This window comes from Camarhynchus parvulus, chromosome 1, assembly GCF_901933205.1.
Source record: "Camarhynchus parvulus chromosome 1, STF_HiC, whole genome shotgun sequence".
Taxonomy (NCBI): domain Eukaryota; kingdom Metazoa; phylum Chordata; class Aves; order Passeriformes; family Thraupidae; genus Camarhynchus; species Camarhynchus parvulus.
In genome coordinates, this window is record NC_044571.1 from 7971509 (window position 1) to 8115687 (window position 144179).

Below are 144179 nucleotides of genomic sequence, written 5' to 3' on the forward strand. Positions count from 1 at the left end.
GCAGCTCCATGACTTCCCAAGAGGTTATTATAGCTCAAGCAGTGAGAAACAGCTCTCACTGCGTAAGAAATTATTCCATTGTAGTATTATTCAAGCAATTAGAAATCCTACTGTGTACAAAATACCGTATCCCTAGGTAGCAATTTTGGGTGTTGTACCATGCCTACTTAAGTGTGTAGCTACAGCAAAAGAAGTACTATGTTAACAATACAACCATTTCTAAATCAAAAGACGAACAAATTCATAAAAACAGCAATATACTGTCATTGCAATGCACCGTTTCATTTGCTTTAGACATCAAAATTCCCAGTTCCAGAGTCTTCTGGATTCTTGATTTCTCTGCCATTTATAAATTCCTTATCTGGCCAAGGAGAGTGAGCAATATTTTATAGCATGGAGAAGATGTTCATAGGAAACAAGAGGTAACTTCCCTTTCCTTCCACAGCACTCCTGACTCTTAACTGCTCCAAAACACCCAAAACCTGGTCTTGCATTTTTCTGAGCTAGTACAACATACTGCCATAAGACTAAGCAGAACATTTTTAAGAATTTCTGAAGACCTGTAGTCAGCCTTTTTCTTTGGAAAATTAGATTGTGTCAGCATATTAACTTGGAGCATCATGTTAAACCCAGCTTTGCAAATTATATAGATGTGGGCTAAGAGGGCCAGAGCTTACCAATTACCCAGCTCTTAGGGTAGATTTCTTTTATAGACAGAAGCAGAAAAAGACTAATTTATTTAAGTCAGCTAGGATACTTTTACTGCTATTGGCTTCATTTGATGAGCTCCCAGGTACATTACAGTGATATTGATGAAAAAAAGTGGCACAACATGCCAGTGAGGTATGGAGGTGCAAAAACATGATTAATATCTACTTGAAATTCACAGAGTCAGTGCCAGATGTGACCACAGGAGGAAGAGCTCCCATCTTGGATGACCCTGGCATGTGGCCGCTTAAAGAGGAAATGTTTTGTGTAAAGAAGCAGGGGATGTGTGCTGGTCCAGAGCTTGGGAACCCCCCCCAGCTCCTGGCAGAGAGCCCACCACCAAACTGTGAGCTCAGGACCTCCCACCCCATGGCTGTAACTCCCTGCATCCCTGGGGAGGCAGGAGGCACAATGTGAGTTAAGTCTTGGTGCTCCTTCTCCACAGCTGTGACTTCAGGTATTGCTGAAGGACTTCCCACCCCTGCCTGGAGTGGCCAGGCACTCACAGGAGCACCTGTGGCAGGTGGGTCACTGCAGGGCTGCAGGATCCAGGGCTGAGGGCACCCTCCAGCAGGCTCTGCCCCAGGCATCCCAAGGTTTTGGGAGTCTGTTCAAGCTGTTGGCTGACACTGGGCCTCCTCGCTATTCAACCATCCAAAAAAGCCCCAGGGTTGGGGGGAAGGAAAGAGTGACTGTGAGAGAGGCGGGAAAGCACAAACACCTCTGTATGTAATGTCTGCATTTCATAAGACTTTCTGTTTCCATGGCAATGAGCAGGGTATAAATACCCAGCCTGATCTCCCTTGTGGCAGTGCATTCTGCTGCTCCCATGCTGCAGGGCCAGTCTGTGTGCAGACATTTTGATGGACATCTGCAAACCCTCTCTGGTAAAACTGTCAATGATTTTGTTCAATCTCAAGCCTATAGTTCACTGAGCAAAAGTGTTCTTTCCACTTCATTCACCTCAACTTACTTTCTGGCTCCTATAAACAAGCAAATAAATTCTTTCAAAACATAAAAATGGAGTATTGCATCCTTATTAATTTCTATTCAGGACAAGTAATCTATAGGAAGAACAAACATTTTAGTTGCTTTAGTTATATTTGGAGACAGACTCACCATAAGCAGTTCCAATAACAATTTAGTGTGATGAAAACTGCTAATGCTGTTGAATTTTGAGTTGTAATGGAGTTATAACAGATCCAGGTTAGCCAGTCACAGAGAAGCATAGCCTTAAGCTGAGTGCAATAATTAAAAAATAAGTGCCTATGTTTCGTAACACAGAAACCCTTCAATTGATTTTTCCAGGATGGGTGCAGTCTTGCATGAGATGCAGACAGAAATGGGTGGATTTTGTCACAAAAATCAAGCATGATCCTATGTACAGAATTTAAACATCTTATTTTAAAAGCTTCACTGCCCCTCAATTCATTTACAGGTATGGTAATGGCAGTGACCAGATTTGCCAAGACATCTCCTTTCCATTGACCCCCTGCTTTTGGAGTGTACAACTGAAAGGAGGAAAATTAAATGGCAGAAGAACAGAATATATGTTCCTGTATATCACATGTCTTCATTTGGAAAGGAGGTTTGCTTTTATGCTGAGGAAACTCAGTCAAACTCAAATTCAAGCTAAGGCAAGAGTGCTGGTATTTTCCACATAAATTAGTTGGGTAAATTACATATGGGAATCCCACATGGGTTAACCCAACCTGTTGTGTGGAGAACAAAATAAAAATGTCAAGCTGCCTGATTTTATCTTATGACAGTTAACAGAGGATAAAGCCAAAATGGAAATGAGAGAAATGTGCCTTGAAAGAAATCCATACTAGGATTAATTTCTTCCTGTATTCTTCTTGGTAACAAGCATGTAATATGGAAACAAATGGGGCTGGGAGCAGGAGGAGAGTCATGGAAAAGCCAGGGATGAAAGAACCCTTCCTGCTACCAACACTGTGTCACTTCTGACAAGTTGAAATTTTCCAGAGCAGCACTTATCCCCCCTTTAGGTTCTGAATAATACAAAGAGGCCAGTAGAGCCCAAATGTGAGGGAGAAGCAAAAAAGAGTGAACGTCCCCCTTAGCATACCTAGGATGGGTTTGCAGTTGAAACCATGAAGAGTAATTATTTTATAATCCCAATTCCTCACCCTCTTAAAATGAGCCTATGCCTCTTCCTCCAGTGAAAGCACACTTTCCTCCATCTCTTCACTTTTTATTTCTAAGCCAAACAATTAAAAATAACAAGAGCAAGAGAGAGCACTAAAGGAGTTTGGAAAAGGAAAATCTGTGTTGGCAGCGAGAGCTAGTCAAGATGTACATTAATCACATTGTGTAATCGAGACAGTTCTAATAGAATTGTACTGTAATCCCATGTTAAACTGAATCAGAGCTCATACAACTCTTCACACTAAATAATGTCACGATCCTGCGGTACTTTTAAATTGAAAACTCTTCCAAGAACTGAGAAATTGGTTTGACCTTTCCTTGGACACAGGTGAAGTGATTCATGTAACGACTGGAGGGGGAAGGGGACGTGGCATGAGTCACTTCTGTTTGTTATATGACAAGCACTTTCTCCTAACTGTTTACTTCACCAACTTTCATTTCCATCTGCTGCCCTTTGACCATGACAGAACATGTCATCCCCAAGATGTGGCTTACACTTGCTTCTTAGTGCTGAAATAGATCACAGAGGCTATTCAGTGGACCCAACCAACTTGAACAGAACAGGAAATTCTTGCTTGCACTGAAAAAAACACTTCTCAGCCACTGGCATGATTCTGATCTGGGACCTGTCACTGTGGCTGAAGCCAATGGAGGTGCAAAAAATGCATGAAAATGGTTTCCTGATTATCATTAACCACTTCTAATAAAAAATATCCCAAAATAACAAATATCATCACTTCTAATAACAAATATCCCAGTTAGACTTGTAGTCTATCTAGCTCAATAACTCTTTATCCAATGGGGGCCAAACCCAGATGCCTAGAAGAGTTTAGAAGCAGAGGGCAAGTATTTTTCCTCATTTCCCTGTTTCTAGAAGTCAAGGACTTGCCTGTACAAAGATTCCTGAGACAGATTTCCCGTGCCATGAGGATTCTTTTTTCCACAAGGACAAATTTCTGCCTGCAAGGATTAGAATGCCCTGTATGCACTTTCCCATGCTGTCCTGAGGATCAGACACAGTTCTTGCCAAAGGTGAATGCTGCTCTGTAACTCCAACTCTTCAACAAGTGCTCCCAAGTGACTCATGGGGACTTCCCCAAGCCATTTGCTTGATGACAGAGAGGGCTAATGAAGGAAAAAACCCCAAAACTCAACTCTTAAAAAAAATTTAGTCAAATATTACAATTTTAAAAGTGTACATTTGGTGAATGATAAATTGAAAATACTAGGAATAGGCTGAAGGGTTATTTTTCAACATTTCCCTTCCATGTGAGCAGAATGATAATTGTGTCCTTGATGTGTCAATATCAGTTACACACTGAGAGAATTCTTTTAAGATGGTTTTTTAAACTCTTAAATCAGAACACATGCACCAAGGTGAACATGCTGTGGAGGCAGGAACATTGTCACTTCCCTAAGAGTGACAGCATCACCGCTGTCTATCAGTGACACACTGTAAAAAGGTACAATCTTCCATAAAAGCCTTTCCAGTAATTTTGGGAAGCTGCAGGCGGGATATCCTCTGATGTCACATACTCTGATGTGCCAACGCCAAGACCATAAGCCCCAGGATGTCCCAGATATGGCTCTGTGTTAGCCTGGAAGCTGGACAAAGTTACCATCTGCAGGCTTTGCACATCTATCAGAAAAGGAGCACAGAGCCCTGGAGTGTGTTACAGACAGGTTCATAAACAAAGAGACAGAGATGCAAGCCTTTCCTTTTCTCCATTTGTTTTCAGGGCTGTGGATGAGTTGGGTACGCCTTGCCAATGTTCTTTACAGTGAATAAAGGCATTTTTTCTTCTGCTATTATCACCAAGAGGTGATATCCATGTGACTGTTCTGCATTCAGCTGGCACCTCTGACAGTCTGGCCTGCACTCTGTCCATCAGCACTTGACAGTGGCCTGTAACCTCAGATTAAAGGGATGCCTCTGAGTGCCTGTGCATGCTGCTGCCCATGGATAGCTGCTCCATGCCTGCAGGAAGGCTGTGGTAGCCAAGGAGAGAATTCCTACAGGTAGATAAGCATAATCAGGCGCTGCATGCTCTGACATGCAGCAGAGCATCTGCAGCAAACTGGGACTGTACTGATGGGGATTAATAAGAAAAACGTTCTGCCTAATACCAGAGGAGATTTTAAATTGGACGGAGAGGAAAAAAGAGAGAGAAATATTTTTGCGAGATACTAAAACCTTAAAAAAATAGCAATGATTCTTTTGCAATTGGATCCATAAAAATATACTCCATAATCCATGGAAATCTGCTACAGTTCTCTGCTTACTATGGCATTACATCCCTTGGTATTAACTGGAAAGGCAGCAGTGTATATGTGCATGTGAGTGAGTGTGACAGCACTCAGGAGGATGAGAACGAAGCTTTTTTCTTTTTGACGGCCTTTTAATGAATGAAAAATGAAAAATTCAAAGCTTTGCCACGTGATACTCATCTCCACATTTGGCATCTGGGATTAATTCTGCAGGCTTGCTATGTGTGGATGCCCCTGCACATCTCCAACATAGGGACCAGGAGTGCAGCATCCAGCCCATGGTGCTGCTGTGTCCTTGCTTCCTGGGGATATTGTCTCATCACAGCCAGGAAGAAAAACAAAACAAAAATCCAAGCAGGCATCTGCAGAATTGGCTTAGAGACTTAACATTCAGGAGAGTTTACAGCAACACCTGACTACCAAACTATTGCATTTGCTAAATATTTCAGCAGACAATGCAAATAATTGAAGCTAAAACCATTTCTTTGTGAGAAAAGAATATGGAGAGACAGGCCAGGATCTTGTTTGGCTTATGCTGGGCATATTAAATGAATCTTAGCTGGTGTTGATAAGTCTGTCAATCCACAAGAGGGGGAAAAATGCCTTAAAGGAAATAAGCAGAGCAGGAAGAAGGAAATCTGTATTCAGGACAGTGCTCTGGGTACTGGATTGCAGCAGTGATGGAGAGAGTGGAGGTGAAAGGGAGAAGCACATAGTATTCCATATGCTGTCCTGATTATCAGGCAAGTTGGCTGAGGCCCTGAGTTATCTGACTGGGAATAGGTGTGTAAATAGCAAGTAAATGCTATCTCTGATCCTTTTAAGACTTTTAATAGCTGTTTTAGATTCAAATGCTGAGAAACATACAAGGAAGGTGTCAAGGGTATGCCTGGAAAAGAGTGGAGAGCAGCCACCTCTGTAGTTTCCAGGGATGCTGTCTTCAACACAGGGACAATCCTTACCCAAAGGAGTGCAGGGCACTGGCAGGGTGGTGTGCTAACACCACTTCTTTTGCTCTAGCTGAATAAGGGAGCATTTGAAAAAGCATTCAAGTGCAGTTCTGGTTGAGAAGCCAAATGTCTGAGTTAAATCCATGTAGTGCCAGACTTAATATCCCCTGCTGAGAGGCAGGGCCATGTTTGCATGACTATACAGGCTCCTGCACTGGAGCTGGACAGGAACACTTATTTCAGAGTTACTAAATGCTGTACAAAGGTAAATATTTAGACATCTATGCATACAAATGCACACTCGATAGGTTTACAAATGTGCTTATGTAGTTAGGCACCTGCTCTTAATCAGTGTGAACCTTACGTAACTAAATCCTTCTGGAAATCCCACCAAGTGTGGTGTTTTGTCTTGCCCTTTCCATTCTATAGGATCCAGCCCACTGACTGCCACTGAGGCTTTTTTACCTATGTGGCTCAGTTCCCCCTGAAGATGGAATGGAGGCTTCTGCATCGTATAAATACCTTTTAATTTCTATTCTTTTCAGCCATCTGAAAAAGAGATCAAATAGAAGATAAGGCACAGTGTTGAAGATTGCATGCAAGATGTTTTCCGTTACCATCTGTATGGCTAATTACCTTGTCAAGTGAGCAGTTTGCCTTATCTCTCTCTTTGAGTGACCACATTCACACCTCCCTCGGGAGGGGACATTGCTGATAACAGACTATTGAATATCGGGGCATGACTGATAAGAACTGTAACATCCCATTGTGAGATGCTCCGCCCACAGGGAGGAGCCAAGCATGGCTCCTTCTGAGATTCTGGAACACCAGCACGGCTTTCTCCACGGAATTCCCCAGAGGAACAGCAGCTGCCTCTTCCTCCACTGGATCTTCAGAAGAAAGAATACATCCTTCTCTACAGATCCTCCTTGCTCCAACAGAACCACCCCTGACACTGCAGGAGGGCTGCAGCCACATTTCCAATTGGGCTGCCACCAACACCCTGCCCAACAAGGTGTCAGGTTGGGTTCTGACTCTGTCAGTGTTGTTCTAGTGGACTGCATTGTTTATTTTATTCTTTGTTTTCTTCCCTATTAAAGAACTGTTATTTCCTGCTCCCATATTTTTTGCCTGAGAGCCCCTTAATTTAAAATTATAGCAATTCGGAGGGGTGGGGAGGGTTTACATTCTCCATTTCAGGGGAGGCTCCTGCCTTCCTTAGCAGACTCCTGTCCTTCCAAACCAAGACACAAAGCATCTCTAACAGGGCAGCACTTGTCTGGCTGCCCACATCAGCCTATGGCCACAACTCCCTTCCTCATCCATTGCTTCAGGACTTTACACTGTGAGGATGGACAGAAGATATCCAAGGCAAGGAAGGATCCAGAAAGGTGGTGGCATTCCCAGGGTGACAAGGAGCACAGCTCCTGCATCAGTCCTGGCCATGGGCTGCTGTCACAGGCTCCAAACCACTCGGAAGGGCTGGACATGTCCTGCACAGCCCTGGCACAAAGCAAGCTCATGCAGTTTGCCAGTGATGCTGACCCATCAGGTCCTACAGGGAGCAGTATTATCTGGAGGAATGGGGGGCAATAATGTTTGACCTGACAGGGACGTTCACAAGTCATTCTGGAGGCTCCCAGATTCACAATAATGAGGTTTCTGGTGCAGCTGCCCACATTTCCCTTTGAATTTTCTCCTTCTTCTTGAGTTAACTTAGGTAACCTTGGACTTCCACATATGCAATAAGCCCTAGACTCAGTCAGTGGACTGGCTGTCAGCCACAGTCAGGTGACATCCTGGCCCACTTTGTATGTGAACAGCATCTCGCAGCTGAATAAATGGCTGATTCTGAGCAATCTCTGTAGAAATCTGTGGGGACTGTTCTACCTGTGACTGATAGGCTCGCTGTGCCTTCCTCACCACCTGAGGGATTTGCACTTGACCAGACTTATAAGTGTATTTATGAATTCCAAACTTTGTTATTGCAATTCCCTATTCCTGCATATACAATTGCCAAGTTTAAAGAGGCAATTGATTTAGAACATCACATCTTCTCAAAAGCACAGCCTGCAACCAACAATACCTCATCCTCTATATCCTAGTCTCAATTCTGCTGCTACCCTGAATACTGAAAAAGAAACTGAAAAATCCTGTGTTCCTTTCCTGGGCTCTTCAGGGGAGTGCATAATGTCCCCAAGGACTGGCTGCACTGTGTGTCATTTGGATCTCCCACAACATCTCCAGTGGTCAACTGTAAAGTTTGTGGCAGAGCAAACTTTTAGAAGAGAACAGGAACAAGCCACGCTTGATTTGAAGAGAAATTCAAGACAATTCCTTTAGTTCTAATCCAGCTAGTTATCATTTAGGAGGGATACCTAGACTCCTGTGATGAGTGCTAAAGAGCCACATATTTTAAAAAGGTGAGAGGAAAATGTACATATACAAAACCTACAGGTATGGACACACATTTCCAAGCATTCTTTAAAAAGCTGCTCTATCTACCTCACACCACAATACAACCTTATCCTCTGGACATATCACACAAAGGTTTGAACTACCTCAGAAGCAAAAAGGGAGGATTGCTGCAAGGTCAGGAGCACTGAGTACTTACTGCAAACACCACTGATAATTAAACCACTTTTTTTTTTTTTGGTCAAAATTTGTCCATTTAATAATACCTTGCCTTTCTGCAATCAGTTGGATTCCAGCTGTATATGCCTCATTCTGAAGAGCAAAACTGTCAGCATAATGGGCACATTTCATCTCTGGGGTGAGATGTGGCAAATGTCAAAGGAGCATCAAAATCCTTCCTGAACTGCAGAGTTCACCTCATGCTCACATACAGAGAAGTCCCAGGGCTCAGTGGCGTGGCAAGGGGCCAGTGGTCACAAGTGTCTTCCATGGAGAAAAAGTCATACCTGAGAGGATACAACCAATGTAAACTCTGAAATTACCCTTCCAGACTTGCTCTTGCAGAAGGGAAGTTTCTCCTGCCGTACATTATCTGAATCCCAGAAACTCAGTTGCACCCTTAAGGGTCCATTGATTGTTTTAAAAGGCTCCATGAAAGGTAATTATCAAAAGATTCATTATGGGGAAAAAATCCTTAGGGATCTGAAAACTGAAAAAACAAAGGATAGAAGTCACAGGTTTAGTCTTCTGCCTTCTTCATCCTTCCTGGAAGCCTCTACTGGCAAGGTCTGGAAATACGTTTGATTATCTCCAAAAATGACAGGAGATGAAGGCACTCAGCACCTTGCACAATCAGGTACTTAATGTCCTTACCCTCCCTGGGGCTCTGCTGCTGACAGCAAATGAACTGATAGCTCCTGCTGCTCCCACCAGCCTGGCTCTCTGTGTCATCCACCTACACACTCACACATTCATTCTCTCCCTCATGATTTATTCATTCAATTTATTTATTTATGTAGGTCATTTTCAGTAGTAGTTTTACAAATAATGGCAAGAAGTGAAAAAAGAGCAAGACAGAAACAAAGTTAAGGAGAGAGTTGGTGGCACGCAGGGATTGGCAGGGGGGAGCTCTGCTGCGCTGAAAACAAGGTGTATGCCAGAGGAGTGTTCCTGATTTCCTCCTCAGGCAGAGCCTGAGCAAATTCCAAGGGACATCAGCTTCACCAGCTTTGCTTGACTCTGACTCCCACAGCCAACCCACCTGGGGCTCATGCCCTGCTCCCTGGCCTTGCAGGGTCTTTCTGACTGCACTTGGGGCCTTTTGGAGCTCTCTGAAGGCATTTCTCCGTGTAGAGACAACTGTTTCATTTTTCCAGGCATTTAGTCATTAACTGTCTTTTAAAGCTTTGGTCACAGGGGTCTTTGCAGTAAAGAACAATATATTGCCTAACCTATGTGCCTAAATTAGATTACTTCTCTTTATTTCCTTTTTATCTACTCTCTAAAGAAACTCCCTTTTCTACACTGAACCCACAGGAACTCCCGGGAAATCACCTTCCTAAGGACATAATCAGACATGGTAAGCTGATTTTAAGGCTTTCTGTCACTGAAAGAAGCAGTCTTGGTCCTTCACCTTGCGTGCTTTTTCCTGTCTTGCTCCTCTCCCTTCCCCTAATCCTACCTGTTTCCCACCCATGCTTCCTTACTTTTGACACTTACCTGACCCCTGGCTGAGCCGATTCAGCTCATTGAACTGACAGAAAATAAATCCAGAGAAGTAAAAAAAAAAAAAAAAAAAAAAAGGACAGTAGTTTTCTGATGGGTTAATGAGCTGCATCAGCTCAATGAATATGAAAGTCAGCCCAAGGGTGAGTCAGGATCATGTAGGAGGGAGTGTGAAGAGCAAGGAAGATTGACCCTTTTCACAGTGGAAAGTGATCAAAAGAGCTCAGTTTGTCTCCACTAATGGTATCCTTAGGTGGGAATATAAAGTAGATGCCTGGAAACAGACAGAATTTATCCTTGCTGTTCTAGCTCTGCAGAGCTAGAATGAATTTATATTTCATTTTCTTTCCTTTCTATGCTCAGCTGGCATGTTCTACCACAATTCATAGCCTGAGAGTGTTACAGAGACCCCCTTCAAGCACAGCATCTCTACACTGCTAAGAAAATCTGTCCCTCAGATGTTTCACAAATACAAGAAGCACTGGAAAACATTAGATATCAACTATGACCTGCCCTGTTATGGAGTCTAGTGGAGAACCACATGAGGGGAGCTAAGAGCAGCACAGTTGTCAGACTGTGAAAGTCAAATTGTGACAATGAAATGAAACCTTGGCTGCCCCATTTTTTGATACCTTCATGTCACAGACATGTTTTCTGAAAAATCCTTTCCTTAGGATTTTTTCTCCTGAGAAGCTGAGAGGCCTCAGAAACAAAATGTAAACAATGATTATCTGCTGCTGTGGAATGCAACAGGTGGAGCTGTGATTGGTCTCATGTGGTTGTTTCTAATTAATGGCAAATCACAATCAGCCGGCTCAGACTCTCTGTCCAAGACAAAAGCTTTTGTTATCATTCTTTCTTTTTCTAATCTTAGCTAGCCTTCTGATGAAATCCTTTCTTCTATTCTTTTAGTATAGTTTTAATGTAATATATATCATAAAATAATAAATCAAGCCTTCTGAAACATGGAGTCAGATCCTCGTCTCTTCCCTCATCCTCAGACCCCTGTGAACACTGTCACACCTTCACACCAAGACTGGGCACTTTCTTCATGGTACACTGTGCCAAGCATAAGGTACATAACATGTTCTGCTCAGCAACAATGTCAGTTCAGTGAAACTGAAGGTTCTGTGATACACTGAAGGTCAAAGAAAATAATTTCATATTCCATAAATCTGTAAAGCATTGATTACACAATGGGGAAAAAAAATACACCAAAGCAAGACTTTTTACTTAATGAGCACAACCAATTCCCATTGTTCTTCCAAAACAAAGAGGACTTCTCCCAATGTCCTTCACTTTGGATTAGTAATCCTTATCTAACAGGAGGAGAGCTCCTTTTCTTTTGATCTGTGGACATGAGCACCAAACCAGCAATTACAGCAAATGCAGGTGTCCTCTCTGGTTTTGGAAAAGTAATTTTTGAATGCACATGTGGCATCTCAGCATTTTCCTAGCAATGTTCTGGAAATGCTTTTGTCACTTCTGCTTCCCCCATGGTGTAAGAAATGATGTGCTCTGCCCCAGACTTTCCTGCTCAGGCTGTGATGGAAGCACAAAGCAGAATGTGCATCAAAGGGTTAAATACCACGTGGAGACCTTCAAGGCCCTGAAAATGTAATCTCTATTCTGATTGCAAAATCTGCAGAAGATATTTTATTTCAACAAGGCTCTCAGCCTCTCTTCATGGGTTAAGGAGAAATATTTTCATTTCCTATCTGCATTATCACTTTTTACATTCAGAACACATGCACACAAATCCAGTCTGAACTACAGACATTAAAGTGGTGGGTGCCTGCCCTGGCAGTAGTCTCTAAGTCTTTTTTTTAGGAGTCTGTTTGTAAGACTCCTTGAATCAGAGTCCTCCAGTGGTCTAACCAGTATCCTAGCTTGCTTTCAACCCCATCAGTCATGACAAGTTATGGATTGTATTTCTCCTGCCTCAATTTAAAACTAGTCTGGCTTCCCACAGTTCTTTCATTTCTCTAACTTTCTCCCTTTTTCCTATGACTAACATTTGTTTTTCTGAGTTAAAATTTGTGACAGGTTTCTACCCATGGCCCAGGACTAGTGTAAATAGTGACTCTGTTCTGTAGCAAGTTGGTTTCCTGTTGCAACATCACCCACACTAAGGAAACCACATCTGTTCAGAGACTGACCCATTTTAAGAACAGTTATTTTTAGGCTGTAGAAGATTATCAGTCATTGAGACAAAGGGCTCAGGTGAGTCCTTAAAAAATTAGGAGAGTAGGGAAAGCCTTCTGATATACTGAGATACTGGAGGCAGATGGGAGAAATACCATTTGCAGGTGGCTCTGCTTAGGGAATTAAATTAATTATTATTTCAAGATAGTTAGACATTTTTTGTGTTTGAAAATGAAACAGTGCTCTGACAGGAAGGACTAAACAGACTAATGGGTGAAATTGTTGTGGGCTACAAGACAGGCTTTTCTACTTCAGTGTGGGCAGGGAGGATGACATCCGCCATCTTCAGTGCTCTTTGCCACTTCTCCTGCATGTTCTGAATACTGTGATTTATGGCTCTTATCACAGGAGAGATTAATGTCCTGGCCAGGTTGATCCCTGCCTGCTGCTCTGTGCTGTGCACACAGATGGACACCTCCAGTGCCTGTGTGTGTGCACAGGGGCTCCTGTCACCTCTGCCCCTCTGGGCGCAGCTCAGAGCATGGCAAGAGTCCGAGTCCTCCCAGGTAAAACACCCAGAGCTGATAAACACCTGCCCTGTCCTTCACTTGTCCCTTCTCACCCCTCTCCAAGATGTGGGGATACATTTTGCTAGCACAGTGAAGCCTGGACACAATTTCCTCCTGCAATGTAATGTTACAAAGAAGGAGGTGATGTGATACAAACCTAAGGTGGGAACCTCTTCAACAGGGAAACTTTGGGGTGAAATGAAGGGACAGCTTGATAAGAGCTCAGACTCAGCACTCCCTGAGGAAACCTTCATTGTTTTCCTGTCACATTTTAGACTGATAAATAACTCTTGTGCATAGAGATTTGTTGCTCTTTTCTGACTGGATTAACTGCAATTAAGATAGACCTTCTTTGCATGGAGAAAAGGCTCTGCCCAGCTATTCTGGCAGCAGACATTTTGCACTACAGAACTTCATGGTCTCTTTTTACCTAATAGAAACAGATTAACCTACACTGCAGAAAGACACTGTTTGTACAGTATTAAAGGATCTACCCAGGGAAAGGTGCAGAATAATCAGCTTTTAAGTACATATTTCACTGATTTTCAGCAGCTCTCCCATGTACACAAACCCATCCCTAGAAATGTTAGGGTTTTTAGCTACATTCTGGCAAGTCAAAGGAACAGGAATTGATTTTCATTTTCATTCCTTGTTTTATTCCAGAAAATGTTCAGTTTTTATCTCCTGATGTACTGGTATTTTATGTACTGTACCTCTGAGTAGGGCTCTACAAGATGCTAAAGAGAAGGAGGGTTTTTTATGTCTGTCTTTGTAAGAAAACATATTATACATTTATGAAAAAAAAATCATCAAAAAGACTGCTCTGTATTTCTGTCTGCTCCAAAGCAGCCTTAACACAAACCACTGATAAGTCTAGTTCATATGCTTGTGCAGGGAACAGGTTTCCAAAGTCCTGTTTCAGAGAGCCCTGATTAGATAACACATAACAGAGAGAAACCACGGGCTAGAGGACTTTGTTTTCATTTGCAGCTCATTAGAGGCAGCCCGGAGCTAACCTGGCTGGGAGATATTGGATCAGGATAAAACCAGGCACAGACAAAATAGCACTGTTTACACTTGATACAGCTGTACCCTGAGTTCCCACAAAACCAAAAAATAATAAGCCACCAAAGGAAGAGGCACTGTCTTCAAAAGCCTCAAAATCCATGGACTCAATTGCTGCAGTCCAGTACTGGTGGGGGTTCTTGCACTGTAAAGCTGGCCAGGAAAAGCACCCTTAGCCTATGGAGGTGACTTTACCCTCCTACAGTTTCAGATAGGAAATCAGACCAAACTCTCTTCCTGCTGCAGAGGATGAGACAGGCAAGTGGTGGAGGCAGGTCCTAACCAGTTCCTCCTAGACTAGTCTTAGGGCTCTCTTAAGCCAAATTAAGAAGGCTATCTTAGAGGGGAGGAGAAAGAAGAGTGTCCCTGTATATCTAATATAATTTCTAAATTCATTTAGTTAAAACAGTATGTGTTATGTGAGCAAGGCTTATTGTCAGAAAGCTAATTCTTTATAAAATGAGAAATACAGTGGTGCCACCTCTTACAAAGGAGACATGGGCTGGAACTACAGCTGAATTGCATGATGCCTTCTAAAAATACCAGAATGTAAGGATTAGGTACAAGTGAGTTAATAAGGTGTTGCATTCTGAAGGCTGCTTAAAATTAGCTGTGAATGTGCTTTCGCTTGTCCTAAATGCAATGCAGAAAGACAGATTTTTTTTTCTTCTCTTTCAGCCTTCCTTTGAGCTGTCATACTCTGGGAAGTCTGGGTCTGTAGGCACCAGAGAGAGAGATTTTGCTCTGTTGTTGCTCTTCTTTCCAATCTTGCTCTCAGGCCTGAAGGAATCAGTTCCAGTAAGTGACATTCTGAGGTGAAGCACAGTCATTTCCCCACACAATTTGTTTTGTTTGCACTACGGCACCATTGGGCAGTGCTGTGCCTTCTGGTGAAAGCACTTTTCACAAAAAATGCCCACTTTCAGGATCAAATCATTTCCTATAAACCACCCAAACAAAAGATAGAAGGGGGATAGAAGGGGCTACAGCTCTCCTGGCTGAACCCCAACTGAAAATAAAACATTGCCAGGATTTACTGAGATTCTACTGTGTCTTCTGCATTCTACAGCTGTGCAGAAAGGTTACAATTTTTAGCATTTTGCACAGTGCTGCAACTAGCCACAGGCTATTAATTACTTCTGCAATCAGTAGGGCAGGGAATCTTCCACATTTAACTGTGTAGCAGCATGAACTGTGGGCTACATGCAGTTCTCAGGATGTGGTCTGTGCTCCACAAAAATCTCTGAACAATCTCTCAGCCAGGTGCTGCCTGGCCCCACGCACAGGATTTCCTGTCCCTCTGCCACAACAGGCTGTATTTGGTTAGGTGTGAGAAGTTGGTGCTTCCAGGTGAAATACAATCCTTTAAGAGAGGCAATTCCACCCTCAACCTACAATTTCTGATCTTCCAAAACTGGCACTGGCCAAAATTGCCTGCATGGAAGCCCCTACAGCATCTGAGAGCAACCTGCACCTCTTGCCCATTAGCAAAATACCTTAAAATGTACTAGAGAACCAGTATTCCTCCAATGCTACAGATATGGGTTTGCCTTTTTACAGTACTCTTCAATTTTAAGAGACAGTGAATAGTTGCTGGAGTTCACTACGTCAACCAAGTTTGCAGTCACAGAGTCAAACATGTAATCAGTTCTTCAGTCTGGAGCCAAACCTGTTCTGGCATTCCCCATTGTCAGAGCTGGCATCTTGGAGCTTTGTGACGCAGGCAGTGCTTAGATAAGATTCTAACTGCTACAGAAAATGCTGGTTTATCCCTTCTGGGGGAAAAAATATCCCAATCTAGAAGCTGTGCAAGAAGGAAGTTTCTTGGATAGCGTCTTAATGCAGAAACTTCCTTCACATCCAAAGTCTGAGTGGAGGATGGCAGCTCAGACACAATTCTGTGTGTCCTTACTTCTAAGAGAGAGGGTCAGCATTTAAACCTCATCTGAGCACAGCTGAGATCTACAAAGAATTTGCAATTAAGCATGTTCTGGTACCCACCTTTGTCTTTAGAGGAGCATGAGAGTTTGCACTGTCTGAATGTATTAGGCAGCAGCAGTTAAACACAATCGAGCTGTCTACTTCTAAGGTCAGGACAGAATTCTTCACAGCAGCAGGCCTGCTCCCACTGGGATGACTAATCACATCCACTTCCCTGACATTCTCTCCATCTCTTTTAGGTGTTTGCACAGATAAATTCTTTCTGCCCCAAAGTGCTTTCATGTTGAAATAAGGGCTCACTTTGTATTTTTTCAGCACACGTGTCTTTTTCAAATACTGAGTAACACCCAGGGATGGTTAGATGGGGAAAAATCACAGGGTTTGGAAGGTATTGTCAAATTGTCCAAGTCCATGACTGAACAGTGCAATTTATCACTTTACCCCTTGTGCCAGATTGCCAGATCAGGGGTCTTTCTCCTTTGTTAGCTTTTCAAAGATGTGGGGTTCAGAAAGGATGTCACTGTTTTGCTCCCATTTCAGAATTACTTGTGAACAAAGCACTTTTTTATGCACAGAAAAAAATGCATCTTCTATGGTTAAAATAGTAAATTGAGTTGTAATTAACTTAATGGCAATAATAATGAAAATATAGTCTTTTGAGGATAGCAAGGTCTTTAGCTGGCTTTAGTTCCAGTCTGACAGAAATAAATCAATTTAATATTTACACTGGGTATCAACATTGTTAGTAAAGAAGCCCCAAAAGAAGCTCAGAGTAATACAGCTATGTTCAGTATTTAAAAAATCATCCATTTTGCCTTATAATAAGAAAGAGGGCTTTTGTAAATTCAAGTAAAATCAAAGATTCTATTTTATGACTTGGAGAATGTTGCTTTTCTTAAGTTGTTCACAACACATAATTAGAACTGGGGTGTACTTTACTACGCACCACACAAGAGATTCTCTGTCTCACTAACCAGAGTGACTGATGGAGAGCTCTCAATCTGTTACTATAGGTCTCCTATCATTCAAAAAAATAGTTGCCAAACTTAATCCCACAGACAAAGCAGATAAAAAAAAGAGACGTAAAATTATAATTTTAAAGCTTATAAATTGGAGGCTTTTTCTTTTTTTAGTTGGTTCCCTTTGTGACCCTTTTAATAAACAGAAAAAAAGAAGAGCACCTGCAATAACCAGCTACAAACCCTCTTCCTTTAACACACACACACAATTTTGCAAAGTATGCTTTATTTTTGGTGCAGTAAGCCCTGCACAAATCACAAAACAGTGATTTGTGGCTTGAAGTACTGGACTGTCAACAAATTAATTAATTTTAAAAGTACTTTTAATTAAAAAAATAATAGCTAATAAAGATACAGGACATAAAATCATTCATGATTAAAAGGTCATTGACATTTTTCTACTGGATTTTCAGCATGGTTATACAAAAAGTGCAAGTGTTATAATAGAAAAATCTAATCTTTTTTCAGAATTGGTATGTGTTTGATTTAATAGTGACACATGAAATCTCATTAGAATTTAAATATATATCTTCACTTTTATTGAATTGTAAGCTCTGTAAGTTTATAATATGTAGCACTGCAATTACTGATACAGTATGTGGGAGCTCTCCCACACTATATCTGATTCTCTCATGTCTTCTGAAAAGAATGAAAGATATGAAACTCTTATTACTCATAATTTATATGGGCATTTGGATATAACATTGCTGAACATCCCAATGCTGTATGAATTAAATGATTAACGAGAAATCTTTGCACTACATTTGCATAGTATTATTTTTTATTATTTAAAAAATTACTTAAATGTCAAGTCCAGGAGGTGCCTGTGTCATTAAACATTTCTCTGATTTAAAAGCCTGACAGAGAAATGGAATGCCCACGCTCTGAGCCACACAAACACAGCACAGCTCAGAGCCTGCCTTGTGAGCACCATACACTGAACATTTGCCCCAGGGCTCCAAGAACAGTAAATGTTTAACTTCCCTGGAAACAGAAAGTCACCTGCTGTCCTTCCCATTAGCTCTGTAACCCTGTCAGCTCCACAGTTAATAGCAACAGGTTCTGATCAACCAACAAATCCCTATCTGAATTCAGGCTTCTGGGTTCCTCAGTAGGGCTTTTTAAATACAGAGGGGTGCAGTGACTAGAATCATGGAATCACACAATAAGCTGAGTTGGAAGAGACCCACCAGGATCATCAAGTGCAACTCCTGGCCCAGCATAGGACAACCCAGGAGTCACACCATGTGCCTGAGAGCATTGTCCAAACATTTCTCAAATTTCTCAAGGTCTGGTGCTGTGACCACTGCCCTGGGGAGTCTGTTCCAGTGCTGAACCACCCTCTGGGGGAAGAACCTTTTCCTAATACCCGGCCTTAACCTCCCCTGACACAACTTCAGGCCATTCCCTTGAGTCCTGTCACTGGTCATGAAAGAGAAGAGATCTGTACCTGCATCTCCTCTTCCTCCCATGAGGAAGCTGTAACTGCAGTGAGGTCTCCCCTCAGTCTCCTCCAGGCTGAACAGACCAAGTGCCCTCAGCTGCTCCTCACACGGCTTCCCCTCCAGACCCTTCTCCATCCTCATGTCACACAGTGGGGCACACACAGCAGGAGCTGGCCAGGCTGACCCAGAGACTGGCTGCAATGCTGGGCCATCACCCCCATCCCCTGTGTCCCCACCACATCCTCCTGCCAGGCAATCCCCTCCTTCCCCTGTGGCTCTCAGGCCCTGTCTGTGCCCCATGACAAGATGAGCCAGGCAGAGCTGCTCATCAAGATGGCTGCTGTACTGTGAGGGTGTGAGGCCCTGCCACAGGGTGACCAGAGAAACTGTGGATGCCCCATCCCTGGAAGCATTCAAAACCAGGTTGGATGGAGTTCTGAGCAACGTGCTCTAGTGAAAGGTGTGCCTGCCCATGGCAGGGAATTGGAACAAGATGATCTTTAAGGTCCCTTCCAACCCAAGCCATTTTATGATGGGTTGAGCATTGTGCCTAAATTCACAACTTCAGCTTGAAGGAACTGGAAGTACATTCCAGAAATCTGCTGGGGTGGAGAAATGCACATTCATTGTGTGTATGGGCCAGCCAAGCCTGCACATCAGGTCACTGGGCAGGACCCAGTGCCACTCTGAGTGTCTGTGTGACACTGGTCACTCAGCAGGACCCAGTGCCACTCTGAGTGTCTGTGTGACACCGGTCACTGGGCAGGACCCAGTGCCACTCTGAGTGTCTGTGTGACACTGGTCACTGGGCAGGACCCAGTGCCACTCTGAGTGTCTGTGTGACACCGGTCACTGGGCAGGACCCAGTGCCACTCTGAGTGTCTGTGTAGTCACTGGGCAACCCATACTTGAGTGTTGTGTGACACTGGTCACTGGGCAGGACCCAGTGCCACTCTGAGTGTCTGTGTGACACTGGTCACTGGGCAGGACCCAGTGCCACTCTGAGTGTGTGTGTGACACTGGTCACTCAGCAGGACCCAGGGCCACTCTGAGTGTGTGTGTGAGGGATTGTTTGTCTGCAGGAAAGCCTGAGGTCAGAGTCAATGCTTGTATGAGACTTACCAGGCCTGTTCTCTTCCCATTGCTATGAGAAAATTTGTCACCAGGTTTAAATGGCAGAAGTTGGAACCTGCTGAATGAAGAGAACAAACACAAATGAAAATACAGTAGCTTTTGCAAGGAGACCTCTCTACCCCAGAAGTCTTGCTACTCTTTCCAGCAACCCCACTGGCCCAGCTTTCTCCCTCATGTAATTTTGCTTTTTCCACCCCAACAGATTTCTGGAACCTACTTCCAGTTCCTTCAAGCTGAAGTTTTGAATTTAGGCACAATGCTCATCCTTCCTTGAAGTACTTGTGTCAAAAAATGGTAGCACTGCCAACCTCAGAAAGGCAACAAGAAGCAGGAAACTGAAATATTTCTTTTTCACTACTATTATGTAGTCCAGACAATTGTTTCTGAACTCCTACCACTCATCTCCATCAGTTAAAACAACTGATCTTGCCAAGTCTCCCAACAGCACAATTGCTGTGGGCACTAAACTGTAAGCCTTGACCTCCCAAAATTTCTCTGTAGCTGTTCCTCCTTTCTTTGAAAACAGCATCAAGAGCTTCTCTCCTATGCAACCATGTGAGAGGAGAGCTCAGCACAATCTGTGCTACAGCACTGATAAACTTCTCTCCAAGAGGAATGGAGCAAGGCAGACACACTGAAGACATCCAGCCCCCCAACCAATGCTGAAAACTTCACCAAGATCAGAGCTTTTCAGAGGAAGAATTCAGTGGCAAAGTTAAATTGCATCAGAATTTCCCACCTGCTTTTTCATTAACAAAGTCTGAGCTTGTGCCACTGAAATCAATGGGAACTTTATTACAGACTAAATCAGAAGAGAAGAGATAAGAAGAAGGGGGGGAAACAATTAAAATCCTGTATTTCTAAGTTATAGTTCTTATAAAGGGCCTAATCAGATTCCTGTGCATGTATTTTCTTCATTAGTGCAGCTGGTTGGCCACAAAACATCTACATTGCATTTATTCATGCATCCAGAGTGAAAAAAAGATTTTCATACATTTGGAAAAAAAATCTTTGAAATGGGCAGACAAGAACTTAAAATATATTAAGCCAATAACTTATATCACAACATAATCCAGAAAGTATTTATCATTCTATCCTTTATCAATCCTTTAGAGATTAATTTATATAAACAGAACAAAAAATTCTTTCATCTGTATTGAAAAATAACCCCTCTCAACTAATAAAAAAAAAAAAAACCTAAAAAACCTGATAAAAAAATCTCACAATCAAAAAAAAAAAAAACCCAACAAAGGTTAGGTATAAATACATTTTAGTGATTTTAGGAGTAAAAAATTCCCAGTCAACAATCATCATCCACTCCCAGCTCAAAGGTTCATCTTACTGTGACTGAGGCAGCCCACAAACCTTGCATGGCTCACAGCTGCAGCAATACTGCCCTTCCTACCTGGATGGGTCATTGATATTGTTATTATTATTAAACTGATTACACACTTCTCATGCTGAAAAATGTTTCCTTTAATATTTAACTTTCCTGGAAAGATATGTGTAAAAGGAGAGGTTTTTTAAAAGTCTGCACTTCATACAAAACAAATAGGACCTCTCCTTCTTTTTATTAAACTTGGAGGAGTTTGGGTATTTATTATGTTTATTTCAGGGGTTTCTCTGTAATCATAAGGCAAGAATTTATGATTCAAGTGACTTGACTTGACTGAATCATGACACAAACCACCCAGGATTTATAGTTTCCTTACACAGTCCCCTTTGGTAACCAGTACACAACACATCAATCTTCAGTGGTTTACAGACCTCCCCTCTCCCTCCCTTCAGCTCTGCCAGTTGATCTGTAAGGCAGAAATATGAAAAAGTTCCCAATGCTTTGTGTTTATCCCCGAATCCCACTGGATGTTCTGCTGCTCATGGCGCCCTTTTCTCTCTTTAACAATGATCCCAAAGGATGATGAGTGCTTCTTATCGGGATACCCCTCACGAATGGGTCATCAGGAAGGGACTGGCCAGCCGGGCGTCCAGCAGAGCCCACTGGTCCTTGGCAGCCCCAAGAGCTGCACCAAAGGCACTTTTGAGGCACCAAGTCTATAATCTGGTTCTCCTTCACCCTGGATTTCAGTAACATCAGCAGATATGGGGGCAAGGAGGGGATCCTGCCCCTCTGCTCAGCCCTGTGAGGATCGCCTGGAGTGCAGTGTCCAGCTCTGGGCTCCTCGGGACAGGACAGACATGGAGCTCCTGGAGCTGATCCAGGGGAGGGTGACAAAGATGATGGAGGGACTGGAGCATCTCACTGAGGACAGGCTGAGGGAGCTGGGCCTGTCCAGCCCCGAGGTCCCTCATCCCTGTCAGTGTCTGCAGGAGGGTCAGGGCATGGACCAGGCTCTGCTCCGTGGGGCGATGGGACACGAGGAACAGGCAGATTGATGCCCAAAAGTTCCACCTGAACACGAGGAAGAATTTCTGTCCTGTACAGAGATCGAGCACTGGGACAGACTGCCCAGAGAGGGTGCGGAGTCCCCCTCACTGGAGATATTCCAGAACGGTCCGGACACAATCCTGTGCCATGTGCTCTGGGATGGCCCCGCTTGACCAGGGAGGTGGGACCAGATGGCGCACTGTGGTCCCTTCCAGCCTGACCCATCCCGAGATCCAGCGGTTCGGTGGCACACGGACAGCGCCATCCCCACATCCCGGGTGTGTCCTCGTGTCCCGCCCGTGTCCCTGTGTCCCTCTGTCCCGCCTGCGTCCCCCCGTCCCGCTGCCCCCGCCCCGCCCGCGCTTCCCGGAAAGGTTCCCCGTTCGCTTCCGGTTCCGTGCCCCATCATGGCGGCGGCCCCTGCGCCCGGCGGGCTCTGAGCGCTGCGGAGCCGCCCCGCTCCCGCCGCCCCTTCCCCGCTCCGTCCGTGCGGGGCGAGCCGGGCGCGGTGCCGGCGCCGCCGGGAGCCGTTCCCGGGCTGCCGCGCGGCTCCTGCCCGGGGCCGAGGCGCCGCCGCCGCCGCCATGGCGCCGGTGCAGCTGGAGAGCGCCCAGCTGGTGCCGGCCGGCCCCGCGTCAGCCCCGGCCCCGCCGGCCCCCGGTGCCGTGACAGCCGCCGCCAGCCCCGGCTACCGCCTCAGCACCCTCATCGAGTTCCTCCTGCACCGCACCTACGCCGAGCTCACCGTGCTGGCCGACCTGTGAGTGCCGCGGATCCCTCCGTGCCCGGCTGGCCGTGCCGCCTCGCAGCATCCCGGGAGGATGCGGAGGCCTGGCCAGGGATCTGTCCCGGAGCTCATCCGGGGCTGGAGTGGGGGGAGGTGGCCGCGATTTCCCATTCATAACATGGTTTGGTTTTGAACGGACCATAAAGATCACCCAGTTCCAGCCCCCTGCCATGGGCAGGGACACCTTCCCCTAGCCCAGGTTGCTCAGAGTCTCATCCAACCTGAACGTGCCAGGGATGGGGCATTCACAGCTTCTCTGGGCAGCCTGTGCCAGAGCCTGGCCAGCCGAACAGGGAAGAATTTTCTCCTGATATCTAACCTAAAGATGCCTTTGCATGCAGGTTGGTCTCTGCATCAGGCTGTGTCCAGGGGCACAGTGAAAGCTGCTGAGTGATCTGTCATAAACAGAGAAAATGACTCTGAGAGCTGAGAGCAGCTGCAGATTGGCTGCTTAAATGCTTAAGTTTGCCCCCAAGTTACTGCCAAAAAAACCCCAACTGGAGTGCTGGTACTGATATCAAAAATGTGAAACGGGAATGCCTGAAACTGAGATATTTTCAGATGCTGCAACTCCTTGACTTACCTCTGTAGTTTTTAATATACTATTTGATTATTTTTGGGAAATAAGTTGTTTACATTTACTTAATGATTTGCTATGCTGATGTTGTTGCGTTTGAAGTGGCAAAACAAAGGGATGTTTTTGGGCCGAGAAAAGCTTCACTTAAAACATTTGGAGTCTGAATAAACCTCTTTCCCCTCTTACTTTGTGGGGAAGCTGTGTGTTTCAAGAAGTGACATACAGAACAAATGGGAAAAGAGAGGTATAACTCTTGTACAAGTACCATGTCTGGTAAGGGTGCAAACAGAAGTTTGCCTGGTGTGAGTTAAAGAATGTTCAAACTCTGGAAAGGACAAGGAATTTTAGAGTTTTAGTTTGCTTTGAAAAAACTTCCAAAATATCAGTCAAGAAGTCCTTCCTGTATGTTTATGGCACATGTAGAGTAATTGATCTCAGCAGCCTTCATCAAACTTTTCACTTAATTTGAGTAGTTCCAGTTTTTTAGTGACAGGTGACTCATGGTGCTATATTTTATATACTTTGTAGTTGTGTAGGAGTTCCTGTAACTGAAGGTGTCTAACAAAATTTCTGGTTGTTTGGAATGCAATAGAATGATATATAATATGTCTTCTTTTTTCCCCCTCTCTTTCATATAGATTACCAAGAAAGACTGATATGGAAAGGTGAGTTATGATAAGAGAATCTGTAATACATGTTAAAACATAGAACTTCTTTGGGATGTTAATATACTGTTGCTTAAATAAAATCTTTTTCATGTAATTTTAGATTTTATGCAAGAAAATAAGCTTTGTCTGTCTTGCTGTCCCTGCATAGTTTCAAGATTTTTTTTTTTCAGCGTCCTGTCAATGTTAGGTTTTGTTAGTGTTTGAGTTTATAGATTTTTGGGGTTTTTTATTGCTGTTATAATAGGTGAACTGTTAAAGGTGTTTTTCTCTTCATGAATCTTGAAGCAATGAATTGACAGAAAAGCTGATGGAAAGGGAACTGGAGAATTAAATAGATTCTAGTTAGGGTAATAAAAAATGTTTTGTTCAGAAGAAACAGTTCAGCAATGACAACAAGGTAAAAACCTCTTTTCTGCATTTTTCCATGTTACCTTGTCTTTCTTATCATGAACAGTTTTCTGGTCCTGTTCTATGTGGTTTTGAAGTGTGAAAATTATTAGAGAGCAAATGTAAGGGACCAGAACAGCATCCTGCTGAGATGGAAAAAATCCATTTACTTTTCTGTTTCTCATAATAAATGTTATTAAACTTAGCAGAATATTGTACCCTTTATTTGACATGTTAATTGACCTAAATTTCTTTAGAGAGATATAGGAGCTATGATATTGCTAAGAATCTTAATGACGAATTCTGTGTACCAGGGTGATCATTAATTGTTATCTCAAACCTTCCAAAACTCTCATAACATGTGGAATTAATCCCATTTTCATGAAATCATGACCTGGAATGATTACTTGTACCCATTTTCCTTCTGCATAGTATTTTATTATGAGAAACAGTGTGGGTTTTGATTTGGTTTAGTTTGGGCTTTTAATTATCATAGTATTTACTGAAGAAATGACTTCTGACCTGGGTCCAGAGCTCCCTTGTACTCATGGACAGGCTTTTCCCATCTAGATATTTAGCATTTCTAGGTAAAGTTGGATTCTACTTTGTTGGGCTCGGGGATGTGGGCCAACAACTTAAATCCTAATGGATTAGAGAAAAGAAAATAAGACAGCATTCAATATACAAAAAATGTCCTACAACTGAAATTGTCTTGAAATTAAATGTTCACATCCTTGTTAGTTTTGACTTAAAACTTTTCTTGGTGAAATGGATTTCCAGCTCTTGGAGGAGCTCATCTGTAGGAATGTGGCTTAATTATCCATATTTTCTCTAGCTTTGAGACTCTGATGGATTCTGTAGTTGGGCTTCAAGCTCTGTTTCTTGGAGTTAGAGCCTGGTCACATGGCACATATACTTTGGTGAAGATGTGGTGGTGTTATCTTGTAATAAAGTTCACATAAAATGTAAATTTTGTACTACAATGCTTATTTGAAAGATGCTGGGATAAGAAGAGAAAAACTGATGAGAAATTATGCATCGTGGTATAATATAGTGCTTTTTTTCAGGGTCATTTATTAGTTATCAATTGTAGGAATAAATAACTCTTACATGAAAGTGATTGGATTAAAAAACATTAGTACTGTGGTGGAAAATTAATAGTGCTGAGTTGTGGGGGAAGTCCAGGGGCTTTCTTCTTGGTAATGGAGACTGAGTTTTGCACAGTATTGTTATCTTTCTCTGGATGACCTACTTCAGTCTTTGACCGCATCACTGTGTGTGTGTTTGTTTTCCTCACATCTAACTAGTTTTTCACTGGTTTAGTTTGTAGCTGTTGTACCTTGGCCTTTTGCATTTCTGAAAAGCCTCTGGTTCCATCTTCCCTACAATACCCCTTTAGATACTTGAAGATGTCAGTAGGATCTTGCCACAGCCTTTTCTTCTTAAGCAGGAGCAAATTCAGCTTCCCCAGTCCATCCTTGTATTCCACATGTTTCCTGTGAATGTGAATCCATCTTCTGATCTCCCTTGATCACAAAGCAGTTCATCCTGTAGAAGGCAATTTCTTGATCGGGGTGGGTTGCCCTTGGCAAATTTCTGATTATTGTTTCCAGGTTAATTTCATGCTTGGTGTTTATCAGGGCATAGCTTAGAGACAGATTTATCCTATGAAATTTTTTCTGAACTGAACTTAGGCCAAGTGACCTATAGGTCCCAGGATCCTCCTTTGCCCTCTTGAAGAAGGACATGGTGTTTGCCTTTTTGCTGTCATCAAGACCTTTGATCACTGTGGGTTTGAAAATGATAGAGAGCATCTTTACAGTGGCATGGATCAGCTCCTTCAGAATCCTTGGATGCAACCCATCTATCCAATGGACTTTTTTATGTCAAGCTTGCTTAAGTGGTCTTTAACTTGATTTAATTCTACTGTAGCTAATGCTTTACTCCTCAGACTCAGTCATTAGTCTGAAGGATCTTAAATCTGAGATCCAAATTTAGCAGTGAAGACCAAGGGTAAAAAATGCACTGATCAACATGGTTGTTATAAAGATTTTTAATTTTTGTTCTTTGTTCTTCTTTCCTGAAGTTTCATCTTCCTTGAATGTTTATTTTTGTGTAGCCCAGCATGAGGTCATGTACCTATAATGAAAGGCAATGTAGCAAATTTGAAGGCCTTTATGTTTTATTAGAGAAGTAGATTCCCAATGCAATTGTCATTCAGGGATGATGGAGGTGGTTCTGGAAGCAGGGTTCTGTCAAATCAAAGTAACAAGTCTTCTCTAACTTCATTTAAGTGGTATTAATGGAACAGTTACCAGAATACTCTGTCTAGATTTGTCAATCATTTTCATTATTAAATTTTTGTGCTTTTTGGGAGCTGTTTTTTTTTAAATTTCTTTTCAGTCACAGAACATCAATTTGAATTTTTTCTGCTATCACGCTGCCTTCACCATAGATGTTTGACATAACTACTGGATTTTAGCAACTTCTATGTGGAGTTCATCTGAGAGATTAGATTGCTGGCTTTCTAAAGTCTTAGTGTAGTCATCTTTCAAATCTCATAAAGTTTTCTTGAATCTTTCAAAATTCTCAACATGCTGTTTTCATAGTGTGGTTACTGTTAGAGCACTGTGTATGTATAGCAGCTTGACCACCACTTGAAATCTTAATATCAGGCTGAATGCCATTCCAAAACATGTGCTCTAGAACACAGAGACATTACTGGCTTAATGCCCAAGTTCTTGGATGAGGTTCACAGTATGTAATGGAAGAAACAGGACCAGATGGTATTAGTTGTGCTTCTGACCTTACATGTTCATCTGCTACAAGCAGATAATGCTTGCACAGAAGAGTTAACCTCATTACAACCAGCCCTCTCAGCAGAATCAGGCTCTTTTTGTGTTATGAGTTTGTGTTTTACAGATTGGGATCAGAAGGAGAGGCAGCTTCTGTTTGGTAGAGGCCAATATCTTATGCACTAATTAATGTTCTTTTTGTCCAAGCGCTTCTGTTACTTCAGAAAACCGTATCAGGAAAACAGCTTAGGTTTGGGGTTTTTTTCCAAATTAAGTAGAAAATCATGGTGAAACTAGTAAATTGAACACATAGAAGGGGAGGAAAACCTCTATAAAGTGTTGAAGAAGTGGTATTTCAGAGTGTATGGTATTACAGATCTACACAGTAGCTCTGTGTCTCATCTGATGCATCTCCAGTGTAGATCTGTAATAAAGCATGAAAATCTGCCTGTGTCCCTATTGCATTCTCTTTTACAAAAATAGCTCTGAAGACATGCAGACATACACTTCTTCATTTGACTGTCTTGTTCAAAAATGGTGGGAGGAATATTGAGAGTCAGTAAGTTCTTACCTTAATTTCTTTGCAAGGCAGGAATGGAAAGCAAAGGTAAAGGATGGGTTTTTGTGGTCTTCTCCACCTCCACCCTATTTCCATATTGTAGCCTACTGTGTAAAGATATTGTAAAAATGCTGGAATGATATTTTGTTTAATATTTATTTATCTATTTGTAGTGAATATAAGTGTATTGTTACTGTCAGGTCCTGTAATCCTTGGATATGTTGCCTAGTTTAAACTTAATCTTAAGCCTTAGGGAAATCCTATAAAAGCTGTAAGGATAATTTAGTTGAGCTCACTATGGAATTGTTTCTCTTACAGTCAGTAATTAATTCCTATTAATATGCTTTTTGTTTCACCAGACAGTCATGATTTGTTAGAATCCATGTATGTTGTTAGATATTCAAAACAGAGACTTTTTTCCCCCTATGCTCTTAATCAAACAAGCCACTGCATATTACTGATGCCTGCATTAACACAATTAAAAGTTATCATTACAGCTCTTTTTTAAAAATTGTCACACAGTTAAATTACAGCTTTATTATATATCTGAACATTGGCTTAATGTGCCATTTATTTTTTTCCAGAAAAATAGAGATAGTGCAGTTTGCAAGTCGCACTCGTCAGCTGTTTGTTCGTTTGTTAGCCTTGGTCAAGTGGGCTAATAATGCTGGGAAGGTGGAAAAGTGTGCGGTAAGTTAGACACAGTCTGGCATGAAACAGGCTCTGAGGGATATTGCTGCACCCTGACTTCTTACTACAGAAATTTGAAAAAATATTCCTGTTTAGAAATTGTATACTTTTTTTATTTAGCAGTTGTTAGTGTTCCCAAAAACTCATCAGTGACATAAAATGAAAGACTTGTCTGCACATAGTGTCAGAAACGATTTGGGTTAAGATAACAGGACAGGGAAGATGGTGATCTGAGTGTGTTAGTTCTTATTATCACTTTCATCCTGATCTTGGTTAAATAAGAATAAAGTCCAGAATGTTGCAGAAAAACAAGCCCCTACTGATTACAAACAAGTATGGTTGCATTCCAGTACCAATCAGCAGATAAAGAGCTGTGAGCTGTACAGATCCCCCACAGCAGCAGGAAAGGCATGTGGATTTTAAGTGTCCTTGCATGTGAATGGAAGCAGTGGCCAGATTATTGGTTCTTTCTTTGTTTTGTAAATGCAATTGCTTGAATTGGAAGTGCCGGATAAACTGAATATAAAGGGCCATTGATTTGTGCATTTTTTTTAATTTGCCTTTTTTCTTTTTAAACTCCTTGTCCTCTACAGATGATATCAAGTTTCTTAGATCAGCAAGCCATCCTGTTTGTGGACACTGCTGATCGTCTGGCATCGCTGGCTCGAGATGCTTTGGTTCATGCCCGGCTGCCCAGCTTTGCCATCCCATATGCAATTGATGTTCTGACAACTGGATCCTACCCTCGGCTGCCCACCTGCATTAGGGTGAGTAACTGCCCTGTCTGGGGGGTGTGGGAATCCCCTGCATGGTATCAAATGCACAGTAATCAAACTAATTGTCCATGTGCAGATGGAGCTGTAGCTCAAGACAGGCCTAGTGCCAAGTCTCTGCAGTGTCAGTTTCTCATGCAGAACACTTCCTGTTTGAACAAGTTATGCTTTCCCAGTAAAGCGTTCCCTCCATTTATTTAGTTCCGCCAAATTTTGTGATTTTATTCAGTGGTCAGTCTTGGGTAAAATGTAATCAGCTAGAAAACAAATCTGCATGTAAGATACAAGCTTCACTAGGCAATGGCCTGTAGTATTTCTATTTTCAGACTTCTGGTTTGGCTGGTTTTCACAATTGCTGCTATGAATCTGTTATACGTGTTTGAGGTACATAGACTTGCTTGTGTTTATTGTAACAGGATAAAATAATCCCTCCTGACCCAATAACAAAGAGTGAGAAGCAAACCACACTTCATCAGCTAAACCAGATCCTTCGCCATCGACTTGTGACTACAGATCTCCCTCCACAGCTGGCAAATCTTACAGTAGGTAAGAACTGCAATTATTTTTTGAAGGATACATTATTGCAGGCTGATATAAAACTGCTGTTTTAACGCTAAAGCAAAGCTAAATGATAGCTTAGTTGAGACCATTAAGGATGCTTCATCTATTAATACTGGGATCCTGTCTCTGTATGTAATCAAAACGTGTTTTTTTCCCCCTGTTTGAAAAATGGGAGCACTAATAAAATTGCTGAAATATTATTTGTTTTCAGGGAGAAATCCTGTGCAGGTAATGCCAAAAGTTTTAGACATTGTCTTGCTCTTTCAGTAAATGTTTTGTGAAAGTCTTTGGGCTACTTCATCTTAATTTAATTTTATAATTAGTTAAACTGTTAGGTCTTTCCGCAGAAACTCTTTGAACTTGAGTTTAAACAAGTCACTCAGTGTTGCTTTTTTAAGCTGTTTTGATACTCATGTTCAGGCACAGAATTTATTCATATTTATGCACGCCTTTTGTTCAGTGGCTCACCACAGTGCAGAGCTCTCAAACTGTTTTGAGATCTGTTTTCATTCAGCCCAAACATTAAGACAACCTTTTGTATGGGAAGAATGGCAATAAACTAGACTAGTTTATTGCAGATTCACAGAGAACAGGGTGGGAATGGACCTAGTCCATGCTTTTAACCAAGACAAGGTTAGACATTTGTAAATCATTCCCCACAGACCCAGATCAAAGGTGTTCCTGAAGAACCTTAGTGCTAGTTTTCTTTAGTCCCTGTGTGAGTGCTTGCAGTATCAGTATTAGACGTATTTTTGTCTGATGGAAGTATATATGAATAATATGTCTGAGCTCTTAAGAGTTTTCAGTTAGCTAAACATCTCAATGGCTATTATTTTCTGGTTTAGAGTGTGGTTTGTTTTAAGAGCATGTCTGGGGTGCCCTTGAAAATGAAATTTCCTGAGTTAAATGGTTAAATGTTTTGCAGGAATATTGCTAAATGTCTTTAATTGTAAAGGTATATAACGTAGTTTGTTAAATGATTGGGAAGGTTGACCTGCATGTCAGAGTAAAGACCTGTACTTACTTGTTTGCTCTGCCTCTCATTCTTTTTATGACCTTGCTTGCATAGTTTTAAAGTCCTTGCTCCCAATTTGTGAAACAGATAGCAGTGTTCACAGGTGTGAGGATGCACATGTCAATTAGATAAATAATGTGCATAAACTTTTCTTGTTGTGTATATAAATTCTGCAAAAGATTATCTTCCTCACATGAAAATGGATTTAAAATATTCTAATATTAAATGAATGCTTTGCAGTGAGATGTGTTTTCAGGGCTGGATTTCAGCCTGGGCTGAGATCCATGTTCTGAATGTCATTTGAGTATTGCTGAAAGCATTCATTGTTGATAGTAGCAAAGAATAGGAATATTTCAGCCAGATGTTTTGTTTGTCAGGCTGGTAGTCAGCTCAGTGTTACTCTGTATTACAGAAGCACAAGTGTTAACAAGTTATCAGATTTAACAAGTTAACTTCAGGACAGTTTGTACATCTCTCTATGCTGCTTATTGACATTGGGTCTGTTGCAGACTGTAAAATGTTCACAGTTGCACAGAAACATAAGCAACAGAGCAGAAATTATAGGGAAGTAATCCATTATGAGTGCCAGGAGCTACCACACTGTTATTTTTTAGGCATCTTAGGAGGCTGAGTGAAATAAAACATTCTTGTCTTCCTTAGCCAATGGCCGTGTGAAGTTCCGAGTTGAGGGTGAATTTGAGGCCACCTTGACAGTGATGGGTGATGACCCTGACATCCCCTGGCGCCTTCTCAAGCTGGAAATTTTGGTTGAAGACAAGGAAACTGGTGGTAAAGGAAAAAAAAAATCAAACCTTTACACTTTGTTTTTAACATGATATTAATATCTGACACTGTGTAAGTCTTGTTTATGCTGGGTTTTCTGCATATCACCACTTAAGAGAATGAAGTTATATGTACTTGTCCTGTTTTGACCTTGCTTTATAGGCTTTTAATACCTTAACAAAGCTATACAGTGACAGTGTAGTAAAATGACTGACCTTTCCAGAGTAAACCAAGAATTTTCTTGTTTTGTTGTAATACCTGATATGGAAATTTCTTGGTACAGTTGTATATTTTTTATTTTTAATTTATCAATTTTCTGAATTATTTTACATACCTATTTTCCTGATGGTTAATGTGACTTAATTTTCATTTGCTAAAGATGGTCGAGCCTTGGTTCACAGCATGCAGATCAACTTCATCCATCAGCTGGTCCAGTCCAGGCTGTTTGCTGATGAGAAGCCCCTCCAGGACATGTACAACTGCCTACGTATCCTTCTGAAAGGGGCTTCTGAATCAGGGGTCTGGTGCAGCCTTGCTGCAAGTCAGGAAAGATGGATTCCCTGCTAAGCTTGGGGGAAATGTCTGAACATGAAGTTATGGTGGCCTTGAAGTAAAGGATGGCCTTGGAAGCAGTAATTCTCAGGTGCAGGTCAAATTTAGTTCTACACACTAAATCAGCAAAGGTGAAGGTGAGGTATTCAAGGCAGCAGGTTGTGTGGTAAGTCAGTGCAGCAGCAGCAGGTAATTTTGGAGATGAAATACAGAGCTGACTTGGAAGTTCTGGGAGCTGGCAGTTCTTGCTACCAAGAACAGCAGTCAAGTGCAGTTGATGAGGGTGTGTTAACTCTATTGTATCTGTGTGAATAATGAGAGGAGATACAGGATGTGCAGTGATTTTCCACTTGGAAAGAGCAGATTGCTTGACAATGTGAAATGGATTTCAGTGAAAGTCTGTCTGCAAAAAGAGTCATGTTTTTTTAGGGTGACCATGGGAGATGGGGTTAGTGGTAACTATAGGGTGAGTAGAATTTCTTTGTTAGTAATCATTTCAGTAAAAGATTATGACAACCAGGAATCTGTAAAATTGGGCTGTGACTCTCTTGTCTATCAACCTGTGCTAGGTTAGAGTTTAGAAAAACACAAAAATAAACCCCTTTGAGAAATACTTGGTGCTGTTTATATGTCTTTATCTCTGGATTAGTACATTAGTGTGTTTTCAGACAGCATCTTATGTGACTTGGATGATAAAAGGGTTAATGCAGTATAGAGAAACAGATTTGTGTAGTACACAGGCTTCCTGGACATTTTATATTTCCTTAGCTCCATGCATTAGACTCCTTCTGCCTGGCTCTTCAGCTGGAAGTCCTGCATTCCCAAACACTAATGCTGATCCGAGAGCGCTGGGGTGACCTTGTGCAAGTGGAGCGGTACCATGCAGGGAAATGTCTCTCACTCTCTGTTTGGAAGTAAGTTCATTTCAAAAGGACTGTTAACAAACAATAAATGAAATAACAGGAGGGATTGTATTTACCAAGCTTGAGCCATAATTTTCAGAATTGTACTTTCTTTTTGATGTGAGACTCCTAAATTCTTGTAATGAAGTACTTACCTGTGTTACATGATTTGGAAATTAATGTACAGAAGAGCAGTGGATGCAGTTATAAATGAGTTGGTATTTACACAGATATCTAAAAATTTATTAGATCTCTGTCAGACTTCTACTGCTTGACTTGCAGTAGATAAAATTTTAAAAAGCAATCTGAGTACATTTCTGATTGTGTTAATTTTGCAGTCATTTGCAGTTTCTAAAATTCTTCATGTAGTTACAGTTTACCAACAGTTCTGCTTTAAAATGTCATCTGAAACAAATGCCTTTTTCAGTTCAGCTGGCATAATGTTGTTTTTAACCAAAGCACACAGAAGGTTTAGCTACTGAAAAATATATTTTCTGTACTTCCAGTTGCATGGTTTAATTATTCTATTTATTTTAAGTCAACAGGTACTTGGCAGGAAAACAGGGACTGCCTCTGTCCATAAGGTCACTATAAAAATTGATGAAACTGATGTCTCAAAACCCTTACAAATATCCCATGAGCCTCCACTGCCAGCCTGTGATTCCAAACTGATGGAAAGAGCTATGAAGGTAAAGGTTTGCTTTCCAGGAGGCATCTAATATTGTGAATCAAAAACTCAAGTGCTTTACACTGTCAGTTTGTTCAACTTTGATTCCATTTAAGGAGCTGTTTCTAAGATTTCTAGTAAGCAGTTACTGTAGGTTGTGTAATGTTTGTGTGAGGACCTCAAATTGTTACAAATTATTGGCCTTGACTTAATCTTAAAATTGCACCTACTTCACAGTGCATTGTACCACTTGTGAGAGGGAATGCTGAGGCTGGGGGGAAACAGCAGCAACATATCAGTTGTTATTAGGGTTTGGCTTGAAATGCTTTATGGAGACACAGTTCTTCCCTTTCCTGTCTTGGAGCTCCTCTGAAAATCAGCTTCCCCTTATCACTGGAGTTGGCTACCTAGCAGTGCTATTCACTTTAGAAAATCTTACATTATGATTTGGAAATCTTGTGCTGAAGAGCTCATGTGGTTTTTTGTTACAAGTGTTTGGTGAAACTTAGTTTTACATTATCACTACCCAGATTATATCATGTGGCTTATCTGAATGTTCAAATTCCTGTATTTTAAAGGTGGGATTGTTGCAATGATCCAAAATGAGTAACTGCAGTCAACTTCCTACTTGCATCATGCTTCACTGGGGATAATTCTAGATGTCGGTTAAAGATAGTTAAGAAAAACTGCATTCTGGGTATTATAATAAATCCTCTGTAAGTCCCTCAGCAAATGTGGCTGAGATATATCAGGATGTCTGTCTGTCATTATTTCTTTCAGTGTTTGGGTTTAGGAGAGTTAGTAAACTGGAGTGGATGATGTAGTCTTCACACTTCCAGTACAGTTTTTCCACAGGGAAGAGCTCCCCAGCTCAGATCTTTCATCTGTCTCTACCTGCTGATGGTATCCTCCCCCTCCTGTACATACTTTGTGTTTCAGCCTCTTGGCCCATCATGTTACCAGTGCTGACAGACAAGTCTGTATGGGGAATGTCAAGAACTACCAAGGTTTCAGCTACAGAGGAATGTGGGAAACCTAGTGAAGCATGGTAGCCTTCTACTCTCCTTCTAGAGTAGGAATTCTACTGTTAGTATAGTAAATATATACTACATTTACTAATTTAGCTACTAAATATAGAGTTGATTTAGGGAAGGTGCTGTATTTATGTGTAAATCTAAGAACATACTCTTTATTTTCAGCATCTGCTGAAGATCCCCTGCAGCTGACACAATCTTAGCTCACTGAATCAAGTCTGCAGGCTGTAAATTGAGATACGAGGCCACTGTAAATTTGAGATGTATCAAAGTTAATGTTGTCCCCCTTTATGAGGACTTGCTAAGAAAAATTATCAGCTGTGGTAAATACAGTGCTGTTGAAGTGTTTGAGTAATGATCTCAGCTGTAATGACGTAGATGGCACACTGGGTTTCTGTTTGTTTAAGATACTGTATAAAACAGTGGCACAAACAAACATGTTTATCTGGGCAGGTTCTGCATTAACCTACTGAAAATTGGATGGAGCTGTAGAACATGTAGTCACTTAGTGGGGAAGATTTAACCCATTGCAGCTGCTGAGGTGGAATGCTGTAGTGGATAAAGACATGATTTTTAAGGCCTTGGCTTGGAAAGCTTGTCTTTAGGGGAAGGTCATTCTGGTATGGAAAAGCTTGCACCAGATATAGTATAATTCTCTTCTGCATTTATCTCCTAGGCTAGAATAAAATTTGAGTTTAATTCAGCTTGAACAACTTTCAAAGCAACGTGAGGTTACCTAAAAAAAAGGTTTTGCTGTAATCTGGAGCTTTGCTTATGCAAAATATGTGAATAATGTGACTGGAATGTGAACAAATGTGATTGCAAATGCTTTAATTTAGATTGTACAAGTAAGCTACAGTGAATATAAGTGGTGCCATGCCAGTGGTGGTCAACACTGGCAGTGCAACAGAATGTAGATGCAAGCCCCTAGATACTTCTGTGTTCAGTAGGATTGGACATACTCAGTGTCTGTCACTGCACTGTTACCCTGTTAAACTTGTTGGATTTCATGTTACAGCTGCATGTGTGTTTGTGTAGAGGCAACCATAGCCTAATGAAGTGTTGCTTTGGGGTGTTTTGTGGTTGGAGTCTTTTTTCTTTAGCTTAAGCTAGTTACCAATGGCTGAGAAAAAAAGCTAAGCTGAAAGTGGACCAACCTTGAACCAGAACAAGTAGGTCTGCACAGGGAGTGGCAACAGCATAATTTGTGAACTGTCTTTTACACCTTCTTCTAATCTTAGCTCAAAACTCCTCCCACTGCCTGCTGCACAGACAGAACCGCAGGGTACCTTATTGTATTTTATAGTGCTCCAGATATTCGAGTTAATAGTTAATGTGGCTTACCACAGTACTAAGCAAATTATTTCTGAAGTGATTGTTTCATTAAGTACCTTTGTTCCTGTGTGCTAAAGCAGAAACTCTACACATCAAATACGAGCTTACTCAAGTATTTTTCTTTTTTACAGATTGACCACCTGTCAATAGAAAAACTCCTAATAGACAGTGTCCATGCAAGATCTCATCAAAAACTCCAGGAGCTGAAAGCCATTCTTAAGAGCTACAATGTTAATGACAATTGTATGTGTTTTCTTATGAAGTTTTTCTAGTTCATTTCCAGTTGTGTCTAGGGATGGTTTCCTTTTCTCTTGATGTTTCTTGTTTTCATTAATTTAAATTTTAAAAAATCAAGGGAAATGTGTTCAAAATTAACAAAACTTAGCTTTGAATTATTCTGCATTGGTAATTGTAAAATAGCCATACATCTAAATGCAGTATAATAAATGAAGCTGGTAGAATATTGTAGTCTGGCTTGAAGGGTTAGAATTTGCCTTCTGTAAAAGTTATTTGTGTTCAGAATTGAAAGCAAATCTTTCGCTGTTTTGAACTAGTTTTGGATGAGACTTTCCTTAAACTGCTGTTGAAACTTCTGGGATTTAGATTGATAATTGTGAAGCAGTGAGTTAAAAGATATTCAAGGATTAGTAATCTTCAAATTTGGTCTGCCTTTCCTCATTGGTTTGTCACTGTTTTCATAGGGAAATTCTTATACTCAGATTCCTCTCTATGTCAACACTATAATAATGTGCAAGTAAAGTTTGTTTCTCTAAAAACATACAGGGTTTTTGATTATAATTGGCTAAGTTTTAATATAAGCTTGAATTTTGAGTGAAATTATTAACACCTTTGTTTTTAGCGTTCATTGAGACGGCTCTCCCAACTCTTGTAATTCCAATTTTGGAACCATGTGGTAGATCAGAGTGCCTGCATGTATTTGTTGATCTCCACTCTGGAATGTTCCAGCTGATGCTGTATGGTGTTGGTAAGTAGGCACAAAACCAGGAGGTATTTCATATCTTGCAAGAATCCTGCACTAATTTTGTGGGAGCAGTTCTGTCAGATCTGCAAAGTTTTGTGAGCAAATGAACCTCACACTTGGGTCAAAATCTAGGTATTGGAATTTGAGGAATAGAAAAGAGGATCTTAGTGCTTAAGTGTCACAGTTCAGTTAAGATTACTTTAAGAGGACAACAGAGTAATTATTGTTGGGGGTCAATGCAGTTCATATTCTTTATGACTCATGATTCCTGGCTTGTGCTGTTAATGGATGGGGTCATTGCATGTGGACCTGAGTGAGAATTGTATGATGTGACCTTATACACCTTGAGTTACTTCTGTTCAAGTCTTAGCTTCAGGTTTCACATTGCTTAAGAAAAGAAAGGAAGTTCTTTTAGTTTATTTGGTTAATAATATCCTGCCGTGGTCTTATAAGCATTCTGGATCATCTGTTGGCCCAAGGGACAACAACTACAAGTTGCACCAGAAGTTTCATCTCAATATGAGAAAGCAATTCTTTACAGAGAAATCAGACAACCCCCTGAGAGTTTTGGTGGAGTCTATATCACTGGGAGATGTTCAAGGTGCAATTAGATCATCTCATGTCTGTTCCCCTTCCCACAAAGGTTTGGACCAGAAGGTCCCCTTTGAAGCCCAAACCTGGGCTGTTATATGATTATGAGATCAGTTAGATGAGACACTTTCAGTGAAAGTTTGAAGTTTTGTTTGAAGGACTGATGCTAAGACCATTCTCCCACCTGATGTTCTTGCAGATCAGCTGACGCTTGATGACATAGAGAAGTCTGTTAATGATGATATGAAGCGAATCATTCCTTGGCTTCAGCAGCTCAAGTGAGTGACTTGTACAATTCACTTTGTTTGCATGGAATGAATCACCACGTTTGTATTCTGGATGAGGACATTTGCATGGCTTTGTGTTGTGCCACACTAGGGGTTATACTTTCTCACTATTGTAAGCAACCTTGAGTATTTGTCATCTCTTCTAAGCAGTGAAGGAAAGTCTGGTTTTATTTGGAATTGATTCAATGGCCCTGCTTTAATTTTCCCCCTTACAGGTAGCCTCATGCATTGCTATATGCACACTTTGCTTGAAGTTTTTTCACTTTGAAGTAGCAGACCACTTGCTTCCTGAGAATCTCTTTTTCTGTTCATGTTCATCTTCTATGTCCTTTATTCCACTCTTTTTCTACAGCTGAACTCTGCTTGTTTCTCAACAAGAACGATCTCACAATACCTAGGAAAAACCAGGAAGTGGCTAGGATGATTTAAATAATACCTGTTTGTCTTCTTGCACTTCAACCCTTGCTGGTTTAAGTCTCTAATCTTCCTTCCTTAAAGCCATGAAATATAAGCACAAGATACATTTGGCTCCCATAAGAGGTTGTAGCAAATAATACAAACACAGTTTGCATCTGCATGAGAACTGAGTTCCACCTGCTCTGTCGTTTTGGAAATTCCCAGTGCTCTGAGTTAATTGCAGGGTGAAATCTCTATTTGAGGAATTCTGCTTCTAAAAGAAGCTTGATGATGCATGAAGCACTGGCACCCTGGAGAAACTAATCAACCTCCCTTTGTTATAAATAATGTAGTTGAGATAATGGCTTGGGTAGTGCTGCAGTTTCTGAGGAAGCTCAGCAGTCCACAGAATGTCTTTTAGGACAGCTGTATCTGACATGTATCTGTGACAATAAATGTGGTGTGTTGTGATGGAGAGGTGCTGAGCACCCCCAGTTTCCACTGCTGTTGTCAGTGGAAGTTTACTGAATACCAAGCCATGCATTTCTGAGCCTCTTTCAAGCCTAGCTGGTCTCCCTGGCCTTTCCACTATAGGCAAAATCTGTTAGAGTAGGACAAAGTTTAGTTCCAAACATGAGAATAAATTTGGTGACTTCATCTCCAAACTTATTCAGGTGAATGAGTTTGTTTATAACAGCTCAGACTGACATCCAGCTTCAGTGACTTTCTTTTACTGTATTGCTTAGCAGCATATGGGAGCAAAGATTTTCCTTTCTATACCAAAATGTAATTGAAGATTCTAGATTGTCAAATAACTTCAATCTGCATTTTTTAATGTTTTCCTTCTATGTTTTATAATGTTTGTAATTTCATATTGTAGTATGTGAAAATGTATTCAGCAAATTATTTCAGGGCTTTTCTTCTTGAACTAACAGCTGTCTGTTAAGCTGAAGACAAGATGTAAAGATAGTGATAAGAAAATATAAAGTAATGAAATTTTCTGTGTGATTTTTCTTTATTTAACTTGTGCTGCAGTGATAGATGTTGGCTTAGAATATGACTGACTCCTAATTTGACACTAATGCTCTAATACACTGCAGTGTATTAGAATCATAAAACCATCTCAGGGTACTAATACCTTTATTTCCATGCAAGGTTCTGGCTTGGACAGCAGCGCTGCAAACAGTCTATAAAACATCTGCCTACAGTGAGCAGTGAAACTCTTCAGCTAGCTAATTATGCCAGCCACCCAGTGGGAAACCTTTCCAAACACAAACTGTTCATCAAACTCACTCGCCTTCCCCAGTACTACATTGTAAGTAACTGAAAAGTGCTTCTGCCTTTTGCTCCCTGTCATGGATATCCCAGGCAGTCTGTTGTACTGTTAACTCTTAACATTAGCAACCAAGTGGTTGATGTAATGCTTAATTCCCTCCTCTCCCTCCCTTCTCCTGTGTGTTTGTTAAGCACTCAGGCTCACACAGAAGAAGGCAAATACAGATTTATTACTCAGCAACCTTCCCATTCTGTGTTTCCTGAAAGGTTTGGTCTTTCTTCTCTTCTTGGTTACCTTTCCTAGCCATAGTATTAATACATTGAAAAAACTAATGTCTGTTCTTTGAAAAGGAAATTATAGGGGCTGAATTAGACTTACTCTTAGCTTGAGAATCTTCTTGATTTGTTTTGTTTAAATACAGGTTGTAGAAATGTTTGATGTTCCTGGCAACCCCACAGAACTAGAGTACAAGTACCATTTTCTGTCTGTGAGCTATGCTGAAGGAGATGACAGCCCTGTCACTGCACTTTTACTACAGCAGTTCAAGCCAAACATTGAAGAGTTGGTACTGGACACAAAAAGTGGCAAACAAATGAAAAGTGGTGTCAAGCGCAAGGTACGTGTTCCAAAAGCCACTGGGGTGGTTACAGAGCATGAAAGCTCAACACAGGTTCTGAGCATCAATTCCAGCTTTAGTAGCCATGTTTCCAGTGTTTATATGACTGACATCTTACTTTGGACTGCTTCCCTAGGGAGATGCTGGGAAAGTGTTTTCTGACAGTTGTCCTTCAGTTCATGCCAGGCCTGCTCTGCTGCTCTTGGAGCCAAGGCAGAGCTCTGTGCAGAGGAGTGTGTATATATTGTAGAGTGCTGCTATCTCAGTGATACACTTTGGGCCATGTGTGGATTTTGAAGGACTTGCAGGGGCTGATAAGAGTTATTTCTTGGGGCCAGGCTGACATGGCTCAGTGATCTACAAGTACTGTTTTAAGGACAGGCTTTAACTGAATTGTTTCAGTCCTGAAGTGGATCCTTCCAGGAGCTTGTGCTCAGGGTATGATTCATTTAATGCTTAGAGGAATGAGGTTATTCTGTGACATCTCTTCAAAGTGTTTACTCCAAATATGAAAGTACATTGGTCTTTATTTTAATTCTAGTTATCTGGAGATCCATGTTCCATAGAACCCAAGAAACCAAAACGGTCGGGAGAAATGTGTGCCTTCAATAAAGTGCTAGCTCATATTGTAGCCATGTGTGATACAAATATGCCCTTTATAGGGCTTCGGATAGAGGTAGGTATTAAATTTTTTTTTCCTTCTTCCCCTCCCCTGCTCCTGATTCTGGTGTCTAGATGTGACTATTGTGGTCATGTGCTCACCCTGGAGTTCCCCTGCCAGCTGAGCCCGGGTGACTCAGTCTTCTGCACTGTGTTGCTTTAGTCTGACTTGTTAGAACTGCTTGTCTTAGTACTGCAAAAAGCTTGAAAAGTTGAGGGAAAAGGGAAAATGAGGATGAAAGATGCACTTGTGGTAAGGGTTGGGAAACAACTTTATACCAGATTTGCACAGTCTGTTTTTTGGCTTTCCAGTGCTTGAGGATGTGAAACATCTGTCACCCTCAGGGGGAAATAAAAAAGTCCTTGAAAATGTTGCAAGATTTTTGCTTGCCTTTTTGCTTGGAATAATATTTTTCTCGTTCACTCCTAGTTATCCAATATGGACATTCCTCACCAGGGAGTACAAGTAGAAGGAGATGGCTTCAGCCATGCAATACGTTTATTAAAGTAAGAGGGTATTCTCTGTGTTTCCTTTTATTACTGTACATACACTTGAGAGAAAAAAAAAGGCTTGTTTGGAGATAACAGTAAGAATATCAGGACAGGGACAGGATTTTTTGTTTGGGCTTTTTTTTCCTTTTATTTTTTTGGAGGGGTGTTAAAACTGTGTGTCTGGTACTTGCATGTGAAGCAGTGCTAGAGAAAGAGGAAAATTAGAGTAGACTAAGCCAACTACAATTTTTTCACTTCATTAGCCTAAACTGAGGGGCTCTGAAAACAGTTTGACAGTCCTCCATCCTTAAATCCAGGCAGTGCTAAGGAAGAAGTGGTGACGATTCATGATTCATGCAATTTTAGATCAGATCAGAGGCCTACATACTCCATATGGTATTTGACAATTATGTGAAACTGCAGAGGAAAATGCCAGGAATCCCAGAAAAGACAATTGCCTGGTAAAGAGGTTGTAGAGGAAATATCTGAGAATCATACAGTAGTTTAATAGGTTATTTAGGCCCAAGTGCAGGACTTTGCATTTGTTTTCATGGAACTTCATAAGATTCCTGTTAACTTGTTCCTCCAGCCATCTGTGATCTCTCTGAAGGGCATCCCTGACCTCCAGCATGTTAAGTGCTCCCTTCAGTTTGTCATCATCTGCAAATTACTATTCTTCTGTATCATGTAGGCTACTGAAATAGTTAAATTGAAATTCTTAATGGCAGGCCAATAGTATCTGCCTCTGTGTTAACCCTGAGGAATCCAGCCACAACCAGCCACTAACTGGATCTGCAACAAATAAAGTTTAAAGCAGAAAACCACAAACCCCAAAGACACCTCCTAGAGTAAAACCTTCATAATTCCTTTTCTGACATAAAGGCAGCAGTGTCCAAGTGCATCAGGCCCTACCTTTTTAACTTTGCATATGAGCAGAGAACTTGTGAACTGAAGTTAAGGGTAGAACATGAGATTTCTGGCTAGATCCTCAAGGAATTTGAAAAAGAGTTTGGCATGTTTTTACTTAAGCTTTATTTAGTCTGTCCCCTGAGCTCAATTCACACATTGGGATACGAATAAATTAGTGAGTACTAAGGGAACTGCCAGGGTGTTCATTGCATGTAGAGCAAGCTTGTTCTACAAGGCAAATGAATTCAGATTGCCACAGAACTTCGTTATTTTCATCTTTTTTGGCTTATTTCTCTGTATAAGAGCTTTATATTGGTGAGCTCAGTTCACCAGGAAATAAGATAATTCAGCAGATCCTTTAAAAGTCTGTAATTTGCAGATGTTGAATCCATATAAAAAGTGGTCTTAGCTCAGAGTGTTTTTATGACACACTTATTACAGTCCTTGAAGAGGAACAGGTTATCTCACTGGGCAGTTCAGCTGCCTCTGCTGTTGATTTGTTCATTCTTTCATGTCCAGACTTGGGAGTCCTTCAGGAAATATTAGAAGGTAGTGTTGTTACTTGTGGAACTGCACTGTGTCTGATGGAGATTTTGTTTTTGTCATGTATAGAATTCCTCCCTGTAAAGGTGTAAACGAGGAAACGCAGAAGGCTCTGGACCGATCTCTTCTTGATTGCACTTTCCGACTGCAAGGTAGAAATAATCGCACGTGGGTGGCCGAGCTGGTGTTTGCAAACTGCCCTCTGAACAGCACTTCATCCAGGGAACAAGGCAAGTTTCACTGAGGAACACTGGTAAATTTTGTTTCTTTGTAGTTTATGTTGTCTGGTCCAGTAGTTTTAGTGTCTTGGTGTAACTGGACAGCTGTCTGCTCCTAAGATTTCTAATAAACCGCAGTGTACCTTAATCAAAATTCTGACTGCTGAGTTGATGCATTTTTGTTATTTCAATGTGCTTCCTGGTCACTTGCCACTTTACAGTCTATAAACCACAGCTCAGGAACCACTGGGTTGCTCAGTATTTCCCATCTCCTCACACTGCAGGACCAACCCGCCATGTTTACCTGACGTATGAAAACCAGTTGTCTGAACCAGTTGGAGGTCGCAAGGTGGTCGAGATGTTCCTCAATGACTGGAGCAGTATTGCTCGGCTGTACGAGTGTGTCCTGGAGTTTGCACGGTCCTTACCAGGTGCAGAAATCACCTCCTTTTTGTCAAAGTGGTGGGCTCACAGATGACTGAGATTTTCTCAGTCTAACTCTCTTCCCTCCTCTCTTCACAGACATCCCCAACCACTTAAATGTTTTCTCAGAAGTTCGGATCTACAACTATCGAAAACTTATCCTTTGTTATGGAACTACCAAGGGGAGCTCAGTGAGTAACTCCTAAATAGACTTCAAATGTATGGTTGAAAATAGAATGGGTAGGCTTAGACTTCTCAGAATTTTGCTGCACAATTTTTCTTTGTAGTGAAATGAATATAGATTAACGTAGAAAAGACAGAGGGTGCCGCATTGCTGATTTGGTGGGTTGCTAGAAGTTCAGTATTTTTGAGAATTTCTGTTAGGTGCTTTGTATTGTGGGAAGGACAGTTGTGTGCTTCTGACTGATGAAAGCTGGTGTGGCAGCCTTTTTCTGAAAAACTTTGTGTAAGTGTTGTTACTGCTCACTGCTGTACTGGGATTTATGGATGGATATGTGTAAGCTGAATGCCAAATTCTGCCTTAAAAGAGAGGACTCTAACAAAGTTTTAAATATAGTGCTGTGCTTTTAATGAGGTGTTCATTGATTATTTTGTAGTAGTGCTGTTCTCTTGTTCAGAACTCTAGCTTCCTCTCTAGTACCTGAATTTATAACTTATTAATTACTTAAATAACTGAGTACTTGCTCACATCTTTGCATTAAATGCAAGGTAGAGGAGGAAGTAAGTGCACGTTTATTTCAGATTAAGAATATAGTTTCGTGTGCAACTGATGTGAAGTAGCTTGATACACTTGAAATTTGCTTCCTGGGACCTTTGTGTGTTCATTTGCTAAGCTGAATTTTTTAAGAGTATTTTTATATGCATTTTCGTGGGAAGTGTGTGTATATATATATATATATATGTATACATACATACATATGTATGTTATATGCATGTAAGTAGCCAGAGCAGCAGTGTGGACATTGCATTTGACTTCCTTACATATTATCCAATACTCATTTTTGTGTAATGTAACATAAGAAAACCAGTCCACCTCCAGCAACTCACTAAGCAGTTTTCCACACCACAAATCTCTCAAGTTTAATTTTCTCTCTCTCACTTTGGCAGAAAATATTCTTTTGTTTTTTGGTTGAGTTGCTGATATAAGCACCCAGTTCTGCAGTTGCCAACAATACAGGCAGCTAAATGAGTGTTAAACCTGAGAGTGCTGTTTTTTTTTCACAGCCTCAGCAGCTTTTGAAGAAGGTGAATTATGAATCTGTTGAGGTTTGATAGAAAATGGGGGGAAAAATTAAATCTGACCAACTTTCTTGCTATAATTTCTTACTATAACCTCATTATTACTAACTACTTGTTCTAGCTTCCAAGACCATTTTATGTTTGTGACATTGCAGATCAGCATTCAGTGGAACTCCATCCTGCAGAAGTTCCATATTTCACTGGGAACAGTTGGCCCAAACTCAGGTTGCAGTAACTGTCACAACACAATTCTGCACCAGCTCCAGGAGATGTTTAATAAGACGCCAAACGTGGTGCAGTTGTTACAGGTAATGTTCTAAAATCTTGTATCAAGAGAATTGCAATACGCTAGCTGAGTTCTGATTAAACTGTTCTCTTCAAGGGTGTTATGATTGTTTATGAATCTCATTACCAGAAAGCAATTTTCCCTGCTATGCCTCATTTTCCCTGACCTTTCCTTTTGGATGAGCTACCTGACCTCTCACTCTCCACTCTCTCCCAGGTTTTGTTTGACACTCAGGCTCCGCTAAACGCCATCAACAAGCTCCCGACCGTGCCCATGCTGGGGCTGACACAGCGCACCAACACTGCCTACCAGTGCTTCTCCATCCTGCCCCAGTCCCCCACGCACATCAGGCTGGCCTTCAGGAACATGTACTGCATCGACATCTACTGCCGCAGCCGCGGCGTGGTGGCCATCCGCGACGGCGCCTACAGCCTCTTCGACAACAGCAAAATCGTCGAGGGCTTCTACCCCGCCCCTGGGCTAAAGGTGAACTCCCCTCTGTGTTCTGGCAGCTTGTAAATAAATGAGCTTCTCACTTGGAAGTGTGAATCTGAGGTGAAGAGCTTGGTGAAGGTTTTCTTTGTGAAGACGTGTGGTACTTCCAGAATTCTGAGCGTAGAAGGAAGTTTTTGATTTATTGGTAGATCTGTTAATTTCCTTTAAAAAAATAACATCAAATGCTAGGCTTTTTTTCTTCTTATCTGTGTATTCAGGCATCCTTTTGGTTGAAACTTGTGTCTAGGCTAGGTGTGTGCTCCAGGATTAGCAGCAACTGCTCCTCACAGACTGTTCTGTGTGGCAGTACAGTGCTCATAAATTGCAGGTGGGACAATACTCCATGTCAGATGATTCTAGACAGAAACTTCTATTTTAAAACGGTTCCCATCAGCATGTGGCAGGAGCCTGTGGCTTTGCTTCTAAATGCAGTGCTGGTTCACTCTTCCTTAACAGGAATCTCTGCACACTGACAGAATACCTGTACCAGGTATTATACCTGTACCAGTGCTAGGTATTCTGAAATACTGTAAAATGGCACCCTTTGAGGAACAGGTCAATTTGCCATTTTTTTTTTCTGACAGTTGCAACTGAATATTGATTTTCTCATATTGCATTTAACTGATCCTGAACATCTGCCCCTTTAAAAAATGCCAAATGAAAAGCTAATGGAAAGAAGGAGATTGTAGATACCAGTGTAAAGTAGTAGAAGAGAATGGAAATGGGAAGGTAGAGGAGGAATTAATTCAAAAAGGTTGGCAGGTTCCTCTGGGTACAAGAGAATGCTGTGGAGCAGGTGACTTAGATGTTCTTAACTAAACAGAGCAGTTGTAGGTGTGATACAACAGCCCTGTAGGTTCTTGGTGCTCAGGAGTTGTTCTGGAACAGGTATTTCTAAGTGTAGACTTTTCCTGATCTTTAAGGAGAGAATAAAAATGTTGATATTTCAATTTACTGGAAATATTTCTTGTTATAGAGCCAGGTGTCTGTTTATTAATTGATATATTTGCAGACTAATTACACTGTAATTAATAAAAGCCCACTAGTATTTAGTTCCAGAGATTTGCCTGTCTCCTGTGTGTTGTAGCTGATAAAGGCAGTTTTAAAGCTTAGCAAATACTGCCTTCATTTGTATAGTAAAATTTAAATGGGCAAACTGCTAACAAAAGTGCTTTTTCCACAGACATTCCTGAACATGTTTGTTGACAGCAACCAGGATGCACGGAGACGATCTGTAAATGAAGATGATAACCCACCCTCTCCTATCGGAGGAGACATGATGGATTCTTTGATATCACAGCTCCAACCCCAGCAGCCACCACAGCAGCCACAACAACAGGTACCCTTCAGGCAAAATAAATGTTTATTGTCTTCCACAATAGTAGATTTCTAAGAACTTCATGTTCTAAAGGGATTAGCAGTAACAAAATGGAAAGGGAGACTATAAACCCACTCTGCTGTAGAATTCCCCTTCGGGCAAAATGTATTAATTTATTTTGCATTTCTCATTCCAGTGTAAACAGCCCATAGCATATGAACAGCAGCTTTGGAGGGTCACATGAGACTTGCTGCCTAGGAGCAAAGGACTGAGGGAGGGAAAACAACTGTTTAAGATAAAAGATGGGAGGGAGAGTCAGGAGGCTTTGCTGTTGCAGGGTAACAGATAAAAGGAGAGGGGTACAGAGGTATTAATGTCTTTAAAAGAAACTGAAAAGAGCAGTGAGCATTAAACAAGATAGTCTAGAAAATCAAACAACTGTGTGGATGAACCTGTAAGACCAAGGCCTCATTAGTATTCTCCTGCATATATTTAATTTTTGTTTTGGTAAAAAATGATCAAAAGTTTTAATTGTCCTGTGTTGACAATTTCAGCCATTTGCAAAACAGGCAGGAGCCTCTGGAGCATATCCTCTCACCTCCCCACCCACCTCCTACCACAACACAGTGACACCCTCCCCGTCCATGATGCACACACAGTCACCAGGTAGGATGGCTGGGAGCTGGTCCTGTCCTAGAAAAATAGGTCTTTTTGCTTGTGTGTTTTTTCTATTATTTGAGCTGTGTTTAGCCCCAGATTAGCCAAGAGAATGAACCTTACATGGTGGGGAAAAAAAGCAGGGTCCGGCCATGCATGTTTTTGAAAGTACATTTTGAAGCTAAAAAGCCCATTAAGTAAAACTACCATCTTTAGCTGTGTAATATTTGGGGTGTTTCATCATTACTGTTTATAACTTGCAGAGACATAAACCTGTTAATTTTCAATATCTGCTTTTCATCACTAGAGCTCTGCTTTCTGCTCCCAGCTGTTGTAGAACAACAGCTGAAATATTTAAATTTGAGGAAGGGCTGGGCAGGGGAGAAATGCCATTCTTCAAGCCAGATATCATGGGAAGTTTCCTTTGTGTGGTAAATCAACCTGAAAAATATAACAGTCATGCATGTATAAAATAAAGTCATTGAGTGCAAAAAGAAATTCTCTTGAATCTTGTTTGCTGTCTCCCTAAAAAGGAGGGAGCAGTTGATAGAAAAAAAATAGAGCAGAAAGATGGATATGTGTATGTCAAGTGATGTGATGTCTTTGATCAGGAAATTTGCATGCTGCAAGCTCACCTAGCGGGGCTTTAAGAGCACCATCACCAGCATCCTTTGGTCCAACTCCTTCACCTTCCTCTCTTGGAATCACAATGGGACAAACAGCTAACTTTGCCAGCCCACATGGTGAGTTCTTTACTGGCAGGTTTATATGTAGTGACAGGGAGGGCTGATTTGCTTCTTAAAATTAAGTCTTCCAGAGCAGACCTAAGTTAATGGAGAAAAATTCATGGTTTGTAATTGGCTCAAGTAGCTGTTTTCATATATGTGAGTGTTAATTGTTAACAGTAGTCAAAAGTAGCTGCATGGCATGTTGAGGTGTTCCTAACATGTTAAAAATTGACTCTCAGTCACTCCTTTCTGCTTACTAATGTAGGGAAATTCAATGTGGTCTTGTAGCAGAACAGTGGCTGCAGCTTTTAATGAACATTTTCTTTTGTTAGATTAGTTAGTGGATTTTCACTGCTTACATTTCCTGGAAAAATAACTGGAACAGGTTAGAAATTCACATACTTGCAATTTGAAAATGCTGTCAAAGCCTGGCTGGTTTGGCATATCTGTGAGCAACCTGCCTTTTGGTTGTTTCCTTTATTAATTTGGTTGGTTTTTTTGGAAAGCTGCCAAAACAATTCTTTGTGTAATCACAGTGCATTGGAAACTGTTCTATAGGATCACAACAAATGAACAGTTCAGATGGTAATTTCCACACATCAGTTTGACTGTTGAGATGAACTACAGGGTAGGTTTAAGGTTCTGATCAGTCTGTAGAGCAGAGATACCTTTGCAGCAATAACTGTAACATTCTGAATAAATAAGGAACTGTCTGGTTGAGGCTTCCTTTGCTAAGGAGCAATAGAAGTCCAAATCTGTAGGCAAGAGCTCCTTTTGGTTTAGAACCTATTACTTGTTGAACATGACAATTTTTCCTTAGCATTCTACTATTTAAAAAATACAGCCTGGAAACCCTTGAAATCTGTGTCTTGACTTTTACTCTCTGCCCCCACTTGTGTGTTTTGTATGATTATAAAAAGTAGTCTGAAAGCTTGCAGGCACTTGAATGCTTTACAGATTTTGGTAAGCCTCTTTTAGATTTTTCTATTAGAAAGCCTTTTACTTTTTAAAGAAATAATAATGGTCTTGTAACATCTGTAGGTACCATAGACCCAAGCTCACCCTACACCATGATGTCACCCAGTCAGCGTGCAGGGAACTGGCCGGGATCTCCCCAGGTCTCTGGTCCATCACCAGCAGCACGGATGCCTGGAATGTCACCAGCCAATCCTTCCCTTCATTCACCTGTCCCTGATGCCTCTCATTCCCCACGAGCTGGAACAAGTAGGCTTCTTTATCACTGTTACAACTGTGAAACACTCATGTTTAATATTTCTAGTTGTGTTCTTTTTGGTAGTTCTTGTGTTGGTGTAACAGTCCTTACTGTCCTTGTGCAGTAAAATGTCTAAGGAAATGAAGCCTTGATTCTGTCCTACTTCAAATCTTCAATAACAAATTGGAAAAGTGAGCTAAAGCATACAGCATAAATGTCAGCAGGATTGATGATAGCTTTTCTTGCAGTGCAGAAATCAGTCTGAAACTATTGAATTCCATGACTAAGAGAAAAGTCTTCAGAGTGAGAGCAATGATAGGCACATTTGCCAACCCAAATACTAACTTTTCACATCATAGATTTGTAATGCTGCTCTTGCACGACTGATTTAGCCATCTTTACATCCCATTGAGTTTGTTGTGCAAACCTGCTGTCTGCTGGCATGCTGCAGAAAGAGGAAAAGGGAGGAGGATTTTAATGTTACTGAAACTCTTTGCATGGGTTCAGGGTCAAAACTAATTCCTTGTCTGTCTGATGCCTATCACTAGGCAGGCAAATTCTTAAATAAGAAGCATTGAGCTTTGGTCCAGAGGACTTATGAATAGAGATCATTGAAGTGAACATATATCTAATGTTTTAGCTTCAATCCTCCCTTACTGCAAGTCCTTTTGTCCCCACAGGTTCCCAAGTCATGCCAACAAGCATGCCTCCACCTCGGAAACTACCTCAGCGCTCTTGGGCTGCATCCATTCCTACAATCCTCACCCACAGTGCCTTGAATATTCTGCTCTTGCCCTCTCCTACCCCTGGGCTTGTGCCAGGACTAGCTGGCAGCTATCTGTGCTCCCCTCTTGAGCGATTCCTTGGGTCAGTGATTATGAGGAGGCATCTTCAGAGGATCATTCAACAGGAAACGGTAGGGTTTCAGTTTGAATGGACCTGTGGGTATGTGACTGCTCTGTGTCTTTTAAATCAGGCATTTACTGCAATGCTTCAAATAAAATAACTGCTGTTAGACTTGTGCTATTCTTCTGATTTTTACCATCTAAAATGTCAAAATTTAGAGAAATCTTTTAGTTCCACTTCTTTTCCACACAAATTAGATTTGGTCAGGTGAAATTTGGTAATTGTTAAAATAGCAAGTCTATGACCAAGTTTCAGATCTAAGTCTGTGACCAAGTATGTGATCTGAGTTTCAGATGCTGTGGGTTCTTTGGGTTTAGCATGTCCATTGGGAGTTTACTAGAACAGCCACAGGGTTACTGTGGGTAGCACTCCTTGGCAGGATTTCCAGAGAAGTGAGTTACTAGTTAATGTTAACTACTCGTTCAGGAATGTTATCTTAGAGTTTGGGACAGACAAATGTGCCTCTTCACTTCTATGGCATGGGTTCAGTGACAGAGAAAGAAGACAAGTCTGGCATAAGCTTAATTAATTCTCAAGGCAATTTTACCTGTATTAAAATATCATGTGTTTGTGTGAGTTCATTCCATTTAATTAATGACTAATTGACTGTGAATCTCCTTTTTATTCAGCTACAGTTAATAAACTCCAATGAACCAGGTGTCATAATGTTTAAGACAGAGGCACTGAAATGCAGGGTTGCTCTCAATCCCAAAACCAACCAGACCTTGCAGCTGAAAGTAACACCTGAAAATACAGGACAGTGGAAATCAGAGGAGTTACAAGTTTTGGAGAAGTTTTTTGAAACAAGGGTATGTACTGAAATCAAGCTGAAATCATGTTGATGTTTACATGCTTTGCTTTTAATCTCTGGTGTTGTTTTGAGTGGTCCTGCTGACTTTCACTGGCATGTGTAAGAGCTGCGAAATATCAAACTGGCAGCTGTGCATGCTGGTTGCATATTAAATGAGATATTTATTATCTAAATAGGCACTACTAAATAGTGTCTTTCTTTAGGTTGCAGGACCACCTTTTAAAGCAAACACCCTGATAGCCTTCACCAAGTTACTAGGGGCTCCCACACACATCCTCAGGGACTGTGTACACATCATGAAACTGGAGCTGGTAAGTCATCTGTTCTATTTATTTAGTTCACCCAACTTTGGTTGTTATATTTTTGAAAAAAAGCTGATCTGTTTTTATCTAAAACCACACAATTACTCTAAATGTATACATAAGTTATTTAATGTTATTGGAGAAGTTTTAATTTGCTACTAGCTTTCCTGGAAATGCTCAAAATTTCCTTTTAAAGGAAATTTAAATTTCCTTTAAACTGATGATTCTAAGGAGCTGCAGACATGTTACAACAGGCACATGCATAGACTGACCAGAATCTTTCTGATTGTGTTACTGTGGTCAGTTCTTTCAGAGTTACTCTGATTTCTCTAAACCTGGCAATGTCTTCAGGTTTAGCTAAAGAGGCACATTCTGCTTTGTGGTGCTTCCCTGCTTCATAGCTGTGTATGTCACTGACATGAGAACTTTGCTGTTCTTTCTCTGTGCTGCTCTCTCTGAGCAGTTCCCTGACCAGGCAAGTCAGCTGAAATGGAACGTGCAGTTTTGTTTAACAATCCCTCCCAGCGCTCCACCAATTGCGCCTCCGGGAACACCTGCTGTTGTGCTGAAATCCAAAATGTTGTTTTTCGTAAGTAGAGCTGTCTGTTTTAAAATTCTAACCTTGCATGTCTCTGAGATCATCACAAGTTTGTAGCAAAGCATAAGCCCACTGTATCTGACAGCTGTAATAGCTAAAAGTGTTGTGCTGTTTGGAATTCTCAATTTGCTTAGATATCTTTTGTAATGAGTTCGGTTCATATTCCTACTCTCCTTCCTACTAAAGCACAGCAACTCCTCGTGTTTTGTGTTCTTGGAGAGATGTTGACAGTATATAAAGTTCAGCTCCCTCTGGGCTGCATCTTCAAGTGCTCCCCTTGTGGGTGTTTAGTTGTTCTTTGAGGCACAAACCACCTAGATGGGTAAAGTGCACATCAGGGTGCCGGGAGAGGAGAGAGGGATGAGATGTTCAGAACAAATCTACATTAGTGTTGTGCCCGAGGCAATGCTCACTGTGGGGTGCTTTTGAGAAGACAATAGTCTCCACCTGACTGATAATTTCTCTGTTGCAGAATTGATGTCTGAAAACAGGGGAGTGGGAGTACATGCTGTCTGTAGGCCTGGAGTGTTTATCTGTATCAGAAGTTGCACTGAAGTATATGGTCATTCAATTTAACACACTTTTTGGGTTGTTTCCCCACAGCTTCAGCTAACACAGAAAACAACAGTCCCACAGGAAGCTGTTAGTATTATTGTCCCAATTATTTATGATATGGCTTCGGGTACAACGCAACAGGCTGACATTCCCAGGCAGCAGAACTCTTCTGTTGCTGCTCCAATGATGGTTAGCAATATTCTAAAGAGGTTTGCTGAACTGAATTCACCACGACCAGGTACTGTACATGTCCAGTAGATATATTCTCTTCACCCAGACATCTGTGACAAATCTCCAGTGTAAAACTAAACCTCTCTTAAGTCTGAATTCTTCTTGGTTTCTATCTTACTTCTTTAGTGATTACAAACTCCTGATGTGACAGGCAATACATAATTAATAGGAAGTACTGGCAACACAGCAGAAGGTTGCACTGATGATTCAGGCTGGGTTTTGCTGTTCTGCCCAAGTGATAGAATGCACCCACCTCTTGTTAGCCCAACTCTTGCTGCTCAGTAAGAGTCACACTTCTTGACAAACGGGCCTAGAATGAGTCACAAGAAATATGCCATGGCCAAGTGTCAGTTTTCATGGTTAATTATGAAGTTACTCAGCTTAACAGTAGCATGTAAAGGGATGTTAAAATAGTTACCAGAATTTGTCCACGTGCTGTGAATGATTTAAAACTAATTGCAGTGGTTGTATACTCCTTTGTCAGTGTGTCCACTAGCAGAGGTGCATACAGTTCTGTCCACCAGACGTGTTGTGAAGTGTTTGAACTAGGTTGTTCTGAGTGTTCATTGGTCTGTAGGTAGTGCACTGTGAGCAGCATTGTGCTTTGCTTTCCCTCTTGTTTGTCATACCTTTTATTTTTCTTTTGTTATCTAAAACATGGAAGAACAGTGGCAGGTTCTTTGGGCAGCATGTTGTCTGTAAGCAGTGGTTTGGGGTCCTAGTACACAGATGGCTCATAAGAGCAGTAACGTTCAGTTCTGATAAGAACATGCTTTTTCCAGTAACCCAGTGAATAGATTGAAGTTGTGAATCCAGAGGTTGACTCCTACTTCTCTTTTGTATTATTATTCATCTCGTTGTTATGCAGTAATTTTAACTATGCTTGATGGATTATTTCAATTGGTAGAACATGAGCAATGTTTACCTTAAATTGGTGTGGATATGCATTCATTTCTGAAACTTGTGATGGGATTTAAATTAATATGCACTTTCTGTTTAACATGTAGTAATAGTGTAGGTAAATAGGAGAGAAAATAACCTTGAGGGCATGTGGAGTTCCCTGTAGGAGTTCTGTATGTGGAAAAGAGCTGTTGTTTGTGTAGCACTTTTATTTCAAAACATATTAACTAAACTTCAGGTGTTGCTTTTGGAAGGTGCTTCCCAAAGAGTTCCCCTGGTGTGGGGAAGGGTAGGTTCTTGCTTTGCTGTTTGTTAGTGCCCTGAGTTGTGCTTTAAAGGAAACCCTCCACAAAATACCACAGGCAGAGCAAGTAACTGTCAAAGCTGCTCTGGAGATGCGTGGTGAGATGTTTTCTGATGGTCACTAGATAGATCAAAGTGGACAATTTTTGTTTGTTGTGCAAGTTTTGAAGCAGTTTTGGAGTCCAGTACAGGGAGCAAAATATAGATGGGGGAAAAAAAGCATAGGAAAAGCATTGGAGCCACAAGCAGAACCTTGTCCAGGCAAAGGAAAATGTAGCTGGCTGAGCAGAGGAAATTTCTAGTAGTCCTTCCTCTAACTTCCAACAGAAAGAATGAGTCTATATGACTTTACTTATTTCCACCATCACCCAGCAAAAGTAGGATCTTCCCTGAGAACACTTGAAATGCAATTTCCTCTGTTCTTATTGTCAAAACATACATTATTATAGCTGATCAAAGAGAACAAGAATACCTTCTTTTCTTGACCATTGAAAGTTGATAGGAGAGCCAACAGATGAAAGTAGATAGCTGGGAGACTTAAAACAGCAGGACATGGTAGATCCCAGATGTGTGTCCTTTGTCGTCTGATGCTCCTCTCTCTTCTGCTGCTCCTGTGCTGTACCCAGGATTTTCCTGACTTTCCTACCTGTTAGCTCTCTGCTGCACTAATTGCAATCTGCTTGGTTAAGGGAATTTTTCACTATTTGAGTCAGGAAGGAGCAGGGCCTCCCATTGTGCACAGCTGATGTTACTGGCACTGTCATTGTAACCTGGAATCAGTGTTGCCTTGTTCTGGCTGTATCTTTTTTACCTTTCTCTCTTTGTGAGAAAGTATTTTGTATTCAGCTTAATTTTCCTCTTAATAAAATGGTAGTGCCTGAAAAGTAAGTTCTTTTGAAAGAGTTTTCTTTTCAGATCTGTGGGCAAACACATTCTGCTGTGTTTAACAGTAAAGTGTTGACTCATTGTGAGTACACATTGTCTAAGACCACTTTACCTATGCCTCCGTGGGAGAAAATACTTTACTTTGGGGAAATACTTGTACAAACTGAGAGGAAATCAATGCCCTGCAATAATAAGCTTAAACTTGAGCTGTAAGTCCAAGACCTACAGTATGTAGTGGACATCAATCTGGTAAGGAAAATAAAGTCCCTATGGATGCTGGAGGTGACCCTTAGAGAGGAGATCAAGGGACTCATGATGATTCTTAAAGCACTTCACAACTAAACATTTTTCAGTGATGCAGTGGATGGTATTTAGCCCAGATTTGTAGCTTTGATATGATAATGACTTGCCCAAAATAATCTTGGGAATCCCTAGTCTGGCAGTTAAGATTAATGCATCCCAACAGGCTGTGCTCTTATCTCTCTGCTCATACTGTTGCTCCTTCAGCAGCAAAATTCAATGTCTTCTAATTGATATTTCTTGAAATATGCAGGAAAAATTCAGCCCACGGTGACCAGGGTACAACAGTGGCTACTAATTGTATTCTCTTAGCAGGAAATAGTAGATGAAAATCACAGCTGCCTGTTGCTTCATCTTTTGTTGTTCTTCTTTAACCCTTTCGCTTCTGTTGGTTTTAACTTCTTTAAGCTATTCAGAACATGTGTGTTTTTGTCAACAAGTGCTATTTAAAACTTGGGGTAGCTGTGGCTGGTTTTTCCTCTCAGTATTGAATCTCAGCTGTTGGAAACAGAAGTCCACCTGCTCTGTATTTTATTTTGCAGTTTGGATGTCAAGGGTAGAGCCAGAGCAATTTGGTTGAAAGAAACAGATTCCTGGCTGTTGCCCAGTCTTGGAATTAGAAATGTTTCCAAGACTAAGCTTAGGACAGAAAACATCTTCCAGCTGTTTCAGACTTGAATCTTTCAAAATGTTTCGTTTCTGCTTGTAATCAATAGAAATAAAACTTGAAAAAGTTGGGTTATTGTTTTTTTGTAAGATGAGGTGCTCCTAATTAATAACATACGGAAAAAATCGGACCACAGTCCATGTGCAATCAATTCTAGCATAGATTCAATCTGACATTCAAAAGCAATTAAAAGTTAAGAGCTACTTGCAATTCCACCAGCAACAAGAGCAGTCCTGCTGGGAAAGCTGGAGCTCCTTCCGCTGGTAGCTCCCACAAATGCTGGAGGTTGCTGGGGTTTGGGAGTGGCAGCCTCTGCACCCTGGGCTCTGCCCTGGGGGCTCAGTGAGGAAGGGCTGTGGGTGTGGGGCTAACCTGTGTCTTTTCCCTGCTCCAGAGTGAGGAAGGGCTGTCCGGGGCGCGGTGCTAACCTGTCTCTTTTCCCTGTTCCAGGTGAATGCACAATATTTGCAGCCGTTCGTGATTTGATGGTTAATCTTACGCTGCCCCCTGTGGGGCGTCCCTAGACACTTTTAAAAGAAGGCTGAAAGTGAGACAAAACAGCAAAAAAAAAAAAAAATTAAAAAAATAAAATAAAGCCTTCAGTTAAAAGAGGACGTTTTAATTTTACCTTTTTTTCTAAGAGCTAACTATAAACTGGCAAACTTTCAGGGATGCACTTTCATCACATGAGTATCACCACGACTTTTGTATAGTGCTGTTGTATAGTGTGTTTTAATGGGAGACACTTCAGACTAGGTAATAGATTGAAGTATCAGCTTGCTGGTAATAGATTTAATATTCTGTTTTATACTATAAAGATTATGAAAATGCCAAACTTGTTTGTTTTTTGGTTTTTCTTATGTTTTGGTGTAATAGTCTTTTTTTAAGGCAGGTCTGTCATTTTTGAATACTGTAAAACTGTGACAAACTTTATATTGAAGCTGTATTTTAATATGACTGCTTTGAATCCTTAAGCAATTTATTTGGGCTTGTTGTAAACATGTCCCCAAAAAGCAATATTTAATAAACTGGATTAAAAAATCTTAAACTGGATGTTGTATCATCTTAAACTTTATTCCTCTCCCCTGTAGCCACTGATCAGATCTCTTATGTTCACACTTCCTGCACTGTCTCTGTATGTGATCTTGGTTATACATACACACACATGCTGCTAACTTAAAAACCCAAACAAATCTTTATTTATTTATCCTCTGGGTTCCATTTGTTCCAAATCAGAGCAGAACAGAGTTTGTTCATTTTCCTGGTTGTAAAAATAACCAGTAACTATTTCAAATGGCGCTTCATTTCTTATAGCAGGAACTACATCTCTTCTGTCCCAAAAGCAAGCCTTAGTGGAAGAAAGAACCTTTTGTCATCTGCTATGTATTCTGTAATAACAGGCTCTTGTCTTATTGTAGAGGCAGGTAAGGTAGAAGCTAGACCTGCTACCACAAAATTGGAGAGGCTGATCCAAAAAAGAAACAACCTCACACATAACTTCCTGAATTGGATATTTGTAGTTAATTTTGTCAGTCATGACTGAAGGCTCTTGTAATTGAAAAAAATATCTATCCTTAGGAGTTACTCTATCATTTAACCATTGTCTTCCTGGATCAGTATTCTCAAATTTTTATGGAGGTAGTTTTGTGACTTTCTACAACAGTGACTTTCAGCTGTGCTGCCTCCCTTGCCTTTGCAGAGCTCTGGCAGCTCCCTGCTTAGCTGAAGCATGCTTTAAACTAATTTTAAATATCTTTAGGTGAATGTATTCCAGCCTGCCTTGCTATCTTCAAGGCTGCCCATTTTCCCTATGACTGTCACTGTGCTTCTTTCTCTGAACCTCTTGCTGCTAGAAATCACCTTTTGGTTGGTGCCTACCTCAGATTTCAGCCTTGGACCTGTGGTGTGAGAGTGAGCTCTGTGTCCCTGCTGCTCTCACCTGTGTGGATCTAACAGATGGTTATACAGCTTCTGCTTCTGAACAACAAAACCCATCCCCTGGAGTGAAAACCTGCAGTTTTTAAATGCTGCTGGTCAGTTGGAAAGAGCCCATATTTTTGCCTTTTTACAGCTAAACTAATGTTTTAAAATTGAGCAGTACCTGCTGCCCGTTGTGGGGAGGGGCAGGGAATGTTGAGTGTGGTGGCAGCAGAGCTTCAGCACTTGGAAATAAAAGGGAGGGGAGAGGCCTCCCCACAGGGCAGAGGAAACAAAACATTTAACTGCTGACAGATGGTTATGGACTGACACTCCAAATCTCACATGATGGGAAGGTTGAATTTTGTTTTATATTATACACAGCACTCATAACATACACCACACTTAAAACATTTCTCCTAAAAATTAAATTCTTAAGGTAAGCCCTACTAGTAAAAGAAAGCATTTCCCGCTCACCAGAGACACTTGTTCCTTTCAAAGCAATGACTGTCTTTACAATTGCACTTTTAAGTTTTGTTTTCCATGTGTATTTACAACTTCAGTTTTAAATTTCATTTTCCACGTGTTCAGTCCCTTTTTCTGGCAGCCAGATCATGTGACCACCTGCTGCATTGGGACTATTTATAGATTTCTTCCTTATGGTGGATTTCTTTGTCCATTTATTTCACTGAAAGTGCTGCAGTGACTCCACATCCTTCAGTATTTCTAGAGATTTCTAAGTTCCTGATCAACCCACCTGTGGGACAAGGATGAGTTACTGAATGATTGAATTATAGAGAGGAAAAATAGTTGTTCTGAGCTGAGCCACAGCTCTGGCTTAGAAATGTTAGCCAGTGTCAGATGGAAACACATTTTACGTGTCCGGAAAGCCATTCCCAATAGCAGCCATAGATTTTGTGGCTTTCCAGATAACAAATACTGGTCCTGTCAAAGGTTTCCTCGAGATAGAAAATAGAGAAGAGACTTTTTTGAGCCCTGCAAATACTGCAAGACAAAGAGTGGAGTCAAGGTGAGGTGATGGGGGGTTTTGGTTTGAAACTAAGTTTTAATTCTTTGTTATCTTTCCACGTTTGAGTGTTCCACCGGTTGCCTTTGAGTCTGCAGATGTTTTTTTTTAACTGAGTTTACAAAGGCTGCAGGGAAACAAGTTCTAATGATAAACTGCTGAGACAAAATAAAGCTCCATAACACCAGAAGCTGTTTTTCTTTACGAGCTGCAGTTTGTCTTTAGGCATGTGCTCAGTTTCATCTGTCAGTTGGAAGTTACTGTGGTTCACAGGCATTTTAAAGCAAAATCTTCTGTATGAAAAATAGACTACTAGGAGAATATTTGGGCCATTTTAATCAGATCTTTGATTAGTCTGTCAAAGGTGACACAAAGGTGTCAAAGTTGTGCTACACTGGCCATCTCAGCTCAAGTGGTTATAGTTGTTCCCCTGGCCCAAATTTTCCATCTACCGCAGAATTTCAGAGGTTTTTAAGGTAAGAATGTATTTCAATAAATTAACGTGTAATTGAAATGTATTAACCATATGTAGCATCGAGGTTGTAATTACCGAGCTGTGACTCTGTGTAACCCCATAATAGCGATGTAATTGAGACTTTCACATTTAGATTAAATCATGCTGACTTCAAATACACGACGCTTTTCCGGAGGTGCTCCAGCAGCCACCGGGGGTTTGCTGCTCAGCGGGTGGATCGTTATTTAGGGGAATGTTTTTAAGGCTGAACTTTGGCTCCAGGAGCAGGTGCAGAGCTGCCCCCTCACTATGTGCCGCTCTCCCGCGTACTCCCAGCTCCTCACGTTCCTTCAGAGCAGGAATTAATTCTTTGGGAAATGACCCTGGTGGAGGCTCTGGCAGGAAGCGTGCGGCCTCTGCTCCGGGAGATAAGGGATGCTGAGAGGGAAGGGCTGGGTGAGGCTGTGCAGGGAAGCACGGATGCGGCAGCTTCAGCCTGGGCAGCCTCAATCCCTGCTGTGAAAAACGCCAATCACTTGGTTTTAAAATTTTAGAAGTTTAATAGTAATAAAATTGTTATAAAAATAGTAATACAATTAGAGTAAATAATAATTTGGACAAATTGAGTTAGGACAATATGAGACAATAGAGACAAAGAGGTACAGACGTCCAGGTACCTTTTTCTGGGCAGCACGAGCCCAAAAAAGGACACATGTTAACAGAGGATTAACCCTTAAAAACAATATCCTGTTGCATATTCATACATCTCATACATGATGCATAAATTCCATTCAAATACAGGATTCTGTCTGGTCATCGTCAACTTTTTCCTCTGAATCCTAACAGTTCCTTCAAGGCGGGAAGAAGTTCATTTCTTCTGATAAGAGGCAATAAATTCTTTTTCCCTGAAAGATTTCAGTGTCCTGTGGCTGCTGTCTCACTGCAAGTCCTTTCTTTAAAAAAAGTATCCTACATAGCATAGCTTCTATTTTAACATTTTGTTATAACTTAAAACTATATTTAACACACTACTTAAGAGAATTAATAGAGCATTACTTTCAAACACAACACATATAATATTCATTTTAACATGTGCGAAAAGCCAATATTAGATAAAATACGCATTTTTCACACTGCCCTAGAACAGGAGCTCGGAGGGGCCTCCGGAGCGCGGGAGGCACAGCCCCTGGAGCCGGGCTGCCGGAGAGCTCGGCTCACAGCCAGTGCTGCGGGAAACGTGTCCCTGCTGGGCGGGACCGGGCTCCCACAGCAGGGAAAGCGTCGTGCTCAGCCTTGCCACGGGCCGGTTTTGCTCCTCCTGCCATGCCCCAGCTCTACACGGGGCTGTGGAAGGGCTGCACTGAGGCTGTCAGAGCGCCGGGAGCGTCACCCGCGCCTGCACGGGCAGCGGCTGAAGGGGGAGCTCGTCAGAAATTACAAAAATGGGGGTGTGAAAGCTCCAGGGTGGGAAGGGGGTTGCTGACATCCCTGCCTGTGTTAGGGCAGGCAGCTCCCCGAGTTCAGGGCGTTCAGGCAAGAAGGGGTCCCCTGCCTCTCCTGAGCCCCACACGGGGATGTGCCTCCCTCATGGATGTCGTGCCTCTCTCATGGATGTCCAACCCCCCTCAGGAGCACGGCAGCTGATCAGAAACAGACGAGAAGTCCTACCCACCCTCGGGAACCCTGCCCGTGGCCCTGAAGAGCTCAAATCTCCACATTGACATGAGCTGGTGTGTGTGGACAGGGAGCCCCATCTCTCACCTTCTGCGCCCCGGGACCCCCCGGCCTGCCCAGGGCGCTGCTGGTGCTGCGGCCCTGCCTCACTGCACAACGCTCCTTCCTGCACATTTATTTCTGGGGCTTCCTCCGTGATGAGTACGCTGCTGAAAGCAGCTGGCAAGCTGGCAAAGCAGCATTTAAAAGAGACAGAGAAAAGCACTCCTGTCCTTAGGAGCTGATTTCGCAGCAGAAGGAGGGGGTGGCTGGGGAGCTGCAGGCCAGGCTGGGCCTTGCTGTGCCTTCAGCACAGATCTCTGTGATGTCGATCCCAAAAAGCAGGGACAGATCCAGCCTGGCACAGGGCTGGGAGCTGTGGTGCTGCCTCTGGGGCTGCTCTGCACGTGAGCTCCCACCTTACTGCTCAAGGTTACAGAGAAAGGAGAGGATAGGATAGGACAGGATAGAATTGGATAGAATTGGATAGGATAGGAAGGGACTATTTCAGTTAGACAGGACCAGCAAGGATCTTTTAGTCCAACTGCCTGACCAATTCAGGGCTGACCAAAATTTAAATCATGTTGTTAACGGCATAATCCAAATGCCTCCAAATGCCTGGCAGGCTCAGGGCATTGACCACCTCTGCAGGAAGCCTGTCCCAGCATTTGACCATCCTCTTAGTAAAGAAATGCTTCCTGTTGTCCAGTCTAAATGTCTCCTGACAGTGTGGGTTTGAGCCATTCCCATGCATCCTGTCCCTGGATCCCAGGGAGAAGATCTCAATGCCTCCCTCTCCATTTCCCCTCCTCAGGAAGCTGCAGGGAGCAATGAGGTCGCCTCTCAGCCTCCTCTTCTCCAGAGGAGACACGCCCAGAGCCCTCAACCTTCCAGCCTTTACACCAGCTTTGTTGCCCTCCTCTGGACACATTCAAGGTTTTCAACATCCTTGTTAGACAGACAGGCCCAACACAGAGTACAATGGGAAAATCACTGCTGGCACCTCACTGTGCCATGGCTGGAGCACCCCGGGATGGGCTCTGCACTCCTGGCTGCTGGAGCAGCACTGACTCCCCCCAGTCCCTTTCTGCAGGGCTGCCTCCAGCCACCCCTCTCCCCCTTGTACCTACGAGGCCTCTGCTTGAGTTGCAGGAACTTGTCATGGTTTCCACATCCAGCTGGGAAACCACATGGTTCACCATGCATGTGCCCCCACAGAAGCTACTCCACAAGCTGACACTGGGATTATCCCACTGGTGCTGTGGAATAACACTCTGACTTGCTGATCTGTGTAAACATCAGCTAGTAGGACAGATACATCTTGTTTACTTACATCTGTGCTCTGTCCTCCCATCAAAAGGAGGACAAGGACAAGGCAAAGAAAAGAGGTGTTTGTGTACGTGTGCCATCAATGATCTTGAAGAAAAAAAAGGAAAAATGGATGTATGCTTTAATTCCTTGGACAGCCTGTAAAGCTGACTGATACCTAGGGATTTAGCTATGTGAAAATAGCTATTTTGACAACAGTACTGTGTGAGAATTGAAGTGTAACTCCAAATACTACTGAGACATCCTCTCCCCACACTGAAGCAGCTGCTTAAGCCTAGCTCAGTCTTTCTTGGCTGTCACCTCAGTGCCCAGAGGAGAGCTGCCAGCTCCAAGCTGAGACTTAACCCGTGTTTGAACCCAGCTCTACCCTCTCCACCTGCTTTGCACTCAGAGTTCAAGTTTTCCAGTTCAGCTCTCGATTAAGGTGTCAGGACACCACACCAGAAGCTGCTCAGTGGCTCTCCCAGCAGCTGCTGCTGTGGAGAAGCAGCCTTTGTGTTCTCCACCATCACAGAGCTCCAGCAGCCAGCCAGGAGTCGGCTGGGAACCCAAACTCAGACCTTGGCTTTTGCCAGGCGACGCTTGGCCCCTGCAGTGGTCCCACTGTTTTCAGCTTGGCAGGAGTCTCCAAAGGGTGGTCTCTGGGTGTGCTTTCCTCTGCAAGTTAAAGGGGGCCAGGTAGGGGAGTCAGGCTTGCTGCAGAAGCTGCAGGACAGCAAGATCCCTGGCTCTGTGTGGGACTGCTCCAGTGAGATCCCTGCAAGCTGAATTGGCTCAGAGTGGGTGTGGAAGCGTTTGGGTGTGAGTCAGTCAGGGATGTTTGTCCCAAGGGCCTACAATGGGTCCTGTCCCTCTCACTTTGCAGTGTAGGCACAGTCCCACCCTTTCACAAAGCTCCAAGATGAATGTACAGGCCTAATATGCACATTCAGGGTAGCTCTGGATGCTTGGAAACAATAAATTCCTTATGATTTCTATGGGCTGGAATTTACCTTGGCAGCAAGTGTTGAGCTGGGTAGTGCCTTTCCTTTCATGGTATCTCACAGACAGGGACCAGGGCAATCTTCAGAAATAAATTAATTCTTTTCTATGCGCTAGGTGCCCAGGTCCATCCACAGTTGGTCATAGTCAACTCCAATTCATTTTAGATTTGAAAACACACTTGATAGCTGTGGAATAAGGTTTGTAAATTGCTTTTCTTGACACACTTTTGCATTTGTTTTTCTGCTTTGTTTTGTTGCAGATGGGTGCCTTAAAAAAACCCAGAGTTTGCCTACACACCTCCTGCCTCTTGCTCGCTGCACAGCTTGGCACAGCGTGGTACCATCCATGTGCAGCTCTTACCCAAGAGTCAGCTGCTCAAACAGGGAAAGGTTTCTGAAGATTTTCAGGGATAATGTTGAAGGAATCAACCTTTTATTCAAACACATTGTTGTTTGCAGCACGCAAATAGCACATCCTGGGCATCCTGGAAGAGGATTATTCCAGGTTGTTTAATTTAATTTCAAACTCCAGTGGCATTCATGGTGGGTAGTGACTGTGGACAGAGCTTACTGAGTCCCGAGGTGACCCATCAGCCATGCGGGTTTTGTTGTGCAGATTTACTTGGCTTGAGGGCAGATGAAAATTTTTGGGTCAGTTTGGTGGAGCACAGTAGCTCTCCTCCATCCTTTGAACTTTTAGGACTACAGACATCAGCAGAAAGTCACAGAGGTGACCCTGACCAGAGGATTTCCCAAGAGCCCTCTTTGCTTTCACAGCACACAGCACTGCACAGCCCCACAGTGTGCAGGGTGTTTGTGGGCAGCAGTGCCAGAGCTGAGCTCAGCACAGTCATGGCCCCGCAGGGGCACTGCTGCAGCTCTTCCCTTCTCCCCGGGGGACTGGAGACCTCAGTGAGCTGCAGTGTTCATCAGAAATGAGTTTCTTCTTCCTCATGGCCAAAGGGATTTGGGAGGGAGACACGAGATTCACTGTGCGCAGTGCAGAATGTGCCATGGCTCATACAGCTGTAAAAAGAAAATAAAACAAGAGGTTCTGCTTTGCATTCCATAAGAAATGTAAGACTGGCAGTGCCCTCCTGTGTCTCCAAACCCAGATCCATTACAGGCAAATGTGCTGCAAAATGCTGTTTATAAACTTGGCAGGCTGTGTCTTAATTACAGGCTTTTGCCTAAACTCCCAAGGCCTCCCTGAATCCCCAGGGAGAGAGGCTCATGGAGATCCTCACTGCTCTGAGCTTTGTGGTGCACTACAGAGATGAAGTCAGCCAGAGAAAGCTGTGAGCATGAGGTGATCTTTGTAAGAGTCCAAGAAAAAAACCTGTCCTTTTCCCATCTTGTTTCAGTCCCTTTGGGCAGAGTTAGGAGCAGAGTCAGGCAGCTGCTCTTAAGTTGTGATTTTAGAAGCATCTTGCTTCTTTCTTTGGCACAAAGAACAACAACAAAATCCACACAGCCTCAGCTCTTTCAAAGACTGATATTAAAGTTGAGGAGTGGAGGGAGCAGAGGGAGGAGATCAGCGGGGACTGGCCCAGAGATGCCCAGTGTCCTGCAGAGGGCTGGAGAGAGGGACAGCCCCTGGCTGCTTCCCCATGTCCTCTCTCCCAGCCCTGGTGCTGGCAACTCAGCAGGAGCCAGAATATCCCTCCTGCATTATTGCTCTTCAGTGGTTTCCATACCTTCATTTTTAACTAAAGAGATCAAAGTCTTACTGTGATTCTCTTCACTTTTCCAAATTTTCCTCCTTACCTGAATTGCATGGGCATTCAAATAAATAAATAAAAGTATTTTTATTTTTTACTCCTCCATCCCATCCCAAGTCTTTGCCAGGGTGTCCCAGGTTGCCAATGCAGGCTCAGCCCAGTTCAGGGAGTGGCAGAGGGCAGCTTACAGCTGATGAAATGAAGATCACCTGTGCTGTGCAGGAACAAGTCAGCCCTGGAGAATTCATTCACGTGTCCTCCTGAGTGAGGGATGTCCTGAGCAACAATGTCCTATGTAGGAATACTTAATTCCATCAGAATAGTCTTGTCCATTTGTGCTACTCCAATGCTGGCAATAGCTGCAAATTAGAAAGGACTTTTTGAAGGATTGGAGTGCAGAGGCTACAATGCTTCAAAAAACAGAAACATGGCCAAAGCCAAATTTTAACAGAGACCAGAGAAGAAGAGCTTAAGGAGAAAAAAAAATGGAGTTGAGAATGCATATGTGTTTATTTTGCAGCTCAGATTAAGCTGCATGTTACAGGGAAATTCATAAAGGAATTTGTCAGTATTTAAAGATTTCCGCTTTTTAGATTATTTTCCCCTCTGCCAAATAGTTAATTTAGGCTACAGTAACCAATTACTCCCACACAGTGCTGGAAATGATGGCAAGTAGGACTTGTTTCACCACTTCCAACTATCTGAATATTTCAGCAGCTGTGGAATTTTTAAAGAATCAGGTCTGTGGTGTGGAAGTGGCTGAACACAGTGTGGAAAGTAGAAATAAAGGTGATTCCTGTGCTGAGGATTTCCTGGGGACCTCTGGGTTAACAGAAAAAAAAATCAAACAAAGAAACAAAACAAAAAAGAATAAAAAATAAAACCAAACCAAACAAAAAAAAGGGGGGGGAAGGGAGCAGAGGAGGAAGCAAACTGCAGACTGGTTGTTTGTGCTGTTCCAGTCTGGACAGTCTGTCCCAGACAGGAAGCTGGTCTCATGACAGGATCATGACTGCAGTTGTGACATGTCAGGGGCTGCTTTCCAGAGGGATGTTCCTGGGATGGAGTGGTTTGTCTGGCAGCTATCCCCTCACCAGGAGCACAGGAGACTCCAGCTCTGCCCTGGGATGGCCGGGGAGGCAGAGCTGGAGGGAGCACTGCCCTGAAATCACTTTCTAAAATTTCAGGCTTCTCACTGCTGGTTTGGGTCCTGGGGAAGTGAGGAGTCAGCCCCTCTGACTCCCTGTGTCTCCCCTTTAGTGCTGACTCTTCCATTCCCTTGGATAAAACATGGCACTTAGGGACAAAGGTGAAATTAAAGTGACCCTTGGTTGGCACTGAGGCTGTTACACTCCAACAGCACTATTTGTGTCCTGCCTATTTTCCTAATTCACTTGTGCTTATTTTTGATGGATTATTTTGTTTTTCTCCAGAAGTAATACACATCAAAGACAGCTTCTGGTCAGCATCACCTGTGGGATGATAGTGGTATAGGCACAGTTTTCCTGCAGATTTTTTTCCTGGACATCTTTTTTTAGGTGGATGTATTCCTGTTCATCTTCTGAGTTCATAAATCCTCATTTTTACAAAATATTGAGCATACTTTTTTTTTCAGTCTTCTTTAAAATATGGAAATAGCTTAACAATATTTTCACTTTTTATTAAAAGTACTGTTTTTAATGGGAGAGAGGAGGCTTCTCCCAAGGTTTCATTTGTAAAGACCCATATAACACCATGTGTGTGCATGCAAACATGCAGGAAGGAGATCAAAACCATTTCATATATAGAGAAAGCTTATCTTAGTTTGTGCTTTTTCCAGTTAAGCCTCCTCACCCCATCTGCTTCTCTGCATGACTGACAACTGATTGCACTTCCTATTTCTAGCCTGTTTTCCTGTCAGGTTATCCAGAGCTGCTGCCATTTGGGTGCCACCAGGTTTCTCTGGGGAACATGACCCCATTCAGCCATGGAGCAGAGCCTCCCTGCTCTCAAGGAATCCACCACAGCTTGGACACAGCTCCCTGGAGATTTCCAGTGGGAAGAGCAGCACATTCACCGTGTGGCAGTGGTGGTTCAGCTCATCTGTCCCAAAGGAGTCAGAGGTGCTCTGAAGTTGGCAGCTCTGCTATGGGTAGCACCGGCAGCAGGATGTGGCTGCCTCTTGGCTCTGCAGCCTGCAGAAAAGTTGGGATGGGCTCATGTAAAATAATTGGTACAGCTGTTTTTATGTATTTTTCCTTTTTTTTTTTCCTACAGCAGAGTCTAAAAGTGACAGAAATAATTAAGAACTGTTTTTTTCTTTCCAAGCTGGTGCTGTACCAGTCAAGATTTTGATTGATCACCTGCTGTAGGGTGTGGCTGGAGCTCCCATTTAGCTCTCCAGTGTTCCAAATGCTCTGACTGCAGCAGACTTTTTTTAATATCAATTGCTTGGGTACTTGGACCATGCCATTGAAAAGAAGTATTTAAATGCAGGTGTTGATCAGGTGAGTAGATTGGCAGCACTGAAGTAATTCAAGTCTGTGACTTTACAGTGCTGGCCATCAGCTACCGCTTAAAATATTGTGAATTTATTTACCTTAGCACTGCTTCTGTCTCCCTGGCTAATGAAAAGCATATGCTGACTAGATTAAGGACATGTAAATTTGTCATCACAAATTCATGCACTGGAGCATAATTAAGTGGAATTTGACTGCTTTTGTGATTTTGTGCAACCATCAATTTTGTTTCCCTTATGAAACATTTAAAACATTTTATGATGCGTACTCATGCCAAGAACTTAGCTATGTATTTTTGTTTATGTTGGGTGGCATCAACAACAACAATAAATTTGACTGCCAGAGTCCTTCAGTGTGAATCCATCCTTCAACAACAGAGGAATTTCTTTAAACTCTGAAAGCACATGAGCAAGGCAAGTCTCTATTTAAGGATGGGATTAGGTCTAGGTGCTGTCCTCAGCCACTGTAAAGTACAGGTGCAGTACATGCCTTTTTGACCTGTTCTAGAAAATAATTCATGACAGTTGTTACAGAGATCCAGGAGAATCTCTACACTTCCAGAGCACTGGAATTCCCATGCATTCCTGGTTTTAGACAGCCCCATCTCCTGCCTGCCACACACAGACACCATCTGTAGCAGCTGCTTTTCCAGCAGTTCAGGTAGGAGAGGGCACTGGAGCAAACTCTTTGGATGTTTGGCTTTGTGCCATCCATCAGTTTCTGCTCTGTTTATTTGAGAGGAGCGTGGCCACCTGGCCTTTCTGTCCCTGTCCCTGTCCTGGGCAGGCAGGACACATTGCACAAGCCTGGGCAGAATCACCAGGGTGGTGATTTCACACCATGAGCTGTAGGAGCCCTTTAACATTCAGTTCCTCCACAGCAATGCTCTGCACTAGTGGCACAACAGGACAGGAAATAAACTTCTGGGCTCCCCATTTTTTTCAAGTTTCCTTTGTTCTGACAGATTTGAATCTGATAGTTCCACTTTCTGTCTTCCTTGATCTTGCTCCATTTATGTCCTGCAATACTTGTGTGGAAATGTTCTCCCTGCTTCTACAAAGATGAAAATTCCTAAGAATATGGTTCAGGGCCTGCAGAGGAGAAAATAAAAAATGCAGGAGACTCCCAAACCCTCACTTGAGAAAAAAAAAAATTAGAGAACATTTGTGACTTTTAGCTCAAAGCATCCATTTCACCATAGCCAAAAATTGTGTCAGTATAGGATACAGACTGTCATTGTTTTGGAGGGTTTTTGTTTTGTTTTGAGGGATGCTTATTTCCTTACCTAGACTCTGGCAGGGTGCTTCTTAGATCCATGAAGAATGACCTATAAATCTCAGCAATCACTTGCCAGGTTGCTCAACATTTGCATTTCAATGTCATTTCTTCATTTCCACTTCCTTTTTTTAGACATAACATTTACACATTTCAGATCTGCTTTAGGCTTCTCTTGCCTGTGTGGTGCTACAGCTGCAAGAACTCTGAAAGTTGCCATTCCTGCCACAGAGAAGTCTGGAAAGTTGATGCAGGCACAAAGGCTGATTTTACCTCCCTCTGCCAGGTTTAGACTTTGGGGCATTATCTAGAAAAAGCATACTGACCCTTTAAGGAACCCTTTATTTTATGGCTTATTTTCTCTTTTTAACCTAAGTGTCAAAAGCAACACTCAGTCTTCAATTCTGACTCAGGATTCTCTCCTTATTCAGAGATTTCAACACTTCTTGATAACAGCTTAGGTGCACCCCAAGCTGAAGAGTGGACAACATAACACCAAAATCTGAAGACCCAGTCAAACACACATCACCCTTGGTGCCAGAGGCCAAGCTCCCAAATTAAAACTCCCTTTGGTGATCAGATCACTACTCCTGCAGCATCCTAAATCCCCAACAGCACTCTGTGGAGCCTGTCCCAGCCTGGTGAAAGCTGCTTGCTGCCAGATACTGCAAAACAACCCTCCTGTCCTTCTCACTTTGGGTACACAGGATCTCAATACCAGCTGTTATTTATTTTCCTTGCATCCCCTTCCTGCCTTGGCTTCTCCCTGTTGTCTTCCTTCCTTCACTTGACAGTTTCACTGCTTTCATCATAGTTCTGTGCACAAAACCTATGATCTCTGCCATATCACATAAATATTTTTACAATTTATATTCTTGGGGTGATTTAAATTTAAAGAGAACAATCAAGAGCAGGTCTGGTACTGTTGAAGGCACTTTAATTCTAATTAACTTAAGTATGAAAAGGCTATTCCTGTAATTGCCTGTTTGATTAGCAGTTATGGACCAATATTGTTGTATAATAAAATGTGTCTGGCTTTCCTAACTGAAACTGAAGTACAGGGCCTCTGGAGTGGTTCAAAATGCAGCCTGTGCTGCACAAAGCATTTGGTATTTAAGACACAGCACACATGACAGTGCTCAAAAGCACCTTTAGTACCAGCTGGAGGCCTACAGCCATGAGAAGGAACAAATGTGGTACTAACAGGAGAAGTGGGAATTGCAATTCGCCCTTCAAAGTAGTCTAAGACCAGCTTTAAAAAGTAAAATTGGAGCCTACAGCAGCAGCTGGGAGAGAGCTGACATGCAGAGACCATATCAATGGCAGGTCCTGCATTTAAACAAATTCTGCACTGCCAACTTCACACTGACTAAAATACAACTGTTAAATACTTACCATTAATTACACAGTCCCTTAAACAACCAGCTCCTGTAAAACTCTGTACCAGTATCTGAAGTGGACTGCTAATCTGATCAAACCTCTGAATCTACTGTTAGAGATGACAGAATTGTTATTTAGATACTGCACTGGGAATATTTAGATACTGTATTAGCAATAAATCTAATCATCATCATTGACATAATCATGTGTCCTACTTCTCACACCTGGCTGAGAGCCTTCCCTTGCCTACTTTGTCATGGTGTATTACAGCATGTCAGTAATTACATTCCTGTCAGAGGAACTGCCAGTGCAACTCTTCCTTTCCATCTATTGGTATCAATCATCCAGATTAACTTTAAATGCCATTAAAAGTGATTGTAACATATACTCAACTGGATTTCTTGGACTCAGGTAAACCTGCAATTTGCTCATTTCAACCTGAATCACTGTTCAGGATCTCCAAGACATGAACAATTTCAACACCCCCAATTCAGACATTCCCAGTAAATGAGACTAATTCAGTGAGAACATCTTTTCTGGAAGTGGAACAATTATCTCCTAATGGCAGGGAAAGTTCAGCACATTAGAGGGCAAGATGATAAAAAAAGTAGTTTCCATTCAAGCTCCCGTAAGTCTGGAAGAGCTCCTTTTACCACAAGAGCAAATGAGTTTCTAAGGAAGAAGTAGTTCTAAAAAAGACTCAAGCCAGAGATGAACCACTTGTTTTAACTACACTCACTATCTGGTTTAGGAAAACTCACAAAAGATTATTTTTCTTTTGAAGGACAGTTCGAACTAAACTGCTGCAGCCTTAGGGCCACTGTCACACTTCAGATGCTGTCACACTGCCCTGGTCAGCTGAACAAATCCTAAACAGAAGCATCCACATCTACAAAGCCACAAGGAATAAATGCATTCCAGAACAACTGTTCTTTGTTTTATTGAATGGTTGAAGCAGGACTATAATCCAGGTATACTTAAATCAAGTATTGGTCCACTCTTATCATCAAAAAGAACTTATTTTTTTTAATAATAGTAACATCAACACAAATGGAAGGAACATGAAGCATCATAACAGGAACTCTCAACTGTGACATTAGACCATGACCAGACTGGTGCTGCTTCAGGATTTACAGACTGCACAGCACAGAGGAGCCACACCAGTGTTAGCCACCTCCCAACCACTGAAGTTCTGGGGAAAGGATCCTTCTGTGTACAGCTCACCTCTGAGCCATCAGCATGAGATCAAAATGCCATTTATGCTACTAGAGTCCTAGGCTGACAGAAGTACTTCTATATTTAGTATTTTACTGAAGAATATTTACTATCCTCTCTGAAGTTACATATAACCATTATAAATATTTACATCGAGCATTTACAGCTGGTTCATAATATACAACACAACAATTTAGCTATAATTTTTGATCTTCCAGTGCAAAAGTTTCAAACAATATGTTGCTATCATAATTTCAGTTTATCTGGTTTGCACAGGCTGAGGCAGTACAGGGCATTTCAAAAACTCCTGTTACAAGATTTAAAAAAATGGAATGATGTCACTTTAATAACTATTACTCTGGGAAGTGTTGTTTTGGTTTTTTTAAACAAGCAGATTTCAATTTCTAAATCCTATCTGGTGCTACTACTAACATTTAAAATAGTCTCGAAAGGGGGAAAAATACTTAGAAATAAATACACCTTTAAAAAACTTCCACAATTAACCATATCAGAACATGTTTTCCACACAGGCTAAAGGAGACCTTGGTCTTCATCATCTTCCTGCGCTGAAATACGGTGCAGTTCAATCCATTCTTATCTTCTGATTTGTCATCCTATAAATAATGCTGTCATAGCCAGGATCCATGTTCCACAGGTTGTAGGAGATAACTATCACAGCTAAAGCAAGACCTATCATCATCCACAGAACAATGTTGAAGATTACAGAGTAGTCGTAGTTATATGGATAGGCAAGGTTATATGGATTTTCATTTTTACTCTGCAATAAAGAAAACATTTATTAATTTAAAGTGAGCTTGCACACCAAACATCTTGATTCCATCCAAAGTCTGAGCAAGCTAAATAACAGAGATGCACTTTTGTCTAGACAAATCTGATGCAAGGGCACAGAATGCAAAAAGTGATGATGTGAGTGGCATCAGTGGAATCCAAAAGAAGAACGTGACAGGAAAATGAAATCCAAAGTCCTGAACCTGGGGCAGAACACCCCAAGTGACAGCACAGGCTGGGCACTGAGCAGCTGGGCAGCTGCAGAGAGGGACTGGAGCTCTGGAGGACAAGGGGAATAGGAGCCAGCAGTGTCTCTGGAATGACACAGGACCAAGGAAAAGATGTTTTCCCACAGCTGGGAGACAGGACTTGCCTGCACTGGGGAAACCACACAGAAAGGCAAATTCTAACAAGGCATAAGGGAAAAGTTTTCACCAAGAAAGTGGTTAATGCTTTGGAGCAAGAGAGGCTGTGGGACTTCCAGGGATGGACTTTCCAAGAACTTGGCTGGACAAGAACCTGAGCAACTTGATCTAGCTCCTAAATTAGTCCTGCTTTGAGCAGTAGGTTGGACTGGATGACCTCTAGAGGCCTCCTCAAGTGGAGTTACTGAATGACAAAGTGAAGATCAAGACAAATAAGTAAGCTGCACCCACACCTAAGTCATAGTAATAGTATTTTAGTCCTTAAAAAAAGTTACACTCAGGTAACTAAGTGTACTTTACACACTGATACACTTTGGATCACTTAATAAATGAGATGTACAAAAATGTGGCTCTACTACCTGTGAAGCCTGGAGAATTGAGCGAGTCTTCCTTGAGAGGGGAGAGTTAAACTCCTTTACAGCCACCACTTCTACTACTGCATTCCCACCATAGAGATTAAACATCTCATCTGCAAACTGGAAAAGAGAAGGTGATTTAATTGAAAGCCTAGACTGTAGCCAGGAATTAAGCAGAGTTTTGTTAGCAAGATGTAGGAAAATAAAAGATATCAGCTTCAGGAATAATTATGGAAAGCTATAAAAGTTTACACTATTTTAGAATTTCACCAAGTGTCAACCTTCCCCTGGTTTACAAGGCCTTTTCAAACCCCCAGTCACTGTTCAGGAGACTGTGGCTTATGCCTGCTTTCTGGCCTGAAAATTACTCTGTTATCCCTTTTACAAAAGGCCCATCCCCAAATCAAATCATTTCCTAATTGTGTGTCTGTCAGTTCCAACAAAATATTCAGGTTCTCAAACTCCCACTGGGAAACTACGAACCTGAATATTTTAATTAAATGCTAATATATCTAATATTTAAATATATTTGCTTAAGGTCAAAGAGGCCAAAGAGCAATGCTTAGACAAAACAAGTACTTGGCTTAACAAATTGATGGTTTTGAATTTTTTCATCACACTTTAGAAACTCTCAAAAGTGACTGATGTTAATAAAAATTTAACTAATGATTATGTAAGACCTTTTGAAGAATTTCTTTCTTGAGCACACTGATAGATGAACAACAATTATTTTAAAGTCTTAGAAATCTACATTTACATAGCTTTATGGGCAAGGGTAAACTAACCACTGCATCTTGGAATAAAGATATTTCCAGATTTCCAAGAGCCTCTTTTTGTGAGACATTCTGGTGCTTTCAAATGCAAGATGTTTGTTTAAGAAAAACAAACATATCAAGTCCTGTTGATACAAGGTTTCAATACACCCCTACTCCTTAATTCAAAGTATCTAAACACATTGTAGAATCACACCAACACTTTACAGAGAGGCAAATTGTAACATTCAATTTTATAACTAAACAACAGCATTTTAAAAACTAAACAACAAAAACAAGCATGAGGCAAGCCAACACTAATGAAATTACTTCATTGTAGTTAAAATAAAAATTATTTTCTTAGTATTACCATGAGTTTTATTTATAAGGCAGACAATATACCTTTTGCAAAGAGTCTACAAGAATTTGAGAAGCATCCTTGAACTGCTGAGAGTCTTCCCCATATCGTTTGCCAATCTCTTCCAAACCAGAGAGCTCCAGGGAATAAAGGTCTGGAGAGTGATCTTTGGCTAAGTGCTTGTGTCGAGACAGCTTGGGCACAACATTGAGGGCAGAAAGAAATTAATTCACACACAGGTTACTTTAAAAACACATTGCACAAAGTCAATTTATTTGGACTAATCCTGTCTCACTTTTTACAGTCATATTCCATAATCAGGAAATGGAATTCTTGCCAACTTAACTAGAAGATGTCCATAATTGTTTCTTTTTTTAACTCTACAGAAGAAAGCAGATGATTATTATATAGCATCTGTTCCTAACATGAAGTTCCATCCACGTAATAGAGAGCTGTACTAAAAAGAAACAGAATACTTATTGACATCAGAATCTTTGTTCTGTAATTGCCATGAAAATAAAACTCAGAGAACACAAAATCACGTAACTACAAGACTTAGATACTATAATTTCCTTGTTTGAAGCTGGCCCTTGCAAAGCTCAGTAGGTTGCAACTTCTACCTTGTGTTGTCCACATACAAAAGTAGTTTATTTGGGAAGTATCTTCCAATATTCAGAAAATCCAACTAATACAATCCAAATTATCTCAAAGGACAGTAGTGACATTCTTGCATTTCTGCAGGTGAGAAGATGCAGCACTGATATTTGCCTGCACAAGACAACAGCCTCTGCAAACAAGGAATTTAATCCCATCTTCCCAACTACTTAAACTGCAGCATTTCTAGCCTGCAAAACAAAACCAAGTTGTTCTACCTCATTTTCTCACAAGCACCATTTCTCTCCACTAGCCCTTTACCTAATGTGAATTTTTGAGTTTTTCCACAATTCTTTCTTTCACTTCAGTAGTTAAGAGCTGCAGCCTAAAGGACACACAGAAAAAACTAAACCAAAATGAAACAAAAAGACGCACACACCACTGACCTGCTAAAACAAACCCTAAACCACAGTGACAAGACAGCAGCTTCTTAGTAAAAAGATCCTCCGAATTAAAAGCTACCCCTCCATTGGAGCATTTCTACCACCATCACTATTCATGGCACAAAAGTCACTCCAATCTTTTCAGATAAAGTGATATTTTGAAGTAAAATGGTGGACAGGGCAAAAAACATTTTCTTAACTATCATTATACTTCTCAAGTTAGACACCGAAGAAAGCCCCAGCAAATTCTTCATTGAGTATTTCAGAATTGCTCCTGTTCTGACCAAACACAACACAAAAGTACAGATGATTAAGGTTCCCATTCACAATTGCAGTGATGGGGCTGATACAAACAAAATGCATTATTGAAACTGATGGAACCAGCTGATGACACAACAGAATTATGTATCACTGGCTGCCACATATCCTGGCTATGGCTTCTCTACTTTAAAGATCTCTGAAGTTTGTGACACAAGACAGGTGAAAATGTTTCAAAACACCTTACCAGGCTTGCAATATCATGTAGGACTTGAAGTTCTGACAGAAAAAGCAAGTCAACCTGAGGGGAGAGGCAGAGACAAGTATTTCCTTTGATGAAACCCAAGTTAGAGAAGTCTTGTTTTGCTGCAAGTATTTTATAACACTTGTCTGCTACAACACCAGAACATGCTAGAAGGAAATAATGCTTTTAATAAAGTTACTAAGAAAAAGATGTTTGAATTTAGTTAATTCAGTTAGAAAAAATGAGGAGTGGGCTTTTAGGCAAAGAAAGAGGGTAGAAAAAGCGGGAAAGGAGAAAAGCACAAGCTAACTAAGACTATTATTTAAAAAAAGCCCCATAGAAGTTCCCACTGCTGAACGTGCTTTACCTCGTTGTTCCTGCTGAGGGAGTTGAGAGGGAGGGAGCTGAGGATGGAGCTGTCCTGGAAGAGGCGGCTGCGCAGCTGGCGCAGGGTGACAGAGAGATCCTCGAACACGGCGTTGGCCTTGCCCACCATGTACACCCTCTGCAGGAACAGCCACGGTTACTGCCAGCACAGCCTCCTGCTCTGCTCCTCCAGACACACACCAACAAACAACCAGGCTTGCAACCTCCACCCACAACTTCAAGGGATCAATTGGGTTTGCTCCAGCCACACAAGTGGAAAGAGGATTCCTTATGTGGGACATGTGGAACCAGGAGTGAAGCAATACTCACTTCCTCACTGGGGGCCAGCTGCAGCACCACGGGTGTCTCTTCAGAAAACAAAGTGTGGATGGCATTTGCAACACTGTCCAGACTGAAAGGAACAGCCTGGAAGACAAAGTCAGATTTTCGGGTTAAACAGGGGCTACTGATCTTAACTAAGAAAGAAAAGTAAAGGAATGCACATTTCCAAAGTGATAATAAGTAATAACAACCTATGTGCAAAACAAAACATCACCTGTATATCTATGAATATTTTATTTAAGTGGCAGACACAATATACTCTGAAGAACTCCAAGGGACCATGACTGAATTAAGAGGATTATTTAGGCTTAGAGTATAGCCTTGTTTATCAGTAAAACAAGACCAATAAATATAGAAGCAATGCAAAAGGGAAACAATCTCACTGCAAATGGAAAGTTATGAACCACAAAAAACTGATGGGTGAAAATATACCAGCAGAAAGACCAACTGCTGAAACAAAAAAAGACACATATTAAAAAACCTACTAAAAATAGAAGAAATGCTAGCACAGTATAGTGTCATTACTGGCAAGCTAATAGAACTGTTAGTTTTTAAACACCTACTTGTGGGTTTTGTTAAAAAAAGACACAGAATGGCACATATCCATTCAGTCCTTAATGTGTTCTATGACAGAAGAGGCAACAGCATAGATTTAAACCCAGGAAATTTTAACACAAGAACAAAGTTTTTTACTCCAAGGGTGGTCAAATACTGGCAGAGGTAGCCCAGAGGTCATGGAGTCTCCATTTGTGGAGATGCTGATATCCTGACTGAACATAGTGCTGTCAGCCTGCTCTGGCTGATCCTGCTTGATCAGGGCATTGGATGAGAATCTCCAGAGCTTCCTTCCAACCTAAAGGATTCTCTGTTGCTGTAAGAAGCCTGAGAAACCTTAGCAAAAATAGACAGTGATAGGTAAATGTAATGTGTGTTGGTTTCTTCTTGATTCAGTATAATGGAATGTGTTTCTAAGTGCTGTATTTCACAGTCAAGTACTTGAGGAAAACTCAGAAGACAACTTACAGGGCAATACAGTACATAAAAAAATCAACTCCATCTAAAATGTTATCACACACTCAGCTGAAGCAAAAAGCTTAACAATTCTGATTTAAAAATCTTAAGTTACCGTGGGAAGAAGTGGATTAGTACAAACATGAAAATTAGCTGTCTTTCAAGCAGAACATGTTGAACTGGAAGCCCTGGGTGGTCTCAAGGGCCTTGTACCTTGTACAGAATCCCGACTCGGTTATTGATCCATCAGTTATGGGGATATGCAAACTTCAAGAGAAGCAGGAAATAAGTGACCATCAGGGACTACAGCAGAGAACCATGTACTTGTCATTAGAGCACAGGAGTCCCAGCAATCAGGTGACAGTTCCAAAAGTGGATACTCACATTCTCAATGGGGTAAGAAAACCCTTTCACAGGCAACTTGTCCACGCCCTTCACTGTCACCAGCACGGTGGCTTGGGGCCGGTGAAACAGATCACCCACGCCCAGCCCAGGCCAGGGGAGGTCCTAGCACAAAATAACAAAAAAAGTTAAATTTCCCAGGCAAAGGAAAGAGTTCTTCCCCCTATTAAAGCAAAACAACTTATTATCCTGTTAATGCCTCTGTGCAGGACAGCCTATTGGAAATATCATGGGGAAGTAAGTTAATACTACACTGCTTTCATTTTGAGTAAAGCCTCGAGTCAACCATGAAGGAATTGTTAGTTTAAAAGCTGCCAGTAACTTCATAGCAAAGTCTACACTAAGAAAACATTATATATAATGGATACATGAGGAGTTATTTCCCATAATTAAATTATAAATACTTTAGTCTGTATTTAGTAAGTGAAGGCTGAACTTAAAAATTCCACTAATATTTTTATATTTTCAGTACAAGAAAGAAACAGGGTGGAAAGGAAGGGGAAGAAAGGGACATGTCAATCACAACAGGCAACTAAACTTAAATGTACAAATTTGCACAGAAATATAAAGAGATTTCTTAGTAGCTTACTACAATTACAAATCAGTAAGAGCACAGTGGAGGCTACTGACTGGTTTATTCAGGCACAAAATACAAATTCATCTGTCTGGAATAAAGGCAAACAGATTTCCCCATTTGTATAAATGACATAACTGCCCTTTTTTTGAAAGCCAAGTTAATTGCATTTTAGAATTAAATGTCACTGACATTATGATCTGTATCACCTCACAGAAACAAAGGAAAAACCCTTTAAAGCATCATCAGGGACAAAAATGGGGTTTGGTTTTGCTTTCCTTTAACAAGGGAAGAATACTGAATGACTCTTTCTGAGAATTCCCAATGTAATGCACTGCCAGTTTATGTTCCTGGATTACAGCTTTGATGTGAGCTGCAGAAGAAGTGTCTGGGCCCTGCAGTACTCCCCTCACCAGGGCTGGAAGCTGCCCACACAGTGACCTCTGCATTAGGGACAGCTTTGAGGAACTCTCAGTTGCAGGGCTGAACTGAATAATCGAACATTTCCTTCCCTGCCTGCTTCTAGGATTTGAAGTAATAGTTAACAGAACTATTTCTAAAGGATGCTACAGACCCATCACAACAAATGAATCCCAAGCTGTGGCAAAGGCACTGAGTGATTACTGGAACACTTTCTTCCATCATACCCATGACATATCCCTGGATGACCAGGATGCCAAATGGACAGAACAGGCAAAACTCCATTGTTTTTCTGGGTGTCTTTATATGCAACACACACAATACCATTCAATAAATTGGTTTTTCCTGATAAAATAATCAACATTTACTCCTTAGTCATACTACTCATACAAGTTTGTTACTAGTTTGATGACAAAAATAGCAGAATTAATTGACAGGAAGGTATTTTCAAATTCCAAAATAGAGGTTAAGCAGCCTTGCATTCAAACCAGCCTTATCACACCTCTTCCCTAGCTGATGTATGGAAGAAATGAGTGCTGGCTGCCCTCACCAGCACTGTGAGAATGCCTCAGGTTGCAGATTTTAGTATCTGGCTGCACACAGACAGTGCCAAAGATATCTGTCTATTACACTTTCATCTACTGCTTCAACAGCCACTCATCCCTGCTGAACACCAGCAAAAAAATCCAGTAGGCAAGATGGAATCAATCCAAGTGCTCCTGTCCATGTGCCCCACTATAAACACTGCTAAAGTTGTATTTGAATGCTTAATGTGGAGAAACACTACCACAAATCATGTTTCCAAGGTTTTGGATTATTTCCTAAGTAACCAACATACTTATTCTAACTCTGCTCAGCAGACAGCTTGCTGACCTGACAAGATGCCTGCCTTGCCAAGCCATTCTCAGTCTTCAGATTACTCAGGAGCAGAGCCCTACAGAGAGCTTGTGTGCAAGAAGTGACAGTGGTCCCACGGATTCCCAGTTTGTGACCATGGATGGGGGGATACAGCACACAGCTAGGTGTCAGAGGAACTGAGGAGCAGCCTCTGCAGGATTCCTTTTACAGCTGGTGACTCAAGTTAGCCAGCTAGCACAGCTTCTGGCTGCTCACATGACCCACACAGCTCTGTCCTGGAAACCACCTCTGTCAAGTCATGCATTCCCCAAGACAAACAGGGCAATATTTTACATATTCCAGCACATGACAGGAAGATTTGCATCTTGAGTGAGCAGGTCTGTAGCTTAGAGACATTTCACAATCAAGACCTGGAACGTACTTCTTCAACAGAAAAGCCCATGGTGAGGGCAGCAACGTCCGGGATCCGCTCGCCCGGGATCGGCCAACTTCCATCCCGGAATGCAACCGACTGAGGGGATCGTAGGATGCTGAACTCACCCCCACACACACCTGAAAACAGACACAAAGAGCTGTCAGAGCTCCTGCAGTAACAGGGAAAAAAACATAATTGAGCTTTCACTGTTTCTTCCTCCATCCCATGCCTATAGGTTTATGGAAAGCCAGGAATGAGAACTGATCATTTCAATGCTCTGGAATACAAAATGAAGTTTCTATCCAGTAATGACTGAGAACAAAGAGATCCATATTAACAAAAGCAGGACAAATATTCCAACAACAGCACAGCTACAAGCAGTCTCACAGTTCAGACCTGGTAAAGTGAACTCTCCATGGAGCCAGGCAGACTCCAAAATCCTGTTAAGCTCACAAAGCACCAACACAGCTCTGTGTGCTTCCAGGAGTCCTTGGCACAACTCCTCTGTTCATGCAGGCAGCAGCCAGAGCCACTGAGCCAGGAAGTCCACTGGAATTTGTCAGGGCTGGCTTAAACCAGGTAGTGCCAGGACAACCTGGCTCCTGCAGAACAGCTCTGGTGTCCCTGCTCTGCCTCCTCCACCTCATGACACCAGGAGATGTTTGTCTTCCTTGGATGCAGCTGGACCTGAGCTGATTGTGTGGAGCCACAATCTGCCACATTGGATTTTCACTGCTCTGGGATCCCCCTTCAATCTCTTCCCCATTACCTGGAACAGCAAAGTTGACTAAAAGCATATTTCTAAACTGTTTGATGATGACAGTAATTTACTGCATAATAAAGTCAGAAAGGACTCTACAGAAATAAGAGAAGGGCTTGTTTCAACCTGGCTTTCTATCTTAAAGCCACTTAGGCACAGCTGCAATACTGTGTACACCAACATTTATCTAAATAAATTTTGAAACTCGTCTGATGTATATAAGCAGTAACATGCACAATGCAAAATTTCTAGCATATGCTCCCCAATGAGCAATCTGAGTAGGTTGCCACCAGAAAAGTAACAGAGTAGTAACTGTTTGCAGGCCTGTATGCTCAAGTTCTAATCATACAATGAGTCTGACTGCATACCTCAAAATTACAAGAATAAGGTAACTGTCTAAAGAAAATACAAGTATTTATTCAAATGTTCACTGAAAATTGGTTACCAATCCAAGCAGTGATATACAACAGTTTTCCAGGGCATCAACAACTCTAAAGACTATTTACAAAAACAGTGCAATAGTAAACTGATGTGCTGTGCAGCTAAAAACTTCCCTAATATTAATTTAACCAATGTGACCTTGAAGATGCTGTTCCAAAGCCTGGCCCACGATCATGCACACACATGTTGACAGTAAATCTGAGCTGTGTTACGATAAACACACCAAAGGACAAAGTTCTGAGCTGCAGGCTGGGGAAGGGGGGAAAAGGAAGGAAGAGGCCAAGCCAAGTGACATTCATGGAGTATATTCAAGAATTTACTTAAATTGATGTGCTCCTTGGGTGGTCTGCTACCAATTTTAATGGTGGATCAACCCACATTTTGAAGGCAGAAATGTTTCCAGACCAATTTCTTTGAGTGAGAATTTACAAAATGCCTACAAATCCATAGGATTCCACAGGGCTGTTAGACAGTCACATTATTTAGGGCAAACTGGCTTACCTAGGGCAGAATTGCTCTGGTGGATGGAATCAGAGCATTAACCCTTCACAACTGGAAGGGAAATTCAAGGTTGTTGCTCAAGATTACAACGATTAAAACTAAATTTGAAGTTGGGAACATCAGCAGATTCCCTCTAATTGCCTATGGAATAGTAAACCTAATTCCTACCCTGCCAAAGCTGTACCTCAGGCTCTCCAAAGCCTTTGTGAAGGTAAGGGTTGAACATTGGGTGGGAAATATTTACAGGGCCTGGAAGTGCCATCACGAGCCTGACTCACAGCGGGTAACACAGAGGCTGCAGTGACCACGGAAACAGCTCAGCAAAACGTGAAAATTCATACAAAGTAACAAAATTATATGTGTCTATCACAGAATCAGGAGAGCTGGAAGAGATCTCTAAGACTATCAAGTCCAACCATGAACCCAGCAGTGCCACTGTGACCCCTAAACCACCAACCCAGATCACCCAGTGCCAGGTCCAGACGCCCCTTAAACACCTCCAGGGGTGGTGACCCCATCACCTCCCTGGGCAACCTATTCCAGTGGCTCAGCCTGGCAGGGAAAAAATGTTTCTAGTCTCTGATCTGAATCACTCTGTCTCCGCTTACAGAATTGGATTTTAATATAATTTGTGCACAGTATAAATTAATTTAACAAAGTAACATACTACACATAATTATACATATGCATTATAAAAATACACAATATACTATCTAAATTTATGTAATAATTTTGAGATATAATTACAAAAATAATTTTATATAACGAATTTACACAATAAAATTATAGAAACTTATAATTTAATATAAACCAGCCCTTGGATTGAAAGGGACAGGATAAAAGGGTTCGAGCACCGTCTCTGGAGATGGGTGGGGGCAGGGAGCTGCAGCACAGTGACAGCTCCCGATGCCAGCCCTGAGTCCTGAACCTGGCACCCACAGACACAGAGAGCCCCCCTCACCCTCTCCCCTCACCTTACCCCCTCCCCAGCACCGCGGCCCGGCCCTTTCCCGCAATCTCCCCTGCAGCGGCCGGGCGGCCCCGCCCGCTCTCCCCGGCGCTCCCCCGTGCCGGGCCGGCCCCGCTCACCCACCGGCCACACAGGCCGCGGCCACCAGCGCTGCCAACCCCAGGGCCCGGCCGGCCCCGCCGCGCCGCCCCATGTCCGCCATCAGCCCCCACTGCCGGGCCGCGCCGCGGACAGACACCCGAGGGCCCCGCCCGCCGCCTGACGGACAGCCGCCAAAGCCAATCGGCGAGCAGTATTCCGGATAGATGGGCGGTACTTCGCAGAGCTGACCAATCGCCGACGCAGCACCGTCCCTGTCACGGATCTGAGCAGTCAGCTGTCCGCCGGGGGCGGAGTCTTCGTTTGAGTGGCGTTCCCACTTGACCAATCAGATCGCGAGGGATCCTGCACCATTTTCCTCCCTGCGCTGTAATCCCAGAGGGAGCAGCGAGGAGGCGGAGCCAACTGGCAGACGATTCAGCCAATCGGAGCGCCAAGGGTAGGAGGCTTGCTCCGTCCACGTCTGTCAGGCTGACATCGACGGGGCGGGGCAAAGCTGTGATTGACAGCCGAATGCACCATTCAGAGGGCAAGGCGCCTGCTCCACCCTCTCGGCAGCCGTGTGGGGAGGGCAGGCTTGGGTGTGGGGTCGGGAGGGGTTTCTTCGGGGCCTGTGGTTGACCTCGTCCTTCCCCTTGTCTATGCCTCTATCTAATTTAGAAAATATATTGTATATTTTTATAATGCATATGTATAATTATGTGTAGTATGTTACTTTATTAAACCTTCAGGGGATTCTTCCTTATATTTTGTTGAGAACATCTGCAGTAACAAATTCAGTGACTGGCCCAGCCGTGCTCATCTCACTTCAGCTGTCAGTGCCAGTGATAGGAACAGGCAGGTTGTGCGCTTTGGTCAGTGTATGTTTAATATTCCTGTCATATGCCATGACCATCACAATCAGGGGAGGTGGTCCTGCTCCTCAGCCCTGTGAGGATCACCTGGAGTGCTGTGTCCGTTCTGGGCTCCTTGGGACAGGAGACACATGGAGCTGGAGTGGGTCTAGTGGAGGGTGACAAAGATGATGGAGGGACTGGAACATCTCACTGAGGACAGGCTGCGGGAGCTGGGCCTGTCCAGCCCCGAGAAGAGAGAGCAGAGAGGGGCCCTCACCGCTGTCAGTGTCTGCAGGGAGGGTCAGGGCATGGACCAGGCTGCTCCGTGGTTCCAGCAATGGGACAGGAGGAATGGGCAGGAACTGATGGCCGGGAAGTTCCACCTGAACATGAGGAAGAATTCCTTCACTGTGCAGTGACGGAGCACTGGAACTGATTGTCCAGAGAAGGCATGGAGTCTCCCTCACTGGATCTATTCCAGACACATCTGGACACAGTCCTGTGCCATGTGCTGTGGGATGACCCTGCCTGAGCAGGGAGGTTGCACCAGATGACCCACGGTGATCCCTTCTGGCCTGATCCATTCTGTGAAGTTGTGAGTATTCTGTGAGTATTTCTCAGGGTCTTTGTACATTTTTAGGCTCCAAGACCTCGATGAAGCTCTCTGCAAGTAAAGGCAGACAAAACCAGGCTTTGAGGGTGAATTACCATGTAGGATGGGAGGTTAAGGCCTCCCAGTGCATTGGAAGGAAAACTGTGTTATGAGCACTTCAAATTAATACTCACTCATTCCTTACTCTGTATCGTGCATCACAAAACCAGCACCACATAACATCTTTTGTAAAATAAATGCAAAGAAATGCTTGAGATTATCTGATTCAAAATAGTTGTTTTCCGGTGGCCTTTTTTGTCCTAGATTCCTTGGGAAACAATGTGTGTGAGTTCACAGTAAAGCCAGCAGTGCTAGGGAGTGTCTTATCTGCTTTGCTGGGAGACAGCACCTGTGTCACATCCATGTCGTAAGTCTGTATTTATGTGCAGAACATGCCAAGGATTACTACCCATAAACTATTTGGCCAGAGCTATTCTGCTGTGTATTTAGAAATTCAAGCCAACTATAGAAACACTTCGAAAATGTGCCTGAGCAACATTTCTGTACTGGGAAAAAAAAAGGTTGTCTAGAAGAATGAGTGAGTGGGCACAGGAATGCAGGTAGTAAAATGAAAGTGTGTTTACAGCAAACAGTATTTAAGAGAGTAAAATTATATCCTTGCCACTGCCACATGATAGTATGTGACAATGGGCAAATCACTTAAACTCAACTTTTCATAGGTGGCAATAACAATCCCCCCTTGTCTGTGAGTTGTTTTGCATAAATTAGGAGGAGCTCCTGCTCCTCCTGCTGCCAGGTGGAAGCTACACTTTGAATATGAAAATCATGCCAGATGCATAGGGTACTCTAAAACTCAGCAGCCAAGCGAGTTATGAGCACTTCAAATTAATACCCACTCGTTTCTTACTCTGTACTGCGTGTCACAAAACCTGCACTACATAATAGCTTTTCTGAAATAAATGCAAAAAAAAAAAAGATTTGTGAGATTACCTGAATATTGTGGCAAAGATATGATCAAAATAAGTTGTTTCCTGATGGGCTTTTCTGCTTTCAGAACAGGATTAGAAAAACACATGGCAGAGAAAGCCTGGATCAGTGAACAACAAAGATATTGAATGATTGCTTTTCTGTGAGCCCAGCTGGTTTGTGCAGTGAGCAAGGCATGATGATTTTGAAAAGATAGTATTCTGTATTGTAAACTGATAATGCTAGCACAACATGTAAGCCCATGGGTCCTGGATTAAAGTTATGTGGGTTACCTTATTTTTGGCATTTGCTGTCCCTTGGGCACTTTGCAAGCGTACTGTGCCGTTTACTGTGTATATTTTATCATAATTTCACAAAGTTTTGCCTGTTTAGGAAAGCATGGTTCCTGCACCTTGTAGTCTGAAGTACAGATGAAGTGCAGGTATGCTTTGTCCTCCCCCTTACCCTGCCTTCCCTTCAGATTGTGTCTACATTCAAAATGTGCATAGAAATAAGGCAAGGAGAGTGACTCAAAGCAGTAAATTTCTGAAACTGCTGGAGGACATTGGGTGGATGTGGTTGTATCTTAGATGGGAAGGTAGTGGGAACCACCAAACAGGAAAAGGATCATAAGAAGGAAGAAGTTTCTTCATCTAAATTAAGGATTTCTTACAAATGTGATGTGGAAAAGAAGGTGCCAGAGTGAATAAGACTGTTTTGAAAAAGTTATTTCTCTTATAACTGTTACTCTCTCTGTGTTTCATAGCTGTGCATGTTAGCAATCATTTCATTTTTTTAAATTAATCTCTTGACACTGTTTTCCATAAAGCATTCACTCTGAAAGTCATACCATAACAAAAGAGTATCATGTTATTTTTTTCACATTTGCAGAAGGAATTGTATTTTTGAGACCTTAGCATTTGCATTCTCATTTTCTTTTTCTGAACTCATGGTGCTAGGAATACTATAATGTAATTCTAGAAATAGAAGAGAAATCAGAGTTCTGTATTTGAAGAGTCTTATATTCCTTCTCTGCTTCTCAAATTGCTGTTCTTCTTGAAATCACAATGCAAACATGGTTTCTGAAGAATTCTCTATCTTATGTTTTCCTGTTCTCATCTTGGTTTCTTCTTTTGGAAAATAATAAATAGAAGCAATAAATTTTATTGTGAAATAGTCAAGTCTCACAAACTCTGTACTGGTTTCTAGTGCCCACTGGGTATATCTGTATGTCAGTGAAGCCCAATATAAGAGAATAATACCATCACTTTGTAGGCTGGCAGAGTTCTAGCTATTTTCTCTAGGCTTAATTTAGATCCCAGCTGTGCTTCGAAGAGAGTGAGTTTTGTAATCCTGTAAGCAATACTTGTGACAAAATCTACATGCGGTAAAATTCTTCTATTAAACTGATTTCATTTTGAGCTTCTGCTCAGGGCAAGTGAAAAACTGAGACAACATGCACATTAGGTCAGAAATAATTTTTATAAAGCCATATAGTGCTAGCAGCAGTCACAAAATCAATGTGCCAGCTGTAGGCAAAATACCAGCGTTCCCTGGCTGTTTTAGGAGTGTGCTGTGCAGAAATGTCTTCAGCAGGAATTGCTCACGAGGCACTTGGATGCTGCCTTTGCCTCCAGCCCTGTCTGTACCAACAGTGTTATGGGTGAAATGATGGTAGAGGAGGGAATATGAGCAAAAGGCTGAGTCAGAGAGCCCACCATTGGTCTCAACAGGACTGCTCTGTGATCCCTGGATTTCATTGTGTTACTACTAAATCCAGGCTGGTTGCTAGCAAAGTAATTGTCTCAACCATAATTTCCAGAATGATGCTTTAACTGGAAAATATTTTTCTGGCTGCTGTGATGACCAAGGCAGTTGTATCCTACTGGAAAGAATGAAATCCCAGTGCCAGGTGCCACTTGGAGTTACCAGCTCCAGAAGCAGACAGGGTTAGCAATGCCCCTTTTGGTAGTAGGATTTACAGTATCAATGGAAATTTATACACAGAAGTTAAGCAAAGGATTCTAAAATAAAATTGAGCAGACAAAACTCTTTTTTCTGTTATGTTTTCTGACCTTGACACATTGGTTGAATATGAATAAACAGTACAGTTAGTTGGGTAACCCCTGTCCTGGTGTGGTGGGGGAATGGGACAAGGGGGCTGTGTTGGGCAGTTAGTTTGGGGGCTGCTAACATCCTGGGAGGTGAGAAATGAGACAATTGAGCCCAACTTCGTGATTTATACTGGGTGGAATTTATACAGGTCTCATGTGAAAAGTTGTTGGTTCTTGCTTCTGAATTGCCTTGTGATCTCTTCATTCCTGTCCCCATTTGCACACTCCATCTATGTAAGCAGAAACAGTTGTTTTTGCAAATGTGGATACCAAGGCTAAATAAATCAAAGACAGCTCAAATAATTTCTAAAGGACTCAAAAACAATCCTCAAAAACCATTTAAAACCCACACCAATCCTGTGGTTACTGAGCCAAATCTTAGAGCTGATGTCCCAAGGACTCAAAAAATAAGCAAAATGTGAGCTCTGCCCTCTCTAAAAGGCAGATGTCTTCTTTTTTTTTTTTCGTTTTTTGAAAGGAGAAGTGCCTTTCTCTTTTACTTCTGTCAGTCAATAGCTGTCTTAAAGAGGATTGCCAGTTTTCTCTCTGTAGAGCTGAGTTACAGTTAAAGCCTCCAAATATGCACAGGAAGCCCATTTTAGGGTTCTTTTTGCTAGGTTCTGTATGCACATCATATAAAGAAAACTATGTCATTTTTTGTGTGTCAGTACAAATGTCACGAGGTCAAAATTGTGACCTTGTGATGCAGCTCCAGTAGACTTCTGGCATTTTCTAACAGTTCTCAGCATGGCCTTGTCTGTGACTTTGCCTGCACCTGCGGGCTCACTGGAGGTGAGAGTGTCCCTGTTTTGTCATAGGCAGTCCCAGTCCTGCAGAGTTTGCAGTGGCTGGACCAGAGTATTGAGGAGATGACTGATTCACCTGAGGTCCTACAGCAGGTCAGTGGGAAGACAAGGAGAACCTTTCCTCTGTGCCCTGTACTTCAGCCTGTACTGCCCTCTCAGCCACTCTCTGCCTTCAGTGATCACAGCCAATTTTTAGAATTTATTTTACATATTGTTCTAGAACACAACGCTGCAGTCTGCTGAGACTGTAATGTTGATGTAACAGTTCTGAGGGAGATGGTCATCTGTAATTCACTTAATTTTAGTGGTTTCAAAGTCACGTTAAACAATATTTTTTTGTTAAGTCTACTTAATCAAAACACAATGTATTTTAATGTCATTGAAGATAGGGGATGAGCGTGGTTTTAGGGGTAATTGATATAATTCAAGGTACGCAGCTTCTCTATGTTGACATTGTAGCGCTAATGAGGAATGAAATGTGTGAGAAAGAACTCCTGAAACTGCGCAGAGAAGTCCGCATGTGTGTGATGCGTACCAATGGCAGTCGATCCGTGTGGTTCCTCTCCCTTCACCTTTCCCCGGTGATTTTGGAGGGGCTGGCCCGGCCGCCCGGGCAGGTGGGAACGCGCATCCCAAACCTGGGCGCTTTGGCACCATCGCGTGGTCTGAGCTGCGGCTGCAGCCTCGCTGCGCCTGTGTCGTGTCCGGGGACCGGAACTTAAAGGAAACTCCAGCTTTTGGGAGCATTCGTCTACTGTCCCCTCCATAGATGCCCGTCGTATCCCACTAGCCACCCTGTCAGTTTCTCTGGGTTTGGATTGAAGGCAGACTCAGGTCTGAACACGAACTACCGTCTGAAGTGCCTTTATTATTTCTTATCAGTAAAACAGTCTCACTACTGTGAGTTTGGCAGCTTTTCATTAGAAGGCACAAAATGGCCAACTATTGCTTGTTACAAGGTCTTTTAAGACTAAACTATCCAATTAAGAACTGACACCTAGATGATTTTCCCTTTTAACCCAATAACTGATCCCAAAGAGCTGCAATGAGGTCTTTTCTGCCCAATTACAAAATGCCACCCAAACCCATGGAGAAGAAGGAAGGAGAAGCATGAAGAAGAAACCCAGGACCACACCCTGTGCCCTCCATCTTGCTTCCATCCACAACATACTAAAAATCCCAAAACCTAAATTTCTCACCAAGTGACACACCTGCACTGCTCTCTATCATCTATTTCACACTTTTGTGGATTCCAGTCTATCTTGAAGTGTGGGAAGCTTTCTCCATGAATGAGGGTCAAAGTCAGTGCTCCCCTGGGGGTCAGGGCACCCCAGAGCAGACAGAGAAACATTCCTGGTGCCCTGGGTTTCCACACCATCCTTTCTGGGAAACAGTGGCTAAGAGCATGCATGGAGTGGGTGATAGAAATTGAGCCAGAAGATAAAGGGCTAATGTGTATGTCTCAAACACTGATAGCCAGATGGCTGTGGAGCCAAGGGTTGTTGGTAATAGCAGACAAGAACTCAGTGAAAAAGAATAGGATGTGGCTAGAGAAGGGGCCCTGCAGATGTAGGGCAGCACTTTTCTGGACAAAACTCCTTGTTATGGCTCCTGGAGATAAGCCCAACACAGTGCAAGCACAGCAATGAAGTTGTGGACTGTAGGGGAGATCGAGACCACTGAAGACCCCAAAGCCTCTGACTCATTTCCAGAAAGGTCTGTAGGAATGGGCAGCAATAATTAATTTTCATGGAAAGCTATAAACTTCTCTCCAGGGCAGAGAAAACTTGCCTATGAATAGGTATCCCCCAAAGCCCAGTGCACTTGCTCTGCACCTGCATCCCAGGACCCTGGACACCACAGCTAGATCAACACTGGAGCAAGGACTGGTGATCTCTTGTCCTCTCTTTTCTTTCTCTCTCTCCCTCTTTAATTCATCTCTCTTTCTCTCTTCCCTTTCACCTTATCCCTTAATCCAAAACCCATTGCTTATACTAGGAGGTCTGGGACTAACACACCAATTTCCATGCCAAGTGTGTGGTTTGCTAAAAAGACTTGGTAACCTTTTGCAAGAACCTCTGACTTACATCATTCCATTCGACCACAAGCATCTACAAATCTTGGGTGCTCCCTTCCTGTTAAGGGAGGAACATCAAAACAAGGAACCACTAATTTTTGGTCGGAACTGGGATGAAACTGGAATTTGCTGTTTCCTTCCACATCAACATAGAATTTAGATCATTCTAGCCCACTTTTTTGAGCTTACATGGTTTTGTAAGAGGTAAGAAGGCAATTCCTACAATTTACTAGCTTATTATGAGGGAACTTGCCTTCAGTAGTGCCAGGCTACATCTTACAGACAATCTGCAAAACCTCATAAGCTGCACTGTGAGGAGATTAGCACACTTTAGCTGACAACACTTGAGGTATCTCTGTTCCTAATTCTTCTTAAAGACTGGAGCTGGTACTTTAGTCATCCAAAAGTTAAAAGAAGGGCAGGAGCAGTATCTCCTTTCTGGATGCAAGAGCAATACCAAGAATATGATCCCTTCTCTGGCACAACTGCTTAATATTAACATCAAAACCCAGCTTGAGCCTGTAGGTGTAGGCCTGCCAGCCACTTGTCATACAGTGAGTGGGGGAGTGACTCTCCAGCAGGTCGGAAACTCAGCAATAACTACCTGTGTCTGTACTCAAACACAGCTGTGACAGCAGGGCAGGGCTTTGGCTTCATTTCACTGAAGGGTAGAGCTAATTTACTCTTTCTCCATAGCTATTAGGTTTAGGAGTTGGCTTCTGAAATTTGCCTTCATCACTTCTCCAACTGAGAAGGACAAAGGTGGTCTTTTACACTTTTGGTTAATGAGCCCTCTCTGCTATGACCTTTTGTGTTTTGCAGCCCCACAAACCTAATATCCTGTTGTGACTACTCAGCCTTTCTGGAAATGCACTTCTTCTTCCAGTTTGAGAAGATTTAGGATGTGGTGAGAAAGAGTGAGAGTTAAATTTTACATTCTTCCCCCTATGGTTGAAGAGATTTAATTGAAGTTCACCCAGGGGAGAAGTCACTGCCAGCAGATAAACACCTTAGCTTGCTGTTTCTACTAAAACGGTTAACAATGGAGTAGTTAAGACTTAAAATATAATTTGTTGCCATTAAGCTTTTATGTTATCTTCATCCTGAGCTCAATAGAAGCTCCTGTTGAAGGGTCCAGGTGCTTTAGATATGTTCTGTATTTTGAAGGTAATCGTTGCAACCATTAGTGTGAAGATTGCTGAGCTAAGCTGAGAGCGTCTTGCTTTTGAGAGGGATGGTGGCGTCTGTATTCTCCCACGACTTTGGTTATCCCCCAAACCTCTGTATTGCATGGGCTGTGGGTCTCCTCTCAGCTTACTGAAAAAAGCTGAGGCTGGAAGAGTCACTGCTTGGTGATGACAGCTCTGTGAGCCAGGTCATGGTGTGGCTGTAGGAGCTTTGATGTAGCGAGGCAGGAGCTGCTGGCTGGAGGTGGATCTGCCTCAGCACTGGTGCAGATTCATACCTGAATTAAGTGATGATGCATCCATGGCTTTGAGCCAGATTTTCTTCTCTATGCCCTTCAAATTAGACTTCCAAATGAGACAGCCAAATACAAAAATACTGACCATTGTCCTGTTAATCACACTTTCTGTAGTGGCAGTGCCAGTTCCACTCACACACAGTTGTGCTGTCTCCTGGGTCTCATTTGTTACTGATACTTGCTGTGGGAGGACATCACGTGCTTGAGAGCTGAAGGGATGGCATTATAATAGTTACCATCTGTAAAGGCCAATGAGGGAACTTCAGCGAGATAGGAGGATGTTTTTGGCAATATACCACATGAGAAAATGACCCTTTTCCCATTGCATCTTTCCTTGTGGAATTGAAACCACACTGTAGCTGCATACACCTTTGGAAGGATGCAGCATTTCAGTTGCAAGCTACAGAACGGCTTTTTCTTTGTCTCATTTAACAATTTCTCTAAGTATGTTTTTGGTGCTTGCTTTGGGTACCTTCCCTAGTGGTCTCTCAAACTGATTATAGACTTGCTCAGCTGATTTCCATCTCAGGGTTTTCTGTCTGTCATTGGCTTATTGGAGAGCTGTTGTCAGATTTAAAACAACCATTGTAAGGGTCCCCTGTGTTAAAAAAAAAAATCTGTTAATAAAGTGAAAGAAAGAAACTGCTCAAAGGGGCTCTGAGCTGTGGGTGAGGAAACAGCCTGAGCAGTGGAAAATGCAGGGCTTTGTCTGAGCAGTTGTGTAAAAGGGCTCTCCAAACCAGCATGGACTTGGGATAAGACAGATAACCTCAGTGGGGTTGAATGGAGTTTACCTTTCAGTGGCTTGAAATGAAATACAAAGGTGATGCATGAAATGTATTGTTCTCATAAGCTCTATGAAATGTCAAACAAAAATGTCTTTCATATAATGGCACCACAGAAGTTGAGAATCATGCAGGAAGGAATAGAGCATTGAAGTAAACAATTTGGTTTCTGAAACTATTGGAATGGAAAAGAAAATGTTGTAACCTGGAATACTGAGGGAAGGGATTATAAAAGAAAACAACCAGAAAAGCCGTACAACCTACTTGGTGTGTGGGTAAAAGATGCTTTATGTTGACATCTCTGATTAAATTTTCCTTTTTCTATTTCTTAAAAAACCAAACAAATCCAAACAAAATTAAAAACTACAGTAAGACCTAGGAAAACAAGAACCTTGCTGATAGAAACTTACTTTTTTGGGGACCTTACTCCTATTTTTATGTATACTTACCCTGGATCTGAGACTCAGTTGAACATTTGCAAAATTCAGTGTCTTTTTTTTTTCTTGAATCTCTGTACCATCCTTACTTGGAGCACATTAAAAATATTCACCTCTTTATAAACCATTTGAAATATAAATGAAACCTAAAGAAATGCTCCATCCAGTAGAAATAGGGTAGAAATGTCATCAGACCCTTGCAGTATTTCCCTGAAGCATCTCAGCTTCTCGCTCCTGCTCACCCCAGCCAGTCAGCCTTGCCTAAGAATCAGAAAAAGCACTTTCTCTTGACATTGAACAAGGAACTTTGTTCAATTAAAGGTTGCCTCCAAAACTACACTGTCTCTTTCTCTGGAAGGCTTCTGCCAAGAACATTCTTGAGTCAATAAACACAACATTCCAGCATAGTGATGCTGCAGTGGCACTGCATGGCACTCTTCTGAATCTGGCTCTTAGAAAGGGACATTGTAGTGGGAATAAATCGTGGTACTTGTCCCAAACACAAGAGCTCATAAAATTCTTGCTAAGATGTCTTAGGTTAATGCTCTGGAACACTGCAGTGATTTTTAAAAGCTGTTGTGGTGTTAGTTAATCTGCAAATTACTTGTTCTGAGATGGCATTTTTGTAAAACTTATGTAATAAAAATTAAATAATGATAATGTTTTTTAAAGGAGAGGTATTAAAAGTGGCTTATTCTGCAGACCAAAGCAATAATATGTTGGGCAGCATCAAAGCATTAAACAAGATGGTTTGCATCATTAACACTAAATGAAATGGCTTAACAAGTCAATAAATGATGAGAATAAACCCAAGTTATCACACAATACAGTGTGTTTTAAAGTGCCAGAAACAAATTTTCTGAAGCAAATAATTTTCCAATAAAACTAGATGGAATTTAAAGGAACATGTTTTTCTAATTGTTGAAAGCATGATCAGTTAAATACTATTTTGCATATTCAGTGTACTGTGTGTATGGTCTTCATAACATCCTAGTGAAGCAGAAAGGAAGAGGGAGCAGTGCTTTATTTTGTAAATCAGGCAAATAAAGAAATTACATCAGGAAGACCAGAAAAAAAATTGCCTCTTTCTGAAGTCCATATGGTGGTTAAATCTTTAAGTGCTGTTTTTCCTTTATTTTCTGTGTCTGCAGAAGGCCATTACATTCTGCATTTCATAAAGAAAGCTATGAACAGAACAGTGCTTGTTAAAGTGGGGGGCATTTTGGAACCTATAGTGTTCCACTGTGGAAATTTTAGGTTTTGCAGTTTTGCCTGGGGTAAGGGTGGGAGATATTTGCTGTTGGCTGGTTGTGACCTGTGGCTAATTTTGTGCTGTGGGATTCTTTTAATTTTTAGGCAAGGAAAGTGGTAATGGGGCTAGAAGGTGTCTTTGACCCTCAGCAAGGAAAAGCCCATCCCTGGGCTGACAGGAGGCTGGTCAGATTAACATTCTTCTCATTTCTGCTTCTTATCTGCATGCATAGCTACAGTCCTGGGAGCTAAATATTTTTCACATCCAAAATTTATTACTCTTGGTCTGGAAGATAATTTTCCCTGTGCTGCTAAAGAGTACAGGATGGCACAGATGAACCTGAGAGATTTTATCAGACTCATTACTGCAGAACCTGCACACGGCGTTCTCAGACACTGAGAATATATCTCACTGTACTAATTCTGTCCTTTTGACATTCTAGTGCTTTTAAAACAAGCCCCTCACATATGTGAAGCTCAACCAAATTCAGCCATGGCAGTGCCAGGCCCTCTCCAGTGATTTCAGTAGGTTATATTTAGGATTTGACTGCTATATAGCGTTCTCTCTTCCAAACTCTGATCAAGGAAAACCCTTGTACAATTATGAGCATCTATTAAAGTCCATGGTGTAACCGCAACATCTTCTTCAGAAGCAAGAGGGTGGAGAATATTTTTTTTTTTAACCAATGTAATTTTCTGAGGGGAAAAAATAATTATTTTGGCCTAGTCCTAGAAGAGAAAAATGAGAATAGATTTGGTATGGTGATTTCTTGGATCAAGTTAGAAATAACTTCATGCAAAGAAGTACCTGAAAAGACTCTTGGGAATTTTGTGGATTGTACTTGCCTGGGGTTAATTTTTTGTTTTGTATTTAACTTTACATTAAGTACCCACTTAATGTTTTGCTGAACCGGTGCTCCCATCAGATATTTCTCTCACAGCACATTACATTGAAAGGAATTTTGGGATAAACCCCTCATAATTCCCAAAACTCCTCCAAGCCCTGTTCTTACATGATTTGACTGATTTTGGTTGTTCATCACTTCCTTTTCACAGCAAGCCCCACCCTCCTTTACCGCTGGCCAGACAATGCTCCAGAGTCCTTTCCCCTGACAGAAACAGGACTTGGAAAATAATGAGGGAAAATTCTGCTCTCCCTCTAGCTGCTGTGGAGTGGGGAATGAGCTGTTCCAGTTCTCTACTGGGAGATGACTTTATCAGAAATCCAGTACCAATGGGGAGACTTTGGAGTTATTTCTCTTGCTGCAGTGGAAATCCCTGTGGTGGGGGTGACTTTCTTGTCAGAGGAGTCCCAATAGAAATTGCCTGTTTCTTATGGATGGGTTCAGACCATAAATGTTTTTTCTTCCTAAATAAATGTTTCTTCTTTCTCTGAACTGTCATCATCATGGCAAGCACTTTTTCCCTCTTCACTTGCAAGGTGAGGCTGCAGTCTTTCTCTGAGGGGCCAAAGAGCAGCAGAGATGGATCTGGACAAGGCTGGGGGCTTGTCTGTGCTAGATGCTCCTTGCAGCAGAGTGTAGTGATGATTCTGTAAGGTTACAGATGCAAGCAGCAAAGTCTCAAATTAGTAGAGAGGGCTAGAAGCAAAATTAAAGCTAAGATGAAAAATAAAGATTTAGAAAAGAGTGTCACACATGAAATTTGGCCATTGATTGTGTTTTAATATTTTTAATTGATGTTTTCTCAAAGATACATCAGACACTACCAACCCCTGCAGCTATGGCATTTTTTTTCTCATTACAGGGGGAGCTTTGAGTCAGGCCCTAAAGGTTTGAACCTGCTCTTGCTTGTCTTTTAAAAAATGATGGATCAGTTGTCAAGATGAAGAACAAAACAACTGGGACTTCTGGAGATCCCTTTGCATCCTGAGTTAATCTTGCAGAGGTGCTCAGCTCCTGCTGGTGCCTGCCCATTGTGGTCGATGCTTTCATTGCAGTGTCTGCGCTCTCTTCATATTTTGGTGATTTGTTGAGTGCAGTTGAGCTTGATTTTGTAAATGCTTTTAGGATCTTGGAGCATTGTTGGACAGCCTTCAACAGCATGTATGTGACAGCATGAGCATCTGGAGGGTTTGTGTACAGATAAAGCATCTGCGGTGTTGGGAAATCACTGCAGTGTTTTTGCCAAGCTGAAGTTGAAATGTCCATGTCTAATTGAATGGCAGCTTTTGAATCACAGACTGAAACTTTCTGTGCTACAAACACACACATGGATCTTATGGCAGAAAGATTAGTTTCCAAATCAACACAGGGAAATTATGCAGCTAACTCCCTAACACAATTAGAGAATACTAAAGGCAAGTGAAAACAAAAGTCATTTTTAAAGCTAACAAAATAATCACAGGTTGAGGTTTTCCATAGCTGTATAAAATGAAGCCAAGGATCATTTCAGTGCCAGGTAAAAGTTCCAGTCCATAAAGAGCAGCTGTGTTGTGCTACTTTGCACAAAACAAATAAGCTAGTTAAGTTTTACAGGACATGGTTATACCAGACTCAACATGCCTAACAGAGAAGCTCTACTAAAGAAAAAAAATATATTTTCTTTCCTAAAAGAACTTATGTGTTTCCATGCTTTCAGGAAGATGATTTAAGGGTGGATGTCTTCTTGGTTATGCTGTGAGTTCAATGATCTGAGAGACAATCTAAGACTGGAGAGACTGCAACTGCCTGTCAGCTGATGGATGAAGGTGATGTAATTAAATTCAGGTCATCATAATGTGGAAAGAGTTTCATTGAGATAAATAGTGTCTGCATACCTCAGCCTTGTGGACTGTTGATTATACATCCCCTAAAGTTCTAATCCAAGCCCTTGTTCTAGCTGAAGCTCTGTGGAGTGACTGAAAAGGCAGTCATACTTTAAAATTAAACACCCTTGGTGAATTAGCAATGTTTTGCCCATAAATCATCCATATGAGCTTTCTGCAAAGTTCCTGGCCCTTTCCAGGACCACAAAATATTGAAGTTTGAGCCTGTTTGGTAGAAATGGGGAAGAGTTGCTGGAACTGCACTTAAAATCTGAGTTTGCTCTAACTTCAGCATTTGCAGTACTGCTGCATTTAGGATGGAAAAAGGGGGAAACTCCATGATCTGTTTGGCTCTTGTGAGTGCTGAACAACAGTCAGGGCTCATTCTCAAGCTCCTCATTCCTTTTGGGCTGGTCAGTCTGGCAGTGGGGAGCTCTCAACACGCCAAGGGAAATTAAATTGGAGATGGAGAAACTCTGCTCTCTTGGCACTTAACTGGCTCCAGACCCTGTCCAGTTCTCACAAGGTCAAGCACTCTGTGATGAGAGAGGCTGGGCAAGGGCCAGCATCATCCGAGAATCAGCCCAGGCTTACTAGCATCCCATCCCATCCCTTCTCCTGGGCCTAACATGTCTTGGAACAGGGAAAGCCTGGCCTCCTCCTCAGAATGCTCATGTCACTTCTTCCATGTCCTGGGTTGGCTGAGTCCCTCCCAAGTGAGCAGGCAGGTCAGCTTTGCTCACTGTGAGCCATTTTCTCTGGGTTTCTCACAGAGAGACTGTGTTTCAGCTGAATTCAAAGCAGCTGGATAGTCAGGAAAAAACATTTCTTCTTGTCCCTTGTGTCTGTCTAGATCTGGCAGTCAGTGTTTTAGCACATTATTATCTTTTAATTCCCATAGTTATTGGGCATTGTCCAATTCATAAAATGTAGACTTATTTGGATCTGGGGTAAATATGGTGAAAATGTGAAGAAAGACAGATGAGGGGAAAGGTTTTCGTTTTTCCTGAACTGTAGGTGGTTGTTTCAGGTTTGGAATAAGGGTTTCAGTTGATTCTTTTGTTAACCAAGTGTTGTGGGGGAAAAAATGAGTTGTGTTGGGCAGTTTCACAGAATTTATTTTATTGCAATTGATGTAAACTTTTAAAGTTATCGAGAAATAAACAAGTTATCGAGGTATATCAATACTTTTAAAGGTATTGAGAAATAAACAAGATTTAAACTAGGAGATAATACCACTTCCCTCTGTCAAAGCTCTCTTCCCTGCCCCATCTCCAGTCCCCTCACTGCACACCCCACTTCAGCTCCCTGATGAGACAATGGACATCATTGGACATCACAGGAGAAGGTGGTCACTGTGTGTTTTTTCCTTTTCTTTCACTGCTCCTTGTTCCTACTCAAATAGGGAAGAACCTTCCATTGAGGTTCCTCAATGGGCCACAGTCCCCACAGCGCTGTGCCTGCTCCTGAGACTCCTCACCCCTGCTCCAGCCTTTCCTTTTCCTCTGCCCCTGCTTTGCTGTGGATCAGTCTCCTCTTGTTTCTCCATTTTCTGGTGTCTCTCTTGCCCCTGCTTGTTCCATGCCAGCTCTGGCATCTCTCTTTCTCTGGCATCTCATCTCTTCTCATTTAGTGACTAACACCTTTCTTAAATATGTTTTTGCAGAGGCCCATATGCTCCTCTCTCTGGTGTGCTCTTGGGGCATCAGTGGGTCCCTGCTGGCTGTTGCAAATCCAGCTGGAAATGTCCCTGTCCAGCACAGGGCAACCCCTCCTCCCCACCCTGCAGCCTCTTCTCCTGCCAAAACCTTACAGTTATGCCCAATATAGTGAATTGTTCCAATTATTTCTGTATTTAATGTGTATTACACAGGTCTCTGTGAGCACATTAATTCTCTTGTCTTCAAGTGCATCTGGCTGTGGTGCTCAGCACCTTTCAGAGTTGAGCCATGAGTGAAAATTACAATTGTAGCAATTCTAATAATTTATCTTGCATGTACACATACTTAACATACTTTATTTTCTGGCAAAGAAACCTGGGAAGTATCCATAAATAAGAGCAAATAAATTAGGATATGTTAAGCAGTTTAACACAAATGTGAGTATTTTTGAGGTTTGGGGAAGTATGGCTAATTTTCAACATTAATTTTTCGCAGTCCTTTAACTTCTGCATCTGTTCAGGAATTTCAAAGGCAATGAGCATCCCTGACTTTTCTAATTTAAACAACAATAAGAAATGTATCATATGAGTATATGTTATTACACACATATGAAAGACCAGTTTATAAGGTGGAACTCTGGGTTATTTGATCAAATCAGATTTGAATCTCTCTGTTGAACACAAGCCAAATTGCTAGGTCCATATGTAAACAAATACCTAAACTATTTCTGGGGGATGAGGTACCTGGATGCCAGACATACATTTAGCAAACCTTGTGACCTGCTCTCCTCTCCAGTTGCTGAAAGTCTGTTTGTAAGTTCCAGTGATCATCTCTGGTGTCCTCTTTTCTCCCAGCCACTTTATGTTTGCAGTCTGGGGCATGGCTGTACATGACAAGGGAAAACAAGTTTTTGAGACCTTAATGGAGGCAAAAAGTCATAAGCTATGTGTGTGCCCCACGTGCTCTTTATTTTACAGCTCTATATTTCAAAGCTTTTATCTTTTATTGTTCCAAGGTGGGCATAAAAAGTTAGACCTGCAGAAGGGCATAAGCCACCACAAGACACTTTAGGTGATTAAGTCTGATATTTAGAGCCTCAGCCAGAAACTTACTGAAAAGAGGCAGTGTTACCAGTGCATCACTCCTGCACATGGCACTGGTGTTCACCTCACTGTCCCTGTCTGTGTGGGCTGCCAGGGGACAGCAGGCACCCCAGGCAGTCACCAAACCACTGCTCCCTTCCCTGGACATCACCCTTGGAAGAACCAGCTTGATAATTCCATAACTCTTGAGTTACCTGGCACTAGCTCACAGCATTATCTGTGCCAGTGAAAAGTGGAGTTCAGCACCTGCCAGAATTCCTGAATGTTATCACCTGAGCAGTCTAAATCCTCAAATCATTTACCTTAGAAATAGAATAGAATAGAATAGAATAGAATAGAATAGAATAGAATAGAATAGAATAGAATAGAATATATGCGAATACCCGGGGGGATTAAATTCCTATAGATAAAACTCCTGTCTCTGCTAGTTGAAGAGGGGTTGGATTACCTTTAAAGGTACTTTCCAACCCAAACCATTCTATGAGTCTGTGATTTCATATCTGCTGTGGTGGAGGCAGTTGCATGCAAAGCTAGCACAGCTCTATTGTCCCAAAATAGCCCTATCCATGCTGTTATTTATTTTAGGAACACATATGGCCTCTCTTTCTTTAGCATCTCATCATCTCACAGTCCCTGTGAGACTTCTTTGCTATTGTCTCCCATTTTGCACATGGGATATTGAGACACAAAGATGGGGTGACTTAAAATAGTGTGAGGCACTTAGCATTCCCAAGGAGGAGTTCTGCAGATAATACAAGTACGGCTCTTGTGCCTGTGGTAGGATAAGGAATGGATCCTGACCTTCCCAAATCTGAACTTGCTGCTTAATTGCTTGACCACACTTTTCTGGGACAAGCCATTCTTTCATTTTAAACAAACATTATGGCTAGCTAGCAGACACCTTCTGAGAGATTTTCATCTGTAGGAACAAAATCAGCTTTAACAGATTTATCGCAGGAAAAGCATCCTAGTTGCCCTGGTTAATTCCACTGTAGAGAGTAACAGACCCTTCCTGATGAGGAATAAATGGGGAAATCATTCCTCCCCACTCCACATACATTTGCAGATGAATCCATAGAAACATTTAAACTCCAGATGAAAATCCTTGATCCCATCTTGGGCCTCCCATCAGTGGAGTGTCAGCTCCAAAAATGGTGTTCTGCCTTAGGCAATCTGACTTGGGGAGCTATAGACCTAATGAAGCACAGGACCAGCCAGAATTTCTGACCTCTGCTTCCCCTTCCTTCGAGGTCCAAGGGGCCCCTGAGCTCTTGCAGAGCTCTCTGCCCCATGTCCCATTCCTTTCCTAGCAGGACAGCTGCAGAGCACTCCATGGAGCAGGACCCCTGTGCCTGCACTTTCCTGTTAGCTTTCCATGAGAAAAGTGCAGCTCTGGTGGGCAAGCGCTGGCCAGGGGCCTGGTGCTCTAATTCCCTCCCTCTGTGCACCAGGGATCTGGCCTGCAGCCACATTCTCACAGTCCCCAGGCAAGGGAGGGCTACTGGCCTGGGAGAAAACGCTGGCCACAGACCTGGCTTTCATAGATGGCTTTTCTATGGGAGAAAATCACTTGCAGCCAGGTCAGTCTTATTCTGAATTAAAAATAAGACCTAGAAAGCACAGACTTATTTATTTACAAATAGTCTCAAATAGAATCCTCTGGATATGTGTAGCACTCCCATCTCTGTATCAGAAAGCACTTTGTAAAGCATTGAATTAATTAAGCCTAAGAAACACTCCAGGGATACAGAAGTATTATTACCCATATTTTAAAGATGAGGAAATGGAGACAGTAAGAGGATAAGGGACTGGTGTGTGAATGCAGGCTGAGTCATTTGTAAACTCAGAAATTAAACTTAAACTCAAGTTTTTATATCCTTTCCCTCTTGCAACTAGAATTGGCTGGAAAATGGCAAATTTCACCAATGACTACATATACCACTTTCTATTATAAATAAATTAAATTAGAACACTTTATAGACGAGAATATACCTAAAATTTTCTGTTACAATCTCCACAAAGATCATTCAGTTCTTTGATATCCATAAATCTGAAGTGCATGTTCTTGTCTAGGCAGTGAGAAGAGAGTTAAGCTACAACTTCCCCTGGTTCTAAATAATAACACCATGTTTCTCATAATAAAAGCAAACCAGATAAAAGTTTATGTAGGTCCAGGAAATTCAATTAACACCTGTCTGGGGTGAATATAAGAACAATGGATGCTTATTTCCTCTTATACCTTCAATTTCTAACTTGCTTCCCAAGAGGTACCTTCTCCTAATGACTTTCCTTGCTCATGTTTCAAGAATTACACTAAGCTCTTTTTGGCTTGCTTATCATTGCTCATAGTAAAAATCCCCAGGGGCATATTAATTAAAGATAGAAAATAGAAGTAAGTTTCCAGTTATCCCAGTTGGGAGGTTCTGGAAAAGTGTCCCAGGAAGAGTGGTGGTGGCAAACAATTTTGTTTAATATTAGACTATGCTTGGTAATTTTATGGAAGAGATTTTGTGATGTAGTTTCTATGATAAAGAACCTCAAATTCAATGACCCATGAGATCTTTTTTTCTCCAATGATGTTAACAGAAAATGTTGTTGATAAAGCAGGACTTGGGATAGGAGTTAACTCCTTTTCAGGGTTTTTTCAGGTGTTTTGAGGTGTGGTGGTGAGCAACTGCTCTCATCTGTAAAGACAAATACATCTGAACCAAGGTCAGGTCCTGAATTCTGGCTCTGAGTTTCCTGGCACTGCCTTGGCTAAGTGTGGAGGGCAGATATGGAATCTCCCCTCCCTCCCTGAGCCCTGCCTGAGTCCTGGCTTCCATGAGCAATGGGGCAGGGACTCATTCATGGTGGTCTCCAAGAGGTCCGTGGGAGCAGCTGTGGGATCACAGTGTGATGGTTTGGAGCATGAGGAACAAGAAAATACCATTTTTGCACAGTCTCTGTTCTGTACTGCTTCTACACTTGAAGAGTTCTCAGTTTTTTGAAACCCACAGAGAGCACCAGTCAGATTAACACTCAGGGCATGAGCAATGTATGTGGTGGTGAAGTTATGTTCAGTATCCAAAAGCAAAACTTAATATTAAAGAGAACAGTGTAAGGACCAATGATGTTTGAATTTTCAAATCCCCCTTTTTTAGAATTTTTAGATCCCCCTTTTCATTTTGTTAATTAATTGAAGTCCTTCTGCTAATGTGTATATAGAAATAAACCAATTATCAAAATAAAGATTAGGAGATTATTACCTGTTTTAACATAAGTGCTGAAAGTACTGATTTCAGCTAAAAACACTGCTACTCTCCTCACCTTCATTACCTTTGTTCATTTGACTTAGCCTAATGTTAGAATGAAGTTGGTCCATGCATGTGACATCATTCTATAATCAGATTTTTACTGCTTTAAAATTAATTTCAGTTAAATGTTAGAAAAAAAAAGCTTTTTAGTGTCATCTTTAACTGTGGAAGTATTTCATTCGTGTTGAACTCGATATCTCAATTAGAAGAGAAAATGTTGCCAAATGAGTTGGATTGTGGGCTAGACCCAACCTGTAAAATATGGATTTGAATCCAGATTTTTAAATGCTAGAAAGAGTCCCATTCCTGTCTTCATACAAAATCTATTAATTTTTGGCTCTTAGAGGAAGAAAAAAAATGCTGCTTCTTGTGAAAGCTATCAGAGTCTGACCCAAGTGGTCAGGCTTCAGAATTTGATCCAACATGTTAGAAAAATAGGTTCTGTGCAAATGCAATGCCAGGTTTAAACGTACCAAAGGTTTGAAAGTTTTTGTGTAATGTTTGGGGTTTGAATCTAACCCTATGGGTCCATTAGTAAATGGCTTAACTTTACAGTTTCAGGACCATCTGTGTTGTGGTGAAGGGTAGCTAAAGGCAAAAAATGACCTGTATTAATCTAAAGTTCAAAGCCTGAAATGCACAAGTAGGGGAGAGGAAAGATGTCATTTTCTCCATGGTAACATGGATGTGTATGCACCTTTTCATCTGTGAAACAGAGAATGGCTTTAAATGCTTTGGAGAATCCTCCCTACTTTGGGAATGTCAGCGCTTTCTTTTGGGAACAGTGGGCACAGATCTGTTGATTGAACCATCTTCCACCATTTCTCATTGTTAACCCTTCATAGCTTCCATTCATGTTGGGGGTGTAGAAGCATTTCCCTCTGAGTCATTGGACACTTTTTTCCCAGCTGGCAGCTTACGTTAGCTGAATGCTCCAAAAGTAAATATGATTTCTCTGGCTAGCTGACCTTTCCCTGAGCGAGATCACAGGAGGGACCATGCTGGTACTCTGCATGCTGAACCTCAGTGAAATATCCTTTTATCAAATGATGAGGACAGGATCATCAACAATTCATTTTATTTTGCAAATAATTCGGTCTCTTCTGTGCCACTTTCTCTGAAACTAAACCAATTGTTGATGTTCAACTTGGCAATTTGCAGATGGAAAGGAATAAAGACTTATTTGTAAATTTGGATGCAAAGTTTATGTTATGTATATACTGTGTAGTGAAACAAACATCACAGTTCCTTGTGTACTCTGTTTTCTTTTGTTCTGTAAGGTCTTGAGCCCCTGTACTGCATTCTAAAGAAACCCACTAGTTTGTAAGCACAATGTGTTTATTTACACTGGGTAAGCCTGTTGGTGCTTTTGCAGTTACATTTTGTGTTTCTGTAAACCAATGCATCTGTAAATATAGCAGCTCACCTACATCAGGCAGACTGGCAAGAGCAAGATCTTTCATTCAGGCTATCTGATGTCTTTTTTGCTCAAATAACCCTGCAGTCTACTGGAATGCAAGCTTGGCTGGCATTCCTACTCATTCCCAGCAGAGGAGATGCTATCACAAGCCTTGTTTCCGGCAGCATTAGTTGGCAGTGCTGCCTTGTAATCTCCTCCCTGCAGCTCAGGCTCCCTTTCATTCAGCCCCACCAGGCTCCTTCTTGAAAATCCCAGTTGTGCTGCTCTTGATTCCTTATTTTCAGTGAGCTGGAGTGAAGCTGCTGGCCAGGGGAAGCCTGTGCTGCTGGAGTCAGGGTCCAGAGACCAAACATCCCAGCAGTGCCATCGAGGAATGACAAGGGGCTTGGCATGGATGCTGCCTTGGATTATTCCTCATTTATGCCAAATCTGTTCCAAGAGATGGCTGGCTCTCCCACCACTCTCTGAGAGCCAGCCACTTGGAGAGTGGTTTCAATAAAACCACATCATCCCTTTTGAAGGGAATATTCCAGTTCATTGGCTTTTTGGTTTGAGAATTCAGCTGGTACTTCTGGATCCTCTGCCTTCAAAGAGCTATGTGAGATAGGATGGTGCATCACATATAGAGGCAAAAAAGGGGGCATTCATATTCTTCAGCTGTAAGTCTTTTAATAAACCACCATCACGTGTTTTCATATTACTTTGACGGTTTTGTCCTATTTTCTGCTTCTTATGCGTGTAGCTACGTGCCAAAGACCCAGAAAAAACACTTCATTTATATCAAATCTGATCCTCCCATGTGCTGAGTTCCTATTAGTTCACAGGCATTTTTTCAATATCACCAAAAGAGATTAATGTAGGAATATTAATCTGAGCAACTACCAAGGTAATATCCAAGGTCCTAATAATGAAGACACTACAGGTGAAGCAGGTAGTAATTTTTTCACTTAAACTCACCTGATGCTTCCCATTATAACCTTTTTTTTCAGACCTTTTGCCAAACTTTAATTGTTGAAGTTGTGATTTTCCATTCCACTTAACCTAAGTTGATTCTAATTTTTGAGGGTTTTTTTGGGTTTTTTGGGGGTTTTTTTGTGAGAGGGAGACAGGGATGATGAGGTTTCAGATAAGACAGCCTTTTCTCAAAATAAGGCTGGCTGATTTTGAGAAAAAAACTTCATTTTTTTCTATGTCAAATAAGAACTTCAGCAGGAACATGGTATTCAGTTGAGAAGGTGCTTCCTGTGGCAAGCTGGACTTTTTATTTTGCTGTAACAAAGAGTCAAATTAGGCCAACTTAAGGGCATGTAAATATTTTGTATTTTGGATCTGAGGTGCTCTGGATTGTAAAAGGATGTGCAAAGTTGAATTTTTCATGTAAAATATTCAGTGAGTTCGCTTTGCTTTTTCTATGGCTTGGGGAAAATAAAATGCTTTTTCTGCTTTCTGGAAACTTGGGCCTCCAGTGTCCAGAAGATAAAATAGATAAGAAATACAGAAGAATTTAGAATATGGAGATGTCAAAATTTTAACTTATATAAAGATCTATACTTTAAATCAGTGTTTCAATATATACCTCACCAAATTAGTGGTGGATCTGAAAAAATAATCCCAAAGATGGTATTGTGATGAATTACAGTTTATCAAATACCTGGGAAGGAAATGTCCAAGAGATCCAGCACCGACTGATCAACTAGAAAGATGACTGCAGCTGAGTGTTTTAAGGGCTAACTGGACAGAAAGGAAAAGGGAAGAGCAGAGGTAATTTAAAAAGTCTTTACGCTTTAGCTGCTTCCTTTTCAAATAGGAATAAAACCCCAGGCTGCATCAGGCTTGCCTTTGTCCCATCTGTGCCACACTAAAGAGGATTTTGTGGCACTCCTCTTGGGCACTGTAGCCAAAAAGAGGTTTATTTCTGAATATATGCTGTTTCACTGCTTCTTCTACTGCTTTTTATCTGTTGGCAATCACATTTCCAAAATAAAGCTCAGTGTTTTTAGCTGCCATGGGTGGGACTGGTTCTTCACCATGAGAGAAGCTCCTGCAGAGGCCAGGAGCTGCTTCTTCAGCTGCTGCCCAACATCTTCCATGTGTAACATGCCGGGGTTTGTGCACTGCCATTCATCCAGCTGAACTCTGCCTAATGGCTCAGCCTGTGCCTGGACATCTCTGGCAGAGCTGAAAACCCCTCTTTGTAAATGTGCTGTGTGAGTTTACTTGGCATACCACAGGAGCACACAGAGACACCCACAGTGGTTTCCAGTGGGGCTGGTTGGACCAGGTGGAGCTTTGCAGGAGTGCAGCTCTGCTGCCCTTTCTCCCACAGGACACTGGTGCCTGGATTAGTAGGAAAAGGAGCTTTAAAAGGCTCAGGAGCTCCTGCAGAGCTGGGGAGTGCAAGGGGTACCTCTGCCTGTCAAAAAGCGTGGGTCTCTCCTGGCAGCCTGATCCGTGGGGGAAGAAGGGAAGTGCTGCCCACTGAAGTCCTGTGCAGGGAGAGGCACTTTTTGTTCCTGCCGAGCATTCCAGGAGAGCCCAGAGGATAGAAGCCATTGAGGCAGGGGGAGTTGGGTGTCCATGGGGAGCTGGGCAGGCTGTCAGTGCATCCACTGGCCACCTTCAGCACGCCCTCCTCCCCCTCGGCTGGCAGGTGGGTGTTTGCCAATCCCTCCTGGAATCTGGAAGGATGCTGGGCTGGGTTTCACAGGGATTGGGAGCAGCCTAAGTGGGATTTCAGCACAAACCCACTCATCAGACATTGCAGTGGGGTGGGCTGGATGATAATCTCCTATTAAGCTCCTGCACCCTCTCACTGTGTTGTCTGAGGCAACTTGTAGACAAGATCCCCTTTTCACATGGAGTTTACTCTCTTTTCTTGTGGGAAAGAATTGACTTTCTGGCAATCAAATGCAGTCTGACATTTTCACTTCCTCTTTTACTGATTTATTTGCAAGAAGAGATCATTCTGCCTTCCAGAGCTGAAGGATACAGCATCAGACAAAGTTTGAGTTGCACTCTCCCTGCTTTTCATCCTAAGAGTTAAAAGCGAGCTATAGGCATTTTAAATAAAACAGATGCTGCTGTAAGGTTGAAAACAGAAGCTGATTTAGAGTGTTGCTTCCTCAGATAATGAACTGCTCCTGTGTAGATGTCTGTCTCTGATACCTGAAGCTGCGACTCTCAGAAACCACTCGCACTGGAAACTTGGAGAGGTAAAAATAATGCTTCTCCTGGATTCCATAATCACAAATTGTGTTTTCAGTGCATTGTGGATTTTTGTTTTCAGTGTTTTAAAATTTGATTTGTTCATAATATTTTGTATCTCTTAAGCTATTACCCCTCCTTTAATTGCCCACGCACTGCTCTCCGGAAAACAGGAGAATGTAAAAGTCAGCGCTGTGCTATGTAGGGAAGTGTTAACTGAGTGTTAATGAGCTGCCACATCGGCTCCCAGCCATCTCTGGAAGCCAGCACAGTAAAACAGAATTTAAAGGCTATCAAGTCCATTTCAGGCTGCAGGTTCTGAGCGTGTTTTGCAGGGAAGTGGATGTCCTTGTTATCTGGACGCCAGTTAAACGCTGCCAGCCCAATGTGTGCCCGAGAGAAGCTGCTTTTCTGTGTCTGGAGCGATTCTGCTCCTGAGCACACCTCAGCCAGGCACTGCTCCTCATCTGCACCACATCTGCAAACTGGAGAATAGCAAAAGCTTTTGGTTCAAGAGGAGGCAGCGGGAAGTGCAGAGACCACTGGGTGCTTGATGTGGAGCAGCTACAGAGCACAAGGAGAGGATGGCTGGCATGTGGTGGTGGCTAACAGCCTTCAAACACATCTCAAAAGCTCTTTTGTCTCAGTGTGAGGAAACGTCTCTTCGACTAAAAGCGAGCCGTGGAAATTGTGGAAACGATGATAGTGGAATTACAAAGAAGCCCCATTTACAAGCAGTGTCCCCTGCACATTATGCTGCTGATGGCCCGTTCACAACTCGGCAACCATGTCTATATTCTTGTGAATGTCTTTTCACTTTTTTATTAAGGGGGGAGATGTGATGGTAGTAACTTCACCAGACAGTAGAAAAGTAATGTAGTGAAAGGCAGTAACAGAAAGGAAGGACAAACAAGTCGCTGTTCCTGGCATCAGGAGTTAGGTAGTCATTGAGCAGGATGGCAATAATTGCCCTTGAATCTCTTCTCAATTCCTGCTCTTCCTCTTTCTTTACAGGTTGCAGGTTTTAGGTTGTCCTTGCAGTGAAAAGGATAGAAGCACAATCTCACACAGAAGCACAGTGCTCATTTAAGATGTTGATAAACATGCTTGAAGGACCTACAGAGGGTGAAATTGTCCCTCTTACACTGCATGAGTTAAAAAAAGATGAAGTTCTTCCTCTCTCTTGGGGAAGAACTCATCATCCTTGAGGAAGACTAACCAAAATACAGAGACGTGGTGAAACTGATGTATAGAGCTCTCAAATCTCAGTTTTGTTGTGGGCATCACTCCTAACAGCATCCTGGCATTCAGTGAGCTGTGGGTCACGTATTCAGTCTGCCACCACCCACAATATCCATTCAGGTACGGGAAGGTCGCGTGAAGGTGTCTGAGTAAGCTGAGTAAGCATCTCTGCCAGCTTCTGTTCAGAAATGGTCCTGCCTGGCTGAGAGCTGAGGGTTCACTTGGACTCAGCTGCATGGAAATACAACTATTGGTTCTCTCTGTTACAATACATGTTAGCTACACATCATACGCCTCAGGTCTTTAGCATCCTGGGGTTTGGTGTCCTGTGCTCTGTTGAACAGGACTCTTCAAGTGCCTGGGGAAGCTGGAGGAATTTGTGTTTGGAAGTTGGAAGGATCAAGAGTTGAGCTGTATCATGTATGAGTTGACTTCTGCAATCCACTCTGAGTAAGCAGACGTGGGAAGTCTGCCTAGGCTCCATGACTCTCTGAGCAGCCTTCCTGGCTCAGTGCCTAATTTAGTTGGCAAATTTTATTTAAGAGGCAACTTGCCTCTTAGCATGCTTTTGCTGCTACACTGCTAGCAGGAATACTACCACAAAATTTTACCTCTCTTCTGTAAAATAGTTGAGCACAAATGTATCTGACATTGAATATTTAAACTTTGGTGCTTATTCAGACCTCGTTATTAAGATTTTTATGTTGGGGTTTTTTTTTTCACTTTCTTGCTGTATATCTATCAAGAAAATAATTTAGATTCAAACACTTCCAAGTAAAGGGAGCTTTGAAAAAAGGGTTGCAAAATCTGAGATGTAAAATCCTAGATAAATACAATTACTGAAATTCATCTTTTCCTTTGGGAATGGATATGGTGCTTTACCAGTCTGGGTTGAGAAAACAACACCCTTTATGAAATCTTTCCAGAAAATGAAGGATTAATCTTCCTTTCCCCTTTTAAGGAAAAAAAATAATTCCAGCCTGAAGAACCAGTCATTAATTCTGTGTCAATCAGAGATTTCCTACAGAAAACAATGATTGAAGATTGCTTGTACACACACTGAAGAAATTGGTATCATCTGGAGGACAGTAAATTAAAAATATTTATCTGCCTTTTGGCCCTTTGGGCTATGATTTTTCCTTACCATCAAACTATAATTCTCAAATGATTTAAGAATATAAAGCAGTTAAGAGTATGATTCAGGAATATATTTAAGTATGCACTTTACTGAAAACAGCTGGATATGATTTCAAGGAATGGTTTTATACCTGTCCATGGACACAGTACTGAATTAGGGCCTCAGGCTCATTTACATAGGACATTCAACTTAATTAGTCCAAATTCACTTAAATTAGAAATTGAAAAATGGATTAAGCTCTATACAAAGCTGAATTAAGACTACTTTAATTTTGAAAGGTCTTTACAGGGTTAAATGCACTTTAACTAATCTGCTTTAAATTAAGCCCTTAGTTAATTTGGATTAATTTTCCTGAGTATCTTTGCGAATACCAGCTCAGAGTTAGGATCCAGTCCTGCAAATACTCACAGAAATACCTCATCTTTTAGGAATTATTGCAATAGTAGAAGTTAAGAATGTGCATAATGTTAGGTATGCAGCAAGGTCAACACAAGCCTAGAGGGCTTGTCTGGAATCAGCAAAGAATATATAGTCAGATTATTTGTTTCTTAACTGCTTGAACACATGTACAAATGCTTGGGCTCACAGCCTGTTTGGTATCATCTCCAATCTCACTGTAAATGGGCCTGGAAAGCCATACTGGAATATTTGCTGCATGCTAATTTTGTATTGCCTTCTGATGCTCTGATGTTTGTGATAACAGAACATTTCATTTCCACATCCTTGCTAGTGATGAGTTTAAGTAATTTTAGAAAGAAACAGCCAACCTTTTGACCATGTTCTTGGTGTGATTGATGTATTCTTGGCCTGTTTGCTGTGTTGGATGGAAAGGATGATGTCTGCTTCCATTCAAGTCAAATACAAAGTATTTCTATTGAAAATGTCGCAATAGAAGGATTCCCATGAATACTTTTGGGTCCAGGGCTCATCAGTAAGGAGCTGATGACAAAGAATTTGTTGCTAAGTAGTTTTGCTTTGAACATTAACATCATGTTTTCATATTTAGGCTTAAAAGGATTATAAGTTCTACAGTCAGGTGTGCTAGGCAAAAAATTCTTTCCTCTTTCCAATGGGTGACAGAGGAGTCCAGTAAATTGATGTTTTTCTAGAGCAGTGGGAAGCTTCTCTTCCCTTTTCCTCCTGAAGGAACAGTAGGGAGTGTGAGGACTCATCCTCTGCACCCATCTGAAGACCCCCTTGCCTTGAAAGGGAAGAATGTGTACCTGCTCTTGGAAGTCCATCTCCCTGACTTTCAGATTTGGGCTTGCCAATGTTGTCCCTATGTTCCTCACATATGCTGGGAAAGTGGGAAGCTCACAGTAATCTTTAGGAATTAATTTTTCCTGTTCTTCAGGTGGCAGAACTGCTGCAATGACCTCAAGGCAAGAGAGTTTTCCATCCCATGCTTTTGGCTGCTCCTGATCTTTGTGGCAAAGCACATTCAAGGATATGATATTCTGAACAGGAATAATTCCATACCTGTGCTTGGGCACAGCACTGAAACAGGGCCTCAGGCTCATTGACTTGGGACATTCAACTTAATTATTCCAAATTCACTTAAACTAGAAATTGAGAAATGGATTAGGCTTTGTACAAAGCTGGGAAAGATGGGAAAGCACGTCATGCTCCTGGCTGAGCTTGAGGGCACCCTCGAGGGTGACTCCTCCCAGGGAGGAGCGTGGAACACACCCAGCCTTGCAGCCTGGGGGCTTCCTGCAGCTCCTGGCAGTGCTGCTCTCTCAGTTTGCAGGCAGTGTTACAGGTTTTAGGTTGTCCTTGCAGTGAAAAGGGTAGAAGCACCATTAAAAGCTAGATGGAATGCCAGAGCACAGTTGCATAGGAACGATTTTCACAGCTATGGGACTGCAGCACGTATATATATAACACTCATTCCAGTGAAATTGTAGCTGGCTTTCTATCAGAAATTGTATCAGTGAAGCTCTCTGGGGTATTTAAAGCCCTGTTCTGGCTGACAAATGCAGTGCAAGGCTGGCTCCCCAGCCCCTGATGCCCTTGATGTTCATCTCCTGTGCAGGAGGGGCTGGCTCTGGATCCTGCCATCTCTTTTGGCTGTTTGGGCAGCTCTTTGCTTTTCTGCCTGCAGTTTTAGTGAATTTGGCACAGTATGGACAATGCAGAGGTCATATGCAGAGAAACCCACCCAAGGCAGCCGGGATCAAAGGGAAAAGGAGAGAAGGAAAAGTTACCACCATCTGTTTGAGGGAAAAGAGAGGAGGATCCGTGGTACCTCGCTGCCTAGCAAGAGATGAGATTTGGCTCTGGTTGGTGGTTGTGTGACTGCCAATGCCTCACCAACTGTAACAGGAAGGATCTTTCCTTTGCTTTTGCAATGAAGAAACCTGCTCCTGATCCTGTGACGTTCAGTAATTTCTCTCTGGGATGAGGAGAGCAGAAAGCAGTTGCAGTGGCTGCTATGGCCTAACTCTTGAATATCAGCATCACCAGCATGTCCTTCTGTAACTGCTCACAGAAGCCAACAACCCTAATGATTACTTCTAATACCTAACAGATCACAGACCTACCCAAATATGCACAGGGTCCATAATGATTTTATAGGAACATATTGCCAGCAAAAGTATTATGAGATGTTTCAATTGATACTATCATGACAGAAAACATATATTTGCACATGTAGCTCTGCTGCAGACTGATAAACAGCACATGTTTCCAAGTGAAGGTTTTCAGGGTAGGCAACAAAATCTGAAGCTCTTCTTTGAGAGTCTGTATTGATAAGCCACTTAATGCTGAAAAAATATGGAGTGATATCCCACTTACAAGTGATAGTAAGGAGATTATAACGTTTCTGAATTTCTAGAGCCTACCAAATTCCCACCCCACAACCTTGTAGGCCATATGTATTTAACTTGGCTTACTTAAATGGATTCACAGAAGCCTACAATTTGCTACATTACTTCCTTTATAAAACCTGAAATGCTCACACACACTTTTTTTTTCTCTTTGCTCTCTAAGTGAGAAACTGTTTTACTCTTGTGGATTTTGAAGGCTTTTTATGAAATTGATGATATAGGAGAAAAGATTATTTTTATAAAGCCAGGGTCCCTTGTGTTGCTCTGGTTTTGATTAGTGTGTGAGCTTTGAGACAGACTTCATGGTGAGTGACTTGTTTAAATGCTACTTAGTTTTTAATATTTCATTTGTTGCCTTTAGAGAAAGTGAGATGTCCATAGGAACTACAATTAACATTCTTTACTGTGTTCCCAAAGGTTTACTTCTGTAAGAGAGATTATTGATTGTGACTCTTTGAAGGAGAATTGGCCAAAAATAATCCTTCTTGACAGGATTTCTTCTTGGGATAGGACATGAGAGGGGGCAGTTTAACAAAAATAACAAACACAGTCACAAGTGAAACAGAATTTGTTTCAATCTCATGAAGGAATTCTGTGGATTTTGCTAGTTCTAATAATACATCACCTTGCTGTGCAAAGTCTGCCTCTCACCACAGGGTGGTAGGGGAAAAGCTGCTTTTTTCATACCAGGAGCCTTTTACATCAGTAAATACACAATATTATGTTCCTTAAGAATTAGTGTTTTGTTAGGTTGACAGAGGAAAGAGGGGAATTAAAGTTCCCTGTCTAAGATCAAGGTCTACTTTGATGAATCACAAATTGTGGTAGATTGGCAGAATTGGTCTGTGAAGCAGAGGCACAATGTTCAGAGCATTCAATTCATTTTCATATGTCATTATGTGCACTGGAGATTGTCTTGAGGGATCTGTTCAAGGTAGACAGAGTTCTTCCTTCAAAAGTACACAATAAAATAGTGGCAAGTAGCAGAAGGTTGTGGTTTTTTCTTCAATAGACTCAGAGGACTGGCAGAATGGTGAGCAAAGTCAAATCCCTTGAGACAAAAGGAGACACAGCTTTCTGATTTCTTAACATGATGCACATTTCTGAAACAGCAAAATGAGGAGAGACTGTGGAATCAAAACTCCCACCTCTGGGTCCAAGAGATCCAGCTGGACCTGAGATAAGTTAGCACCATTATAATGACTTCTTTAGAGTTACAAATACTGCCTCAGATACTAATCTTTCTCCCCCTACCCTTTTCAATTATCTGCAATAAATAGCACAAGGAAAGTGCTGCAAATCTTAGGCTATTTTAAGCTTTTTGTGACACCCACGGGGAGGAAGAGAGGAGGAAATCCAGGCAAATGTGGAGGTGTAGTTTCCTCAAGTTGAGTTTCTGTAGCTTCCGTGAGAATCAAACACTGCTTTAATAGAAGGGCAACCCAAAATATCAGTTCTGTGCCCTGGATAGGGCTCAGGCTCTGCATTGGATTCCAGGATCCTACCTAGAGGTCAGCTTGGGCACCAGGGGAGTTGTGCTGCAGGAACCACTGTTGTCTCAGAGCAAATCACAAAAGATGCCAATAACAGTGGCGAGCCATTGATTACAGGCTCTGAGCTTCACAATTTTCAAAGATTGCCCTCCCAGTGCAAAAGCCTCTGAGTGAAAAAGCTGTGCTGTGTGGGTTCTTCGTGCTGTCCTTCCCATGCAAGGATGGGTTGGTTTCTAGGAATTTGCTGAACATGATGAAGAAATCCATAATTCAGAGAGCTTGAGAGATAAAATGTGGAGCATCTTCTTCATAAACCCTTATTTATTAGGGGGACTGTACGCTATTAGTCTATTGCTGTCCTACCTATTGCAGGCTCTGCTAAAGCAGGTTTTGTGATTAAAAACTATTTTTCTGAGCACATCTGTTTTAGGTAAGAAACTGTCCAGTGAACATCACTGGGTAGTTATGATAGAAATTACTCACTCCCACATATTCAGTAAGTGCAGTGATTTCCAAACCCAGGCTTGCAGAGTTTTTTTTAAAGTAGATATTTGCCTCCTGTTTGCATTGAGTTTGGTGACTGTTTACTCCCCTCTGGCATATGAGCACAACAGAGGGAAGCAGATGCTGTGCATGTATCTGAGGCCTTTTTGTCCCAGGTACACCAAAGAGAAACAAATCATTACTGTTCAAAAGGACAGATCACTTCCAGCAAAGGCTTCAGCATCCCATCATGTCTCTGCTCTTGTCCAGAAGTACTTGCTTCACCTGCCCTCACATAACCCATTTCTAAGTTGTTTCAGGAAATCCTGGACCTTATTTCTTTCTGATTCTTCACTATTACCTTCACTCATTCCCTCAGTAACTCCCAGTGCTTTTCATCCAATCCCTGTTGTTTATTTTGGATAAATAACATCCAGCTATTCTGCTCACAGACCTCTGTTCCATTTAACCTCTTCTTTCTCCATTATAACTTCTCTCCTTTATGCTTTAAATTGCTCCCTGAATCCTGTGGAAAAGTCTATTGCAGGGAGGAAAATGAATACTTTGTTCACCAAATCTGGGTTGTGGTGGGCAGGATGTAGGGGTTTAAAACTAGCAGCAGAAACTTCCTCCCAGCCTCATGCTAAGAGGTCAGGACAGAATTAGAGTAAATTACTTAGGGAGGTAGGTGTTAGAAAAATAGAATAATAATTAAGAAAAAAAGAAAAAGACAGAAATTTTGAGTCCTGGTCCAAGTATAGAACTCTTATGGTCTTCTCTTCAGCCCCATTTTCTGTAAACCCATAATTCATCCAGAAATACTTTTCAACTTCTCACCTGCTGTGAATTCTTTTTTTGCACTTCCCCCCAATACTTTGTGGCCCGTTCAGTGTATCTTTTGTGGCATTGACTGTATCTATATAGTCATATGGATTTATTATTATAAATCCTTGCGTGAGACTAACGCTTGCAATACAAAGCTTTTATATCTCTGAGCAGCAGATCTTTGATTGATCAAGAAAATAGCAAGATATGTTACAGAAAGAAGAAAATCTGTCATTTGGTGGAGATATTTCTAGGTTTTTTTATAAAATATTTGAGTCTTTCCATCACTGGCAATAAAATTCTAATCTACTTGTCTGTTAAAAAAAGCATTTAAAAAAGACCAAATTAACAAGATCCTTTTTTAACTTCCACTGACAGAACCCTTTACATACATTTTCCTTGAAATTTATTGCTTCAACATTTCTCGTACTCTGAAGTCTTCACCTAAAGCTACTTAAGAGTATTTATAATTAAAATAATACTAGAATGATGCTGAAATATTGAAGAAGAAAGCAGTGACTATTTTATATGCATATATACAATTTTGAAATTGTTATGTGTACAGACTAACATGGTATTGTATGACTATAGCATAATGATGCATTGTGTTATTAAATGTACTATATTTTGCTGTGTTATTTTATTACATTTACAGAACATATGTGTAACAGTGATCATACCTGTTTGATCCTTGAATTTTGTTCCTGTCATCACTTATGCTTGGTATAAATGTAATCCTTACTCCACGGAAAATAAGAATTTTTGGTCACTTTTATTCAGATGTTTAAAATCTATTTCCACTTGGACTCAGGATGAAAACTGAACTGAAATTAATTTTTCAGTGGGACAGAGTGCCCTAAAAATTCCAACTTGAAGTCTCTAATTTCAAAAAGTCCTCTTAAAAAGTTTGGATATTCCTGGTCAGAAGTGATTGGCTTGCCCTTGTAGAAGGAAGAGGACCTGTTGCCTCTTAGTTCTCTGTGACATTAGTCGCAGCCTGCCTGGCAAGCTGTGGGACCCCATGGGACATGTGTTGAGAAGCTGAAGTTTTCTGTTCATCCCTTGGCTCTGGGCAGGACAGCCTGGACCTCTTGCAATGCCTTGGATTGTGATGCAGTGAAAAACCAACATCACATCTCACATTGCCATGGGGAAGGTGTAGCCTGGCCAGCCTGTGACCCTGTGATGTGTGGTGGCCTGGCTGCGTCAGGGAAGAATTCTTTGTTAAAAATGACTGGTTTTGTTTTGCTTTGTTATGTTGCATTGGTTATTTTTAACCCAAGCCAGCTCTTCAGTCTGCTCCACATAACCCCATGAGCAGCTGTTCTGGCGCAGTCAGGGCACAGCCTGGCGTGGGAGAGGGAGCAGCACAGTGAGGGAGCTGCCTGCACTGGCACCAGCATGAGGGGAATGCTCATCAGACTCTGGCAATGGTTCCCTTTCTTCCAGCAGGTTGTTTGTAGAATAGGTAGGGGGATGAAGGGAGGTTAACTTGCATTTGAACAAAGGCTGGAGTGCTAAAAGTTGACAATAAAGAAATAAATGACAACTTCTGTCTCATGCTTAATCCCATCCCACATGTTTAATGGACTTTGGAGCTAAGAGAGGATGTGGTGGTGGTCTTTGATCACATTTTTACATTCTTGACATCTTGCAAGATACATTCCCTGTCACCAAATAAGAGGGTGGCACACCCACAGTATCAGTGGCCTTCTCAGTCCCACGGTAGGTGTGATGAGCTCAGTGTTCCCTTGGAGTCAGTGTAGAGAACAAAGTGCGTGAGAGCAGCACAAACCATCTGCAGAGATATTTCTCTCAACTTGCTTTCCTTTGGCTTCTCAGTGTTGGCCAACAGCTGTGGAGTTGAGATGACTTTTGGAGCAGAGGGATCTGGAGAAAGGGGCTGTGCTCCTATCCTTGACTGTGTTCTTCCCAAAGGGTGGGAAGCACAGAAAGAGAAAAGCCTCCCAGAGAAGCAGCAACAAGGAATTGCCTTAGAAAAGCCATGTCTGAAGTCTGGAAGTTTAGTAACTATTTGCTTTGGTGCCTTGAGGCCAGTGATGTTTAAAATGTGAAAATGTTTTTCTTACCCTGAGGCCAAAGGAGTTTGTGTTTTGATTTAAACATTCATTCTGATTTGTATTTAAGCTACCACAAAGTAAACTATCACACAAGCAGGGCTCTCAAAAACACTCATTGTGCATCCACCCTCTGGCTTCTATTTTATCCCAAGTGATGAGGGATTGGAATTTAATAAGAGATAAGCTGTGGAGCTGGCCCAGAGGGTTGGCACAGCCAGCTGGGCTTCGGTGTCTGTAAAGGACTTTCACCCAGCAGGTTTCTCCGAGATTTGGGGATTCTGCATCACTGGCAGCAGTGAAGAAGCAGCACAGATGAGCTCCCCAGGGAGCCTCCCCAGACCCTCACAGCCAAGGCAGGCTGCTATTGAGAGAAACCTTTGGGAAAAAGAAATCTTCTCCAGCCAAATGGATCCCATCAAATAGGAGCATGTTTGGCCATTCCACTGGGTCCTCCTTCAAACCTGACTTGTGAGAAGATCCATTCCTCATGCACAGCCCATCTGCCTTTCTGAGGAGCTCCAGAGCAATAAATATGGGCTGCAGCCTTTGAGCTGCTCTGGGGTTTATTGACCTTAAAGAAATCCCTTTGACTTCAGTTGTGATGTCAGATGAGTGCTGTAATTTCAAACCCCTCTGTGAAAGTAGCTCTGCATTCCTGAGACAGTAGCCTTGTCTAATAGTAACAGTAGTACCTGGGTGTCAAAACTGAAGTGTTTTATAGGTCACCTATCACCTGCAAGTGTGAGACTGAGTCTCCTCCTCTATTACAGCATGCCCATTTGGAAAATGGGTAATGTTTAGTTACCTCAGGAATGGTTTTGCAGGACTGATAAAATGTCTGCAAAATCTTTAAACAGAAAGATTGCTCTTTAAAAAAAAATTTATTAAGCTGTTTATCTATTATTCCAGTTCTTTATACACTGAAAAAAAAAAGGAAAATGAAAAAACCCTTATCACTTCTCTACCATAGTCCTCAAAGCTTCAATGTAAAAGCAGGTCTTACATTAGCAAGAGGAAGTAGAAAGCAAGGAAAAGAATTGTACAGTGGTGAAGACTTTCACCATCACCAGACTGAGATTAAGAACTATACTGGGTAGTATTGGTGTTGCATCCCTTTTAAATCCATGCCACTGAGAAATTACAGCTGGTCTCATGCCAATTCAAAATAGGTGCAGATGAACCCTTAAAATTTTTGTTTTAAATTTATAGCAATGCATTTTTCAATCTAAATGATTGCTGGCTTCTTGAATTGGATGTGAGAGTGGCTGTACTGGATAGAAAAGCTAATATTGAGCTTCTTAGACCACTGATGAAGATTTGTTTGGGAACCACCATAAGACAAGGTGCTTTTACAGTCCAGGCATGTGCAGGTGTGGGATGTAGCCCCAGCCACACAGAGCATTCAGGCTGAGCACTCAAAGCACCTGGGTAAATGAGAAGTTATTTTGAGCATTACACCAGCGGTAGGCATGTTGCTGTCTGTCTGTCTGCTGGATTTGGAGGCTGCCAAGAAAGCCAGGAGAGAACAAAATACTGCTCTTTGGTGTCAGCTCACTAGGAAGAAGAAAATGGAAAGGCACAGATTACACTACCTTACTTCACCAGTGCCAGTTTTCAGTCTTTATAGAAATGCTTTATGCACTGTCTTTTTGCAGATTCCTCTGGCTGCCTGTGCCCATGGCCATACTCTTCTTTCATGGTGTATTGTTCTGCTTCCCTTCTATTTTTTTCCTTGCTGTCCTGCAGCAATTCTAATGTGTGCTGTCCCATGATTTGGAGGTTACATCTGCTGCCCATGAACTGTTGGGATCACAGGATCTGTACTATACTAAAAGATGAATTTGGAAGGTAACTGACCAACAGATTGATAGTTAAACAGTGTTCAAAAGCTCTACAGACCATTTTAGGCCAATGTTAAAATAGTACCAATGGCTGTGGCTTTCCTTAGCCCCAGTCACTTATTTTAGTGCAGTTCAGAGGTACACCCAGGCTTCTGCTGCTGATAACCCAGAGGTTCTGAATGTAAAGACATCACTGCAGCCTCAAATACCAGCACATATTTATAGCATCTGTCTCAGCAGAGTTTCCTTTCTTCCCTACAATTATTTGAAGGCTGTAAGCCAACTCCAGCACCCACAGAGAACTAATTTAAATCAAGATTTAAATCACCAAGTAGGAAATCTTGGTTTTAATAATACATTTGATCTCTTTTTGCAGTAGTAAGTTATGCTAGATTTTTTTTGAAATAAAAGTTAGCTTTCATGGGTTGGTAACCACTAGAACACCTAAAGGGGGCCTAGAAGAAAGCTGGAGAGTGGCTTTTTGCAAGGATATGTAGGGATAGGACAAGGAGAAATGGCTTTAAACTGAAAGAGGGCAGATTTAGATCAGATAATAGGAAGAATGAGGAGTTATTTCACTCTGAAAGTGGAGAGGCACTGGAACAGGGTGAAGCCGAGGATGGCCCATCCCTGGAAGTATTCAAGGCCAGGTTGGATCAAAGCAGTGACCTGGTCTGGTGGAAGGTGTCCCTGTCCATGGTGGGGGTGTTGGAACTGGATGATCTGTCCCTTCCAACCCAAACCATTCTGAGATTCTGTGATTAGTAACAAAAGATAGCACAGTGAGGTCTTTTTTTCTTGTTAACCAAAAGTATTTCTCTATGAATATTTATTATGTTGACAAATTAATGATCACTTTATCATATTCTTAATTTTGTCATATTTTTAATTGGAAAATGAAGCATGGTTTATTTTTTCTAGATTTTCCCCCCTTGTTTTTATGAATCTATAATTGAATGAAAACTAGAATTCAATAAAAAATCCCCAAATACCTTAATATTCCCTTTGTTACCTAAATAAAATATATTAAGTGATATAAGAAAATAAAAACCTACATTCTTTTTTAGCTTAAAAGGAACTAACTGGTTTGTTACTATGAATAATTAAGTTATCAGTCACTGAAATAAGTCAGAGCAAAGAAATTGCAGAGCTTATTGTACTCATTTTTATTCATAGATTGGACAGGGGAAAAAAGTCTTTTTTTAAAAAATTCTCTATGGATTCACAACAAGAAATGAACTTGTTAAATAGAACTAATGGAATAAAATTAAATTAGTGAATATTTTGTATGTTCTAGGAGGTTACTGCTTCCAAATCTGCTTCCAAATTTTCTACTTCAGCAAATTTTTGTCATAGGGAACCCATCCAATTCACCTGACTAGAACCCACCTAGTACACCTGACTAGAACTTCAGCAGCAATTTAAGAAATTATATTATTTTAGACCTTGCTATAAATTGTTTTAATTTTGCATTTCATTTAAGTAAGATTTATTTTAAATTTTTATTTCATGTAAAGTTGTTTAGTTTTTAAATGACTGTGGTTCATTTTGTTCACTTTGTCAACTACCAGGGTGTGGAAACCCAGAGCACTGGGAATATTTCTCTGTCTGCTCTGGGGTGCCCTGACCCCCAGGGGAGCACTGACTTTGACCCTCATTCATGGAGAAAGCTTCCCAGACTTCAAGATAGACTGGAATCCACAAAAGTGTGAAATAGATGATAGAGAGTAGTGCAGGTGTGTCACGTGGTGAGAAATTTAGGTTTTGGGATTTTTAGTATGTTGTGGATGGAAGCAAGATGGAGGGCACAGGGTGTTGTCCTGGGTTTCTTCTTCATGCTTCTTCTTCCTCCTTCTCCATGGGTTTGGGTGTCATTTTGTAATTGGGCAGAAAAGTCCCCATTGCAGCTCTTTGGGATCAGTTATTGGGTTAAAAGGGAAAATAATCCAGGTGTCCTTTCTTAATTGGATAGTTTAGTCTTAAAAGACCTTGGAACAAGAGATTGTTGGCCATTTTGTGCCTTCTAATGAAAAGCTGCCAAACTCACATTAGTGAGACTGTTCTACTGATAAGAAATAATAAACACCTGAGTCTGAACATGAACTATTGTCTCAAGTGCCTTCAGTCCAGACCCAGAGAAACCACAACTGGTACTGCCACACCAGGGGGTGTAGAAAAGGCAGTGGCTTGGGTTCTGCACAGCCCCACTAATTCAACTTGTGCAGGTTGTGAACTGGCACAAATTTTGTGCTCTGAAAACCAGAAAACTGCATGAAAATGACCTGGAAACCTCATTCTCCAGGTGGAGGAGGGTGTTTTGAGCTCCTGGCCTGGCCAGAAATTCCCCAGGCTGAGAAATATCCATGTCTGGCAGGAGCAGCATCAGGCATCATCCCTTGTCACAGACACATTTTATGAAAAATCCTTTTGTTAGGCTTTTTTCTCCTGAGAAGCCAAGAGGCCTCAGAAACAAAATGTAAACAATGGTTATCTGCTGCTGTGGAATGCAACAGGTGCATCTTTGATTGGTCTCATGTTGTTGTTTTTAATTAGTGGCCAATCACAGTCCAGCTGTCTCAGACTGTCTGGTCAGTCACAAGATTTTATTATCATTCCATTCCTTTCCTATTCCTTTCAAGCCTTCTGATTAAATCCTTTCTTCTATTCTTTTAGTATAGTTTTAATATATCTATTCTATTCTTTTAGTATACTTTTAATATAATATATATCATAAAATAATAAACCAGCCTTCTGAAACGTGGAGTCAGATCCTTGTCTCTTCCCTGTTCCTGGGACCCCTGTGAACACCACCACAATCCCTGCTCAAGGTTTGTGCTTTCCTCTATAGAAGGAAGGCGGTAGAGGTGACAGCAGCAATAACAGCTGAGGCATAGGGCATTCCCAGGGAATTAATGCAAGCTTGGCTTAGTGGTGTCCAAGTTTGCTTTGGACCATCAACTCTTCCCAGCTCCTGGTTAATCCCCAGGAATGCCCTGTGACTCAGTTCTCATCGTGGGGAGTGTGAAGCAACAATATTCTACACCTGCTCTATGTAGTGAAGACAAGAATGGAAGGTAATAAATTTCACTTGATTATGAAAATCTGCCATATTTTCATCCAGAAACCTTTTGTTCTCCCTCTTAGAATGTGCTGAAAAAGAATTCCTCATCCATAAAGTGATGCCAGAAGATACAGACGAAATGTCTCATCCCTTCACTCCAAGGTCTTTTCATTTTAATTTTTCCACCCCCAGCAGCCCATTTGCAGGTTGTTTTACACCTGGGTGGATTTTAGAATATGGCCAGTGCTTCACCTTAACTAAAAGGAAGTCATTTGGCAGGTAGCTGAGTGTTATGTTCTAGACAGGGGTTGCTGAGCAAGAGTCCCACTTACAACATCTGCTTTGCTGCTGGACAGGCACAGAAAGTGAGAGCAGAAAACTGCTCTGACATAAAAGGAAGATGAGGAGTGATGAGCCCCTCTGAACAAGTGTCTTTGCTGCAGGAATATATATCATCTGAATATATAATCAAGACTGGGTTGTTTGTAGAGAAACTCATATATAGGTAAAATAACACATTGTCTCCTGGTTTGGGGTAACACTGGGGTATTTTGGCTCTTCACCTGTCATTTATTTAGCACAATTTTGAGCTGTACATTGCAGGTGTTAGACACAACACACCCTGGTCTCCACTGTAAAATGCAGTCCCTCTTGCCTGAGGTAAGTTGAATTCAAAATTTTATGTGTGAGTATTCTAATTTTGGCATGCACAGATTCCACATATAGCTTATCATGCTATGAAATTCCATAATGTTGCTATGGAAGAACTGTGATTTGTTCAAGCCATGCACATTGCAAAAATCAATTTTTTCCCTCATACTTTATAGGGAGACAGGTTTTAGATGGAGCTGTACCCAGCCTTGTATGGATGAGTCCCAGTAAGTTCTGTGAGTTTGCTCAGGGATTGTTTTGTCTTGGGCATGGTGTGTGCAGGCATCCCCCTCACCCTGAGCCAAACACCTCCAAAGAGCAAGAGCAGCAGAGCTGACTCTCTCCCAGACTGACTGGTTTGGTCTGAATGCATGTCAAAGAGCTCGGGGGAGGCTGGAAATGCACAGATGGGTGCTGGAAAAAGTGCTCTCAACCACCTCCAAAGCCCAGTGCTGGGGTAGAAGACTGAGTGGTACAAAGACCTGCTGCTAAGTAAGAGCAAAAGGCAGACACCATGTCTGCCTCCTTTTGAAAAGGAGTTGAAATATTTGTTCTTTCTTGTTTCCAGCACACTGGGAATGCTTGCCTGGTGTTCTCTCTGGGCCAGTTGCTCTCCTGTCTGAGCAGACAAGCCTCAGATCAATTTTCTATTTTTTAAATTTTTTTTTTTACTCAGTTTGTGGGCTGATCTAGGAGAACAGCATGGCTCTCTGTCTTTTTTGGCAGAGGTTCCAAGCCAGGCTCTGACATCCTGGGTCTGGCTCACTGTTGGGTGCTGTGTGTTGCAGACAGATCCTAAACCAAAGGATCCCTGTCCAGTGCTGCTTCTGCAGAGGGGCTGCAGGCCAGCAGGGAATGAGGGAATGCTGTTTCTCAGGAGCTGCCTGCACATTATTACCAGCACCATGGTTCAGTCTCCCTCCTCTAGCAGCCCTAAGCACTGTTGTGGGTTTCAAAATCCTCAGATGAATTCTCTGATACTTGAGAAGCTGGGGAAGGAGAAAAGTGAAGCTGGGAGCTGGGGAAGAAGAGTAAAGCCAGAGAAGTGACATATGCGGGAATGAAGTTGAATTCTCGTGAAAGAGACATTGGACATACATCTTCAGAGAATTTTTCTCAGATAGCAGCAGCTTTGATGGAAGTCCAAGATCCCTGAACTGAGGTAGACACACTATTTTTGAAGAGGCCATGCGTGACACGTCTCTGTTACCATGTTTTTACACAGAATGTTCATACAAAGCAGAGTCTGAGAAAACTGGAAATTTAGTACTGGTCTGTGGTCAAAATTTTCTGCAAGCACAAGGATATGTTATTTATCACCCTGTTGAGAGTCCAGTAGTACCTGTCTACATTTTTTGATATCACACTTTCTCAGTTGGCCCAGACACAGAGGAAATTATGTTGTTGTGAAGGAAAAGTTTTCACTTTAAAAACCAAGCCAGCACCAATATTTCCTCAGCAGTTTCCACATGCTCAACATTAGTGTCACCTTGTGTTTTGTGAAACTTGCTGTTTTGCTATCAACATGAGCAATGATCATCTGAAGAACTTTTTGTTTGCCTTTGGATCTCATATAAATTAAACAGCAAAACCCACATCAAGAGAGAAATGGTTTCTTCTTCTGTATTTTACTATGCTTTTTTGTGATTGTCTAAGAAATAACAACTTCTCTTTACCTTTCTCTTTTCAGGTTTGAACCTCTCCCTCTGTTGCTGTCATCTTGTGGGTTTCTCTGGGTCTGGGTTGAAGGCACTTGAGACAGTAGTTCATGTTCAGACTCAGGTGTTTGTTATTTCTTATCAGTAAAACAGTCTCACTACTGTGAGTTGGCAGCTTTTCATTAGAAGGCACAAAATGGTCAACAATCTCTTGTTCCAAGGTCTTTTAAGACTAAACTATCCAATTAAGAAAGGACACCTGGATTATTTTCCCTTTTAACCCAATAACTGATCCCAAAGTGCTGCAATGGGGACTTTTCTGCCCAGTTACAAAATGCCCCAAACCCATGAAGAAGAAGGAAGAAGAAGCATGAAGAAGAAACCCAGGACAACACCCTGTGCCCTCCATCTTGCTTCCATCCACAACATACTAAAAATCCCAAAACCTAAATTTCTCACCAAGTGATACTCCTACACTACTCTCTATAATCTATTTCACACTTTTGTGGATTCCAGTCTATCTTGAAGTCTAGGAAACTTTCTCCATGGATGAGGGTCAAAGTCAGTGCTGCCCTGGGGGTCAGGGCACCCCAGAGCAGACAGGGAAATATTCCCAGTGCCCTGGGTTTCCATATCATCTCTCACATGTAAATGCACCAGGGTCTTACAAACCTCTGTTGTTTTGGAAAGGAAGAACATTCTGTGTGTGCTACTCTGATAAAGCCATGTGAACTGCTTACTCCGCATTTGCCACAGGAGAATCCTTGGGGGCAAGTGTGGAGCTGTGAGACAGGCCAGGGCTTGACCTGTAAATAGGGAAGGAGCTGGAACACTCAATGGCCAACAAACATTTTTTTATTTGTCCTTCTCTCTTGCAAGACAGCACAGATGCCTCTGATTTGAGGGATCCAGGATGCAAAGGAAGAAGCAGCTGGATTCCAATGGGCATTTGAGAGGTTCCTTCTCTGGCTCCCTGACCAGGCCATGGCAGTCCAGGTGCATTCCCCCTTTTTTCAAGGCCACCATTTCTTCTTGAGTTGCAGGTGGAAGTAAAACTGTGTTGTTTTTCCAGGGCTGTTGCTCTGGGTAGGAGCATCTTCCTGCTCCAGACCCTCTGTCCATGAGGGCCCTGTGCTGGCATTTGCTCTGTGGAATAACTGTGAAACCCACAGCATTTCCAGTCCACCTTTTCTGCAGTTTTCCTGCAATAATATGGCTTCAGTAGTTAAAAATGTGTGATGTATGTGTTTTGAGGAGGCAATTCCAGGACAAATCACAGAAGAAAGGCCCTGACTGTTAGCAGTTCTTGGAGTTCAACACTTTTCACCTCTGTTCCCTTGTATAAAAACAAAGCTTTAGATTTTCTTTCATATCAGAACATAAGAGTACTTTCATTATTTTTAATAAATTATTTAAAATTTCTCTGTAGTCAGCATTTTGAATACCTTAATAAAATATAATTCTTCCTCTGTAAGTCTCAAATCAAAAGCTGTTCCTTCCCCCTTTATTCCTGAGCTCTACATTTAAGATAAAAATGAACATATTGAATTTGAGGAATTGGGGAGCTGAGTTTTACTACAAGGCTTAGACTAACGTATACATGATTTTAATATCTGGAAATGTGTGGTTTTCTTTTATCGGTTATGTAATGATCTGCTATTAGCTATTTTATTTCTGTGCTAGACTGGGATACATTTATGAAATTCCTTAAGGTGAACTGAAAAAAAGAAAATGCAATGGACTGAAATGTTATGGTTATGTGCCACAAACAGCAAATTAGTACACAGAATTTGAGAGTTTTAAAACTCCCATGCTATTTAGGGACACATTGAGGGGATATTGCTGTTGGGTTAAAAATGTGTGCTTATTGCCCCAACTTTGCTGTCAGGCTCACAACACCCTCCAAACACGTGCTCTCAGATCCTCAGATTTTCAGCAGAAACTCTTTCATGTGAAAGGGAAAAAAAAAAAAAAGTCAAGGAGACAGATTTTGGTTTCTGTTTATTTTTTTAAAGCTACAAAAAGATGGTTCTATAGAAGCCATATGAGTTTTATTCCTACAGCATCGTCTGGGCTATAGACAAAGGGCTGTGTTGCTTAGCAACCCCCTAAAGCTCATCAACACAGCCTTGGTATTAATATTTATCCCCCCCTTCCTTAAAAAAAAAAGCCTTACTCTGGAATTTGAAATGGGATCTGTCCTCCCTCTCTTTTGTGCAATTAAAGCAATACTGCTCACTTTTTCCAATTAATGCTACTAGCTAAACAAAACAATTTCTGCCAGGAGGGCCAAATTCAGTTCTTGGGTGACTGACTGGAATGAAAGTTACATCAGGGATGAATTTCTAGTCAGTGTTTTGTAGTTTCACTGAAATCCCCAATTTACATCTTCCCACCTATTTTTTTCTGAGTCCTCTCTTTCCATGCCTGCACTGAGGGGCTCCCTCTTGGCTGCATCCTCCTCACTGCCTCCAGCAGCTCTGGTATCCTCAGTGGGGCACTGCAGGGCTGGAAGGGTTTTCCTGAAGCCTCTGGGCACACCCAGACACCAGGACAGGTGCTGAACAAATATCAGGGTGAAAAAAAATCCAGTAAACACAGCAGAAAGCTCAACTGCCCACACTGGGACTAACTAGGACCTGGCTGCTCCTTGGCAAAATGATTCTCTGCACCAGCCTTGTGCACAACATGAGTCCCTTTACAGCCCATTTTTGAGAATTTCAGTGGAATGTAATTAGCACACAGACTGGAGAAAAATGTCTCTGGAGGGAGCAAAGCAAATTATTCAATATTGCCCCCAAATAGGGAAATATTTGGAATAGGTTCTGGCTTTCAGTTTGTGTTAAATGGCCATGAGATCTGGGGATATTCACTTTTCTGCCCTTCAGCCTTTCCAGAGAAGCACCACCAGAAATACAGATCTGAGTCTACAGTCCAGGCAGTGCACAGTCATCATATAAACTTGTCATTGTATCAAAACACCGTGGGTACATTGGGATTTGGTGTGAAAATAGAAACAGGATGAAGTCAGCTGGAGCTACAATTTACTATGCTGAGAGTGCTGAGAAAAGGGCACTTAAATGCCTAAAAAAAGGCTTGGTGCTTAAAGTTTTGGTCACGTTTGCTGTCCCCAAAATCCTGGCCACAAAATGTGGCACAGATTCTTTCTGGAGTGAGCTGGGATGTGTGAGGCTACTGGGAAAGACACTGGAGCATGAGGAAAGAACTGTGATTCTGGAAGCAATTTCTTTTCAAAATCATTTTCCTTTGGGGGTGAAGAGGAAATTATTTTAATGTTAGGAGCAGATGTGTATGGAAAACTAATTGCAAATGTGATAAAGAAGGAGAAATGCAGGGTCCTTCAGACAGAAGCAGCAACTCTGTAAACAGCAATATTGACTTCAGGCTCCAGCAGTGTCTTAATACTATATATTTATTTTTTTTTCATACTTCTACCTCTTCTGTCATGCCAAACAATAATAAGAACGGTTTACTAATGTCAGGGAGACAGGAGACCACAAAGACTTCTGATTGTTAGGCTGCTCCGGAATGGAGAGAACATCTTGCAGATGCTTCACTGCCAGTTCCAGCCTGCCCTTCCAGGCTGTGAACATGGACCATACCTCAGGCCCACACTTGCCCTGGAAGGTCACACCAAGACCTGTCATGTGGACTTTTCTGGGCCTGTAAACTCAGTGCAGGGCTCTTTAGAACAATGTTAATTCCACTTGGCCAGATCCTCAGCTGGAGCCAGCTAATACAGCCATTGCTTTCATCATCACTCTTTGTGACATCCAGGAATGATCAGTTCTTTATATCTTAAAAAAAAAAATCTTTCCTAGAAGTCCTGAAATCTGAAAGCTTCTTACTTCTGATTGGATTAGCCTTCATTCAAAAGATAGATAAAACTGGACCTCCTTTTGATTCCACTCATTTTTCACTGGTTTTGCCCTTGTGAATCCCCTTTAGGATTACTCCTTACTTACACTGATATAGGAACAAGAAGATACAGAGCCACTAAGGAGGTCCTGGCATTGAGAGCTAACTAAATGTGTGTGCCAGTCCAGGTGCAGGTACATCTCGGCACAGGGGGTACAAATACAGGAGAGGAGAGGAGGGGAGTGGGGCAGATGTGACCAAACTGAGTGGGAGCTGTGCAAGGGGCTCAGCCACTTTTAGAGAGCAGTAGAATTATCTCCTCTTTTTCCAGCTGTTGGTGATTCAGCCTCACCTTTGCTCTCACATCACTCAGCTCTAAGCAGACACCATCTTTTGGATCCAGTAGTGGCAGTGAGCAAGTACTCTTTAGCACCTTGCTGGAAGACTTTAAACCCCTTCTTGACAGCTTTGGCAGGAAAACAGCTTTTGTAAACTTCCCCTGTTTTACTTTGGGCAATGAAACTCAGCCCAGTTGTGCCTGACCTTTCCTGCTGTGGGTTAGAAAGTGCACACAAGAGCTGCTCCTTCAGCACAGCTGGAGAGACCTCTCTGCAGTGGGGAGGTGGGTGATGCCTCCCAGACTTTACTGCAACAGAAGAGCCTGGCTGTTTGTTGTTGTAGATGCTTTGTTAGTGCTGCCTTTATGCCAAATCAGCTACAGCATCTTGAGAAGATCCAGAACAGCATTTCCAAGGGTAACTGGTGTAATTGGCTTTGTCCTGCTGAGTTTAGCTCTTTAAATGGCACTTTAGGAGAGCAGCTGTTTCTCATTTACTTCCTCCTCTCCTTTTTTTTTTTTTTTTTTCTGACAGGAGTTAGTGCTGCTGCTCATCCTGATCTCCTGAGCAGATTCTCATCTTCTCTGTGACAGGAGCTCCTTTTGGGCACTGGACATTTACTTTTGAATTAATTCAATTTGAAACAATGCTGGTGAAAAGCAGCAGTGTTATAACAGCTGTGTGAACCTGCCTTTAATGCAAGACTGGATCTAGCCTGAGCAGGGAAAGAGCAAATTTCCTTACCTTTTGTTGGTGTCTCTCAAAACCACCTGAGGCAGCACAGAACTTGTTCATTCTTCTTTAAGTCCAACTGGAACACTGTACTTTCCACTGGACCAGTAAAGTCCATGTTTCCATGCTGCCAGATTGATTGGAGTCAGTAGCCACCAGTCAGGACAACTGGGCTTGAGCCAGCAACCAAGGCAGAGATCCTATCTGACCACCACATGCTGCTCATTTCACCTCATCTGGCTGCCAAAGGGCTGAAAGGTTCTGTGTTTGCAAACCTTTCCCTCTTATGGTGATCTCCCTTCCTCAGCTCTCACGCATCCAGCAGGTTTTGAGTTAGGCAAAATCCTCAGCTTTGGTTTCCTTTGGTTTTGAGCTTCTAAAATCACTTGTGCAAAGTAGAAGTGGTTATTTTTTTGTCCCAAAGAAACAATACTTACCATGTGTAAAATGCTTTTCACCTTTCTAACAAACTCCGTTAACTAATTAATCCTTGCAATATCCCTGGAAGGAAAGCAAACATTATCTCGCTTTTACACACAGGGAAACTAAGGCAGAAAGGTGAATTGCTCAAGGCTGGTGAAAGATTTAGTGCTGCAGTCAGTTTTATAAACACAGGGGCTTTCTGGCTCCTGGTCCTGCAAGCAGGCAATTAGACCAAGTCTCCAGTGGATAAAAAGGGCTACAAGGCACAACGTCCCCCTTGCAGCAGTGGTGTTGCTCTGGGGTCTGCAGAGGCTGAGGCTCACAGCTTGGGAGAGGTGAGGGAAGGGCAAGCACTGTCCTGGTTTGAGCCCCATCCCTTTCTAACTGTGCCCCACCACTGTCCCAAAGTTAAAACAAGCTGCATAACATGCACAGCAAATGGAGCTGCAGAATGCTGCAGAAGTTCAGAGGAGTTTTGGGACAGCTGTGGCAAACCAGTGTGATTTGGATGCAGTGTGGAAAACATCTCCTGCATCTCCTGCAAATAAGCTTCCATGCAATGGAGATGTGATTTGCTATGCCTGTCATCAGGGGGAATAAACAAGAATATTCATCTGCCTATTTTTTATGGGTGTTCCACCTCAGGAAAGGCTGTGAGCAACTTTCCTGATAAGTATTTTATGCTCATTCTGCTTAAAACAGTTCCACTTGTTCCAGGGTTACACTGGGTGAGGGACCAGCCTTATCACAGCACTAGACAAGTTCTGGAATCAGTGACAATGTTCTGAACTGAGAATTTGATCCAACTTCAGAACTGCTCAAGCTTTCTGCTGCTGTATCTGAGCACGGGGTTGGCCAAAAATATCTGTCTCTGGACCAGCTGAGAGAGGAAAATTAGAACATCTGTGCAGCAAGGAAACTTTGCTGTGTTGTCAGCCAGCACTGTCAAAGGCACTGCTCTAGGGAAGCTTGTACCTTCCCAGAGCTTCAGTCTTGCTATTAATATTGAGCATTCCTGCTCTTTCTGAGACAAGAATTGGTGGAGAAATCAACACTACCCCTCCAAACTCACCAAAATGTTTTCATAGCTAGTGGGTCTGTGCTTTAAAACAAAATAAAAACAGCTCCAAAAATATGGCAAGTGAGTGCCAATAATTTTTATTTCTGCACTGATGCAAATTCTTCCAAGCATTTTGTGAGAGAAGGACAAGAGAGGACAATCCATCAGTGCAGAGTACATCAACATATTAAAAAAATGCAAGTAGTGGGGAAAGCTTTTAATTTGAGTGATATCAGTGCCCACAAGCATGACAATAATTAAAGGTCTGCCAGCATGGCTATTATACATTCTGGTTTAGTGCATTTAATATCTCAGCTGCTTCAAATCACATCAGCCTGATGGCTGGCAAGCATGTTTCCACTCTGGATGCAAATCAAACTCTCACACACCATTCTGAAGCCTCACTTTAAAGGTAGGACTTTTTTGCATCAGGACAGGCTGTCCTTGGTCCTTGCAGTTCTGTAATGCTGGTACACTTCCACTGCCTGAGAAAATGGAGAATAAATTATTCTCCTTACAGTTAGACTGAAGTGTTGTCATATATGCCCTACTTCAGGGCAATTTTTCCAGCTCTCAGAACTTTCTTTCTCCCCTGGCAGGTGTGTGTGCTGTGATCTGTCAGGGATGCTCCCTCCTTTTGGGGTGTAAGGAGGATAACTCCTCTGCAGCCCTGGGCTGGTGCCTGGCAGGGCACTTTGTGCTCCACTGCCCTCAGCTTGCCATGGCTGGGCTGACAGCCAGGCTGCAGCCAGCTCTGATGGGGCAGGAGGGCAGCCAAGGGGTCTCACTGATCTCCTGCAGCCAGCTCTGATGGGGCAGGAGGGGTTTCATTGATCTCCTGGTGCTTCTGTGCTGTATTATTCCTGCAGAGCCCCAGGAGCTCCTCTGGGAGCAGCACTGGCACAGCACCAGGGTGGATGAGAGCAGATGATCACTTTTGCAAACAGTCATTTCCAATACTCCCAAAAACAAGCCAACAACTTATTTTATTTTCATTTAGAGGGGAGATAAAAATTAAAACACAACAAAGAGAGAGTCTAACAAGGGATGTGACTTGCATCACCATGAATGCTCCACTGCCATGTGCCCCACTCCCTTTCCCTCTGCCTGCCTTCCCTTTCAGCCCATAACCTCAGGAGGGCAGGAGCTGTCTCTCAGTGGGTGTTTATGCAGATCTGAGCACAACGGGGCCTTGATCCTCCCTGGCTCCTTCTGATGCTGCTGCAGCACGGCTGAGGAGGAGGTTTTAGACAGAGATGGCTGCAAGCTTCAGCTTGTAAGAGATTGAAAGTGCCCCGGAGGTCAGGGGGGAGGTGACACATCCTGAGACCCTGGGAACATTAAGGAGTGGAACAATTAACTGGCTGGAGGTTGGCAGGGAGAGTGCTGGATCTGAAGCCACCAAGCAAAAGTGTGACCTTGTTAGGATTAAAAAATGGAGAGCTCAAGGGGTACAGAAGGGAGAGTTGGAGGTCAAATGAAGGATACAGACAGACAGATACAAAGGTTAAAAAATCCAATGGCAGTTTTCTTTGCCAGTTTCACATCTGCTGTTGTACTGACTTGGTCTCTTGGAAATCACATTGGAGCAGATTTTTCCCTTAACAGACATGGTAAATGGTGGTGCATGTACTTCTAGACCATTGTAAATGCCAGGTAAAGTATAAAAGCATTTCAAGGAAATGTGATTTGCAGTGGACCAGGAGAGAGAATGCACTGCAGACTCGTATCACAGAAGCTGAGGTGCAAAACCCCTCTCTTTCAAGGGTCAAATATTTCTTAAGCTGTGCTGATTTGACCACTCAGGGCAGTTTTGTTTTGAGGATGCTGTCCTGTGTGGATTCACTCTGCTTGGAGGAGGTGTGAATTCATACTGCAGCCTCTCCCTTCAGTGGGGACTGTCCCTTTGCATACACATTTTGGAGGCTGATCAGTCTTAAAGCCTTCTATACCCTACCAGATTGTTCACAAGCTACTAGGAATAGGTGTCCACCTTAGCAATTTAGTGTTCTGGAGTGGTTCTTGGTATAAATGCTCTTTCTGTCCTTACTTTGAATCTTGCTGTTGCACTCAAGCATCCATCTGATCACAGCTGTGACCAGCTCAGGCCACTTCCCACCTGCTGGAACCAAAACTGGGATCATCAAGGGCCATCCAGGGTGCTGCACTCACAGAGCAGACAGAGCTGCCAGCTGCTGGTGCTCTGGATTTGTGTGAGGGTGTCCTGGTTCAGGGCAAATTTGGGAGAGAACCCCCAAAGGGGCTCTTTTAGTAAAGCAGATTCAATCAGCCCCTCCCTGCAACCAGTTTGGGAGAAACTACCTCCTTGGAGAAAAGTGGAAAAAAACTGTTTATTAAACAATGAAACCTAAACAATATTAAACAATGAGACCACTTGCTGCTCCAAAAGAGATGAAAAACTGAGAAAACCCCATCCCCGGGTTGCAGTTCAGCTCACTCAGTCTCTTACCAGTCCCTCCCGTGCTGGAAATGCCTCAGGCCAGGCCCGGCCTGGTGGGCCTCAGGTGGAGCTGCCGGTGCTCTGCTGGGTGTTCAGGCCAGAGCAGGTTTGAACAGGTCCAAAGAAAAGGGGAAAAAAACCCCACAGTCCAGGGAACTTCTTTGCCTCAGCTAGCTAAACTAACTAAAAGCAAAGGAGAGCTCTGTCCCGCTGTCTGTCCATCCGCGAACAACACAGTCCAGGAGCAGTAATGCGGAGGAGCGAGTGCAGTGTCTGAAAACAAACTGCAGCTTCTCCTCTCCCCCCTTCACTCTCTGGAACAAGTCTGAAAGGTGCAAAACTTATTATTCAGCATAAACAGAACGAGACAATTGGGGATAAAAGCATCATAGAGTCAACCCAGGACAGAGGGGCTGCAGCCCAGGCTGCTGGTGCTCTGCGTTTGTGTGAGGGGCTGCAGCCCAGGCTGCCCAGGCTTCATGGCTGGGAGAGGTGTGCTGTGAACCTGTGGGTTTAGAACTGTGATGGAAGCAAAGTGAACCAGGCTTAATTCCAGTTGGTCATGCCAATATGTTCACAGAGCATTTGGAATCAGGCAAGCTTTGTCTCCAGAAGACACAAACCCACACCAGCCCTGACAAAGTGCTGTTGGCTGGATTTAGCCATCAGGTATCATGAGTAGCTTGAAACAGCATCAGTTTTAGGGACTATGTTGTTAATTTTGATAAGAGTTTTGTTTTATGCTGATCCATGTAATGATTACTCTAAATATTGCTGCCTCCTGCCAGTGCAGAGTGTGTGACACAGCCCTGGCTCCCTGCAGGACACCCAGCCAAACACAGCCTGAGAGGAGGCACATTTTACAGAGATCTCTAGTCTGGAAGGATACCAGACCAAACACTCATTTGTGTTGTGCCCCTCACCCACAGGATCCTGTCTCAGGTTCTGAGTTGTTGGAATGGCTCCCCAGGTATTAAAAAGTCTTTTTTCCCAGCCCCGCACTCGAAGAAGAAGTCGGGATTCCTCAGCTCTGGTTTTCAAGGTTGTTTATTTGCTTTTATCTAATACATTCTTTTTCTGACCTGCTGAGATCTGTCCAGCAGGTTGGGTTGTGGCACACTGTCTGCCCTCGGGGCAGTGTTATCTTTTTATACTAAAACCTATGTGTATTTTATTTACAATAATTTTCCAATACCTATCACCTATGTTAGACAGTCTGTCTCTACCTTAAACCAATCCAGAAGTGTCATCATCACAGCAGAAGATAGAGGACAAGAAGAAGAAAGACAGAACATGCCCAGATTCCTCCATCTTGTTTCTTGAACCCCCATTCTAAAAACCCCAAAATTCTACATTTTCACCCTGTGATAAATTCACTATCATTCTACTCAAACTCTTGTGGCTTGTAACTCCTCACACAAAGTTGGTAATTGTTTCCATGGGTTAAAATCAAGGGCACAGGTGTTTTTGACTCCATGCCAAGGTCTCTGAGCCCCCCGCCAGGGTCTCGAGTCCTCCAGGGCAGCCAGAGGAATGTCCTGGGTTCTGACAATCCTGCTACCCCAGCTTGGGCAGTATTTGCAGTTACCACTGTTCTCCAGTGTCCTGGCCCAGGACAGGGTTTATTCCTACTTCTTCAGGATTATTCCTGCTCCTTTCCATCCCTTCCAGGACAGGGTTTATTCCTACTTCTTCAGGATTATTCCTGCTCCTTTCCATCCTTTCCATCCACTGTGCTGGGAGCTGCCAGCTCTGGAGGTGCCCTGATCCTGCTTTCCACATGTTCCACTCCTTTCCCACATTGTCCAGCTCTGATGGAAGCTCCTTTCCCCCTGCACCACCCATGGGCTGTGGGATCACACCAGGTTGCCAGTTAATATCTGCAGAGAGACAGGTGGGAAACTTTATTTGGGAAAATGCCTCCAGAGCCAGCATCTGGATCAGAGCACCTGGAAGAAGCTGTCTAGGGAAAACCCCTCAAGCACAGGGGATGCTGGACACCAAGCTGGCCTGGCACCAGCAGGATGATGCTGACACTCTCCATCAGTGCTTCTCACAACCTCAGCCACATCACTTGGGTGCTCTGGGCCACCAGAGGAGTCAGAGACCTCCAAAATCCCCCTCCATGCAGAGTTTGTCCCAGCAGGCTTGGGAAGGGTGCTAAGGATCCTGGCTCAGGCTGTGTGTGGGAGGCAGCAGGTGAGGGAGGGGCTGGGAAGGAGCTGGAGTGGAAAGACAGATGGCCTGGGAAGGGATTCATCCCAAAAGGAGGGATGCATCACAGCAGCCTGGGAGGGGGCCACAGCAGCAAGAGCAATAATGCAGGGGTTTTGCCACAGAATAAAAAGAAGGAGTTAGATTGATGTGCAGATATCACTGCTGGCAGATATGGTTCCCAGGGAGTTCCCAGAAGTACTATTAATAAATGACAATTTTTATGATATACTTTGCACTTCTGAGCCATTCTGATTCTCACTGCTTGCTTCATTTTTGAAGAAACACCACCCCTAGAGTGCCACTTGGGCACCCATCTTTCTGATACACAAATTCACCCTTGTCTCCTTGTATCTGCAGGTTACCAGGTCATTTTCTGGATAACTTCCAGATCTGTCAACATTTGTTCCTTGCATTTGCTTACACCCAGACACAGGCTGCTAGAGTATATACCAGGGTTTGGAACAGCTGAAATGGGCAGAATCTGCTGGTTCCTGGGTGGTATGGAGATTTTTATACTCCCTTCAGGCATAAAAAAAAAAAAAAAAAAAAACAGGCCAGGCTAAACCAGCCCCACCCTTGTCTGGTCTATGTCTCCCCATTGAACATCAAAGCTCCCCAATGGTTTCCCATTCTGCCGGATAAAAACAGTGACAGATCCACATGGACATCTTTGAAACAGAACATTTTTCCTTCACAGTTCATTTTTACTCTTGGGGTTGCTGATACCCAAATTTGATGCTTAGGGAACAGCAGGATGTGAAAGGATCAGTGTAGCCAGAGGTTCTTCTCCTGGGAAACGTCAGAGGAGCTGCCAAAAAAAGTAAACCCAAACCCTAGTAACTCTTACCTGAATGCTGGCATTAAAGTCACATGAGGACACCACATTTGTGAGCGATATGCCTGTGATCACAGAGTAACTTCCATTATTTCAGATGTAATGGTGAAACCAAAGGGCAACACAGCAGGTGAACAGGAAATTGATCAGCTCTTCTGGACATAGGCCCCTGTATCCCAGAATCTATGTGCATGGTCCAGATACTGCAGTGATAAATGCTTTGGAGATGTTTATAAGTTAGATGAGACTCACGCTGTTCAGGGCAGAGTGGTTGAATTCTGGAGCTCTGTGCCTTTAGAGTTTATGATTTGTGCTGAGTTTACTGACCAGCACTTTCCTTTCCTTTCCTTTCCTTTCCTTTCCTTTCCTTTCCTTTCCTTTCCTTTCCTTTCCTTTCCTTTCCTTTCCTTTCCTTTCCTTTCCTTTCCTTTCCTTTCCTTTCCTTTCCTTTCCTTTCCTTTCCTTTCCTTTCCTTTCCTTTCCTTTCCTTTCCTTTCCTTTCCTTTCCTTTCCTTTCCTTTCCTTTCCTTTCCTTTCCTTTCCTTTCCTTTTCCTCTTTCCTTTCCTTTCCTTTCCTTTCCTTTTCCTTTCCTTTCCTTTCCTTTTCCTTTCCTTTCCTTTCTTTCCTTTCCTTTTCCTTTTCCTTTCCTTTCCTTTCCTTTCCTTTCCTTTTCCTTTCCTTTCCTTTCCTTTCCTTTCCTTTTCCTTCTTTTCCTTTCCTTTCCTTTTCCTTTCCTTTCCTTTCCTTTCCTTTCCTTTCCCCCCTTTCCCTTTCCCTTTCCTTTTCCCTTTCCCTTTCCCTTTCCCTTCCCTCCCAGAATTTTGCTCCAACAATTTGCATTAAAAGCAAGTAGTCTTAAAAGTTTAACAGATCAAAATTTGTTTCATTTCTTAAATCCTTTTATTTATTTCTCTAGGTCACTAAGTAAAAATTCAGATCATCTAGAGTCACTTCCACATCAGACTGGCATATTCAAATATTTAATGCCCAAGTTAAAGTACTCAAGCACTGTCTTTACATCGGGCTCCTCAAGCCTGGTCCTGCATAATCTACATCTCCATTTCATAGCAATGCTTGAGAAAATCCCCCCAGCATTTTTGTTCCCTTTATTGGTTATCTTATGGGTTAGATGAATGGCACCCTGTCAGTTATTTTGCCAAATTGAACCATCAGTTCAGAACTCCAAAACAGGCATGTGAAAAATGTCCAGTAGAGTGTTTTCTATCTAAGATTAGCTTCTACCCTATCATCCAGGGTTAATTTAGGACCGTTAATTATGTGTGAGTTGGCCATAAGTTTTCAGGCATGTATTATTTTATTACCTGATCACATAATTAAAATGTCACTTATCAAGGGACAAATTCTAATGAAGTTAAAAGCACCCTGATGACATATTATTATTTGACCTGTTATATAAGAGGATTATTTCTTGCCTGTTACTGATTGAGTTTCTTTGACAGCATGAAAATCACTGGTTTTCAATTAGCTTTTTCCTCAGAGAGGGGCCTGTACTACATCCTTCTTATTCCTTCCAAGACCCCCTTTCACTGAGGTACACTGTTTTTATCCTCTGAGCTCATCACCTTGTCCAGCTGCTAAAGAAGGCTAAAAGTTGTTTATCTGTGATAAAATGTGTGCAAAGAGGGTCAGGAGAAGGAGGCCATAATTGCAATGGTATCTGCTGAAGGTCACTCAAATTGAGCTCACTTCAGCTGGAAGTGGAGGAATTTACTTAAAATACAAGAGAAAAGTGTAAATTTCAACAAAGCAACAGCTATGAGGGTGACAAAATAACCTATAACATTATTCTAAAATATGTAAATAACTCTGGAAAGAGGTGAATCTTGAGTGGGGCAAGATGTTAGTGAAGGTTAACAAAGAGGAACTAGAAAAACACTGGTTTACTAGAATTTGCCTCCTGCTGGTGCCACTGAAGGGGCAGATGAGTGGGCCTGGCTAGGAAGGGTTTTGTTGCTGCTCAGGTGGTCACAGGCTGGATGGATCACTGCCATTCCAGGTTCTGAAGCCTGAGAAGCAGTTTTATCCAGGTACATGCGCAAAGTGTTCATTGGGAGTTACTGAAACAAGAACCCAATAACATTTTCCAGGGTTTCACCAGTACTGGTGACACTGACCCAGGGTAGGCTTGGAGGAGAAATTAGGAAGAAATTTTTGACTGTGAGGGTGGTGAGGCACTGGCACAGGCTGCCCAGAGAAGCTGTGGATGCCCTATCCCTGGAAGAGTTCAGGTTGGATGGGGCTCTGTGCAACCTGGGATAGTGGAAAGCATCCCTTCCCTTGTCAGAGGGCTGGAACTGGGTGATCTTTAAGCTGGAAGGAAGGAAGGAAGGAAGGAAGGAAGGAAGGAAGGAAGGAAGGAAGGAAGGAAGGAAGGAAGGAAGGAAGGAAGGAAGGAAGGAAGGAAGGAAGGAAGGAAGGAAGGAAGGAAGGAAGAAGGAAGGAAGGAAGGAAGGAAGGAAGGAAGGAAGGAAGGAAGGAAGGAAGGGAAGGAAGGGAAGGAAGGGAAGGAAGGGAAGGAAGAAGGAGAAGGAGGAGAGAAGGGAGAGAAAAAAAGAAGAAAAAAAAGAAGAAAAAAAAGAAAAAAAGAGAGAAAGAGAGAGAGGAGAAGAAGAGAAGGAAGGAAGGAAGGAAGGAAGGAAGGAAGGAAGGAAGGAAGGAAGGAAGGAAGGAAGGAAGGAAGGAAGGAAGGAAGCTGCAGTGGACAGACAGTGGAGCAGATTATCTCATTCCTTCTCCATCCCAGGTGATGATCTGGAGAGCAGGCGGGCTGTGCTGTGTAGTCTCCAAACCACAAAGCTGCGCATTAAATCAGTGTGGCCAATTTAGAATGGAACAATACAGCAGCCCTAAGAGAGATAACACCTGAAATGCTGCTGCTGCTTCCTTCAGTCTCATGGAAGTGGTGGGTTGTTTCTCAGGCCACCCTCCTACCCCAGACTGGATGCACAATCTCTCTGAAAGGTGCAGGGATAACCCTGGTACTTGCCCCAACACCAGTGGTTCCAGAGTTTTGTTTCTTTAGTCGATGGAGCCTGGCAGTGGCAAAAGTCATTTGCAGTGCAGTTAAGTGTGTGTCTCTGTGTCCACCTGGCTTACTGACAACAGCATAAATTCAGAAATTATCTGTGTTTTCTCTGGACCAGAGTTCAGCCTGGGGTGAGCACTGCCTTGGTCTGAACTGCGCTGTGTCTTGCAGGAAAAGCTCTGACCACAAGACACCCAGCCCCTGCATGATTCAACCCTCCCAGTTCCCTGGGAAAGGAGTGTCAGGCTGTTTGCCTCCCATTCTTTCCATCCCCTGCTCTGAGTCCTTCGAGCCTCAGTGGAGTGGCACCCTTGAGGCAAGCCCTGCAGTGGTTTCTCACTGCCAGGTTAAATGTTAAATGGATGGTGCGAAGGAGCAGTGAGGAGCAGGAATGCACTGAGCTCTGGGAACTCCAGGGCTCCAGGCTGCATTCAGCTTGAATCAGAACATTGTTCCATACTTGGAGTGCCAGGACACTCAGGGTAGCCCCTTTTCTGCTGCTGCCAGCAGCTTCCCTGCAGCCTTCAAGACCTGCTGGCTCTCAGCCACAGGTATGAAATCCCTTTGTGTGTCTGCCTGCACACAAAGGTTTGGTGGGGCTGCATCTGGCCACAAGCCAGGCTTCCCCTCTGCTTACCAGCCCCACTCTGACCTCACCTAGCTTCTACATCTCCTCTGCTCACATAATATGGCAAAATTTGGATGCTGTTATCCACAGTACTGCAAAGTTTGATAAAGACCTCACCCTGTGTTCCAGTGCCTTTCAGAGCCCTGAGACCTGTATTGCACAAAAAGGAGCAAGGGCAGGGAACCACCTACAGCCACTTATTACACGTTATCGATTTCTTTCCATTGTGAAAAACACTCCCTTTTTCAAAAAGCCACCTTCCACCCCCTCCCCTGCAGCTATTGATTCCACAGACCAAAACAATAATGTGCACCTTGCTGCAGTGAACTTATGAATGTCTAATTTTGAACATGAAAATGTCACAGTCCTGCACTCGTGGGCAGGGCTTTGAACTGAAATGTATATCCTGTCTCTTCATCTGTGGTTTCCTGCAGGGGAACATTTACTCCCTCCAAAATTCACCATTAATTTAAGCATTGTTAATGATACCCAGCCTCTCACTGGCAGAGAGAGGAGGATGCAATTGTCCATTTTGGTTCCCAGGAGGTCCTTGAATGGCTGTGACAAGCACCAATAATAGGACTTAGATAAAAGGAGAAGTTGCTAACTTTGTCCCAGTGTATCATAGTTATAATTTCCTTGAAAGATGAAAGGATTGTTAAACTGCCTGGGAATACAAAGCAACTCTCCTCAGATTGAACTGAATCATCTTTGCCCATTTCAGCTGTATTGTTCCTTTTCTTATCTGTGTATTGTGGAGTCCTAATGTTTCTTGCAAGTAGCTTGCTCTGAAACCCATCCCCTAAGTGACACTGGTGCAGGTTTGTAGGAGATGTAGGTGCACTGAGAATCTGATCCCTGTAAATATTTAGATGCAGAAAGATGTAGAGATGCCCAGAGACAGTTTTCTCAAATGCTTAAGGTTTCAAATCCTCCTGGACTATCCTTTCCCATATAAGAATATCAAACTGCCAGTAAGATTCTGACCACAGTTCCACTCAGAGCAGGTTGTACCATTTTATAAGGAACTTCTATAATATTATATTCTCACTGCACATTATTGGATAAGTCTGGACTTTGACTTATTTAAAATCCTAAGATTCCTATAAGAAAACCAACTCATCCATATTACAATACTTTACAATATGACACTATATTTCTTTTAGATTGCCATGAAGATGGATTCTGCTGAATATAAAAACATATGTTTATGGGTAGGGAGAAATATCCCCATAACAACTTCAACAATTCTTATTTTATAATGACTAGGAGCTTTTATTAGACAAATAAGAGACATTTTGGATTCACTGCTACTTTCTATTTTAAGCTTCAGACAAAGGCTTGGCAGCTTTCAACCACTCAGGATGTAGCACTAGAGGATGCTGACAAGGGAAATTGCCAGTGTAGGAAATTATTTGTCCCCAGGGAGGGGAAGTCAAGGGAAAAAAGTTTACATTTTGGGTCTTTGCAATGGTAGAGCAAGGGAAGACTTGCACTAGGGTAAAGAAATTGAATGAGTCCTTAAAAAAAACTGGCTATGGGATCTTTGGGTGCTGAAAAAATCTGTAGCCTGTGCACACCAGAATTAAGAACATAAGAAACTGTCAGGCAAGAGCTTGGAAAAAGCAGGAGAAAATAGAATAAGAAAGTAACAATGCAGGAGAATAGTTTGGTTTAACTGTGGAGGAATTAAAATGTGGGAGGTATTTCTGGGATAAGAAGCAATTGAAGTCAGAGAAATTCACTATGATGTGAGTTTGAAGCCTGTAATAGTTTTTGTGTTCCCATGAAAGACACCTGATCAGAGCAAACTGCTGTAGCCTGTCTTACTTCATGGATAATTTCTTTGTATTTAATTGCTTGTTTCACTCCTTGAAGACACTTTCTTTCCCTGGTATTTGTATGGGGTTGTCACTGTGTTAAAAAGTTGTACAGATTTCCAAAAGGAGGCTGTGTGTGCACATGCACGCTGTTTATGGGTAGGCACACTTATCTAAATTAATTGTGTTATTATGCAGACTTAATTCAAAATACATTAGAGGAAGACATTATTCAACAACTAATAGATGTTATACCATCACCATATTCTAATTGGCTGATTAGCAATTTTATTGTATTCAATTTGCAGCGTGGCAATTCCATGTCAGGTGGAAGAGCTATCAAAATGAGAAACTGCATTAAAATTAAAAACCAAGAGTCCAAGTTTCAGTCTGAATGAGCTTCCTGGTGGAATGAGGAAGTGTGGTTATCCATGAGACTGCCCTGGATACTCAGTAAAAATAGGCTATGGAAATCCTTGGATAAAGGTGGAGATATTAGGTGTTTCTACTATTTCATACACAAAACTAGTAAATATATCACTGGGGTTTTAGAGTTTTTTCTTTTAATCTTCTCATGAGAATAACACTAAAGAGTCATGACCCTGCACACTTCTTTTAGGAGGAGCTTTTGTCCTGCATTTGAAAACTTTTTGATTTGTCTACTGCCTTCTGAAACACAGGAATGGAAGCAATAGTTTATTGTCCTTTGCCTCTCGTTTTTCACCTACAAAACAGACCCCTCTTAACTCACTGTCAAAAAACTGTATGTTGAGGAAACTATGAGGATTTTTCATGTATCCTGCTCAATCCTTCAGAGAGCCTGGGCACAGCAAAGGCTCCTGCCTGGGAGCCAGCTGTAATTCTGAAGGGAATGGGTAACACTACTTTTCACACCCAGATGAGAGGGAATCCTCTTCCCTCCTGAACCCCTTCAGGGCCCCTGGTGGTGCTGTGGCTCCTCGGTGCGGCTGCCCCAAGGGGCTCTCCTGTCCCCAGGTCCTCACAGTTTGCTCCCACACTGTTTGCACTGAGGCAGCTCGTGTCACTGAGTTGGTCCCATTAGAAATAGCCCCCATCTAAGAATGGAGCAAGAAGATGGATTTGCAGGAGGTGCAGATACTGCTGCCATCCTCAGCCCCTCTCTCTCTCTCTCTGGTGGAGTGTTGGCTCTTGGTTTCTTTTCTGCTTTTGTTAAGGTTGGGATTGAAGTGCTTGAGACAATATTTTGTGTTCAGACTCAGGTGTTCATTATTTATTTTCTATATCACCGTCTTAAAAGGTGTGAGTTCTGCAGTATTTCACTAACAAGGTATAGAATTGTTCACTATTTTTCTCTACAGGGTTTTTTAAGTCTAAACTATCTAATTAAGAAATTATACTTAAATTCTTTTTACTTTTAACTTAATAACTAACCACTTGTGTCCCACAATGCAGACTTTTCTGTTTAACTTAAAATACTACTTAAACTCATGAAGAGGAAGGTGGAGAAGAAGGACTAGCTTCTGCCTTAAAACTTCTATCTTGCTTTATATATAGTACTATATTTTAAAACTTTAAACTCTAAGTTTTCTACCATATGATATTACACACTTCTAATTAAACTACACACTTATAATCTCAGTTCTATTATTTAGTTTTGGAAGCCTTCTCAATGGCCTCAGGTTAAATGTAATGTTCTCTTGGGGGTCAGAGTTTGTCAGCACAGAAAGTCTAAAATTCTCAGCATTTAGGACTCCAAGAGTGGAGCATCTTATTCCCTTAGCACAGGCACTGGCAGCTTGCTGTGGCACAGCCAGCCCCAGGGTGCTGACAAAACCCAAAAATTAACAGCAATTTAAATTGCTCAAGCAATAATAATAAAGTACTGGAGCTGTAAACTCAAGTGTGACTTAGCTGC

General features: G+C 42.2%; 2 protein-coding genes across 3 annotated transcripts; one reads left to right on the top strand and one right to left on the bottom strand.

Annotated features, from left to right (window-relative positions):
- The first annotated feature begins 22508 nt into the window (after positions 1–22508).
- On the top strand, positions 22509–56880 carry MED14 (mediator complex subunit 14). 2 transcript variants are annotated; one of them, XM_030951985.1, is made up of 31 exons: positions 22509–22699; positions 23942–23968; positions 28297–28402; positions 28996–29169; positions 29592–29721; positions 31412–31540; positions 31914–32021; positions 32868–33000; positions 33527–33677; positions 36156–36267; positions 36884–37009; positions 37797–37875; positions 39436–39595; positions 39978–40172; positions 40714–40848; positions 41263–41339; positions 42846–43006; positions 43279–43425; positions 43517–43608; positions 44833–44985; positions 45180–45449; positions 46642–46797; positions 47331–47442; positions 48045–48176; positions 49203–49385; positions 50055–50290; positions 50910–51089; positions 51295–51402; positions 51857–51982; positions 52595–52784; positions 56283–56880. In XM_030951985.1, exons 1-31 carry the CDS (start codon positions 22524–22526, stop codon positions 56354–56356), a joined length of 4338 nt encoding a protein of 1445 aa, XP_030807845.1. In that variant the 5' UTR covers positions 22509–22523; the 3' UTR covers positions 56357–56880. The 2 variants fall into 2 exon arrangements, with proteins under 2 accessions (XP_030807845.1, XP_030807852.1); XM_030951992.1 differs by lacking the exon at positions 49203–49385.
- A 14164-nt stretch (positions 56881–71044) lies between these two features.
- Positions 71045–82870, bottom strand: ATP6AP2 (ATPase H+ transporting accessory protein 2). Its single transcript, XM_030958341.1, has 9 exons — positions 82747–82870; positions 79958–80088; positions 77667–77789; positions 76260–76355; positions 75931–76068; positions 75567–75620; positions 74069–74218; positions 72918–73034; positions 71045–72122 (listed from the first exon to the last, which is right to left on the bottom strand). Exons 1-9 carry the CDS (start codon positions 82823–82825, stop codon positions 71928–71930), a joined length of 1083 nt encoding a protein of 360 aa, XP_030814201.1. The 5' UTR covers positions 82826–82870; the 3' UTR covers positions 71045–71927.
- Between the last annotated feature and the right edge of the window lie 61309 nt (positions 82871–144179).

What these genes read in the sequence shown, in the direction of transcription:
- MED14 (XM_030951985.1), top strand. Translation starts at nt 22,524, where the DNA reads ATGGCGCCGGTGCAGCTGGAGAGCGCCCAGCTGGTGCCGGCCGGCCCC. An exon ending in CATGCAATACGTTTATTAAA is followed by an intron (nt 41,340 to 42,845) that starts GTAAGAGGGTAT and finishes TGTCATGTATAG; the next exon opens with AATTCCTCCCTGTAAAGGTG. An exon ending in ACATCATGAAACTGGAGCTG is followed by an intron (nt 51,403 to 51,856) that starts GTAAGTCATCTG and finishes CTCTCTGAGCAG; the next exon opens with TTCCCTGACCAGGCAAGTCA.
- ATP6AP2 (XM_030958341.1), bottom strand. Translation starts at nt 82,825, where the DNA reads ATGGCGGACATGGGGCGGCGCGGCGGGGCCGGCCGGGCCCTGGGGTTG. An exon ending in AGCTGGCCCCCAGTGAGGAA is followed by an intron (nt 76,069 to 76,259) that starts GTGAGTATTGCT and finishes CTGTTCCTGCAG; the next exon opens with AGGGTGTACATGGTGGGCAA. An exon ending in CCCTCAGCAGGAACAACGAG is followed by an intron (nt 75,621 to 75,930) that starts GTAAAGCACGTT and finishes CTCTCCCCTCAG; the next exon opens with GTTGACTTGCTTTTTCTGTC.